Here is a 144179-nt window from a genome sequence, read left to right as displayed (position 1 = left end):
TTTGAATTAATTCTTAAGAATTATGAATATTTCCAGCTCCAAAATCCATTTATCTGGCAGATTGCCGTGTTGAAATGCCAAATTTTGGTACATTTCTTCAGTCAAATATGGTTTTGAAGAAATATTGACCATAGCAATTGATTAACAAATCATTAAACTTGAATAATTATTGATATAAATAAACCTGGAAGCTCTGTTTTGTTAACCACACTAAGAAAATAAATATAAATTTTAAATTAATTCCAGCTCCAAAATCCATTTATCTGGTAGATTGCCGTGTTGAAATGCCAAATTTTGGTAAATTTCTTCAGTCAAACAGGGTTTTGAAGAAACATTGACACTAGCAATTGATTAACAAATCAATAACCTTGAATAATTATTAAATAAGCCTGGCTGCTCTGTTTTGTTAACCACACTAAGAAAATAAATATAAATTTTGAATTAATTCCAGCTCCAAAATCCATTTATCTGCTGATTGCCGTGTTGAAATGCCAAATTTTGGAAAATTTCTTCAGTCAAACATGGTTTTGAAGAAACATTGACACTAGCAATTGATTAACAAATCCATAAACTTGAATAATTATTGATATAAATAAGCCTGGCAGCTCTGTTTTGTTAACCACACTAAGAAAATAAATATAAATTTTGAATTAATTCTTAAGAATAATGAATAGCTGCAGCCCCAAAATCCATTTATCTGGCAGATTGCCGTGTTGAAATGCCAAAATTTGCTAAATTTCTTCAGTCAAACAGGGTTTTGAAGAAACATTGACACTAGCAATTGATTAACAAATCAATAAACTTGAATAATTATTGATATAAATAAGCCTGGCAGCTCTTTTTTGTTAACCACACTAAGAAAATAAATATAAATTTTGAATTAATTCCAGCTCCAAAATCCATTTATCTGGTAGATTGCCGTGTTGAAATGCCAAATTTTGGTAAATTTCTTCAGTCAAACAGGGTTTTGAAGATACATTGACACTAGCAATTGATTAACAAATCCATATACTTGAATAATTATTGATATAAATAAGCCTGGCAGCTCTGTTTTGTTAACCACACTAAGAAAATAAATATAAATTTTGAATTAATTCTTAAAAATTATGAATATTTGCAGCTCCAAAATCCATTTATCTGGCAGATTGCCGTGTTGAAATGCCAAATTTTGGTACATTTCTTCAGTCAAATATGCTTTTGAAGAAATATTGACCATAGCAATTGATTAACAAATCATTAAACTTGAATAATTATTGATATAAATAAGCCTGGAAGCTCTGTTTTGTTAACCACACTAAGAAAATAAATATAAATTTTAAATTAATTCCAGCTCCAAAATCCATTTATCTGGCAGATTGCCGTGTTGAAATGCCAAATTTTGGTAAATTTCTTCAGTCAAACAGGGTTTTGAAGAAACATTGACACTAGCAATTGATTAACAAATCAATAACCTTGAATAATTATTAAATAAGCCTGGCTGCTCTGTTTTGTTAACCACACTAAGAAAATAAATATAAATTTTGAATTAATTCTTAAGAATTATGAATATTTGCAGCTCCAAAATCCATTTATCTGGCAGATTGCCGTGTTGAAATGCCAAAATTTGCTAAATTTCTTCAGTCAAACAGGGTTTTGAAGAAACATTGACACTAGCAATTGATTAACAAATCAATAAACTTGAATAATTATTGATATAAATAAGCCTGGCAGCTCTGTTTTGTTAACTACACTAAGAAAATAAATATAAATTTTTAATTAATTCCAGCTACAAAATCCTTTTATCTGGCCGATTGCCGTGTTGAAATGCCAAATTTTGGTAAATTTCTTTAGTCAAACATGGTTTTGAAGAAATATTGACCATAGCAATTGATTAACAAATCATTAAACTTGAATAATTATTGATATAAATAAACCTGGAAGCTCTGTTTTGTTAACCACACTAAGAAAATAAATATAAATTTTAAATTAATTCCAGCTCCAAAATCCATTTATCTGGCAGATTGCCGTGTTGAAATGCCAAATTTTGGTAAATTTCTTCAGTCAAACAGGGTTTTGAAGAAACATTGACACTAGCAATTGATTAACAAATCAATAACCTTGAATAATTATTAAATAAGCCTGGCTGCTCTGTTTTGTTAACCACACTAGGAAAATAAATATAAATTTTAAATTAATTCCAGCTCCAAAATCCATTTATCTGGTAGATTGCCGTGTTGAAATGCCAAATTTTGGTAAATTTCTTCAGTCAAACAGGGTTTTGAAGATACATTGACACTAGCAATTGATTAACAAATCCATAAACTTGAATAATTATTGATATAAATAAGCCTGGCAGCTCTGTTTTGTTAACCACACTAAGAAAATAAATAAAAATTTTGAATTAATTCTTAAGAATAATGAATAGCTGCAGCCCCAAAATCCATTTATCTGGCAGATTGCCGTGTTGAAATGCCAAAATTTGCTAAATTTCTTCAGTCAAACAGGGTTTTGAAGAAACATTGACACTAGCAATTGATTAACAAATCCATAAACTTGAATAATTATTGATATAAATAAGCCTGACAGCTCTTTTTTGTTAACCACACTAAGAAAATAAATATAAATTTTGAATTAATTCTTAAAAATTATGAATATTTGCAGCTCCAAAATCCATTTATCTGGCAGATTGCCGTGTTGAAATGCCAAATTTTGGTACATTTCTTCAGTCAAATATGGTTTTGAAGAAATATTGACCATAGCAATTGATTAACAAATCATTAAACTTGAATAATTATTGATATAAATAAGCCTGGAAGCTCTGTTTTGTTAACCACACTAAGAAAATAAATATAAATTTTAAATTAATTCCAGCTCCAAAATCCATTTATCTGGCAGATTGCCGTGTTGAAATGCCAAATTTTGGTAAATTTCTTCAGTCAAACAGGGTTTTGAAGAAACATTGACACTAGCAATTGATTAACAAATCAATAACCTTGAATAATTATTGATATAAATAAGCCTGGCAGCTCTTTTTTGTTAACCACACTAAGAAAATAAATATAAATTTTGAATTAATTCTTAAAAATTATGAATATTTGCAGCTCCAAAATCCATTTATCTGGCAGATTGCCGTGTTGAAATGCCAAAATTTGCTAAATTTCTTCAGTCAAACAGGGTTTTGAAGAAACATTGACACTAGCAATTGATTAACAAATCAATAACCTTGAATAATTATTAAATAAGCCTGGCTGCTCTGTTTTGTTAACCACACTAGGAAAATAAATATAAATTTTAAATTAATTCCAGCTCCAAAATCCATTTATCTGGTAGATTGCCGTGTTGAAATGCCAAATTTTGGTAAATTTCTTCAGTCAAACAGGGTTTTGAAGATACATTGACACTAGCAATTGATTAACAAATCCATAAACTTGAATAATTATTGATATAAATAAGCCTGGCAGCTCTGTTTTGTTAACCACACTAAGAAAATAAATATAAATTTTGAATTAATTCTTAAGAATAATGAATAGCTGCAGCCCCAAAATCCATTTATCTGGCAGATTGCCGTGTTGAAATGCCAAAATTTGCTAAATTTCTTCAGTCAAACAGGGTTTTGAAGAAACATTGACACTAGCAATTGATTAACAAATCCATAAACTTGAATAATTATTGATATAAATAAGCCTGGCAGCTCTTTTTTGTTAACCACACTAAGAAAATAAATATAAATTTTGAATTAATTCTTAAAAATTATGAATATTTGCAGCTCCAAAATCCATTTATCTGGCAGATTGCCGTTTTGAAATGCCAAATTTTGGTACATTTCTTCAGTCAAATATGGTTTTGAAGAAATATTGACCATAGCAATTGATTAACAAATCATTAAACTTGAATAATTATTGATATAAATAAGCCTGGAAGCTCTGTTTTGTTAACCACACTAAGAAAATAAATATAAATTTTAAATTAATTCCAGCTCCAAAATCCATTTATCTGGCAGATTGCCGTGTTGAAATGCCAAAATTTGCTAAATTTCTTCAGTCAAACAGGGTTTTGAAGAAACATTGACACTAGCAATTGATTAACAAATCAATAACCTTGAATAATTATTGATATAAATAAGCCTGGCAGCTCTTTTTTGTTAACCACACTAAGAAAATAAATATAAATTTTGAATTAATTCTTAAAAATTATGAATATTTGCAGCTCCAAAATCCATTTATCTGGCAGATTGCCGTGTTGAAATGCCAAAATTTGCTAAATTTCTTCAGTCAAACAGGGTTTTGAAGAAACATTGACACTAGCAATTGATTAACAAATCAATAAACTTGAATAATTATTGATATAAATAAGCCTGGCAGCTCTTTTTTGTTAACCACACTAAGAAAATAAATATAAATTTTGAATTAATTCCAGCTCCAAAATCCATTTATCTGGTAGATTGCCGTGTTGAAATGCCAAATTTTGGTAAATTTCTTCAGTCAAACAGGGTTTTGAAGATACATTGACACTAGCAATTGATTAACAAATCCATAAACTTGAATAATTATTGATATAAATAAGCCTGGCAGCTCTGTTTTGTTAACCACACTAAGAAAATAAATATAAATTTTGAATTAATTCTTAAAAATTATGAATATTTGCAGCTCCAAAATCCATTTATCTGGCAGATTGCCGTGTTGAAATGCCAAATTTTGGTACATTTCTTCAGTCAAATATGGTTTTGAAGAAATATTGACCATAGCAATTGATTAACAAATCATTAAACTTGAATAATTATTGATATAAATAAGCCTGGAAGCTCTGTTTTGTTAACCACACTAAGAAAATAAATATAAATTTTAAATTAATTCCAGCTCCAAAATCCATTTATCTGGCAGATTGCCGTGTTGAAATGCCAAATTTTGGTAAATTTCTTCAGTCAAACAGGGTTTTGAAGATACATTGACACTAGCAATTGATTAACAAATCCATAAACTTGAATAATTATTGATATAAATAAGCGTGGCAGCTCTGTTTTGTTAACCACACTAAGAAAATAAATATAAATTTTGAATTAATTCTTAAGAATTATGAATATTTGCAGCTCCAAAATCCATTTATCTGGCAGATTGCCGTGTTGAAATGCCAAAATTTGCTAAATTTCTTCAGTCAAACAGGGTTTTGAAGAAACATTGACACTAGCAATTGATTAACAAATCAATAAACTTGAATAATTATTGATATAAATAAGCCTGGCAGCTCTGTTTTGTTAACTACACTAAGAAAATAAATATAAATTTTTAATTAATTCCAGCTACAAAATCCTTTTATCTGGCCGATTGCCGTGTTGAAATGCCAAATTTTGGTAAATTTCTTTAGTCAAACATGGTTTTGAAGAAATATTGACCATAGCAATTGATTAACAAATCATTAAACTTGAATAATTATTGATATAAATAAACCTGGAAGCTCTGTTTTGTTAACCACACTAAGAAAATAAATATAAATTTTAAATTAATTCCAGCTCCAAAATCCATTTATCTGGCAGATTGCCGTGTTGAAATGCCAAATTTTGGTAAATTTCTTCAGTCAAACAGGGTTTTGAAGAAACATTGACACTAGCAATTGATTAACAAATCAATAACCTTGAATAATTATTAAATAAGCCTGGCTGCTCTGTTTTGTTAACCACACTAGGAAAATAAATATAAATTTTAAATTAATTCCAGCTCCAAAATCCATTTATCTGGTAGATTGCCGTGTTGAAATGCCAAATTTTGGTAAATTTCTTCAGTCAAACAGGGTTTTGAAGATACATTGACACTAGCAATTGATTAACAAATCAATAAACTTGAATAATTATTGATATAAATAAGCCTGGCAGCTCTGTTTTGTTAACTACACTAAGAAAATAAATATAAATTTTTAATTAATTCCAGCTACAAAATCCTTTTATCTGGCCGATTGCCGTGTTGAAATGCCAAATTTTGGTAAATTTCTTTAGTCAAACATGGTTTTGAAGAAATATTGACCATAGCAATTGATTAACAAATCATTAAACTTGAATAATTATTGATATAAATAAACCTGGAAGCTCTGTTTTGTTAACCACACTAAGAAAATAAATATAAATTTTAAATTAATTCCAGCTCCAAAATCCATTTATCTGGCAGATTGCCGTGTTGAAATGCCAAATTTTGGTAAATTTCTTCAGTCAAACAGGGTTTTGAAGAAACATTGACACTAGCAATTGATTAACAAATCAATAACCTTGAATAATTATTAAATAAGCCTGGCTGCTCTGTTTTGTTAACCACACTAGGAAAATAAATATAAATTTTAAATTAATTCCAGCTCCAAAATCCATTTATCTGGTAGATTGCCGTGTTGAAATGCCAAATTTTGGTAAATTTCTTCAGTCAAACAGGGTTTTGAAGATACATTGACACTAGCAATTGATTAACAAATCCATAAACTTGAATAATTATTGATATAAATAAGCCTGGCAGCTCTGTTTTGTTAACCACACTAAGAAAATAAATATAAATTTTGAATTAATTCTTAAGAATAATGAATAGCTGCAGCCCCAAAATCCATTTATCTGGCAGATTGCCGTGTTGAAATGCCAAAATTTGCTAAATTTCTTCAGTCAAACAGGGTTTTGAAGAAACATTGACACTAGCAATTGATTAACAAATCCATAAACTTGAATAATTATTGATATAAATAAGCCTGGCAGCTCTTTTTTGTTAACCACACTAAGAAAATAAATATAAATTTTGAATTAATTCTTAAAAATTATGAATATTTGCAGCTCCAAAATCCATTTATCTGGCAGATTGCCGTGTTGAAATGCCAAATTTTGGTAAATTTCTTTAGTCAAACAGGGTTTTGAAGATACATTGACACTAGCAATTGATTAACAAATCCATAAACTTGAATAATTATTGATATAAATAAGCCTGGCAGCTCTGTTTTGTTAACCACACTAAGAAAATAAATATAAATTTTGAATTAATTCTTAAAAATTATGAATATTTGCAGCTCCAAAATCCATTTATCTGGCAGATTGCCGTGTTGAAATGCCAAATTTTGGTACATTTCTTCAGTCAAATATGGTTTTGAAGAAATATTGACCATAGCAATTGATTAACAAATCATTAAACTTGAATAATTATTGATATAAATAAGCCTGGAAGCTCTGTTTTGTTAACCACACTAAGAAAATAAATATAAATTTTAAATTAATTCCAGCTCCAAAATCCATTTATCTGGCAGATTGCCGTGTTGAAATGCCAAATTTTTGTAAATTTCTTCAGTCAAACAGGGTTTTGAAGAAACATTGACACTAGCAATTGATTAACAAATCAATAACCTTGAATAATTATTAAATAAGCCTGGCTGCTCTGTTTTGTTAACCACACTAAGAAAATAAATATAAATTTTGAATTAATTCCAGCTCCAAAATCCATTTATCTGGCAGATTGCCGTGTGGAAAAGCCAAATTTTGGTAAATTTCTTCAGTCAAACAGGGTTTTGAAGAAACATTGACACTAGCAATTGATTAACAAATCAATAAACTTGTATAATTATTGATATAAATAAGCCTGGCAGCTCTGTTTTATTAACTACACTAAGAAAATAAATATAAATTTTGAATTAATTCTTAAGAATTATGAATATTTCCAGCTCCAAAATCCATTTATCTGGCAGATTGCCGTGTTGAAATGCCAAATTTTGGTATATTTTTTCAGTCAAACAGGGTTTTGAAGAAACATTGACACTAGCAATTGAATAACAAATCAATAAACTTGAATAATTATTGATATAAATAAGCCTGGCAGCTCTGTTTTGTTAACCACACTAAGAAAATAAATATAAATTTTGAATTAATTCCAGCTCCAAAATCCATTTATCTGGCAGATTGCCGTGTTGAAATGGAAAATTTTGGAAAATTTCTTCAGTCAAACAGGGTTTTGAAGAAACATTGACACTAGCAATTGATTAACAAATCAATAAACTTGAATAATTATTGTTATAAATAAACCTGGCAGCTTTGTTTTGTTAACCACACTAAGAAAATAAATAAAAATTTTGAATTAATTCCAGCTCCAAAATCCATTTATCTGGCAATTGCCGTGTGGAAATGCCAAATTTTGGTAAATTTCTTCAGTCAAACATTGTTTTGAAGAAAAATAGACCTTAGCAATTGATTAACAATTCAATAAACTTGAATAATTATTGATATAAATAAACCTGGCAGCTCTGTTTTGTTAACCAAACTAAGAAAATAAATATACATTTTGAATTAATTCTTAAGAATTATGAATATTTGCAGCTCCAAAATCCATTTATCTGGCAGATTGCCGTGTTGAAATACCAAATTTTGGAAAATTTCTTCAGTCAAACAGGGTTTTGAAGAAACATTGACACTAGCAATTGATTAACAAATCAATAAACTTGAATAATTATTGATATAAATAAACCTGGCAGCTCTGTTTTGTTAACCAAAATAAGAAAATAAATATACATTATGAATTAATTCTTAAGAATTATGAATATTTGCAGCTCCAAAATCCATTTATCTGGCAGATTGCCGTGTTGAAATGCCAAATTTTGGTACATTTCTTCAGTCAAATATGGTTTTGAAGAAATATTGACCATAGCAATTGATTAACAAATCATTAAACTTGAATAATTATTGATATAAATAAGCCTGGAAGCTCTGTTTTGTTAACCACACTAAGAAAATAAATATAAATTTTAAATTAATTCCAGCTCCAAAATCCATTTATCTGGCAGATTGCCGTGTTGAAATGCCAAATTTTGGTAAATTTCTTCAGTCAAATAGGGTTTTGAAGAAACATTGACACTAGCAATTGATTAACAAATCAATAACCTTGAATAATTATTAAATAAGCCTGGCTGCTCTGTTTTGTTAACCTTACTAAGAAAATAAATATAAATTTTGAATTAATTCCAGCTCCAAAATCCAATATCTGGCAGATTGCCGTGTTGAAATGCCAAATTTGGCAATTTCTTTAGTCAAATATGGTTTTGAAGAAATATTGACCATAGCAATTGATTAACAAATCAATAAACTTGAATAATTATTGATATAAATAAGCCTGGCAGCTCTGTTTTGTTAACTACACTAAGAAAATAAATATAAATTTTTAATTAATTCCAGCTACAAAATCCTTTTATCTGGCCGATTGCCGTGTTGAAATGCCAAATTTTGGTAAATTTCTTTAGTCAAACATGGTTTTGAAGAAATATTGACCATAGCAATTGATTAACAAATCATTAAACTTGAATAATTATTGATATAAATAAACCTGGAAGCTCTGTTTTGTTAACCACACTAAGAAAATAAATATAAATTTTAAATTAATTCCAGCTCCAAAATCCATTTATCTGGCAGATTGCCGTGTTGAAATGCCAAATTTTGGTAAATTTCTTCAGTCAAACAGGGTTTTGAAGAAACATTGACACTAGCAATTGATTAACAAATCAATAACCTTGAATAATTATTAAATAAGCCTGGCTGCTCTGTTTTGTTAACCACACTAGGAAAATAAATATAAATTTTAAATTAATTCCAGCTCCAAAATCCATTTATCTGGTAGATTGCCGTGTTGAAATGCCAAATTTTGGTAAATTTCTTCAGTCAAACAGGGTTTTGAAGATACATTGACACTAGCAATTGATTAACAAATCCATAAACTTGAATAATTATTGATATAAATAAGCCTGGCAGCTCTGTTTTGTTAACCACACTAAGAAAATAAATATAAATTTTGAATTAATTCTTAAGAATAATGAATAGCTGCAGCCCCAAAATCCATTTATCTGGCAGATTGCCGTGTTGAAATGCCAAAATTTGCTAAATTTCTTCAGTCAAACAGGGTTTTGAAGAAACATTGACACTAGCAATTGATTAACAAATCCATAAACTTGAATAATTATTGATATAAATAAGCCTGGCAGCTCTTTTTTGTTAACCACACTAAGAAAATAAATATAAATTTTGAATTAATTCTTAAAAATTATGAATATTTGCAGCTCCAAAATCCATTTATCTGGCAGATTGCCGTGTTGAAATGCCAAATTTTGGTAAATTTCTTTAGTCAAACAGGGTTTTGAAGATACATTGACACTAGCAATTGATTAACAAATCCATAAACTTGAATAATTATTGATATAAATAAGCCTGGCAGCTCTGTTTTGTTAACCACACTAAGAAAATAAATATAAATTTTGAATTAATTCTTAAAAATTATGAATATTTGCAGCTCCAAAATCCATTTATCTGGCAGATTGCCGTGTTGAAATGCCAAATTTTGGTACATTTCTTCAGTCAAATATGGTTTTGAAGAAATATTGACCATAGCAATTGATTAACAAATCATTAAACTTGAATAATTATTGATATAAATAAGCCTGGAAGCTCTGTTTTGTTAACCACACTAAGAAAATAAATATAAATTTTAAATTAATTCCAGCTCCAAAATCCATTTATCTGGCAGATTGCCGTGTTGAAATGCCAAATTTTTGTAAATTTCTTCAGTCAAACAGGGTTTTGAAGAAACATTGACACTAGCAATTGATTAACAAATCAATAACCTTGAATAATTATTAAATAAGCCTGGCTGCTCTGTTTTGTTAACCACACTAAGAAAATAAATATAAATTTTGAATTAATTCCAGCTCCAAAATCCATTTATCTGGCAGATTGCCGTGTGGAAAAGCCAAATTTTGGTAAATTTCTTCAGTCAAACAGGGTTTTGAAGAAACATTGACACTAGCAATTGATTAACAAATCAATAAACTTGTATAATTATTGATATAAATAAGCCTGGCAGCTCTGTTTTATTAACTACACTAAGAAAATAAATATAAATTTTGAATTAATTCTTAAGAATTATGAATATTTCCAGCTCCAAAATCCATTTATCTGGCAGATTGCCGTGTTGAAATGCCAAATTTTGGTATATTTTTTCAGTCAAACAGGGTTTTGAAGAAACATTGACACTAGCAATTGAATAACAAATCAATAAACTTGAATAATTATTGATATAAATAAGCCTGGCAGCTCTGTTTTGTTAACCACACTAAGAAAATAAATATAAATTTTGAATTAATTCCAGCTCCAAAATCCATTTATCTGGCAGATTGCCGTGTTGAAATGGAAAATTTTGGAAAATTTCTTCAGTCAAACAGGGTTTTGAAGAAACATTGACACTAGCAATTGATTAACAAATCAATAAACTTGAATAATTATTGTTATAAATAAGCCTGGCAGCTCTGTTTTGTTAACCACACTAAGAAAATAAATATAAATTTTGAATTAATTCTTAAAAATTATGAATATTTGCAGCTCCAAAATCCATTTATCTGGCAGATTGCCGTGTTGAAATGCCAAATTTTGGTACATTTCTTCAGTCAAATATGGTTTTGAAGAAATATTGACCATAGCAATTGATTAACAAATCATTAAACTTGAATAATTATTGATATAAATAAGCCTGGAAGCTCTGTTTTGTTAACCACACTAAGAAAATAAATATAAATTTTAAATTAATTCCAGCTCCAAAATCCATTTATCTGGCAGATTGCCGTGTTGAAATGCCAAATTTTTGTAAATTTCTTCAGTCAAACAGGGTTTTGAAGAAACATTGACACTAGCAATTGATTAACAAATCAATAACCTTGAATAATTATTAAATAAGCCTGGCTGCTCTGTTTTGTTAACCACACTAAGAAAATAAATATAAATTTTGAATTAATTCCAGCTCCAAAATCCATTTATCTGGCAGATTGCCGTGTGGAAAAGCCAAATTTTGGTAAATTTCTTCAGTCAAACAGGGTTTTGAAGAAACATTGACACTAGCAATTGATTAACAAATCAATAAACTTGTATAATTATTGATATAAATAAGCCTGGCAGCTCTGTTTTATTAACTACACTAAGAAAATAAATATAAATTTTGAATTAATTCTTAAGAATTATGAATATTTCCAGCTCCAAATACCATTTATCTGGCAGATTGCCGTGTTGAAATGCCAAATTTTGGTATATTTTTTCAGTCAAACAGGGTTTTGAAGAAACATTGACACTAGCAATTGAATAACAAATCAATAAACTTGAATAATTATTGATATAAATAAGCCTGGCAGCTCTGTTTTGTTAACCACACTAAGAAAATAAATATAAATTTTGAATTAATTCCAGCTCCAAAATCCATTTATCTGGCAGATTGCCGTGTTGAAATGGAAAATTTTGGAAAATTTCTTCAGTCAAACAGGGTTTTGAAGAAACATTGACACTAGCAATTGATTAACAAATCAATAAACTTGAATAATTATTGTTATAAATAAACCTGGCAGCTTTGTTTTGTTAACCACACTAAGAAAATAAATAAAAATTTTGAATTAATTCCAGCTCCAAAATCCATTTATCTGGCAATTGCCGTGTGGAAATGCCAAATTTTGGTAAATTTCTTCAGTCAAACATTGTTTTGAAGAAAAATAGACCTTAGCAATTGATTAACAATTCAATAAACTTGAATAATTATTGATATAAATAAACCTGGCAGCTCTGTTTTGTTAACCAAACTAAGAAAATAAATATACATTTTGAATTAATTCTTAAGAATTATGAATATTTGCAGCTCCAAAATCCATTTATCTGGCAGATTGCCGTGTTGAAATACCAAATTTTGGAAAATTTCTTCAGTCAAACAGGGTTTTGAAGAAACATTGACACTAGCAATTGATTAACAAATCAATAAACTTGAATAATTATTGATATAAATAAACCTGGCAGCTCTGTTTTGTTAACCAAAATAAGAAAATAAATATACATTATGAATTAATTCTTAAGAATTATGAATATTTGCAGCTCCAAAATCCATTTATCTGGCAGATTGCCGTGTTGAAATGCCAAATTTTGGTACATTTCTTCAGTCAAATATGGTTTTGAAGAAATATTGACCATAGCAATTGATTAACAAATCATTAAACTTGAATAATTATTGATATAAATAAGCCTGGAAGCTCTGTTTTGTTAACCACACTAAGAAAATAAATATAAATTTTAAATTAATTCCAGCTCCAAAATCCATTTATCTGGCAGATTGCCGTGTTGAAATGCCAAATTTTGGTAAATTTCTTCAGTCAAATAGGGTTTTGAAGAAACATTGACACTAGCAATTGATTAACAAATCAATAACCTTGAATAATTATTAAATAAGCCTGGCTGCTCTGTTTTGTTAACCTTACTAAGAAAATAAATATAAATTTTGAATTAATTCCAGCTCCAAAATCCAATATCTGGCAGATTGCCGTGTTGAAATGCCAAATTTGGCAATTTCTTTAGTCAAATATGGTTTTGAAGAAATATTGACCATAGCAATTGATTAACAAATCATTAAACTTGAATAATTATTGATATAAATAAGCCTGGCAGCTCTGTTTTGTTAACCAAACTAAGAAAATAAATATAAATTTTAAATTAATTCCAGCTCCAAAATCCATTTATCTGGCAGATTGCCGTGTTGAAATGCCAAATTTTGGTAAATTTCTTCAGTCAAACATGGTTTTGAAGAAACATTGACACTAGCAATTGATTAACAAATTAATAAACTTGTATAATTATTGATATAAATAAGGCTGGCAGCTCTGTTTTATTAACTACACTACAAAAATAAATATAAATTTTGAATTAATTCTTAAGAATTATGAATATTTCCAGCTCCAAAATCCATTTATCTGGCAGATCTCCGTGTTGAAATGCCAAATTTTGGTAAATTTCTTTAGTCAAACATGGTTTTGAAGAAATATTGACCATAGCAATTGATTAACAAATCATTAAACTTGAATAATTATTGATATAAATAAACCTGGAAGCTCTGTTTTGTTAACCACACTAAGAAAATAAATATAAATTTTAAATTAATTCCAGCTCCAAAATCCATTTATCTGGTAGATTGCCGTGTTGAAATGCCAAATTTTGGTAAATTTCTTCAGTCAAACAGGGTTTTGAAGATACATTGACACTAGCAATTGATTAACAAATCCATAAACTTGAATAATTATTGATCTAAATAAGCGTGGCAGCTCTGTTTTGTTAACCACACTAAGAAAATAAATATAAATTTTGAATTAATTCTTAAGAATTATGAATATTTGCAGCTCCAAAATCCATTTATCTGGCAGATTGCCGTGTTGAAATGCCAAAATTTGCTAAATTTCTTCAGTCAAACAGGGTTTTGAAGAAACATTGACACTAGCAATTGATTAACAAATCAATAAACTTGAATAATTATTGATATAAATAAGCCTGGCAGCTCTGTTTTGTTAACTACACTAAGAAAATAAATATAAATTTTTAATTAATTCCAGCTACAAAATCCTTTTATCTGGCCGATTGCCGTGTTGAAATGCCAAATTTTGGTAAATTTCTTTAGTCAAACATGGTTTTGAAGAAATATTGACCATAGCAATTGATTAACAAATCATTAAACTTGAATAATTATTGATATAAATAAACCTGGAAGCTCTGTTTTGTTAACCACACTAAGAAAATAAATATAAATTTTAAATTAATTCCAGCTCCAAAATCCATTTATCTGGCAGATTGCCGTGTTGAAATGCCAAATTTTGGTAAATTTCTTCAGTCAAACAGGGTTTTGAAGAAACATTGACACTAGCAATTGATTAACAAATCAATAACCTTGAATAATTATTAAATAAGCCTGGCTGCTCTGTTTTGTTAACCACACTAGGAAAATAAATATAAATTTTAAATTAATTCCAGCTCCAAAATCCATTTATCTGGCAGATTGCCGTGTTGAAATGCCAAATTTTGGTAAATTTCTTCAGTCAAACAGGGTTTTGAAGATACATTGACACTAGCAATTGATTAACAAATCCATAAACTTGAATAATTATTGATATAAATAAGCCTGGCAGCTCTGTTTTGTTAACCACACTAAGAAAATAAATATAAATTTTGAATTAATTCTTAAGAATAATGAATAGCTGCAGCCCCAAAATCCATTTATCTGGCAGATTGCCGTGTTGAAATGCCAAAATTTGCTAAATTTCTTCAGTCAAACAGGGTTTTGAAGAAACATTGACACTAGCAATTGATTAACAAATCAATAAACTTGAATAATTATTGATATAAATAAGCCTGGCAGCTCTTTTTTGTTAACCACACTAAGAAAATAAATATAAATTTTGAATTAATTCCAGCTCCAAAATCCATTTATCTGGTAGATTGCCGTGTTGAAATGCCAAATTTTGGTAAATTTCTTTAGTCAAACAGGGTTTTGAAGATACATTGACACTAGCAATTGATTAACAAATCCATAAACTTGAATAATTATTGATATAAATAAGCCTGGCAGCTCTGTTTTGTTAACCACACTAAGAAAATAAATATAAATTTTGAATTAATTCTTAAAAATTATGAATATTTGCAGCTCCAAAATCCATTTATCTGGCAGATTGCCGTGTTGAAATGCCAAATTTTGGTACATTTCTTCAGTCAAATATGGTTTTGAAGAAATATTGACCATAGCAATTGATTAACAAATCATTAAACTTGAATAATTATTGATATAAATAAGCCTGGAAGCTCTGTTTTGTTAACCACACTAAGAAAATAAATATAAATTTTAAATTAATTCCAGCTCCAAAATCCATTTATCTGGCAGATTGCCGTGTTGAAATGCCAAATTTTGGTAAATTTCTTCAGTCAAACAGGGTTTTGAAGATACATTGACACTAGCAATTGATTAACAAATCAATAACCTTGAATAATTATTAAATAAGCCTGGCTGCTCTGTTTTGTTAACCACACTAGGAAAATAAATATAAATTTTAAATTAATTCCAGCTCCAAAATCCATTTATCTGGCAGATTGCCGTGTTGAAATGCCAAATTTTGGTAAATTTCTTCAGTCAAACAGGGTTTTGAAGATACATTGACACTAGCAATTGATTAACAAATCCATAAACTTGAATAATTATTGATATAAATAAGCCTGGCAGCTCTGTTTTGTTAACCACACTAAGAAAATAAATATAAATTTTGAATTAATTCTTAAGAATAATGAATAGCTGCAGCCCCAAAATCCATTTATCTGGCAGATTGCCGTGTTGAAATGCCAAAATTTGCTAAATTTCTTCAGTCAAACAGGGTTTTGAAGAAACATTGACACTAGCAATTGATTAACAAATCAATAAACTTGAATAATTATTGATATAAATAAGCCTGGCAGCTCTTTTTTGTTAACCACACTAAGAAAATAAATATAAATTTTGAATTAATTCCAGCTCCAAAATCCATTTATCTGGTAGATTGCCGTGTTGAAATGCCAAATTTTGGTAAATTTCTTTAGTCAAACAGGGTTTTGAAGATACATTGACACTAGCAATTGATTAACAAATCCATAAACTTGAATAATTATTGATATAAATAAGCCTGGCAGCTCTGTTTTGTTAACCACACTAAGAAAATAAATATAAATTTTGAATTAATTCTTAAAAATTATGAATATTTGCAGCTCCAAAATCCATTTATCTGGCAGATTGCCGTGTTGAAATGCCAAATTTTGGTACATTTCTTCAGTCAAATATGGTTTTGAAGAAATATTGACCATAGCAATTGATTAACAAATCATTAAACTTGAATAATTATTGATATAAATAAGCCTGGAAGCTCTGTTTTGTTAACCACACTAAGAAAATAAATATAAATTTTAAATTAATTCCAGCTCCAAAATCCATTTATCTGGCAGATTGCCGTGTTGAAATGCCAAATTTTGGTAAATTTCTTCAGTCAAACAGGGTTTTGAAGATACATTGACACTAGCAATTGATTAACAAATCCATAAACTTGAATAATTATTGATATAAATAAGCCTGGCAGCTCTGTTTTGTTAACCACACTAAGAAAATAAATATAAATTTTGAATTAATTCTTAAGAATAATGAATAGCTGCAGCCCCAAAATCCATTTATCTGGCAGATTGCCGTGTTGAAATGCCAAAATTTGCTAAATTTCTTCAGTCAAACAGGGTTTTGAAGAAACATTGACACTAGCAATTGATTAACAAATCAATAAACTTGAATAATTATTGATATAAATAAGCCTGGAAGCTCTGTTTTGTTAACCACACTAAGAAAATAAATATAAATTTTAAATTAATTCCAGCTCCAAAATCCATTTATCTGGTAGATTGCCGTGTTGAAATGCCAAATTTTGGTAAATTTCTTCAGTCAAACAGGGTTTTGAAGATACATTGACACTAGCAATTGATTAACAAATCCATAAACTTTAATAATTATTGATATAAATAAGCGTGGCAGCTCTGTTTTGTTAACCACACTAAGAAAATAAATATAAATTTTGAATTAATTCTTAAAAATTATGAATATTTGCAGCTCCAAAATCCATTTATCTGGCAGATTGCCGTGTTGTAATGCCAAATTTTGGTACATTTCTTCAGTCAAATATGGTTTTGAAGAAATATTGACCATAGCAATTGATTAACAAATCATTAAACTTGAATAATTATTGATATAAATAAGCCTGGAAGCTCTGTTTTGTTAACCACACTAAGAAAATAAATATAAATTTTAAATTAATTCCAGCTCCAAAATCCATTTATCTGGCAGATTGCCGTGTTGAAATGCCAAATTTTGGTAAATTTCTTCAGTCAAACAGGGTTTTGAAGAAACATTGACACTAGCAATTGATTAACAAATCAATAACCTTGAATAATTATTAAATAAGCCTGGCTGCTCTGTTTTGTTAACCACACTAAGAAAATAAATATAAATTTTAAATTAATTCCAGCTCCAAAATCCATTTATCTGGTAGATTGCCGTGTTGAAATGCCAAATTTTGGTAAATTTCTTCAGTCAAACAGGGTTTTGAAGATACATTGACACTAGCAATTGATTAACAAATCCATAAACTTGAATAATTATTGATATAAATAAGCGTGGCAGCTCTGTTTTGTTAACCACACTAAGAAAATAAATATAAATTTTGAATTAATTCTTAAGAATTATGAATATTTGCAGCTCCAAAATCCATTTATCTGGCAGATTGCCGTGTTGAAATGCCAAAATTTGCTAAATTTCTTCAGTCAAACAGGGTTTTGAAGAAACATTGACACTAGCAATTGATTAACAAATCAATAAACTTGAATAATTATTGATATAAATAAGCCTGGCAGCTCTGTTTTGTTAACTACACTAAGAAAATAAATATAAATTTTTAATTAATTCCAGCTACAAAATCCTTTTATCTGGCCGATTGCCGTGTTGAAATGCCAAATTTTGGTAAATTTCTTTAGTCAAACATGGTTTTGAAGAAATATTGACCATAGCAATTGATTAACAAATCATTAAACTTGAATAATTATTGATATAAATAAACCTGGAAGCTCTGTTTTGTTAACCACACTAAGAAAATAAATATAAATTTTAAATTAATTCCAGCTCCAAAATCCATTTATCTGGCAGATTGCCGTGTTGAAATGCCAAATTTTGGTAAATTTCTTCAGTCAAACAGGGTTTTGAAGAAACATTGACACTAGCAATTGATTAACAAATCAATAACCTTGAATAATTATTAAATAAGCCTGGCTGCTCTGTTTTGTTAACCACACTAGGAAAATAAATAAAAATTTTAAATTAATTCCAGCTCCAAAATCCATTTATCTGGTAGATTGCCGTGTTGAAATGCCAAATTTTGGTAAATTTCTTCAGTCAAACAGGGTTTTGAAGATACATTGACACTAGCAATTGATTAACAAATCCATAAACTTGAATAATTATTGATATAAATAAGCCTGGCAGCTCTGTTTTGTTAACCACACTAAGAAAATAAATATAAATTTTAAATTAATTCCAGCTCCAAAATCCATTTATCTGGCAGATTGCCGTGTTGAAATGCCAAATTTTGGTAAATTTCTTCAGTCAAACAGGGTTTTGAAGAAACATTGACACTAGCAATTGATTAACAAATCAATAACCTTGAATAATTATTGATATAAATAAGCCTGGCAGCTCTGTTTTGTTAACCACACTAAGAAAATAAATATAAATTTTGAATTAATTCTTAAGAATAATGAATAGCTGCAGCCCCAAAATCCATTTATCTGGCAGATTGCCGTGTTGAAATGCCAAAATTTGCTAAATTTCTTCAGTCAAACAGGGTTTTGAAGAAACATTGACACTAGCAATTGATTAACAAATCAATAAACTTGAATAATTATTGATATAAATAAGCCTGGCAGCTCTTTTTTGTTAACCACACTAAGAAAATAAATATAAATTTTGAATTAATTCCAGCTCCAAAATCCATTTATCTGGTAGATTGCCGTGTTGAAATGCCAAATTTTGGTAAATTTCTTTAGTCAAACAGGGTTTTGAAGATACATTGACACTAGCAATTGATTAACAAATCCATAAACTTGAATAATTATTGATATAAATAAGCCTGGCAGCTCTGTTTTGTTAACCACACTAAGAAAATAAATATAAATTTTGAATTAATTCTTAAAAATTATGAATATTTGCAGCTCCAAAATCCATTTATCTGGCAGATTGCCGTGTTGAAATGCCAAATTTTGGTACATTTCTTCAGTCAAATATGGTTTTGAAGAAATATTGACCATAGCAATTGATTAACAAATCATTAAACTTGTATAATTATTGATATAAATAAGCCTGGAAGCTCTGTTTTGTTAACCACACTAAGAAAATAAATATAAATTTTAAATTAATTCCAGCTCCAAAATCCATTTATCTGGTAGATTGCCGTGTTGAAATGCCAAATTTTGGTAAATTTCTTTAGTCAAACAGGGTTTTGAAGATACATTGACACTAGCAATTGATTAACAAATCCATAAACTTGAATAATTATTGATATAAATAAGCCTGGCAGCTCTGTTTTGTTAACCACACTAAGAAAATAAATATAAATTTTGAATTAATTCTTAAAAATTATGAATATTTGCAGCTCCAAAATCCATTTATCTGGCAGATTGCCGTGTTGAAATGCCAAAATTTGCTAAATTTCTTCAGTCAAACAGGGTTTTGAAGAAACATTGACACTAGCAATTGATTAACAAATCAATAAACTTGAATAATTATTGATATAAATAAGCCTGGCAGCTCTTTTTTGTTAACCACACTAAGAAAATAAATATAAATTTTGAATTAATTCCAGCTCCAAAATCCATTTATCTGGTAGATTGCCGTGTTGAAATGCCAAATTTTGGTAAATTTCTTTAGTCAAACAGGGTTTTGAAGATACATTGACACTAGCAATTGATTAACAAATCCATAAACTTGAATAATTATTGATATAAATAAGCCTGGCAGCTCTGTTTTGTTAACCACACTAAGAAAATAAATATAAATTTTGAATTAATTCTTAAAAATTATGAATATTTGCAGCTCCAAAATCCATTTATCTGGCAGATTGCCGTGTTGAAATGCCAAATTTTGGTACATTTCTTCAGTCAAATATGGTTTTGAAGAAATATTGACCATAGCAATTGATTAACAAATCATTAAACTTGAATAATTATTGATATAAATAAGCCTGGAAGCTCTGTTTTGTTAACCACACTAAGAAAATAAATATAAATTTTAAATTAATTCCAGCTCCAAAATCCATTTATCTGGCAGATTGCCGTGTTGAAATGCCAAATTTTGGTAAATTTCTTCAGTCAAACAGGGTTTTGAAGAAACATTGACACTAGCAATTGATTAACAAATCAATAACCTTGAATAATTATTAAATAAGCCTGGCTGCTCTGTTTTGTTAACCACACTAAGAAAATAAATATAAATTTTAAATTAATTCCAGCTCCAAAATCCATTTATCTGGTAGATTGCCGTGTTGAAATGCCAAATTTTGGTAAATTTCTTCAGTCAAACAGGGTTTTGAAGATGCATTGACACTAGCAATTGATTAACAAATCCATAAACTTTAATAATTATTGATATAAATAAGCGTGGCAGCTCTGTTTTGTTAACCACACTAAGAAAATAAATATTAATTTTGAATTAATTCTTAAAAATTATGAATATTTGCAGCTCCAAAATCCATTTATCTGGCAGATTGCCGTGTTGAAATGCCAAATTTTGGTACATTTCTTCAGTCAAATATGGTTTTGAAGAAATATTGACCATAGCAATTGATTAACAAATCATTAAACTTGAATAATTATTGATATAAATAAGCCTGGAAGCTCTGTTTTGTTAACCACACTAAGAAAATAAATATAAATTTTAAATTAATTCCAGCTCCAAAATCCATTTATCTGGCAGATTGCCGTGTTGAAATGCCAAATTTTGGTAAATTTCTTCAGTCAAACAGGGTTTTGAAGAAACATTGACACTAGCAATTGATTAACAAATCAATAACCTTGAATAATTATTAAATAAGCCTGGCTGCTCTGTTTTGTTAACCACACTAGGAAAATAAATATAAATTTTAAATTAATTCCAGCTCCAAAATCCATTTATCTGGCAGATTGCCGTGTTGAAATGCCAAATTTTGGTAAATTTCTTCAGTCAAACAGGGTTTTGAAGATACATTGACACTAGCAATTGATTAACAAATCCATAAACTTGAATAATTATTGATATAAATAAGCCTGGCAGCTCTGTTTTGTTAACCACACTAAGAAAATAAATATAAATTTTGAATTAATTCTTAAGAATAATGAATAGCTGCAGCCCCAAAATCCATTTATCTGGCAGATTGCCGTGTTGAAATGCCAAAATTTGCTAAATTTCTTCAGTCAAACAGGGTTTTGAAGAAACATTGACACTAGCAATTGATTAACAAATCAATAAACTTGAATAATTATTGATATAAATAAGCCTGGCAGCTCTTTTTTGTTAACCACACTAAGAAAATAAATATAAATTTTGAATTAATTCCAGCTCCAAAATCCATTTATCTGGTAGATTGCCGTGTTGAAATGCCAAATTTTGGTAAATTTCTTTAGTCAAACAGGGTTTTGAAGATACATTGACACTAGCAATTGATTAACAAATCCATAAACTTGAATAATTATTGATATAAATAAGCCTGGCAGCTCTGTTTTGTTAACCACACTAAGAAAATAAATATAAATTTTGAATTAATTCTTAAAAATTATGAATATTTGCAGCTCCAAAATCCATTTATCTGGCAGATTGCCGTGTTGAAATGCCAAATTTTGGTACATTTCTTCAGTCAAATATGGTTTTGAAGAAATATTGACCATAGCAATTGATTAACAAATCATTAAACTTGAATAATTATTGATATAAATAAGCCTGGAAGCTCTGTTTTGTTAACCACACTAAGAAAATAAATATAAATTTTAAATTAATTCCAGCTCCAAAATCCATTTATCTGGCAGATTGCCGTGTTGAAATGCCAAATTTTGGTAAATTTCTTCAGTCAAACAGGGTTTTGAAGAAACATTGACACTAGCAATTGATTAACAAATCAATAACCTTGAATAATTATTAAATAAGCCTGGCTGCTCTGTTTTGTTAACCACACTAGGAAAATAAATAAAAATTTTAAATTAATTCCAGCTCCAAAATCCATTTATCTGGTAGATTGCCGTGTTGAAATGCCAAATTTTGGTAAATTTCTTCAGTCAAACAGGGTTTTGAAGATACATTGACACTAGCAATTGATTAACAAATCCATAAACTTGAATAATTATTGATATAAATAAGCCTGGCAGCTCTGTTTTGTTAACCACACTAAGAAAATAAATATAAATTTTAAATTAATTCCAGCTCCAAAATCCATTTATCTGGCAGATTGCCGTGTTGAAATGCCAAATTTTGGTAAATTTCTTCAGTCAAACAGGGTTTTGAAGAAACATTGACACTAGCAATTGATTAACAAATCAATAACCTTGAATAATTATTGATATAAATAAGCCTGGCAGCTCTGTTTTGTTAACCACACTAAGAAAATAAATATAAATTTTGAATTAATTCTTAAGAATAATGAATAGCTGCAGCCCCAAAATCCATTTATCTGGCAGATTGCCGTGTTGAAATGCCAAAATTTGCTAAATTTCTTCAGTCAAACAGGGTTTTGAAGAAACATTGACACTAGCAATTGATTAACAAATCAATAAACTTGAATAATTATTGATATAAATAAGCCTGGCAGCTCTTTTTTGTTAACCACACTAAGAAAATAAATATAAATTTTGAATTAATTCCAGCTCCAAAATCCATTTATCTGGTAGATTGCCGTGTTGAAATGCCAAATTTTGGTAAATTTCTTTAGTCAAACAGGGTTTTGAAGATACATTGACACTAGCAATTGATTAACAAATCCATAAACTTGAATAATTATTGATATAAATAAGCCTGGCAGCTCTGTTTTGTTAACCACACTAAGAAAATAAATATAAATTTTGAATTAATTCTTAAAAATTATGAATATTTGCAGCTCCAAAATCCATTTATCTGGCAGATTGCCGTGTTGAAATGCCAAATTTTGGTACATTTCTTCAGTCAAATATGGTTTTGAAGAAATATTGACCATAGCAATTGATTAACAAATCATTAAACTTGTATAATTATTGATATAAATAAGCCTGGAAGCTCTGTTTTGTTAACCACACTAAGAAAATAAATATAAATTTTAAATTAATTCCAGCTCCAAAATCCATTTATCTGGTAGATTGCCGTGTTGAAATGCCAAATTTTGGTAAATTTCTTTAGTCAAACAGGGTTTTGAAGATACATTGACACTAGCAATTGATTAACAAATCCATAAACTTGAATAATTATTGATATAAATAAGCCTGGCAGCTCTGTTTTGTTAACCACACTAAGAAAATAAATATAAATTTTGAATTAATTCTTAAAAATTATGAATATTTGCAGCTCCAAAATCCATTTATCTGGCAGATTGCCGTGTTGAAATGCCAAAATTTGCTAAATTTCTTCAGTCAAACAGGGTTTTGAAGAAACATTGACACTAGCAATTGATTAACAAATCAATAAACTTGAATAATTATTGATATAAATAAGCCTGGCAGCTCTTTTTTGTTAACCACACTAAGAAAATAAATATAAATTTTGAATTAATTCCAGCTCCAAAATCCATTTATCTGGTAGATTGCCGTGTTGAAATGCCAAATTTTGGTAAATTTCTTTAGTCAAACAGGGTTTTGAAGATACATTGACACTAGCAATTGATTAACAAATCCATAAACTTGAATAATTATTGATATAAATAAGCCTGGCAGCTCTGTTTTGTTAACCACACTAAGAAAATAAATATAAATTTTGAATTAATTCTTAAAAATTATGAATATTTGCAGCTCCAAAATCCATTTATCTGGCAGATTGCCGTGTTGAAATGCCAAATTTTGGTACATTTCTTCAGTCAAATATGGTTTTGAAGAAATATTGACCATAGCAATTGATTAACAAATCATTAAACTTGAATAATTATTGATATAAATAAGCCTGGAAGCTCTGTTTTGTTAACCACACTAAGAAAATAAATATAAATTTTAAATTAATTCCAGCTCCAAAATCCATTTATCTGGCAGATTGCCGTGTTGAAATGCCAAATTTTGGTAAATTTCTTCAGTCAAACAGGGTTTTGAAGAAACATTGACACTAGCAATTGATTAACAAATCAATAACCTTGAATAATTATTAAATAAGCCTGGCTGCTCTGTTTTGTTAACCACACTAAGAAAATAAATATAAATTTTAAATTAATTCCAGCTCCAAAATCCATTTATCTGGTAGATTGCCGTGTTGAAATGCCAAATTTTGGTAAATTTCTTCAGTCAAACAGGGTTTTGAAGATGCATTGACACTAGCAATTGATTAACAAATCCATAAACTTTAATAATTATTGATATAAATAAGCGTGGCAGCTCTGTTTTGTTAACCACACTAAGAAAATAAATATTAATTTTGAATTAATTCTTAAAAATTATGAATATTTGCAGCTCCAAAATCCATTTATCTGGCAGATTGCCGTGTTGAAATGCCAAATTTTGGTACATTTCTTCAGTCAAATATGGTTTTGAAGAAATATTGACCATAGCAATTGATTAACAAATCATTAAACTTGAATAATTATTGATATAAATAAGCCTGGAAGCTCTGTTTTGTTAACCACACTAAGAAAATAAATATAAATTTTAAATTAATTCCAGCTCCAAAATCCATTTATCTGGCAGATTGCCGTGTTGAAATGCCAAATTTTGGTAAATTTCTTCAGTCAAACAGGGTTTTGAAGAAACATTGACACTAGCAATTGATTAACAAATCAATAACCTTGAATAATTATTAAATAAGCCTGGCTGCTCTGTTTTGTTAACCACACTAGGAAAATAAATATAAATTTTAAATTAATTCCAGCTCCAAAATCCATTTATCTGGCAGATTGCCGTGTTGAAATGCCAAATTTTGGTAAATTTCTTCAGTCAAACAGGGTTTTGAAGATACATTGACACTAGCAATTGATTAACAAATCCATAAACTTGAATAATTATTGATATAAATAAGCCTGGCAGCTCTGTTTTGTTAACCACACTAAGAAAATAAATATAAATTTTGAATTAATTCTTAAGAATAATGAATAGCTGCAGCCCCAAAATCCATTTATCTGGCAGATTGCCGTGTTGAAATGCCAAAATTTGCTAAATTTCTTCAGTCAAACAGGGTTTTGAAGAAACATTGACACTAGCAATTGATTAACAAATCAATAAACTTGAATAATTATTGATATAAATAAGCCTGGCAGCTCTTTTTTGTTAACCACACTAAGAAAATAAATATAAATTTTGAATTAATTCCAGCTCCAAAATCCATTTATCTGGTAGATTGCCGTGTTGAAATGCCAAATTTTGGTAAATTTCTTTAGTCAAACAGGGTTTTGAAGATACATTGACACTAGCAATTGATTAACAAATCCATAAACTTGAATAATTATTGATATAAATAAGCCTGGCAGCTCTGTTTTGTTAACCACACTAAGAAAATAAATATAAATTTTGAATTAATTCTTAAAAATTATGAATATTTGCAGCTCCAAAATCCATTTATCTGGCAGATTGCCGTGTTGAAATGCCAAATTTTGGTACATTTCTTCAGTCAAATATGGTTTTGAAGAAATATTGACCATAGCAATTGATTAACAAATCATTAAACTTGAATAATTATTGATATAAATAAGCCTGGAAGCTCTGTTTTGTTAACCACACTAAGAAAATAAATATAAATTTTAAATTAATTCCAGCTCCAAAATCCATTTATCTGGCAGATTGCCGTGTTGAAATGCCAAATTTTGGTAAATTTTTTCAGTCAAACAGGGTTTTGAAGATACATTGACACTAGCAATTGATTAACAAATCCATAAACTTGAATAATTATTGATATAAATAAGCCTGGCAGCTCTGTTTTGTTAACCACACTAAGAAAATAAATATAAATTTTGAATTAATTCTTAAGAATAATGAATAGCTGCAGCCCCAAAATCCATTTATCTGGCAGATTGCCGTGTTGAAATGCCAAAATTTGCTAAATTTCTTCAGTCAAACAGGGTTTTGAAGAAACATTGACACTAGCAATTGATTAACAAATCAATAAACTTGAATAATTATTGATATAAATAAGCCTGGCAGCTCTGTTTTGTTAACCACACTAAGAAAATAAATATAAATTTTGAATTAATTCTTAAAAATTATGAATATTTGCAGCTCCAAAATCCATTTATCTGGCAGATTGCCGTGTTGAAATGCCAAATTTTGGTACATTTCTTCAGTCAAATATGGTTTTGAAGAAATATTGACCATAGCAATTGATTAACAAATCATTAAACTTGAATAATTATTGATATAAATAAGCCTGGAAGCTCTGTTTTGTTAACCACACTAAGAAAATAAATATAAATTTTAAATTAATTCCAGCTCCAAAATCCATTTATCTGGTAGATTGCCGTGTTGAAATGCCAAATTTTGGTAAATTTCTTCAGTCAAACAGGGTTTTGAAGATACATTGACACTAGCAATTGATTAACAAATCCATAAACTTTAATAATTATTGATATAAATAAGCGTGGCAGCTCTGTTTTGTTAACCACACTAAGAAAATAAATATAAATTTTGAATTAATTCTTAAAAATTATGAATATTTGCAGCTCCAAAATCCATTTATCTGGCAGATTGCCGTGTTGTAATGCCAAATTTTGGTACATTTCTTCAGTCAAATATGGTTTTGAAGAAATATTGACCATAGCAATTGATTAACAAATCATTAAACTTGAATAATTATTGATATAAATAAGCCTGGAAGCTCTGTTTTGTTAACCACACTAAGAAAATAAATATAAATTTTAAATTAATTCCAGCTCCAAAATCCATTTATCTGGCAGATTGCCGTGTTGAAATGCCAAATTTTGGTAAATTTCTTCAGTCAAACAGGGTTTTGAAGAAACATTGACACTAGCAATTGATTAACAAATCAATAACCTTGAATAATTATTAAATAAGCCTGGCTGCTCTGTTTTGTTAACCACACTAAGAAAATAAATATAAATTTTAAATTAATTCCAGCTCCAAAATCCATTTATCTGGTAGATTGCCGTGTTGAAATGCCAAATTTTGGTAAATTTCTTCAGTCAAACAGGGTTTTGAAGATACATTGACACTAGCAATTGATTAACAAATCCATAAACTTGAATAATTATTGATATAAATAAGCGTGGCAGCTCTGTTTTGTTAACCACACTAAGAAAATAAATATAAATTTTGAATTAATTCTTAAGAATTATGAATATTTGCAGCTCCAAAATCCATTTATCTGGCAGATTGCCGTGTTGAAATGCCAAAATTTGCTAAATTTCTTCAGTCAAACAGGGTTTTGAAGAAACATTGACACTAGCAATTGATTAACAAATCAATAAACTTGAATAATTATTGATATAAATAAGCCTGGCAGCTCTGTTTTGTTAACTACACTAAGAAAATAAATATAAATTTTTAATTAATTCCAGCTACAAAATCCTTTTATCTGGCCGATTGCCGTGTTGAAATGCCAAATTTTGGTAAATTTCTTTAGTCAAACATGGTTTTGAAGAAATATTGACCATAGCAATTGATTAACAAATCATTAAACTTGAATAATTATTGATATAAATAAACCTGGAAGCTCTGTTTTGTTAACCACACTAAGAAAATAAATATAAATTTTAAATTAATTCCAGCTCCAAAATCCATTTATCTGGCAGATTGCCGTGTTGAAATGCCAAATTTTGGTAAATTTCTTCAGTCAAACAGGGTTTTGAAGAAACATTGACACTAGCAATTGATTAACAAATCAATAACCTTGAATAATTATTAAATAAGCCTGGCTGCTCTGTTTTGTTAACCACACTAGGAAAATAAATAAAAATTTTAAATTAATTCCAGCTCCAAAATCCATTTATCTGGTAGATTGCCGTGTTGAAATGCCAAATTTTGGTAAATTTCTTCAGTCAAACAGGGTTTTGAAGATACATTGACACTAGCAATTGATTAACAAATCCATAAACTTGAATAATTATTGATATAAATAAGCCTGGCAGCTCTGTTTTGTTAACCACACTAAGAAAATAAATATAAATTTTAAATTAATTCCAGCTCCAAAATCCATTTATCTGGCAGATTGCCGTGTTGAAATGCCAAATTTTGGTAAATTTCTTCAGTCAAACAGGGTTTTGAAGAAACATTGACACTAGCAATTGATTAACAAATCAATAACCTTGAATAATTATTGATATAAATAAGCCTGGCAGCTCTGTTTTGTTAACCACACTAAGAAAATAAATATAAATTTTGAATTAATTCTTAAGAATAATGAATAGCTGCAGCCCCAAAATCCATTTATCTGGCAGATTGCCGTGTTGAAATGCCAAAATTTGCTAAATTTCTTCAGTCAAACAGGGTTTTGAAGAAACATTGACACTAGCAATTGATTAACAAATCAATAAACTTGAATAATTATTGATATAAATAAGCCTGGCAGCTCTTTTTTGTTAACCACACTAAGAAAATAAATATAAATTTTGAATTAATTCCAGCTCCAAAATCCATTTATCTGGTAGATTGCCGTGTTGAAATGCCAAATTTTGGTAAATTTCTTTAGTCAAACAGGGTTTTGAAGATACATTGACACTAGCAATTGATTAACAAATCCATAAACTTGAATAATTATTGATATAAATAAGCCTGGCAGCTCTGTTTTGTTAACCACACTAAGAAAATAAATATAAATTTTGAATTAATTCTTAAAAATTATGAATATTTGCAGCTCCAAAATCCATTTATCTGGCAGATTGCCGTGTTGAAATGCCAAATTTTGGTACATTTCTTCAGTCAAATATGGTTTTGAAGAAATATTGACCATAGCAATTGATTAACAAATCATTAAACTTGTATAATTATTGATATAAATAAGCCTGGAAGCTCTGTTTTGTTAACCACACTAAGAAAATAAATATAAATTTTAAATTAATTCCAGCTCCAAAATCCATTTATCTGGTAGATTGCCGTGTTGAAATGCCAAATTTTGGTAAATTTCTTTAGTCAAACAGGGTTTTGAAGATACATTGACACTAGCAATTGATTAACAAATCCATAAACTTGAATAATTATTGATATAAATAAGCCTGGCAGCTCTGTTTTGTTAACCACACTAAGAAAATAAATATAAATTTTGAATTAATTCTTAAAAATTATGAATATTTGCAGCTCCAAAATCCATTTATCTGGCAGATTGCCGTGTTGAAATGCCAAAATTTGCTAAATTTCTTCAGTCAAACAGGGTTTTGAAGAAACATTGACACTAGCAATTGATTAACAAATCAATAAACTTGAATAATTATTGATATAAATAAGCCTGGAAGCTCTGTTTTGTTAACCACACTAAGAAAATAAATATAAATTTTAAATTAATTCCAGCTCCAAAATCCATTTATCTGGCAGATTGCCGTGTTGAAATGCCAAATTTTGGTAAATTTCTTCAGTCAAACAGGGTTTTGAAGAAACATTGACACTAGCAATTGATTAACAAATCAATAACCTTGAATAATTATTAAATAAGCCTGGCTGCTCTGTTTTGTTAACCACACTAAGAAAATAAATATAAATTTTAAATTAATTCCAGCTCCAAAATCCATTTATCTGGTAGATTGCCGTGTTGAAATGCCAAATTTTGGTAAATTTCTTCAGTCAAACAGGGTTTTGAAGATGCATTGACACTAGCAATTGATTAACAAATCCATAAACTTTAATAATTATTGATATAAATAAGCGTGGCAGCTCTGTTTTGTTAACCACACTAAGAAAATAAATATAAATTTTGAATTAATTCTTAAAAATTATGAATATTTGCAGCTCCAAAATCCATTTATCTGGCAGATTGCCGTGTTGAAATGCCAAATTTTGGTACATTTCTTCAGTCAAATATGGTTTTGAAGAAATATTGACCATAGCAATTGATTAACAAATCATTAAACTTGAATAATTATTGATATAAATAAGCCTGGAAGCTCTGTTTTGTTAACCACACTAAGAAAATAAATATAAATTTTAAATTAATTCCAGCTCCAAAATCCATTTATCTGGCAGATTGCCGTGTTGAAATGCCAAATTTTGGTAAATTTCTTCAGTCAAACAGGGTTTTGAAGAAACATTGACACTAGCAATTGATTAACAAATCAATAACCTTGAATAATTATTAAATAAGCCTGGCTGCTCTGTTTTGTTAACCACACTAAGAAAATAAATATAAATTTTAAATTAATTCCAGCTCCAAAATCCATTTATCTGGTAGATTGCCGTGTTGAAATGCCAAATTTTGGTAAATTTCTTCAGTCAAACAGGGTTTTGAAGATACATTGACACTAGCAATTGATTAACAAATCCATAAACTTGAATAATTATTGATATAAATAAGCGTGGCAGCTCTGTTTTGTTAACCACACTAAGAAAATAAATATAAATTTTGAATTAATTCTTAAGAATTATGAATATTTGCAGCTCCAAAATCCATTTATCTGGCAGATTGCCGTGTTGAAATGCCAAAATTTGCTAAATTTCTTCAGTCAAACAGGGTTTTGAAGAAACATTGACACTAGCAATTGATTAACAAATCAATAAACTTGAATAATTATTGATATAAATAAGCCTGGCAGCTCTGTTTTGTTAACTACACTAAGAAAATAAATATAAATTTTTAATTAATTCCAGCTACAAAATCCTTTTATCTGGCCGATTGCCGTGTTGAAATGCCAAATTTTGGTAAATTTCTTTAGTCAAACATGGTTTTGAAGAAATATTGACCATAGCAATTGATTAACAAATCATTAAACTTGAATAATTATTGATATAAATAAACCTGGAAGCTCTGTTTTGTTAACCACACTAAGAAAATAAATATAAATTTTAAATTAATTCCAGCTCCAAAATCCATTTATCTGGCAGATTGCCGTGTTGAAATGCCAAATTTTGGTAAATTTCTTCAGTCAAACAGGGTTTTGAAGAAACATTGACACTAGCAATTGATTAACAAATCAATAACCTTGAATAATTATTAAATAAGCCTGGCTGCTCTGTTTTGTTAACCACACTAGGAAAATAAATAAAAATTTTAAATTAATTCCAGCTCCAAAATCCATTTATCTGGTAGATTGCCGTGTTGAAATGCCAAATTTTGGTAAATTTCTTCAGTCAAACAGGGTTTTGAAGATACATTGACACTAGCAATTGATTAACAAATCCATAAACTTGAATAATTATTGATATAAATAAGCCTGGCAGCTCTGTTTTGTTAACCACACTAAGAAAATAAATATAAATTTTGAATTAATTCTTAAGAATAATGAATAGCTGCAGCCCCAAAATCCATTTATCTGGCAGATTGCCGTGTTGAAATGCCAAAATTTGCTAAATTTCTTTAGTCAAACAGGGTTTTGAAGAAACATTGACACTAGCAATTGATTAACAAATCAATAAACTTGAATAATTATTGATATAAATAAGCCTGGAAGCTCTTTTTTGTTAACCACACTAAGAAAATAAATATAAATTTTCAATTAATTCCAGCTCCAAAATCCATTTATCTGGTAGATTGCCGTGTTGAAATGCCAAATTTTGGTAAATTTCTTTAGTCAAACATGGTTTTGAAGAAATATTGACACTAGCAATTGAATAACAAATCATTAAACTTGAATAATTATTGATATAAATAAGCCTGGCAGCTCTGTTTTGTTAACCACACTAAGAAAATAAATATAAATTTTGAATTAATTCTTAAAAATTATGAATATTTGCAGCTCCAAAATCCATTTATCTGGCAGATTGCCGTGTTGAAATGCCAAATTTTGGTACATTTCTTCAGTTAAATATGGTTTTGAAGAAATATTGACCATAGCAATTGATTAACAAATCATTAAACTTGAATAATTATTGATATAAATAAGCCTGGAAGCTCTGTTTTGTTAACCACACTAAGAAAATAAATATAAATTTTCAATTAATTCCAGCTCCAAAATCCATTTATCTGGTAGATTGCCGTGTTGAAATGCCAAATTTTGGTAAATTTCTTTAGTCAAACATGGTTTTGAAGAAATATTGACACTAGCAATTGAATAACAAATCATTAAACTTGAATAATTATTGATATAAATAAGCCTGGCAGCTCTGTTTTGTTAACCACACTAAGAAAATAAATATAAATTTTGAATTAATTCTTAAAAATTATGAATATTTGCAGCTCCAAAATCCATTTATCTGGCAGATTGCCGTGTTGAAATGCCAAATTTTGGTACATTTCTTCAGTTAAATATGGTTTTGAAGAAATATTGACCATAGCAATTGATTAACAAATCATTAAACTTGAATAATTATTGATATAAATAAGCCTGGAAGCTCTGTTTTGTTAACCACACTAAGAAAATAAATATAAATTTTAAATTAATTCCAGCTCCAAAATCCATTTATCTGGCAGATTGCCGTGTTGAAATGCCAAATTTTGGTAAATTTCTTCAGTCAAACAGGGTTTTGAAGAAACATTGACACTAGCAATTGATTAACAAATCAATAACCTTGAATAATTATTAAATAAGCCTGGCTGCTCTGTTTTGTTAACCACACTAAGAAAATAAATATAAATTTTAAATTAATTCCAGCTCCAAAATCCATTTATCTGGTAGATTGCCGTGTTGAAATGCCAAATTTTGGTAAATTTCTTCAGTCAAACAGGGTTTTGAAGATACATTGACACTAGCAATTGATTAACAAATCCATAAACTTGAATAATTATTGATATAAATAAGCGTGGCAGCTCTGTTTTGTTAACCACACTAAGAAAATAAATATAAATTTTGAATTAATTCTTAAAAATTATGAATATTTGCAGCTCCAAAATCCATTTATCTGGCAGATTGCCGTGTTGAAATGCCAAATTTTGGTACATTTCTTCAGTCAAATATGGTTTTGAAGAAATATTGACCATAGCAATTGATTAACAAATCATTAAACTTGAATAATTATTGATATAAATAAGCCTGGAAGCTCTGTTTTGTTAACCACACTAAGAAAATAAATATAAATTTTAAATTAATTCCAGCTCCAAAATCCATTTATCTGGCAGATTGCCGTGTTGAAATGCCAAATTTTGGTAAATTTCTTCAGTCAAACAGGGTTTTGAAGAAACATTGACACTAGCAATTGATTAACAAATCAATAACCTTGAATAATTATTAAATAAGCCTGGCTGCTCTGTTTTGTTAACCACACTAAGAAAATAAATATAAATTTTAAATTAATTCCAGCTCCAAAATCCATTTATCTGGTAGATTGCCGTGTTGAAATGCCAAATTTTGGTAAATTTCTTCAGTCAAACAGGGTTTTGAAGATACATTGACACTAGCAATTGATTAACAAATCCATAAACTTGAATAATTATTGATATAAATAAGCGTGGCAGCTCTGTTTTGTTAACCACACTAAGAAAATAAATATAAATTTTGAATTAATTCTTAAGAATTATGAATATTTGCAGCTCCAAAATCCATTTATCTGGCAGATTGCCGTGTTGAAATGCCAAATTTTGGTACATTTCTTCAGTCAAATATGGTTTTGAAGAAATATTGACCATAGCAATTGATTAACAAATCATTAAACTTGAATAATTATTGATATAAATAAGCCTGGAAGCTCTGTTTTGTTAACCACACTAAGAAAATAAATATAAATTTTAAATTAATTCCAGCTCCAAAATCCATTTATCTGGCAGATTGCCGTGTTGAAATGCCAAATTTTGGTAAATTTCTTCAGTCAAACAGGGTTTTGAAGAAACATTGACACTAGCAATTGATTAACAAATCAATAACCTTGAATAATTATTAAATAAGCCTGGCTGCTCTGTTTTGTTAACCACACTAAGAAAATAAATATAAATTTTAAATTAATTCCAGCTCCAAAATCCATTTATCTGGTAGATTGCCGTGTTGAAATGCCAAATTTTGGTAAATTTCTTCAGTCAAACAGGGTTTTGAAGATACATTGACACTAGCAATTGATTAACAAATCCATAAACTTGAATAATTATTGATATAAATAAGCGTGGCAGCTCTGTTTTGTTAACCACACTAAGAAAATAAATATAAATTTTGAATTAATTCTTAAGAATTATGAATATTTGCAGCTCCAAAATCCATTTATCTGGCAGATTGCCGTGTTGAAATGCCAAAATTTGCTAAATTTCTTCAGTCAAACAGGGTTTTGAAGAAACATTGACACTAGCAATTGATTAACAAATCAATAAACTTGAATAATTATTGATATAAATAAGCCTGGAAGCTCTGTTTTGTTAACCACACTAAGAAAATAAATATAAATTTTAAATTAATTCCAGCTCCAAAATCCATTTATCTGGCAGATTGCCGTGTTGAAATGCCAAATTTTGGTAAATTTCTTCAGTCAAACAGGGTTTTGAAGAAACATTGACACTAGCAATTGATTAACAAATCAATAACCTTGAATAATTATTAAATAAGCCTGGCTGCTCTGTTTTGTTAACCACACTAAGAAAATAAATATAAATTTTAAATTAATTCCAGCTCCAAAATCCATTTATCTGGTAGATTGCCGTGTTGAAATGCCAAATTTTGGTAAATTTCTTCAGTCAAACAGGGTTTTGAAGATACATCGACACTAGCAATTGATTAACAAATCCATAAACTTGAATAATTATTGATATAAATAAGCGTGGCAGCTCTGTTTTGTTAACCACACTAAGAAAATAAATATAAATTTTGAATTAATTCTTAAAAATTATGAATATTTGCAGCTCCAAAATCCATTTATCTGGCAGATTGCCGTGTTGAAATGCCAAATTTTGGTACATTTCTTCAGTCAAATATGGTTTTGAAGAAATATTGACCATAGCAATTGATTAACAAATCATTAAACTTGAATAATTATTGATATAAATAAGCCTGGAAGCTCTGTTTTGTTAACCACACTAAGAAAATAAATATAAATTTTAAATTAATTCCAGCTCCAAAATCCATTTATCTGGCAGATTGCCGTGTTGAAATGCCAAATTTTGGTAAATTTCTTCAGTCAAACAGGGTTTTGAAGAAACATTGACACTAGCAATTGATTAACAAATCAATAACCTTGAATAATTATTAAATAAGCCTGGCTGCTCTGTTTTGTTAACCACACTAAGAAAATAAATATAAATTTTAAATTAATTCCAGCTCCAAAATCCATTTATCTGGTAGATTGCCGTGTTGAAATGCCAAATTTTGGTAAATTTCTTCAGTCAAACAGGGTTTTGAAGATACATTGACACTAGCAATTGATTAACAAATCCATAAACTTGAATAATTATTGATATAAATAAGCGTGGCAGCTCTGTTTTGTTAACCACACTAAGAAAATAAATATAAATTTTGAATTAATTCTTAAGAATTATGAATATTTGCAGCTCCAAAATCCATTTATCTGGCAGATTGCCGTGTTGAAATGCCAAAATTTGCTAAATTTCTTCAGTCAAACAGGGTTTTGAAGAAACATTGACACTAGCAATTGATTAACAAATCAATAAACTTGAATAATTATTGATATAAATAAGCCTGGCAGCTCTGTTTTGTTAACTACACTAAGAAAATAAATATAAATTTTTAATTAATTCCAGCTACAAAATCCTTTTATCTGGCCGATTGCAGTGTTGAAATGCCAAATTTTGGTAAATTTCTTTAGTCAAACATGGTTTTGAAGAAATATTGACCATAGCAATTGATTAACAAATCATTAAACTTGAATAATTATTGATATAAATAAACCTGGAAGCTCTGTTTTGTTAACCACACTAAGAAAATAAATATAAATTTTAAATTAATTCCAGCTCCAAAATCCATTTATCTGGCAGATTGCCGTGTTGAAATGCCAAATTTTGGTAAATTTCTTCAGTCAAACAGGGTTTTGAAGAAACATTGACACTAGCAATTGATTAACAAATCAATAACCTTGAAAAATTATTAAATAAGCCTGGCTGCTCTGTTTTGTTAACCACACTAGGAAAATAAATAAAAATTTTAAATTAATTCCAGCTCCAAAATCCATTTATCTGGTAGATTGCCGTGTTGAAATGCCAAATTTTGGTAAATTTCTTCAGTCAAACAGGGTTTTGAAGATACATTGACACTAGCAATTGATTAACAAATCCATAAACTTGAATAATTATTGATATAAATAAGCCTGGCAGCTCTGTTTTGTTAACCACACTAAGAAAATAAATATAAATTTTGAATTAATTCTTAAGAATAATGAATAGCTGCAGCCCCAAAATCCATTTATCTGGCAGATTGCCGTGTTGAAATGCCAAAATTTGCTAAATTTCTTTAGTCAAACAGGGTTTTGAAGAAACATTGACACTAGCAATTGATTAACAAATCAATAAACTTGAATAATTATTGATATAAATAAGCCTGGCAGCTCTTTTTTGTTAACCACACTAAGAAAATAAATATAAATTTTGAATTAATTCCAGCTCCAAAATCCATTTATCTGGTAGATTGCCGTGTTGAAATGCCAAATTTTGGTAAATTTCTTTAGTCAAACATGGTTTTGAAGAAATATTGACACTAGCAATTGAATAACAAATCATTAAACTTGAATAATTATTGATATAAATAAGCCTGGCAGCTCTGTTTTGTTAACCACACTAAGAAAATAAATATAAATTTTGAATTAATTCTTAAAAATTATGAATATTTGCAGCTCCAAAATCCATTTATCTGGCAGATTGCCGTGTTGAAATGCCAAATTTTGGTAAATTTCTTCAGTCAAATATGGTTTTGAAGAAATATTGACCATAGCAATTGATTAACAAATCATTAAACTTGAATAATTATTGATATAAATAAGCCTGGAAGCTCTGTTTTGTTAACCACACTAAGAAAATAAATATAAATTTTAAATTAATTCCAGCTCCAAAATCCATTTATCTGGCAGATTGCCGTGTTGAAATGCCAAATTTTGGTAAATTTCTTCAGTCAAACAGGGTTTTGAAGAAACATTGACACTAGCAATTGATTAACAAATCAATAACCTTGAATAATTATTGATATAAATAAGCCTGGCAGCTCTGTTTTGTTAACCACACTAAGAAAATAAATATAAATTTTGTATTAATTCTTAAGAATAATGAATAGCTGCAGCCCCAAAATCCATTTATCTGGCAGATTGCCGTGTTGAAATGCCAAAATTTGCTAAATTTCTTCAGTCAAACAGGGTTTTGAAGAAACATTGACACTAGCAATTGATTAACAAATCAATAAACTTGAATAATTATTGATATAAATAAGCCTGGCAGCTCTTTTTTGTTAACCACACTAAGAAAATAAATATAAATTTTGAATTAATTCCAGCTCCAAAATCCATTTATCTGGTAGATTGCCGTGTTGAAATGCCAAATTTTGGTAAATTTCTTTAGTCAAACAGGGTTTTGAAGATACATTGACACTAGCAATTGATTAACAAATCCATAAACTTGAATAATTATTGATATAAATAAGCCTGGCAGCTCTGTTTTGTTAACCACACTAAGAAAATAAATATAAATTTTGAATTAATTCTTAAAAATTATGAATATTTGCAGCTCCAAAATCCATTTATCTGGCAGATTGCCGTGTTGAAATGCCAAATTTTGGTACATTTCTTCAGTCAAATATGGTTTTGAAGAAATATTGACCATAGCAATTGATTAACAAATCATTAAACTTGAATAATTATTGATATAAATAAGCCTGGAAGCTCTGTTTTGTTAACCACACTAAGAAAATAAATATAAATTTTAAATTAATTCCAGCTCCAAAATCCATTTATCTGGCAGATTGCCGTGTTGAAATGCCAAATTTTGGTAAATTTCTTCAGTCAAACAGGGTTTTGAAGAAACATTGACACTAGCAATTGATTAACAAATCAATAACCTTGAATAATTATTAAATAAGCCTGGCTGCTCTGTTTTGTTAACCACACTAAGAAAATAAATATAAATTTTAAATTAATTCCAGCTCCAAAATCCATTTATCTGGTAGATTGCCGTGTTGAAATGCCAAATTTTGGTAAATTTCTTCAGTCAAACAGGGTTTTGAAGATACATTGACACTAGCAATTGATTAACAAATCCATAAACTTGAATAATTATTGATATAAATAAGCGTGGCAGCTCTGTTTTGTTAACCACACTAAGAAAATAAATATAAATTTTGAATTAATTCTTAAAAATTATGAATATTTGCAGCTCCAAAATCCATTTATCTGGCAGATTGCCGTGTTGAAATGCCAAATTTTGGTACATTTCTTCAGTCAAATATGGTTTTGAAGAAATATTGACCATAGCAATTGATTAACAAATCATTAAACTTGAATAATTATTGATATAAATAAGCCTGGAAGCTCTGTTTTGTTAACTACACTAAGAAAATAAATATAAATTTTAAATTAATTCCAGCTCCAAAATCCATTTATCTGTTGAAATGCCAAATTTTGTAAATTTCTTCAGTCAAACAGGGTTTTGAAGAAACATTGACACTAGCAATTGATTAACAAATCAATAACCTTGAAAAATTATTAAATAAGCCTGGCTGCTCTGTTTTGTTAACCACACTAGGAAAATAAATAAAAATTTTAAATTAATTCCAGCTCCAAAATCCATTTATCTGGTAGATTGCCGTGTTGAAATGCCAAATTTTGGTAAATTTCTTCAGTCAAACAGGGTTTTGAAGATACATTGACACTAGCAATTGATTAACAAATCCATAAACTTGAATAATTATTGATATAAATAAGCCTGGCAGCTCTGTTTTGTTAACCACACTAAGAAAATAAATATAAATTTTGAATTAATTCTTAAAAATTATGAATATTTGCAGCTCCAAAATCCATTTATCTGGCAGATTGCCGTGTTGAAATGCCAAATTTTGGTACATTTCTTCAGTCAAATATGGTTTTGAAGAAATATTGACCATAGCAATTGATTAACAAATCATTAAACTTGAATAATTATTGATATAAATAAGCCTGGAAGCTCTGTTTTGTTAACCACACTAAGAAAATAAATATAAATTTTAAATTAATTCCAGCTCCAAAATCCATTTATCTGGCAGATTGCCGTGTTGAAATGCCAAATTTTGGTAAATTTCTTCAGTCAAACAGGGTTTTGAAGAAACATTGACACTAGCAATTGATTAACAAATCAATAACCTTGAATAATTATTAAATAAGCCTGGCTGCTCTGTTTTGTTAACCACACTAAGAAAATAAATATAAATTTTAAATTAATTCCAGCTCCAAAATCCATTTATCTGGTAGATTGCCGTGTTGAAATGCCAAATTTTGGTAAATTTCTTCAGTCAAACAGGGTTTTGAAGATACATTGACACTAGCAATTGATTAACAAATCCATAAACTTGAATAATTATTGATATAAATAAGCGTGGCAGCTCTGTTTTGTTAACCACACTAAGAAAATAAATATAAATTTTGAATTAATTCTTAAGAATTATGAATATTTGCAGCTCCAAAATCCATTTATCTGGCAGATTGCCGTGTTGAAATGCCAAAATTTGCTAAATTTCTTCAGTCAAACAGGGTTTTGAAGAAACATTGACACTAGCAATTGATTAACAAATCAATAAACTTGAATAATTATTGATATAAATAAGCCTGGCAGCTCTGTTTTGTTAACTACACTAAGAAAATAAATATAAATTTTTAATTAATTCCAGCTACAAAATCCTTTTATCTGGCCGATTGCCGTGTTGAAATGCCAAATTTTGGTAAATTTCTTTAGTCAAACATGGTTTTGAAGAAATATTGACCATAGCAATTGATTAACAAATCATTAAACTTGAATAATTATTGATATAAATAAACCTGGAAGCTCTGTTTTGTTAACCACACTAAGAAAATAAATATAAATTTTAAATTAATTCCAGCTCCAAAATCCATTTATCTGGCAGATTGCCGTGTTGAAATGCCAAATTTTGGTAAATTTCTTCAGTCAAACAGGGTTTTGAAGAAACATTGACACTAGCAATTGATTAACAAATCAATAACCTTGAAAAATTATTAAATAAGCCTGGCTGCTCTGTTTTGTTAACCACACTAGGAAAATAAATAAAAATTTTAAATTAATTCCAGCTCCAAAATCCATTTATCTGGTAGATTGCCGTGTTGAAATGCCAAATTTTGGTAAATTTCTTCAGTCAAACAGGGTTTTGAAGATACATTGACACTAGCAATTGATTAACAAATCCATAAACTTGAATAATTATTGATATAAATAAGCCTGGCAGCTCTGTTTTGTTAACCACACTAAGAAAATAAATATAAATTTTGAATTAATTCTTAAGAATAATGAATAGCTGCAGCCCCAAAATCCATTTATCTGGCAGATTGCCGTGTTGAAATGCCAAAATTTGCTAAATTTCTTTAGTCAAACAGGGTTTTGAAGAAACATTGACACTAGCAATTGATTAACAAATCAATAAACTTGAATAATTATTGATATAAATAAGCCTGGCAGCTCTTTTTTGTTAACCACACTAAGAAAATAAATATAAATTTTGAATTAATTCCAGCTCCAAAATCCATTTATCTGGTAGATTGCCGTGTTGAAATGCCAAATTTTGGTAAATTTCTTTAGTCAAACATGGTTTTGAAGAAATATTGACACTAGCAATTGAATAACAAATCATTAAACTTGAATAATTATTGATATAAATAAGCCTGGCAGCTCTGTTTTGTTAACCACACTAAGAAAATAAATATAAATTTTGAATTAATTCTTAAAAATTATGAATATTTGCAGCTCCAAAATCCATTTATCTGGCAGATTGCCGTGTTGAAATGCCAAATTTTGGTAAATTTCTTCAGTCAAATATGGTTTTGAAGAAATATTGACCATAGCAATTGATTAACAAATCATTAAACTTGAATAATTATTGATATAAATAAGCCTGGAAGCTCTGTTTTGTTAACCACACTAAGAAAATAAATATAAATTTTAAATTAATTCCAGCTCCAAAATCCATTTATCTGGCAGATTGCCGTGTTGAAATGCCAAATTTTGGTAAATTTCTTCAGTCAAACAGGGTTTTGAAGAAACATTGACACTAGCAATTGATTAACAAATCAATAACCTTGAATAATTATTGATATAAATAAGCCTGGCAGCTCTGTTTTGTTAACCACACTAAGAAAATAAATATAAATTTTGAATTAATTCTTAAGAATAATGAATAGCTGCAGCCCCAAAATCCATTTATCTGGCAGATTGCCGTGTTGAAATGCCAAAATTTGCTAAATTTCTTCAGTCAAACAGGGTTTTGAAGAAACATTGACACTAGCAATTGATTAACAAATCAATAAACTTGAATAATTATTGATATAAATAAGCCTGGCAGCTCTTTTTTGTTAACCACACTAAGAAAATAAATATAAATTTTGAATTAATTCCAGCTCCAAAATCCATTTATCTGGTAGATTGCCGTGTTGAAATGCCAAATTTTGGTAAATTTCTTTAGTCAAACAGGGTTTTGAAGATACATTGACACTAGCAATTGATTAACAAATCCATAAACTTGAATAATTATTGATATAAATAAGCCTGGCAGCTCTGTTTTGTTAACCACACTAAGAAAATAAATATAAATTTTGAATTAATTCTTAAAAATTATGAATATTTGCAGCTCCAAAATCCATTTATCTGGCAGATTGCCGTGTTGAAATGCCAAATTTTGGTACATTTCTTCAGTCAAATATGGTTTTGAAGAAATATTGACCATAGCAATTGATTAACAAATCATTAAACTTGAATAATTATTGATATAAATAAGCCTGGCTGCTCTGTTTTGTTAACCACACTAAGAAAATAAATATAAATTTTAAATTAATTCCAGCTCCAAAATCCATTTATCTGGTAGATTGCCGTGTTGAAATGCCAAATTTTGGTAAATTTCTTCAGTCAAACAGGGTTTTGAAGATACATTGACACTAGCAATTGATTAACAAATCCATAAACTTGAATAATTATTGATATAAATAAGCGTGGCAGCTCTGTTTTGTTAACCACACTAAGAAAATAAATATAAATTTTGAATTAATTCTTAAAAATTATGAATATTTGCAGCTCCAAAATCCATTTATCTGGCAGATTGCCGTGTTGAAATGCCAAATTTTGGTACATTTCTTCAGTCAAATATGGTTTTGAAGAAATATTGACCATAGCAATTGATTAACAAATCATTAAACTTGAATAATTATTGATATAAATAAGCCTGGAAGCTCTGTTTTGTTAACTACACTAAGAAAATAAATATAAATTTTTAATTAATTCCAGCTACAAAATCCTTTTATCTGGCCGATTGCCGTGTTGAAATGCCAAATTTTGGTAAATTTCTTTAGTCAAACATGGTTTTGAAGAAATATTGACCATAGCAATTGATTAACAAATCATTAAACTTGAATAATTATTGATATAAATAAACCTGGAAGCTCTGTTTTGTTAACCACACTAAGAAAATAAATATAAATTTTAAATTAATTCCAGCTCCAAAATCCATTTATCTGGCAGATTGCCGTGTTGAAATGCCAAATTTTGGTAAATTTCTTCAGTCAAACAGGGTTTTGAAGAAACATTGACACTAGCAATTGATTAACAAATCAATAACCTTGAAAAATTATTAAATAAGCCTGGCTGCTCTGTTTTGTTAACCACACTAGGAAAATAAATAAAAATTTTAAATTAATTCCAGCTCCAAAATCCATTTATCTGGTAGATTGCCGTGTTGAAATGCCAAATTTTGGTAAATTTCTTCAGTCAAACAGGGTTTTGAAGATACATTGACACTAGCAATTGATTAACAAATCCATAAACTTGAATAATTATTGATATAAATAAGCCTGGCAGCTCTGTTTTGTTAACCACACTAAGAAAATAAATATAAATTTTGAATTAATTCTTAAAAATTATGAATATTTGCAGCTCCAAAATCCATTTATCTGGCAGATTGCCGTGTTGAAATGCCAAATTTTGGTACATTTCTTCAGTCAAATATGGTTTTGAAGAAATATTGACCATTGCAATTGATTAACAAATCATTAAACTTGAATAATTATTGATATAAATAAGCCTGGAAGCTCTGTTTTGTTAACCACACTAAGAAAATAAATATAAATTTTAAATTAATTCCAGCTCCAAAATCCATTTATCTGGCAGATTGCCGTGTTGAAATGCCAAATTTTGGTAAATTTCTTCAGTCAAACAGGGTTTTGAAGAAAAATTGACACTAGCAATTGATTAACAAATCAATAACCTTGAATAATTATTAAATAAGCCTGGCTGCTCTGTTTTGTTAACCACACTAAGAAAATAAATATAAATTTTAAATTAATTCCAGCTCCAAAATCCATTTATCTGGCAGATTGCCGTGTTGAAATGCCAAAATTTGCTAAATTTCTTCAGTCAAACAGGGTTTTGAAGAAACATTGACACTAGCAATTGATTAACTAATCAATAAACTTGAATAATTATTGATATAAATAAGCCTGGCAGCTCTGTTTTGTTAACTACACTAAGAAAATAAATATAAATTTTTAATTAATTCCAGCTACAAAATCCTTTTATCTGGCCGATTGCCGTGTTGAAATGCCAAATTTTGGTAAATTTCTTTAGTCAAACATGGTTTTGAAGAAATATTGACCATAGCAATTGATTAACAAATCATTAAACTTGAATAATTATTGATATAAATAAGCCTGGCAGCTCTGTTTTGTTAACCACACTAAGAAAATAAATATAAATTTTGAATTAATTCTTAAAAATTATGAATATTTGCAGCTCCAAAATCCATTTATCTGGCAGATTGCCGTGTTGAAATGCCAAATTTTGGTAAATTTCTTCAGTCAAATATGGTTTTGAAGAAATATTGACCATAGCAATTGATTAACAAATCATTAAACTTGAATAATTATTGATATAAATAAGCCTGGAAGCTCTGTTTTGTTAACCACACTAAGAAAATAAATATAAATTTTAAATTAATTCCAGCTCCAAAATCCATTTATCTGGCAGATTGCCGTGTTGAAATGCCAAATTTTGGTAAATTTCTTCAGTCAAACAGGGTTTTGAAGAAACATTGACACTAGCAATTGATTAACAAATCAATAACCTTGAATAATTATTAAATAAGCCTGGCTGCTCTGTTTTGTTAACCACACTAAGAAAATAAATATAAATTTTAAATTAATTCCAGCTCCAAAATCCATTTATCTGGTAGATTGCCGTGTTGAAATGCCAAATTTTGGTAAATTTCTTCAGTCAAACAGGGTTTTGAAGATACATTGACCCTAGCAATTGATTAACAAATCCATAAACTTTAATAATTATTGATATAAATAAGCGTGGCAGCTCTGTTTTGTTAACCACACTAAGAAAATAAATATAAATTTTGAATTAATTCTTAAGAATTATGAATATTTGCAGCTCCAAAATCCATTTATCTGGCAGATTGCCGTGTTGAAATGCCAAATTTTGGTACATTTCTTCAGTCAAATATGGTTTTGAAGAAATATTGACCATAGCAATTGATTAACAAATCATTAAACTTGAATAATTATTGATATAAATAAGCCTGGAAGCTCTGTTTTGTTAACCACACTAAGAAAATAAATATAAATTTTAAATTAATTCCAGCTCCAAAATCCATTTATCTGGCAGATTGCCGTGTTGAAATGCCAAATTTTGGTAAATTTCTTCAGTCAAACAGGGTTTTGAAGAAACATTGACACTAGCAATTGATTAACAAATCAATAACCTTGAATAATTATTAAATAAGCCTGGCTGCTCTGTTTTGTTAACCACACTAAGAAAATAAATATAAATTTTAAATTAATTCCAGCTCCAAAATCCATTTATCTGGTAGATTGCCGTGTTGAAATGCCAAATTTTGGTAAATTTCTTCAGTCAAACAGGGTTTTGAAGATACATTGACACTAGCAATTGATTAACAAATCCATAAACTTGAATAATTATTGATATAAATAAGCGTGGCAGCTCTGTTTTGTTAACCACACTAAGAAAATAAATATAAATTTTGAATTAATTCTTAAGAATTATGAATATTTGCAGCTCCAAAATCCATTTATCTGGCAGATTGCCGTGTTGAAATGCCAAAATTTGCTAAATTTCTTCAGTCAAACAGGGTTTTGAAGAAACATTGACACTAGCAATTGATTAACAAATCAATAAACTTGAATAATTATTGATATAAATAAGCCTGGCAGCTCTTTTTTGTTAACCACACTAAGAAAATAAATATAAATTTTGAATTAATTCCAGCTCCAAAATCCATTTATCTGGTAGATTGCCGTGTTGAAATGCCAAATTTTGGTAAATTTCTTTAGTCAAACATGGTTTTGAAGAAATATTGACACTAGCAATTGAATAACAAATCATTAAACTTGAATAATTATTGATATAAATAAGCCTGGCAGCTCTGTTTTGTTAACCACACTAAGAAAATAAATATAAATTTTGAATTAATTCTTAAAAATTATGAATATTTGCAGCTCCAAAATCCATTTATCTGGCAGATTGCCGTGTTGAAATGCCAAATTTTGGTAAATTTCTTCAGTCAAATATGGTTTTGAAGAAATATTGACCATAGCAATTGATTAACAAATCATTAAACTTGAATAATTATTGATATAAATAAGCCTGGAAGCTCTGTTTTGTTAACCACACTAAGAAAATAAATATAAATTTTAAATTAATTCCAGCTCCAAAATCCATTTATCTGGCAGATTGCCGTGTTGAAATGCCAAATTTTGGTAAATTTCTTCAGTCAAACAGGGTTTTGAAGAAACATTGACACTAGCAATTGATTAACAAATCAATAACCTTGAATAATTATTGATATAAATAAGCCTGGCAGCTCTGTTTTGTTAACCACACTAAGAAAATAAATATAAATTTTGTATTAATTCTTAAGAATAATGAATAGCTGCAGCCCCAAAATCCATTTATCTGGCAGATTGCCGTGTTGAAATGCCAAAATTTGCTAAATTTCTTCAGTCAAACAGGGTTTTGAAGAAACATTGACACTAGCAATTGATTAACAAATCAATAAACTTGAATAATTATTGATATAAATAAGCCTGGCAGCTCTTTTTTGTTAACCACACTAAGAAAATAAATATAAATTTTGAATTAATTCCAGCTCCAAAATCCATTTATCTGGTAGATTGCCGTGTTGAAATGCCAAATTTTGGTAAATTTCTTTAGTCAAACAGGGTTTTGAAGATACATTGACACTAGCAATTGATTAACAAATCCATAAACTTGAATAATTATTGATATAAATAAGCCTGGCAGCTCTGTTTTGTTAACCACACTAAGAAAATAAATATAAATTTTGAATTAATTCTTAAAAATTATGAATATTTGCAGCTCCAAAATCCATTTATCTGGCAGATTGCCGTGTTGAAATGCCAAATTTTGGTACATTTCTTCAGTCAAATATGGTTTTGAAGAAATATTGACCATAGCAATTGATTAACAAATCATTAAACTTGAATAATTATTGATATAAATAAGCCTGGAAGCTCTGTTTTGTTAACCACACTAAGAAAATAAATATAAATTTTAAATTAATTCCAGCTCCAAAATCCATTTATCTGGCAGATTGCCGTGTTGAAATGCCAAATTTTGGTAAATTTCTTCAGTCAAACAGGGTTTTGAAGAAACATTGACACTAGCAATTGATTAACAAATCAATAACCTTGAATAATTATTAAATAAGCCTGGCTGCTCTGTTTTGTTAACCACACTAAGAAAATAAATATAAATTTTAAATTAATTCCAGCTCCAAAATCCATTTATCTGGTAGATTGCCGTGTTGAAATGCCAAATTTTGGTAAATTTCTTCAGTCAAACAGGGTTTTGAAGATACATTGACACTAGCAATTGATTAACAAATCCATAAACTTGAATAATTATTGATATAAATAAGCGTGGCAGCTCTGTTTTGTTAACCACACTAAGAAAATAAATATAAATTTTGAATTAATTCTTAAAAATTATGAATATTTGCAGCTCCAAAATCCATTTATCTGGCAGATTGCCGTGTTGAAATGCCAAATTTTGGTACATTTCTTCAGTCAAATATGGTTTTGAAGAAATATTGACCATAGCAATTGATTAACAAATCATTAAACTTGAATAATTATTGATATAAATAAGCCTGGAAGCTCTGTTTTGTTAACTACACTAAGAAAATAAATATAAATTTTAAATTAATTCCAGCTCCAAAATCCATTTATCTGTTGAAATGCCAAATTTTGTAAATTTCTTCAGTCAAACAGGGTTTTGAAGAAACATTGACACTAGCAATTGATTAACAAATCAATAACCTTGAAAAATTATTAAATAAGCCTGGCTGCTCTGTTTTGTTAACCACACTAGGAAAATAAATAAAAATTTTAAATTAATTCCAGCTCCAAAATCCATTTATCTGGTAGATTGCCGTGTTGAAATGCCAAATTTTGGTAAATTTCTTCAGTCAAACAGGGTTTTGAAGATACATTGACACTAGCAATTGATTAACAAATCCATAAACTTGAATAATTATTGATATAAATAAGCCTGGCAGCTCTGTTTTGTTAACCACACTAAGAAAATAAATATAAATTTTGAATTAATTCTTAAAAATTATGAATATTTGCAGCTCCAAAATCCATTTATCTGGCAGATTGCCGTGTTGAAATGCCAAATTTTGGTACATTTCTTCAGTCAAATATGGTTTTGAAGAAATATTGACCATAGCAATTGATTAACAAATCATTAAACTTGAATAATTATTGATATAAATAAGCCTGGAAGCTCTGTTTTGTTAACCACACTAAGAAAATAAATATAAATTTTAAATTAATTCCAGCTCCAAAATCCATTTATCTGGCAGATTGCCGTGTTGAAATGCCAAATTTTGGTAAATTTCTTCAGTCAAACAGGGTTTTGAAGAAACATTGACACTAGCAATTGATTAACAAATCAATAACCTTGAATAATTATTAAATAAGCCTGGCTGCTCTGTTTTGTTAACCACACTAAGAAAATAAATATAAATTTTAAATTAATTCCAGCTCCAAAATCCATTTATCTGGTAGATTGCCGTGTTGAAATGCCAAATTTTGGTAAATTTCTTCAGTCAAACAGGGTTTTGAAGATACATTGACACTAGCAATTGATTAACAAATCCATAAACTTGAATAATTATTGATATAAATAAGCGTGGCAGCTCTGTTTTGTTAACCACACTAAGAAAATAAATATAAATTTTGAATTAATTCTTAAGAATTATGAATATTTGCAGCTCCAAAATCCATTTATCTGGCAGATTGCCGTGTTGAAATGCCAAAATTTGCTAAATTTCTTCAGTCAAACAGGGTTTTGAAGAAACATTGACACTAGCAATTGATTAACAAATCAATAAACTTGAATAATTATTGATATAAATAAGCCTGGCAGCTCTGTTTTGTTAACTACACTAAGAAAATAAATATAAATTTTTAATTAATTCCAGCTACAAAATCCTTTTATCTGGCCGATTGCCGTGTTGAAATGCCAAATTTTGGTAAATTTCTTTAGTCAAACATGGTTTTGAAGAAATATTGACCATAGCAATTGATTAACAAATCATTAAACTTGAATAATTATTGATATAAATAAACCTGGAAGCTCTGTTTTGTTAACCACACTAAGAAAATAAATATAAATTTTAAATTAATTCCAGCTCCAAAATCCATTTATCTGGCAGATTGCCGTGTTGAAATGCCAAATTTTGGTAAATTTCTTCAGTCAAACAGGGTTTTGAAGAAACATTGACACTAGCAATTGATTAACAAATCAATAACCTTGAAAAATTATTAAATAAGCCTGGCTGCTCTGTTTTGTTAACCACACTAGGAAAATAAATAAAAATTTTAAATTAATTCCAGCTCCAAAATCCATTTATCTGGTAGATTGCCGTGTTGAAATGCCAAATTTTGGTAAATTTCTTCAGTCAAACAGGGTTTTGAAGATACATTGACACTAGCAATTGATTAACAAATCCATAAACTTGAATAATTATTGATATAAATAAGCCTGGCAGCTCTGTTTTGTTAACCACACTAAGAAAATAAATATAAATTTTGAATTAATTCTTAAGAATAATGAATAGCTGCAGCCCCAAAATCCATTTATCTGGCAGATTGCCGTGTTGAAATGCCAAAATTTGCTAAATTTCTTTAGTCAAACAGGGTTTTGAAGAAACATTGACACTAGCAATTGATTAACAAATCAATAAACTTGAATAATTATTGATATAAATAAGCCTGGCAGCTCTTTTTTGTTAACCACACTAAGAAAATAAATATAAATTTTGAATTAATTCCAGCTCCAAAATCCATTTATCTGGTAGATTGCCGTGTTGAAATGCCAAATTTTGGTAAATTTCTTTAGTCAAACATGGTTTTGAAGAAATATTGACACTAGCAATTGAATAACAAATCATTAAACTTGAATAATTATTGATATAAATAAGCCTGGCAGCTCTGTTTTGTTAACCACACTAAGAAAATAAATATAAATTTTGAATTAATTCTTAAAAATTATGAATATTTGCAGCTCCAAAATCCATTTATCTGGCAGATTGCCGTGTTGAAATGCCAAATTTTGGTAAATTTCTTCAGTCAAATATGGTTTTGAAGAAATATTGACCATAGCAATTGATTAACAAATCATTAAACTTGAATAATTATTGATATAAATAAGCCTGGAAGCTCTGTTTTGTTAACCACACTAAGAAAATAAATATAAATTTTAAATTAATTCCAGCTCCAAAATCCATTTATCTGGCAGATTGCCGTGTTGAAATGCCAAATTTTGGTAAATTTCTTCAGTCAAACAGGGTTTTGAAGAAACATTGACACTAGCAATTGATTAACAAATCAATAACCTTGAATAATTATTGATATAAATAAGCCTGGCAGCTCTGTTTTGTTAACCACACTAAGAAAATAAATATAAATTTTGAATTAATTCTTAAGAATAATGAATAGCTGCAGCCCCAAAATCCATTTATCTGGCAGATTGCCGTGTTGAAATGCCAAAATTTGCTAAATTTCTTCAGTCAAACAGGGTTTTGAAGAAACATTGACACTAGCAATTGATTAACAAATCAATAAACTTGAATAATTATTGATATAAATAAGCCTGGCAGCTCTTTTTTGTTAACCACACTAAGAAAATAAATATAAATTTTGAATTAATTCCAGCTCCAAAATCCATTTATCTGGTAGATTGCCGTGTTGAAATGCCAAATTTTGGTAAATTTCTTTAGTCAAACAGGGTTTTGAAGATACATTGACACTAGCAATTGATTAACAAATCCATAAACTTGAATAATTATTGATATAAATAAGCCTGGCAGCTCTGTTTTGTTAACCACACTAAGAAAATAAATATAAATTTTGAATTAATTCTTAAAAATTATGAATATTTGCAGCTCCAAAATCCATTTATCTGGCAGATTGCCGTGTTGAAATGCCAAATTTTGGTACATTTCTTCAGTCAAATATGGTTTTGAAGAAATATTGACCATAGCAATTGATTAACAAATCATTAAACTTGAATAATTATTGATATAAATAAGCCTGGCTGCTCTGTTTTGTTAACCACACTAAGAAAATAAATATAAATTTTAAATTAATTCCAGCTCCAAAATCCATTTATCTGGTAGATTGCCGTGTTGAAATGCCAAATTTTGGTAAATTTCTTCAGTCAAACAGGGTTTTGAAGATACATTGACACTAGCAATTGATTAACAAATCCATAAACTTGAATAATTATTGATATAAATAAGCGTGGCAGCTCTGTTTTGTTAACCACACTAAGAAAATAAATATAAATTTTGAATTAATTCTTAAAAATTATGAATATTTGCAGCTCCAAAATCCATTTATCTGGCAGATTGCCGTGTTGAAATGCCAAATTTTGGTACATTTCTTCAGTCAAATATGGTTTTGAAGAAATATTGACCATAGCAATTGATTAACAAATCATTAAACTTGAATAATTATTGATATAAATAAGCCTGGAAGCTCTGTTTTGTTAACTACACTAAGAAAATAAATATAAATTTTTAATTAATTCCAGCTACAAAATCCTTTTATCTGGCCGATTGCCGTGTTGAAATGCCAAATTTTGGTAAATTTCTTTAGTCAAACATGGTTTTGAAGAAATATTGACCATAGCAATTGATTAACAAATCATTAAACTTGAATAATTATTGATATAAATAAACCTGGAAGCTCTGTTTTGTTAACCACACTAAGAAAATAAATATAAATTTTAAATTAATTCCAGCTCCAAAATCCATTTATCTGGCAGATTGCCGTGTTGAAATGCCAAATTTTGGTAAATTTCTTCAGTCAAACAGGGTTTTGAAGAAACATTGACACTAGCAATTGATTAACAAATCAATAACCTTGAAAAATTATTAAATAAGCCTGGCTGCTCTGTTTTGTTAACCACACTAGGAAAATAAATAAAAATTTTAAATTAATTCCAGCTCCAAAATCCATTTATCTGGTAGATTGCCGTGTTGAAATGCCAAATTTTGGTAAATTTCTTCAGTCAAACAGGGTTTTGAAGATACATTGACACTAGCAATTGATTAACAAATCCATAAACTTGAATAATTATTGATATAAATAAGCCTGGCAGCTCTGTTTTGTTAACCACACTAAGAAAATAAATATAAATTTTGAATTAATTCTTAAAAATTATGAATATTTGCAGCTCCAAAATCCATTTATCTGGCAGATTGCCGTGTTGAAATGCCAAATTTTGGTACATTTCTTCAGTCAAATATGGTTTTGAAGAAATATTGACCATTGCAATTGATTAACAAATCATTAAACTTGAATAATTATTGATATAAATAAGCCTGGAAGCTCTGTTTTGTTAACCACACTAAGAAAATAAATATAAATTTTAAATTAATTCCAGCTCCAAAATCCATTTATCTGGCAGATTGCCGTGTTGAAATGCCAAATTTTGGTAAATTTCTTCAGTCAAACAGGGTTTTGAAGAAAAATTGACACTAGCAATTGATTAACAAATCAATAACCTTGAATAATTATTAAATAAGCCTGGCTGCTCTGTTTTGTTAACCACACTAAGAAAATAAATATAAATTTTAAATTAATTCCAGCTCCAAAATCCATTTATCTGGTAGATTGCCGTGTTGAAATGCCAAATTTTGGTAAATTTCTTCAGTCAAACAGGGTTTTGAAGATACATTGACACTAGCAATTGATTAACAAATCCATAAACTTGAATAATTATTGATATAAATAAGCGTGGCAGCTCTGTTTTGTTAACCACACTAAGAAAATAAATATAAATTTTGAATTAATTCTTAAGAATTATGAATATTTGCAGCTCCAAAATCCATTTATCTGGCAGATTGCCGTGTTGAAATGCCAAAATTTGCTAAATTTCTTCAGTCAAACAGGGTTTTGAAGAAACATTGACACTAGCAATTGATTAACTAATCAATAAACTTGAATAATTATTGATATAAATAAGCCTGGCAGCTCTGTTTTGTTAACTACACTAAGAAAATAAATATAAATTTTTAATTAATTCCAGCTACAAAATCCTTTTATCTGGCCGATTGCCGTGTTGAAATGCCAAATTTTGGTAAATTTCTTTAGTCAAACATGGTTTTGAAGAAATATTGACCATAGCAATTGATTAACAAATCATTAAACTTGAATAATTATTGATATAAATAAGCCTGGCAGCTCTGTTTTGTTAACCACACTAAGAAAATAAATATAAATTTTGAATTAATTCTTAAAAATTATGAATATTTGCAGCTCCAAAATCCATTTATCTGGCAGATTGCCGTGTTGAAATGCCAAATTTTGGTAAATTTCTTCAGTCAAATATGGTTTTGAAGAAATATTGACCATAGCAATTGATTAACAAATCATTAAACTTGAATAATTATTGATATAAATAAGCCTGGAAGCTCTGTTTTGTTAACCACACTAAGAAAATAAATATAAATTTTAAATTAATTCCAGCTCCAAAATCCATTTATCTGGCAGATTGCCGTGTTGAAATGCCAAATTTTGGTAAATTTCTTCAGTCAAACAGGGTTTTGAAGAAACATTGACACTAGCAATTGATTAACAAATCAATAACCTTGAATAATTATTAAATAAGCCTGGCTGCTCTGTTTTGTTAACCACACTAAGAAAATAAATATAAATTTTAAATTAATTCCAGCTCCAAAATCCATTTATCTGGTAGATTGCCGTGTTGAAATGCCAAATTTTGGTAAATTTCTTCAGTCAAACAGGGTTTTGAAGATACATTGACCCTAGCAATTGATTAACAAATCCATAAACTTTAATAATTATTGATATAAATAAGCGTGGCAGCTCTGTTTTGTTAACCACACTAAGAAAATAAATATAAATTTTGAATTAATTCTTAAGAATTATGAATATTTGCAGCTCCAAAATCCATTTATCTGGCAGATTGCCGTGTTGAAATGCCAAATTTTGGTACATTTCTTCAGTCAAATATGGTTTTGAAGAAATATTGACCATAGCAATTGATTAACAAATCATTAAACTTGAATAATTATTGATATAAATAAGCCTGGAAGCTCTGTTTTGTTAACCACACTAAGAAAATAAATATAAATTTTAAATTAATTCCAGCTCCAAAATCCATTTATCTGGCAGATTGCCGTGTTGAAATGCCAAATTTTGGTAAATTTCTTCAGTCAAACAGGGTTTTGAAGAAACATTGACACTAGCAATTGATTAACAAATCAATAACCTTGAATAATTATTAAATAAGCCTGGCTGCTCTGTTTTGTTAACCACACTAAGAAAATAAATATAAATTTTAAATTAATTCCAGCTCCAAAATCCATTTATCTGGTAGATTGCCGTGTTGAAATGCCAAATTTTGGTAAATTTCTTCAGTCAAACAGGGTTTTGAAGATACATTGACACTAGCAATTGATTAACAAATCCATAAACTTGAATAATTATTGATATAAATAAGCGTGGCAGCTCTGTTTTGTTAACCACACTAAGAAAATAAATATAAATTTTGAATTAATTCTTAAGAATTATGAATATTTGCAGCTCCAAAATCCATTTATCTGGCAGATTGCCGTGTTGAAATGCCAAAATTTGCTAAATTTCTTCAGTCAAACAGGGTTTTGAAGAAACATTGACACTAGCAATTGATTAACAAATCAATAAACTTGAATAATTATTGATATAAATAAGCCTGGCAGCTCTGTTTTGTTAACTACACTAAGAAAATAAATATAAATTTTTAATTAATTCCAGCTACAAAATCCTTTTATCTGGCCGATTGCCGTGTTGAAATGCCAAATTTTGGTAAATTTCTTTAGTCAAACATGGTTTTGAAGAAATATTGACCATAGCAATTGATTAACAAATCATTAAACTTGAATAATTATTGATATAAATAAACCTGGAAGCTCTGTTTTGTTAACCACACTAAGAAAATAAATATAAATTTTAAATTAATTCCAGCTCCAAAATCCATTTATCTGGCAGATTGCCGTGTTGAAATGCCAAATTTTGGTAAATTTCTTCAGTCAAACAGGGTTTTGAAGAAACATTGACACTAGCAATTGATTAACAAATCAATAACCTTGAAAAATTATTAAATAAGCCTGGCTGCTCTGTTTTGTTAACCACACTAGGAAAATAAATAAAAATTTTAAATTAATTCCAGCTCCAAAATCCATTTATCTGGTAGATTGCCGTGTTGAAATGCCAAATTTTGGTAAATTTCTTCAGTCAAACAGGGTTTTGAAGATACATTGACACTAGCAATTGATTAACAAATCCATAAACTTGAATAATTATTGATATAAATAAGCCTGGCAGCTCTGTTTTGTTAACCACACTAAGAAAATAAATATAAATTTTGAATTAATTCTTAAGAATAATGAATAGCTGCAGCCCCAAAATCCATTTATCTGGCAGATTGCCGTGTTGAAATGCCAAAATTTGCTAAATTTCTTTAGTCAAACAGGGTTTTGAAGAAACATTGACACTAGCAATTGATTAACAAATCAATAAACTTGAATAATTATTGATATAAATAAGCCTGGCAGCTCTTTTTTGTTAACCACACTAAGAAAATAAATATAAATTTTGAATTAATTCCAGCTCCAAAATCCATTTATCTGGTAGATTGCCGTGTTGAAATGCCAAATTTTGGTAAATTTCTTTAGTCAAACATGGTTTTGAAGAAATATTGACACTAGCAATTGAATAACAAATCATTAAACTTGAATAATTATTGATATAAATAAGCCTGGCAGCTCTGTTTTGTTAACCACACTAAGAAAATAAATATAAATTTTGAATTAATTCTTAAAAATTATGAATATTTGCAGCTCCAAAATCCATTTATCTGGCAGATTGCCGTGTTGAAATGCCAAATTTTGGTAAATTTCTTCAGTCAAATATGGTTTTGAAGAAATATTGACCATAGCAATTGATTAACAAATCATTAAACTTGAATAATTATTGATATAAATAAGCCTGGAAGCTCTGTTTTGTTAACCACACTAAGAAAATAAATATAAATTTTAAATTAATTCCAGCTCCAAAATCCATTTATCTGGCAGATTGCCGTGTTGAAATGCCAAATTTTGGTAAATTTCTTCAGTCAAACAGGGTTTTGAAGAAACATTGACACTAGCAATTGATTAACAAATCAATAACCTTGAATAATTATTGATATAAATAAGCCTGGCAGCTCTGTTTTGTTAACCACACTAAGAAAATAAATATAAATTTTGAATTAATTCTTAAGAATAATGAATAGCTGCAGCCCCAAAATCCATTTATCTGGCAGATTGCCGTGTTGAAATGCCAAAATTTGCTAAATTTCTTCAGTCAAACAGGGTTTTGAAGAAACATTGACACTAGCAATTGATTAACAAATCAATAAACTTGAATAATTATTGATATAAATAAGCCTGGCAGCTCTTTTTTGTTAACCACACTAAGAAAATAAATATAAATTTTGAATTAATTCCAGCTCCAAAATCCATTTATCTGGTAGATTGCCGTGTTGAAATGCCAAATTTTGGTAAATTTCTTTAGTCAAACAGGGTTTTGAAGATACATTGACACTAGCAATTGATTAACAAATCCATAAACTTGAATAATTATTGATATAAATAAGCCTGGCAGCTCTGTTTTGTTAACCACACTAAGAAAATAAATATAAATTTTGAATTAATTCTTAAAAATTATGAATATTTGCAGCTCCAAAATCCATTTATCTGGCAGATTGCCGTGTTGAAATGCCAAATTTTGGTACATTTCTTCAGTCAAATATGGTTTTGAAGAAATATTGACCATAGCAATTGATTAACAAATCATTAAACTTGAATAATTATTGATATAAATAAGCCTGGCTGCTCTGTTTTGTTAACCACACTAAGAAAATAAATATAAATTTTAAATTAATTCCAGCTCCAAAATCCATTTATCTGGTAGATTGCCGTGTTGAAATGCCAAATTTTGGTAAATTTCTTCAGTCAAACAGGGTTTTGAAGATACATTGACACTAGCAATTGATTAACAAATCCATAAACTTGAATAATTATTGATATAAATAAGCCTGGCAGCTCTGTTTTGTTAACCACACTAAGAAAATAAATATAAATTTTGAATTAATTCTTAAGAATAATGAATAGCTGCAGCCCCAAAATCCATTTATCTGGCAGATTGCCGTGTTGAAATGCCAAAATTTGCTAAATTTCTTTAGTCAAACAGGGTTTTGAAGAAACATTGACACTAGCAATTGATTAACAAATCAATAAACTTGAATAATTATTGATATAAATAAGCCTGGCAGCTCTTTTTTGTTAACCACACTAAGAAAATAAATATAAATTTTGAATTAATTCCAGCTCCAAAATCCATTTATCTGGTAGATTGCCGTGTTGAAATGCCAAATTTTGGTAAATTTCTTTAGTCAAACATGGTTTTGAAGAAATATTGACACTAGCAATTGAATAACAAATCATTAAACTTGAATAATTATTGATATAAATAAGCCTGGCAGCTCTGTTTTGTTAACCACACTAAGAAAATAAATATAAATTTTGAATTAATTCTTAAAAATTATGAATATTTGCAGCTCCAAAATCCATTTATCTGGCAGATTGCCGTGTTGAAATGCCAAATTTTGGTAAATTTCTTCAGTCAAATATGGTTTTGAAGAAATATTGACCATAGCAATTGATTAACAAATCATTAAACTTGAATAATTATTGATATAAATAAGCCTGGAAGCTCTGTTTTGTTAACCACACTAAGAAAATAAATATAAATTTTAAATTAATTCCAGCTCCAAAATCCATTTATCTGGCAGATTGCCGTGTTGAAATGCCAAATTTTGGTAAATTTCTTCAGTCAAACAGGGTTTTGAAGAAACATTGACACTAGCAATTGATTAACAAATCAATAACCTTGAATAATTATTGATATAAATAAGCCTGGCAGCTCTGTTTTGTTAACCACACTAAGAAAATAAATATAAATTTTGAATTAATTCTTAAGAATAATGAATAGCTGCAGCCCCAAAATCCATTTATCTGGCAGATTGCCGTGTTGAAATGCCAAAATTTGCTAAATTTCTTCAGTCAAACAGGGTTTTGAAGAAACATTGACACTAGCAATTGATTAACAAATCAATAAACTTGAATAATTATTGATATAAATAAGCCTGGCAGCTCTTTTTTGTTAACCACACTAAGAAAATAAATATAAATTTTGAATTAATTCCAGCTCCAAAATCCATTTATCTGGTAGATTGCCGTGTTGAAATGCCAAATTTTGGTAAATTTCTTTAGTCAAACAGGGTTTTGAAGATACATTGACACTAGCAATTGATTAACAAATCCATAAACTTGAATAATTATTGATATAAATAAGCCTGGCAGCTCTGTTTTGTTAACCACACTAAGAAAATAAATATAAATTTTGAATTAATTCTTAAAAATTATGAATATTTGCAGCTCCAAAATCCATTTATCTGGCAGATTGCCGTGTTGAAATGCCAAATTTTGGTACATTTCTTCAGTCAAATATGGTTTTGAAGAAATATTGACCATAGCAATTGATTAACAAATCATTAAACTTGAATAATTATTGATATAAATAAGCCTGGCTGCTCTGTTTTGTTAACCACACTAAGAAAATAAATATAAATTTTAAATTAATTCCAGCTCCAAAATCCATTTATCTGGTAGATTGCCGTGTTGAAATGCCAAATTTTGGTAAATTTCTTCAGTCAAACAGGGTTTTGAAGATACATTGACACTAGCAATTGATTAACAAATCCATAAACTTGAATAATTATTGATATAAATAAGCGTGGCAGCTCTGTTTTGTTAACCACACTAAGAAAATAAATATAAATTTTGAATTAATTCTTAAAAATTATGAATATTTGCAGCTCCAAAATCCATTTATCTGGCAGATTGCCGTGTTGAAATGCCAAATTTTGGTACATTTCTTCAGTCAAATATGGTTTTGAAGAAATATTGACCATAGCAATTGATTAACAAATCATTAAACTTGAATAATTATTGATATAAATAAGCCTGGAAGCTCTGTTTTGTTAACTACACTAAGAAAATAAATATAAATTTTTAATTAATTCCAGCTACAAAATCCTTTTATCTGGCCGATTGCCGTGTTGAAATGCCAAATTTTGGTAAATTTCTTTAGTCAAACATGGTTTTGAAGAAATATTGACCATAGCAATTGATTAACAAATCATTAAACTTGAATAATTATTGATATAAATAAACCTGGAAGCTCTGTTTTGTTAACCACACTAAGAAAATAAATATAAATTTTAAATTAATTCCAGCTCCAAAATCCATTTATCTGGCAGATTGCCGTGTTGAAATGCCAAATTTTGGTAAATTTCTTCAGTCAAACAGGGTTTTGAAGAAACATTGACACTAGCAATTGATTAACAAATCAATAACCTTGAAAAATTATTAAATAAGCCTGGCTGCTCTGTTTTGTTAACCACACTAGGAAAATAAATAAAAATTTTAAATTAATTCCAGCTCCAAAATCCATTTATCTGGTAGATTGCCGTGTTGAAATGCCAAATTTTGGTAAATTTCTTCAGTCAAACAGGGTTTTGAAGATACATTGACACTAGCAATTGATTAACAAATCCATAAACTTGAATAATTATTGATATAAATAAGCCTGGCAGCTCTGTTTTGTTAACCACACTAAGAAAATAAATATAAATTTTGAATTAATTCTTAAGAATAATGAATAGCTGCAGCCCCAAAATCCATTTATCTGGCAGATTGCCGTGTTGAAATGCCAAAATTTGCTAAATTTCTTTAGTCAAACAGGGTTTTGAAGAAACATTGACACTAGCAATTGATTAACAAATCAATAAACTTGAATAATTATTGATATAAATAAGCCTGGCAGCTCTTTTTTGTTAACCACACTAAGAAAATAAATATAAATTTTGAATTAATTCCAGCTCCAAAATCCATTTATCTGGTAGATTGCCGTGTTGAAATGCCAAATTTTGGTAAATTTCTTTAGTCAAACATGGTTTTGAAGAAATATTGACACTAGCAATTGAATAACAAATCATTAAACTTGAATAATTATTGATATAAATAAGCCTGGCAGCTCTGTTTTGTTAACCACACTAAGAAAATAAATATAAATTTTGAATTAATTCTTAAAAATTATGAATATTTGCAGCTCCAAAATCCATTTATCTGGCAGATTGCCGTGTTAAAATGCCAAATTTTGGTAAATTTCTTCAGTCAAATATGGTTTTGAAGAAATATTGACCATAGCAATTGATTAACAAATCATTAAACTTGAATAATTATTGATATAAATAAGCCTGGAAGCTCTGTTTTGTTAACCACACTAAGAAAATAAATATAAATTTTAAATTAATTCCAGCTCCAAAATCCATTTATCTGGCAGATTGCCGTGTTGAAATGCCAAATTTTGGTAAATTTCTTCAGTCAAACAGGGTTTTGAAGAAACATTGACTCTAGCAATTGATTAACAAATCAATAACCTTGAATAATTATTGATATAAATAAGCCTGGCAGCTCTGTTTTGTTAACCACACTAAGAAAATAAATATAAATTTTGAATTAATTCTTAAGAATAATGAATAGCTGCAGCCCCAAAATCCATTTATCTGGCAGATTGCCGTGTTGAAATGCCAAAATTTGCTAAATTTCTTCAGTCAAACAGGGTTTTGAAGAAACATTGACACTAGCAATTGATTAACAAATCAATAAACTTGAATAATTATTGATATAAATAAGCCTGGCAGCTCTTTTTTGTTAACCACACTAAGAAAATAAATATAAATTTTGAATTAATTCCAGCTCCAAAATCCATTTATCTGGTAGATTGCCGTGTTGAAATGCCAAATTTTGGTAAATTTCTTTAGTCAAACAGGGTTTTGAAGATACATTGACACTAGCAATTGATTAACAAATCCATAAACTTGAATAATTATTGATATAAATAAGCCTGGCAGCTCTGTTTTGTTAACCACACTAAGAAAATAAATATAAATTTTGAATTAATTCTTAAAAATTATGAATATTTGCAGCTCCAAAATCCATTTATCTGGCAGATTGCCGTGTTGAAATGCCAAATTTTGGTACATTTCTTCAGTCAAATATGGTTTTGAAGAAATATTGACCATTGCAATTGATTAACAAATCATTAAACTTGAATAATTATTGATATAAATAAGCCTGGAAGCTCTGTTTTGTTAACCACACTAAGAAAATAAATATAAATTTTAAATTAATTCCAGCTCCAAAATCCATTTATCTGGCAGATTGCCGTGTTGAAATGCCAAATTTTGGTAAATTTCTTCAGTCAAACAGGGTTTTGAAGAAAAATTGACACTAGCAATTGATTAACAAATCAATAACCTTGAATAATTATTAAATAAGCCTGGCTGCTCTGTTTTGTTAACCACACTAAGAAAATAAATATAAATTTTAAATTAATTCCAGCTCCAAAATCCATTTATCTGGTAGATTGCCGTGTTGAAATGCCAAATTTTGGTAAATTTCTTCAGTCAAACAGGGTTTTGAAGATACATTGACACTAGCAATTGATTAACAAATCCATAAACTTGAATAATTATTGATATAAATAAGCGTGGCAGCTCTGTTTTGTTAACCACACTAAGCGCCAGCTTTATCGAAATCGAACTGAAGTTTTCTTCTGTATTTTCCAGATTACGTGTCTTCCATACTCCACTTCTAGCGAGTCCGCTGTAATAAAATCTCTAGTACTTCATCGAGTTCTATCATATCTCTCGTCTCCTTCTGTATCGTCGGATTCTCCCAATAATCGAACTCGGCGTGTAACGAGAGAAATCGTCAACATAGAGCCAGTGTTAACGCCAGTACAGCGTCATCAAAATATCCTAAAAAACGAGCTTCGCATCTCAGTCACACCAGGATCAACTAACCAACCATCAACGTCGAGTGAATTGTGCACAAAACTTCGCTTCTCGAAATACATTATCTCTGTTTGGGCATCTCTCCAAGCCTTCGGCTATATAAAGAAGCGTCACATCGTCGCCCAGTTAGAGCGCCAGCTTTATCGAAATCGAACTGAAGTTTTCTTCTGTATTTTCCAGATTACGTGTCTTCCATACTCCACTTCTAGCGAGTCCGCTGTAATAAAATCTCTAGTACTTCATCGAGTTCTATCATATCTCTCGTCTCCTTCTGTATCGTCGGATTCTCCCAATAATCGAACTCGGCGTGTAACGAGAGAAATCGTCAACATAGAGCCAGTGTTAACGCCAGTACAGCGTCATCAAAATATCCTAAAAAACGAGCTTCGCATCTCAGTCACACCAGGATCAACTAACCAACCATCAACGTCGAGTGAATTGTGCACAAAACTTCGCTTCTCGAAATACATTATCTCTGTTTGGGCATCTCTCCAAGCCTTCGGCTATATAAAGAAGCGTCACATCGTCGCCCAGTTAGAGCGCCAGCTTTATCGAAATCGAACTGAAGTTTTCTTCTGTATTTTCCAGGTAAATTGTTGTTTATTTACCCTTTTGTATTGATGTCGCTGGTGCTCTCAGAATTTTGAACTTTACGAACCTTATGATCCTACCTTAGAAAAACTAGTATTATACTCCTACTTAAATATGACCTCAGACACAAATACTGCTTTAATCCTCGAAGAAATTAAAACTCTCCGTAAAGATAACAAAGCTGAATTTGATAAAATCAACGCCTCAAATAAAGTGTTCGCTACGAAACTTGATAAAATCGTTAAAAAAATTAACGAACACGAAGAACGTATCACTACAGTCGAGGACAAAATTGATAAGTTTGAAAACCTTAATAGAGGCTTTGAGACCTTTTCGGAGGCAACGAACGAAAAATTCACAGAAAAAGATAAAGAAATTGCCGTCCTCAAAAATCACATAGACTTATTAGAAATTGATAAAAGGAAATCTAATATAACAATCACTGGTATACCTGAAAAAGCTGATGAAAATAAATTAAACCTAGCTAGTGAAGTTCAAAATATTATACAAGAGATTCTAGGTATCGATATTAGGTTAGGCCCACATCAGGTCTTCAGACGTGGGGAGAAAAGACGCATAATTGTAAAACTCAACGACCCAAATAAGAAAACTGACATTTTGCAACACGCGTATAAACTGAAGGGGTCAAATATATTTATCACCCACGACTATACCACTAGTCAAGAATTTATAAGATACCAATTAAGACAATTTATCAAACAAAAGGGCGGTAAATTCAATACGCAATTTACTATACTTAAGGACGGCATAACTTACTTTTTCGACCGCAACCAGAACTGTGTAGTCCCTAAAAACCAATAATCATCGTATTCTATTTTTCTGTTATATTAGTTTCTTTAAAATTTAAATAAACCACTCATCTCTACCATGAAATTATTGTATTCAAATATTAGTAGCGCCCACGCCAACTTAGATAAATTAGTTGTTAACTTTTATTCACAAAATATCGACATATTCGCCATAAATGAAACTTGGTTCGTTCATGATTACCACCACCATGTTCCGAACTATATTTTCTCAGGGTCCGGCGCTAGGCGGGGAGGCGGAGTCGGCTTTTATATAAAAAATTACTTGTCATTTAATGTTAGAACTGAACTCTGCCTTTTCGATCCCGACATAGAAAGTCACTGCGTTTCTATAGAACCGTCAAACGATATCTTTCTGGTTGTATACAGACCACATTCTGCTAATTTCCAAAAATTCCTTAGTAAATGCGAATTCCTAGTTAGTAATTTAGGAAATGACAATGTAAAGAAAATTATTACAGGGGACTTCAATTATGATTTTAATCATGACACTATATACTCACTATCTATTATAAATATTTTTGAAAGCTACGGTCTTACTAGAAATGTATTCGTCCAAACAAGGCCCGCATCTGGCAAATGCATAGACAATATATTTTCTAATGTAACAGCAATCACAACCGTCTTCTCCGAACTTTTAGTATCGGATCACACGCCTATTCTATTCACTTATGATTCTACGGAAACTCAGACCCCTATAATAATGACTAAAGATCTTTCCCATAATCGTATCGTAGAATTTTCTAATATCATCTCTAAAATTAATTGGGATAATCTTTACACTTTGAAAAACGTTGATGAAGCCTATAATTATTTTAGCGACACCCTACAACAGGCTTACAGCAAAAGTTTTCCCCTTAAAAAAATCAAACTATCGGCCGAATCTTGGATCTCTGGGGACATCTTAGTAATCATAAAACAAAAACGTAAAGCGTATAAACGTTTTAAGCGCCATCCCTTAGCGAATAACCGATCGGAATATATAGCTCTACGGAACCTGGCTAATAACTTAATAAGAAATGCCAGAGCAAACTATATTCGAAACAAACTAGAATCAGCTAAGTCGCTCAAAGAGAAATGGCGTGTGATCAATACGGTGTTAGGTAAACAAAAATCATCGAAGCCAATTCCGAATATACTAAACCCTAACGACCTAAATATACATTTTACCTCAATAGTAAAGAAAACAAATCTTGGCGATAGTCCAATTACCATACAAAAGAATCCAGAAACGTGTGCCCTTTTCTTAACTAATGAGAAGGAAGTTGCAGAAATAATTAGTTCAATACCCCAAAACAGCGCTCCGGGACTTGATGGGTTCCATCCCAAACCTATGAAGTATATCAGTCCTCTTATTCTCGCCCCCTTGGTTTTCCTTATAAATCTTTCGTTCACTATGGGTATCTACCCCGAGAGGCTAAAGAATACGGTTATAACCCCGATCTTCAAAAAGGGTGACGCTAAGTCGGCAAATAATTACCGCCCCATATCTGTGTTGTCTTTCTTTTCCAAAGTGCTGGACAAATGCTATCTAGTAAGATTAAACGCTTTCTGTGAGAAGCACAAACTGCTCTCCGAACACCAGTTTGGCTTCAGGGCCGGGCTTAACACCGAAACAACAATAGCCAGAGTGTACAAATTTATTTTGAATTCCATCGATTCCTCTAAGTACTGTCTGGGCGTGTTTTTAGATTTGGAGAAAGCTTTTGACAGTGTTCCCCACGACAGACTGGTTCGTAAACTTGAATGTCTGGGTATAAGGGGCGTGGCTCTAAAATGGGTTAAAAGCTATCTAAACCAGAGATGGTGTGTTACGAAAGTCAGAAATGTATTATCTGATCCACAGCAAATTAACATCGGTGTGCCTCAGGGATCGGTGCTTTCCCCCCTAATGTTCAACCTGTATATAAATGACCTCGTATCTTCATTACCCTTCGGGTATATGACCTTATACGCCGACGATGCTCTACTGCTTTTAGAGGGCTTCAAGTTGGACTCTTTGATTAGGGCTGGTAACGAAATTTTATTTTGCATAAACGCATGGCTTGAATATAATGGATTAAAATTAAATCGAAGCAAAACTCAGTATATTGTTTTTTCTAATGTCGGCAAAGTAATTCCAGAAAATTTGTGCAATTTAAAAATATTAAGCGATGTTATTACACGAGTATATAGTTACAAATATCTAGGAGTTTGGCTAGATAATAATCTCAATTGGAATGATCAAGTAAAACACGTCTGCAAAAAACTAGCCAGTGCCTCCTATTTAATTTATAAACACAAACTTATATTCCCAAGATCAGTACTATTCCAAATATATTTTAGTTTCTTTTACTCACATGTTAGTTATGCAATAGTAGCCTGGGGTAATACATCCAAAAATAACTTAAATCAACTTCTAATATTACAAAAACGGGCGTTACGCAACATTTATAAAGTCGGTTGGCTACACCCCACAAAAGAACTGTTTGATAAAAGTAAATTGCTAAACATAATCCAAATTTATCATAGTGCTTGTTTAATTTTTATATTTAAAAACCTCAAGGACAGTACTGTTAATCTATTTAAATTAAATAATGGTAATACCATCACAAGAGCTTTATACTATTTAGAACTTCCCCGCTGTTATACAGAAAAAAAAATCTTGTCGGTATTTTATTCTGGTGTAAAACTTTTTAATAAGCTGTATACAAAGTTAAAAGATATTACATCGGTTGCTCTGTTAAAAAAGGTAGTAAAACAGCATATCTTGGATAGCTCTATTGCATAAATGTATTATGTTTATTTTTTTTTTATTTTATTTCTTTAATTAACTTAGTAATTCTTAATTGGTTTGCAAATTAACTTTCTAACACTTAATCTTTTTGTGTCCGTTGATTTTTTTTTTCTCTTTTATACAAAAAAGGGAACTATTTTTACAAGTCCCTTTTTATTTATTTTTTTGTTTTGTCGGTTTTTTACAATTAAAAGAAGATTGTTACCTTAAATTAAAAGGGCTATAAGTCGCTCATTGACTTGGCCCTAGAATACCTTATGTATAAAAAATATATCAGATTGTTAATAAAACTTGAACTTGAACTTGAATAAATATAAATTTTGAATTAATTCTTAAGAATTATGAATATTTGCAGCTCCAAAATCCATTTATCTGGCAGATTGCCGTGTTGAAATGCCAAAATTTGCTAAATTTCTTCAGTCAAACAGGGTTTTAAAGAAACATTGACACTAGCAATTGATTAACTAATCAATAAACTTGAATAATTATTGATATAAATAAGCCTGGCAGCTCTGTTTTGTTAACTACACTAAGAAAATAAATATAAATTTTTAATTAATTCCAGCTACAAAATCCTTTTATCTGGCCGATTGCCGTGTTGAAATGCCAAATTTTGGTAAATTTCTTTAGTCAAACATGGTTTTGAAGAAATATTGACCATAGCAATTGATTAACAAATCATTAAACTTGAATAATTATTGATATAAATAAGCCTGGCAGCTCTGTTTTGTTAACCACACTAAGAAAATAAATATAAATTTTGAATTAATTCTTAAAAATTATGAATATTTGCAGCTCCAAAATCCATTTATCTGGCAGATTGCCGTGTTGAAATGCCAAATTTTGGTAAATTTCTTCAGTCAAATATGGTTTTGAAGAAATATTGACCATAGCAATTGATTAACAAATCATTAAACTTGAATAATTATTGATATAAATAAGCCTGGAAGCTCTGTTTTGTTAACCACACTAAGAAAATAAATATAAATTTTAAATTAATTCCAGCTCCAAAATCCATTTATCTGGCAGATTGCCGTGTTGAAATGCCAAATTTTGGTAAATTTCTTCAGTCAAACAGGGTTTTGAAGAAACATTGACACTAGCAATTGATTAACAAATCAATAACCTTGAATAATTATTAAATAAGCCTGGCTGCTCTGTTTTGTTAACCACACTAAGAAAATAAATATAAATTTTAAATTAATTCCAGCTCCAAAATCCATTTATCTGGTAGATTGCCGTGTTGAAATGCCAAATTTTGGTAAATTTCTTCAGTCAAACAGGGTTTTGAAGATACATTGACCCTAGCAATTGATTAACAAATCCATAAACTTGAATAATTATTGATATAAATAAGCGTGGCAGCTCTGTTTTGTTAACCACACTAAGAAAATAAATATAAATTTTGAATTAATTCTTAAGAATTATGAATATTTGCAGCTCCAAAATCCATTTATCTGGCAGATTGCCGTGTTGAAATGCCAAAATTTGTTAAATTTCTTCAGTCAAACAGGGTTTTGAAGAAACATTGACACTAGCAATTGATTAACAAATCAATAAACTTGAATAATTATTGATATAAATAAGCCTGGCAGCTCTGTTTTGTTAACCACACTAAGAAAATAAATATAAATTTTTAATTAATTCCAGCTACAAAATCCTTTTATCTGGCCGATTGCCGTGTTGAAATGCCAAATTTTGGTAAATTTCTTTAGTCAAACATGGTTTTGAAGAAATATTGAGAATAGCAATTGAATAACAAATCATTAAACTTGAATAATTATTGATATAAATAAGCGTGGCAGCTCTGTTTTGTTAACCACACTAAGAAAATAAATATAAATTTTGAATTAATTCTTAAGAATAATGAATAGCTGCAGCTCCAAAATCCATTTATCTGGCAGATTGCCGTGTTGAAATGCCAAAATTTGCTAAATTTCTTAAGTCAAACAGGGTTTTGAAGAAACATTGACACTAGCAATTGATTAACAAATCAATAAACTTGAATAATTATTGATATAAATAAGCCTGGCAGCTCTGTTTTTTTAACCACGTTAAGAAAATAAATATAAATTTTGAATTAATTCCAGCTCCAAAATCCATTTATCTGGCAGATTGCCGTGTGGAAAAGCCAAATTTTGGTAAATTTCTTCAGTCAAACAGGGTTTTGAAGATACATTGACACTAGCAATTGATTAACAAATCCATAAACTTGAATAATTATTGATATAAATAAGCGTGGCAGCTCTGTTTTGTTAACCACACTAAGAAAATAAATATAAATTTTGAATTAATTCTTAAGAATTATGAATATTTGCAGCTCCAAAATCCATTTATCTGGCAGATTGCCGTGTTGAAATGCCAAAATTTGTTAAATTTCTTCAGTCAAACAGGGTTTTGAAGAAACATTGACACTAGCAATTGATTAACAAATCAATAAACTTGAATAATTATTGATATAAATAAGCCTGGCAGCTCTGTTTTGTTAACCACACTAAGAAAATAAATATAAATTTTTAATTAATTCCAGCTACAAAATCCTTTTATCTGGCCGATTGCCGTGTTGAAATGCCAAATTTTGGTAAATTTCTTTAGTCAAACATGGTTTTGAAGAAATATTGAGAATAGCAATTGAATAACAAATCATTAAACTTGAATAATTATTGATATAAATAAGCGTGGCAGCTCTGTTTTGTTAACCACACTAAGAAAATAAATATAAATTTTGAATTAATTCTTAAGAATAATGAATAGCTGCAGCTCCAAAATCCATTTATCTGGCAGATTGCCGTGTTGAAATGCCAAAATTTGCTAAATTTCTTAAGTCAAACAGGGTTTTGAAGAAACATTGACACTAGCAATTGATTAACAAATCAATAAACTTGAATAATTATTGATATAAATAAGCCTGGCAGCTCTGTTTTTTTAACCACGTTAAGAAAATAAATATAAATTTTGAATTAATTCCAGCTCCAAAATCCATTTATCTGGCAGATTGCCGTGTGGAAAAGCCAAATTTTGGTAAATTTCTTCAGTCAAACAGGGTTTTGAAGAAATTTTGACACTAGCAATTGATTAACAAATCAATAAACTTGTATAATTATTGATATAAATAAGCCTGGCAGCTCTGTTTTATTAACTACACTAAGAAAATAAATATAAATTTTGAATTAATTCCAGCTCCAAAATCCATTTATCTGGCAGATTGCCGTGTTGAAATGCCAAATTTTGGTACATTTCTTCAGTCAAATATGGTTTTGAAGAAATATTGACCATAGCAATTGATTAACAAATCATTAAACTTGAATAATTATTGATATAAATAAGCCTGGAAGCTCTGTTTTGTTAACCACACTAAGAAAATAAATATAAATTTTAAATTAATTCCAGCTCCAAAATCCATTTATCTGGCAGATTGCCGTGTTGAAATGCCAAATTTTGGTAAATTTCTTCAGTCAAACAGGGTTTTGAAGAAACATTGACACTAGCAATTGATTAACAAATCAATAACCTTGAATAATTATTAAATAAGCCTGGCTGCTCTGTTTTGTTAACCACACTAAGAAAATAAATATAAATTTTAAATTAATTCCAGCTCCAAAATCTATTTATCTGGTAGATTGCCGTGTTGAAATGCCAAATTTTGGTAAATTTCTTCAGTCAAACAGGGTTTTGAAGATACATTGACACTAGCAATTGATTAACAAATCCATAAACTTGAATAATTATTGATATTAATAAGCCTGGCAGCTCTGTTTTGTTAACCACACTAAGAAAATAAATATAAATTTTGAATTAATTCTTAAGAATAATGAATAGCTGCAGCCCCAAAATCCATTTATCTGGCAGATTGCCGTGTTGAAATGCCAAAATTTGCTAAATTTCTTCAGTCAAACAGGGTTTTGAAGAAACATTGACACTAGCAATTGATTAACAAATCAATAAACTTGATTAATTATTGATATAAATAAGCCTGGCAGCTCTTTTTTGTTAACCACACTAAGAAAATAAATATAAATTTTGAATTAATTCCAGCTCCAAAATCCATTTATCTGGTAGATTGCCGTGTGGAAATGCCAAATTTTGGTAAATTTCTTCAGTCAAACAGGGTTTTGAAGATACATTGACACTAGCAAATGATTAACAAATCCATAAACTTGAATAATTATTGATATAAATAAGCCTGGCAGCTCTGTTTTGTTAACCACACTAAGAAAATAAATATAAATTTTGAATTAATTCTTAAGAATAATGAATATCTGCAGCCCCAAAATCCATTTATCTGGCAGATTGCCGTGTTGAAATGCCAAATTTTGGAAAATTTCTTCAGTCAAACAGGGTTTTGAAGAAACATTGACACTAGCAATTGATTAACAAATCAATAAACTTGAATAATTATTAAATAAGCCTGGCTGCTCTGTTTTGTTAACCACACTAAGAAAATAAATATAAATTTTGAATTAATTCCAGCTCCAAAATCCAATATCTGGCAGATTGCCGTGTTGAAATGCCAAATTTGGCAATTTCTTCAGTCAAACAGGGTTTTGAAGAAATTTTGACACTAGCAATTTATTAACAAATCAATAAACTTGAATAATTATTGATATAAATAAGCCTGGCAGCTCTGTTTTGTTAACCACACTAAGAAAATAAATATAAATTTTGAATTAATTCTTAAGAATTATGAATATTTGCAGCTCCAAAATCCATTTATCTGGCAGATTGCCGTGTTGAAATGCCAAATTTTGGTAAATTTCTTCAGTCAAACAGGGTTTTGAAGAAATTTTGACACTAGCAATTTATTAACAAATCAATAAACTTGAATAATTATTGATATAAATAAGCCTGGCAGCTCTGTTTTGTTAACCACACTAAGAAAATAAATATAAATTTTGAATTAATTCTTAAGAATTATGAATATTTGCAGCTCCAAAATCCATTTATCTGGCAGATTGCCGTGTAGAAATGCCAAAATTTGCTAAATTTCTTCAGTCAAACAGGGTTTTGAAGAAACATTGACACTAGCAATTGATTAACAAATCAATAAACTTGAATAATTATTGATATAAATAAGCGTGGCAGCTCTGTTTTGTTAACCACACTAAGAAAATAAATATAAATTTTGAATTAATTCTTAAGAATAATGAATAGCTGCAGCTCCAAAATCCATTTATCTGGCAGATTGCCGTGTTGAAATGCCAAAATTTGCTAAATTTCTTCAGTCAAACAGGGTTTTGAAGAAACATTGACACTAGCAATTGATTAACAAATCAATAAACTTGAATAATTATTGATATAAATAAGCCTGGCAGCTCTGTTTTGTTAACCATACTAAGAAAATAAATATAAATTTTTAATTAATTCCAGCTACAAAATCCTTTTATCTGGCCGATTGCCGTGTTGAAATGCCAAATTTTGGTAAATTTCTTTAGTCAAACATGGTTTTGAAGAAATATTGAGAATAGCAATTGAATAACAAATCATTAAACTTGAATAATTATTGATATAAATAAGCGTGGCAGCTCTGTTTTGTTAACCACACTAAGAAAATAAATATAAATTTTGAATTAATTCTTAAGAATAATGAATAGCTGCAGCTCCAAAATCCATTTATCTGGCAGATTGCCGTGTTGAAATGCCAAAATTTGCTAAATTTCTTAAGTCAAACAGGGTTTTGAAGAAACATTGACACTAGCAATTGATTAACAAATCAATAAACTTGAATAATTATTGATATAAATAAGCCTGGCAGCTCTGTTTTTTTAACCACGTTAAGAAAATAAATATAAATTTTGAATTAATTCCAGCTCCAAAATCCATTTATCTGGCAGATTGCCGTGTGGAAAAGCCTAATTTTGGTAAATTTCTTCAGTCAAACAGGGTTTTGAAGAAATTTTGACACTAGCAATTGATTAACAAATCAATAAACTTGTATAATTATTGATATAAATAAGCCTGGCAGTTCTGTTTTATTAACTACACTAAGAAAATAAATATAAATTTTGAATTAATTCCAGCTCCAAAATCCATTTATCTGGCAGATTGCCGTGTTGAAATGCCAAATTTTGGTACATTTCTTCAGTCAAATATGGTTTTGAAGAAATATTGACCATAGCAATTGATTAACAAATCATTAAACTTGAATAATTATTGATATAAATAAGCCTGGAAGCTCTGTTTTGTTAACCACACTAAGAAAATAAATATAAATTTTAAATTAATTCCAGCTCCAAAATCCATTTATCTGGCAGATTGCCGTGTTTAAATGCCAAATTTTGGTAAATTTCTTCAGTCAAACAGGGTTTTGAAGAAACATTGACACTAGCAATTGATTAACAAATCAATAACCTTGAATAATTATTAAATAAGCCTGGCTGCTCTGTTTTGTTAACCACACTAAGAAAATAAATATAAATTTTAAATTAATTCCAGCTCCAAAATCCATTTATCTGGCAGATTGCCGTGTTGAAATGCCAAATTTTGGTTAAATTCTTCAGTCAAACAGGGTTTTGAAGAAACATTGACACTAGCAATTGATTAACAAATCAATAACCTTAAATAATTATTAAATAAGCCTGGCTGCTTTGTTTTGTTAACCACACTAAGAAAATAAATATAAATTTTGAAATAATTCCAGCTCCAAAATCCATTTATCTGGCAGATTGCCGTGTTGAAATGCCAAATTTTGGTAAAATTCTTCAGTCAAACAGGGTTTTGAAGAAACATTGACACTAGCAATTGATTAACAAATCAAAAAACTTGAATAATTATTGATATAAATAAGCCTGGCAGCTCTTTTTTGTTAACCACACTAAGAAAATAAATATAAATTTTGAATTAATTCTTAAGAATAATGAATAGCTGCAGCCCCAAAATCCATTTATCTGGCAGATTGCCGTGTTGAAATGCCAAATTTTGGTAAATTTCTTCAGTCAAACATGGTTTTGAAGAAATATTGAGAATAGCAATTGAATAACAAATCATTAAACTTGAATAATTATTGATATAAATAAGCGTGGCAGCTCTGTTTTGTTAACCACACTAAGAAAATAAATATAAATTTTGAATTAATTCTTAAGAATTATGAATATTTGCAGCTCCAAAATCCATTTATCTGGCAGATTGCCGTGTTGAAATGCCAAAATTTGCTAAATTTCTTCAGTCAAACAGGGTTTTGAAGAAACATTGACACTAGCAATTGATTAACTAATCAATAAACTTGAATAATTATTGATATAAATAAGCCTGGCAGCTCTGTTTTTTTAACCACGTTAAGAAAATAAATATAAATTTTGAATTAATTCCAGTTACAAAATCCTTTTATCTGGCCGATTGCCGTGTTTAAATGCCAAATTTTGGTAAATTTCTTCAGTCAAACAGGGTTTTGAAGAAACATTGACACTAGCAATTGATTAACAAATCAATAACCTTGAATAATTATTAAATAAGCCTGGCAGCTCTGTTTTGTTAACCACACTAAGAAAATAAATATAAATTTTGAATTAATTCTTAAGAATAATGAATAGCTGCAGCTCCAAAATCCATTTATCTGGCAGATTGCCGTGTTGAAATGCCAAAATTTGCTAAATTTCTTAAGTCAAACAGGGTTTTGAAGAAACATTGACACTAGCAATTGATTAACAAATCAATAAACTTGAATAATTATTGATATAAATAAGCCTGGCAGCTCTGTTTTTTTAACCACGTTAAGAAAATAAATATAAATTTTGAATTAATTCCAGCTCCAAAATCCATTTATCTGGCAGATTGCCGTGTGGAAAAGCCAAATTTTGGTAAATTTCTTCAGTCAAACAGGGTTTTGAAGATACATTGACACTAGCAATTGATTAACAAATCCATAAACTTGAATAATTATTGATATAAATAAGCGTGGCAGCTCTGTTTTGTTAACCACACTAAGAAAATAAATATAAATTTTGAATTAATTCTTAAGAATTATGAATATTTGCAGCTCCAAAATCCATTTATCTGGCAGATTGCCGTGTTGAAATGCCAAAATTTGTTAAATTTCTTCAGTCAAACAGGGTTTTGAAGAAACATTGACACTAGCAATTGATTAACAAATCAATAAACTTGAATAATTATTGATATAAATAAGCCTGGCAGCTCTGTTTTGTTAACCACACTAAGAAAATAAATATAAATTTTTAATTAATTCCAGCTACAAAATCCTTTTATCTGGCCGATTGCCGTGTTGAAATGCCAAATTTTGGTAAATTTCTTTAGTCAAACATGGTTTTGAAGAAATATTGAGAATAGCAATTGAATAACAAATCATTAAACTTGAATAATTATTGATATAAATAAGCGTGGCAGCTCTGTTTTGTTAACCACACTAAGAAAATAAATATAAATTTTGAATTAATTCTTAAGAATAATGAATAGCTGCAGCTCCAAAATCCATTTATCTGGCAGATTGCCGTGTTGAAATGCCAAAATTTGCTAAATTTCTTAAGTCAAACAGGGTTTTGAAGAAACATTGACACTAGCAATTGATTAACAAATCAATAAACTTGAATAATTATTGATATAAATAAGCCTGGCAGCTCTGTTTTTTTAACCACGTTAAGAAAATAAATATAAATTTTGAATTAATTCCAGCTCCAAAATCCATTTATCTGGCAGATTGCCGTGTGGAAAAGCCAAATTTTGGTAAATTTCTTCAGTCAAACAGGGTTTTGAAGAAATTTTGACACTAGCAATTGATTAACAAATCAATAAACTTGTATAATTATTGATATAAATAAGCCTGGCAGCTCTGTTTTATTAACTACACTAAGAAAATAAATATAAATTTTGAATTAATTCCAGCTCCAAAATCCATTTATCTGGCAGATTGCCGTGTTGAAATGCCAAATTTTGGTACATTTCTTCAGTCAAATATGGTTTTGAAGAAATATTGACCATAGCAATTGATTAACAAATCATTAAACTTGAATAATTATTGATATAAATAAGCCTGGAAGCTCTGTTTTGTTAACCACACTAAGAAAATAAATATAAATTTTAAATTAATTCCAGCTCCAAAATCCATTTATCTGGCAGATTGCCGTGTTGAAATGCCAAATTTTGGTAAATTTCTTCAGTCAAACAGGGTTTTGAAGAAACATTGACACTAGCAATTGATTAACAAATCAATAACCTTGAATAATTATTAAATAAGCCTGGCTGCTCTGTTTTGTTAACCACACTAAGAAAATAAATATAAATTTTAAATTAATTCCAGCTCCAAAATCTATTTATCTGGTAGATTGCCGTGTTGAAATGCCAAATTTTGGTAAATTTCTTCAGTCAAACAGGGTTTTGAAGATACATTGACACTAGCAATTGATTAACAAATCCATAAACTTGAATAATTATTGATATTAATAAGCCTGGCAGCTCTGTTTTGTTAACCACACTAAGAAAATAAATATAAATTTTGAATTAATTCTTAAGAATAATGAATAGCTGCAGCCCCAAAATCCATTTATCTGGCAGATTGCCGTGTTGAAATGCCAAAATTTGCTAAATTTCTTCAGTCAAACAGGGTTTTGAAGAAACATTGACACTAGCAATTGATTAACAAATCAATAAACTTGATTAATTATTGATATAAATAAGCCTGGCAGCTCTTTTTTGTTAACCACACTAAGAAAATAAATATAAATTTTGAATTAATTCCAGCTCCAAAATCCATTTATCTGGTAGATTGCCGTGTGGAAATGCCAAATTTTGGTAAATTTCTTCAGTCAAACAGGGTTTTGAAGATACATTGACACTAGCAAATGATTAACAAATCCATAAACTTGAATAATTATTGATATAAATAAGCCTGGCAGCTCTGTTTTGTTAACCACACTAAGAAAATAAATATAAATTTTGAATTAATTCTTAAGAATAATGAATATCTGCAGCCCCAAAATCCATTTATCTGGCAGATTGCCGTGTTGAAATGCCAAATTTTGGAAAATTTCTTCAGTCAAACAGGGTTTTGAAGAAACATTGACACTAGCAATTGATTAACAAATCAATAAACTTGAATAATTATTAAATAAGCCTGGCTGCTCTGTTTTGTTAACCACACTAAGAAAATAAATATAAATTTTGAATTAATTCCAGCTCCAAAATCCAATATCTGGCAGATTGCCGTGTTGAAATGCCAAATTTGGCAATTTCTTCAGTCAAACAGGGTTTTGAAGAAATTTTGACACTAGCAATTTATTAACAAATCAATAAACTTGAATAATTATTGATATAAATAAGCCTGGCAGCTCTGTTTTGTTAACCACACTAAGAAAATAAATATAAATTTTGAATTAATTCTTAAGAATTATGAATATTTGCAGCTCCAAAATCCATTTATCTGGCAGATTGCCGTGTTGAAATGCCAAATTTTGGTAAATTTCTTCAGTCAAACAGGGTTTTGAAGAAATTTTGACACTAGCAATTTATTAACAAATCAATAAACTTGAATAATTATTGATATAAATAAGCCTGGCAGCTCTGTTTTGTTAACCACACTAAGAAAATAAATATAAATTTTGAATTAATTCTTAAGAATTATGAATATTTGCAGCTCCAAAATCCATTTATCTGGCAGATTGCCGTGTAGAAATGCCAAAATTTGCTAAATTTCTTCAGTCAAACAGGGTTTTGAAGAAACATTGACACTAGCAATTGATTAACAAATCAATAAACTTGAATAATTATTGATATAAATAAGCGTGGCAGCTCTGTTTTGTTAACCACACTAAGAAAATAAATATAAATTTTGAATTAATTCTTAAGAATAATGAATAGCTGCAGCTCCAAAATCCATTTATCTGGCAGATTGCCGTGTTGAAATGCCAAAATTTGCTAAATTTCTTCAGTCAAACAGGGTTTTGAAGAAACATTGACACTAGCAATTGATTAACAAATCAATAAACTTGAATAATTATTGATATAAATAAGCCTGGCAGCTCTGTTTTGTTAACCATACTAAGAAAATAAATATAAATTTTTAATTAATTCCAGCTACAAAATCCTTTTATCTGGCCGATTGCCGTGTTGAAATGCCAAATTTTGGTAAATTTCTTTAGTCAAACATGGTTTTGAAGAAATATTGAGAATAGCAATTGAATAACAAATCATTAAACTTGAATAATTATTGATATAAATAAGCGTGGCAGCTCTGTTTTGTTAACCACACTAAGAAAATAAATATAAATTTTGAATTAATTCTTAAGAATAATGAATAGCTGCAGCTCCAAAATCCATTTATCTGGCAGATTGCCGTGTTGAAATGCCAAAATTTGCTAAATTTCTTAAGTCAAACAGGGTTTTGAAGAAACATTGACACTAGCAATTGATTAACAAATCAATAAACTTGAATAATTATTGATATAAATAAGCCTGGCAGCTCTGTTTTTTTAACCACGTTAAGAAAATAAATATAAATTTTGAATTAATTCCAGCTCCAAAATCCATTTATCTGGCAGATTGCCGTGTGGAAAAGCCTAATTTTGGTAAATTTCTTCAGTCAAACAGGGTTTTGAAGAAATTTTGACACTAGCAATTGATTAACAAATCAATAAACTTGTATAATTATTGATATAAATAAGCCTGGCAGTTCTGTTTTATTAACTACACTAAGAAAATAAATATAAATTTTGAATTAATTCCAGCTCCAAAATCCATTTATCTGGCAGATTGCCGTGTTGAAATGCCAAATTTTGGTACATTTCTTCAGTCAAATATGGTTTTGAAGAAATATTGACCATAGCAATTGATTAACAAATCATTAAACTTGAATAATTATTGATATAAATAAGCCTGGAAGCTCTGTTTTGTTAACCACACTAAGAAAATAAATATAAATTTTAAATTAATTCCAGCTCCAAAATCCATTTATCTGGCAGATTGCCGTGTTTAAATGCCAAATTTTGGTAAATTTCTTCAGTCAAACAGGGTTTTGAAGAAACATTGACACTAGCAATTGATTAACAAATCAATAACCTTGAATAATTATTAAATAAGCCTGGCTGCTCTGTTTTGTTAACCACACTAAGAAAATAAATATAAATTTTAAATTAATTCCAGCTCCAAAATCCATTTATCTGGTAGATTGCCGTGTTGAAATGCCAAATTTTGGTAAATTTCTTAAGTCAAACAGGGTTTTGAAGATACATTGACACTAGCAATTGATTAACAAATCCATAAACTTGAATAATTATTGATATAAATAAGCCTGGCAGCTCTGTTTTGCTAACCACACTAAGAAAATAAATATAAATTTTGAATTAATTCTTAAGAATAATGAATAGCTGCAGCCCCAAAATCCATTTATCTGGCAGATTGCCGTGTTGAAATGCCAAAATTTGCTAAATTTCTTCAGTCAAACAGGGTTTTGAAGAAACATTGACACTAGCAATTGATTAACAAATCAATAAACTTGAATAATTATTGATATAAATAAGCCTGGCAGCTCTTTTTTGTTAACCACACTAAGAAAATAAATATAAATTTTGAATTAATTCCAGCTCCAAAATCCATTTATCTGGTAGATTGCCGTGTTGAAATGCCAAATTTTGGTAAATTTCTTCAGTCAAACAGGGTTTTGAAGATACATTGACACTAGCAATTGATTAACAAATCCATAAACTTGAATAATTATTGATATAAATAAGCCTGGCAGCTCTGTTTTGTTAACCACACTAAGAAAATAAATATAAATTTTGAATTAATTCTTAAGAATAATGAATAGCTGCAGCCCCAAAATCCATTTATCTGGCAGATTGCCGTGTTGAAATGCCAAATTTTGGAAAATTTCTTCAGTCAAACAGGGTTTTGAAGAAACATTGACACTAGCAATTGATTAACAAATCAATAAACTTGTATAATTATTGATATAAATAAGCCTGGCAGCTCTGTTTTATTAACTACACTAAGAAAATAAATATAAATTTTGAATTAATTCCAGCTCCAAAATCCATTTATCTGGCAGATTGCCGTGTTGAAATGCCAAATTTTGGTAAAATTCTTCAGTCAAACAGGGTTTTGAAGAAACATTGACACTAGCAATTGATTAACAAATCAATAACCTTGAATAATTATTAAATAAGCCTGGCTGCTCTGTTTTGTTAACCACACTAAGAAAATAAATATAAATTTTGAATTAATTCCAGCTCCAAAATCCAATATCTGGCAGATTGCCGTGTTGAAATGCCAAATTTGGCAATTTCTTTAGTCAAATATGGTTTTGAAGAAATATTGACCATAGCAATTGTTTAACAAATCATTAAACTTGAATAATTATTGATATAAATAAGCCTGGCAGCTCTGTTTTGTTAACCAAACTAAGAAAATAAATATAAATTTTAAATTAATTCCAGCTCCAAAATCCATTTATCTGGCAGATTGCCGTGTTGAAATGCCAAATTTTGGTAAAATTCTTCAGTCAAACAGGGTTTTGAAGAAACATTGACACTAGCAATTGATTAACAAATCAATAACCTTGAATAATTATTAAATAAGCCTGGCTGCTCTGTTTTGTTAACCACACTAAGAAAATAAATATAAATTTTGAATTATTTCCAGCTCCAAAATCCATTTATCTGGCAATTGCCGTGTGGAAATGCCAAATTTTGGTAAATTTCTTCAGTCAAACATTGTTTTGAAGAAACATAGACATTAGCAATTGATTAACAATTCAATAAAATTGAATAATTATTGATATAAATAAGCCTGGCAGTTCTGTTTTATTAACTACACTAAGAAAATAAATATAAATTTTGAATTAATTCCAGCTCCAAAATCCATTTATCTGGCAGATTGCCGTGTTGAAATGCCAAATTTTGGTACATTTCTTCAGTCAAATATGGTTTTGAAGAAATATTGACCATAGCAATTGATTAACAAATCATTAAACTTGAATAATTATTGATATAAATAAGCCTGGAAGCTCTGTTTTGTTAACCACACTAAGAAAATAAATATAAATTTTAAATTAATTCCAGCTCCAAAATCCATTTATCTGGCAGATTGCCGTGTTTAAATGCCAAATTTTGGTAAATTTCTTCAGTCAAACAGGGTTTTGAAGAAACATTGACACTAGCAATTGATTAACAAATCAATAAACTTGTATAATTATTGATATAAATAAGCCTGGCAGCTCTGTTTTATTAACTACACTAAGAAAATAAATATAAATTTTGAATTAATTCCAGCTCCAAAATCCATTTATCTGGCAGATTGCCGTGTTGAAATGCCAAAATTTGCTAAATTTCTTCAGTCAAACAGGGTTTTGAAGAAACATTGACACTAGCAATTGATTAACAAATCAATAAACTTGAATAATTATTGATATAAATAAGCCTGGCAGCTCTTTTTTGTTAACCACACTAAGAAAATAAATATAAATTTTGAATTAATTCCAGCTCCAAAATCCATTTATCTGGTAGATTGCCGTGTTGAAATGCCAAAATTTGCTAAATTTCTTCAGTCAAACAGGGTTTTGAAGAAACATTGACACTAGCAATTGATTAACAAATCAATAAACTTGAATAATTATTGATATAAATAAGCCTGGCAGCTCTTTTTTGTTAACCACACTAAGAAAATAAATATAAATTTTGAATTAATTCCAGCTCCAAAATCCATTTATCTGGTAGATTGCCGTGTTGAAATGCCAAATTTTGGTAAATTTCTTCAGTCAAACAGGGTTTTGAAGATACATTGACACTAGCAATTGATTAACAAATCCATAAACTTGAATAATTATTGATATAAATAAGCCTGGCAGCTCTGTTTTGTTAACCACACTAAGAAAATAAATATAAATTTTGAATTAATTCTTAAGAATAATGAATAGCTGCAGCCCCAAAATCCATTTATCTGGCAGATTGCCGTGTTGAAATGCCAAATTTTGGAAAATTTCTTCAGTCAAACAGGGTTTTGAAGAAACATTGACACTAGCAATTGATTAACAAATCAATAAACTTGTATAATTTTTGATATAAATAAGCCTGGCAGCTCTGTTTTATTAACTACACTAAGAAAATAAATATAAATTTTGAATTAATTCCAGCTCCAAAATCCATTTATCTGGCAGATTGCCGTGTTGAAATGCCAAATTTTGGTAAAATTCTTCAGTCAAACAGGGTTTTGAAGAAACATTGACACTAGCAATTGATTAACAAATCAATAACCTTGAATAATTATTAAATAAGCCTGGCTGCTCTGTTTTGTTAACCACACTAAGAAAATAAATATAAATTTTGAATTAATTCCAGCTCCAAAATCCAATATCTGGCAGATTGCCGTGTTGAAATGCCAAATTTGGCAATTTCTTTAGTCAAATATGGTTTTGAAGAAATATTGACCATAGCAATTGTTTAACAAATCATTAAACTTGAATAATTATTGATATAAATAAGCCTGGCAGCTCTGTTTTGTTAACCAAACTAAGAAAATAAATATAAATTTTAAATTAATTCCAGCTCCAAAATCCATTTATCTGGCAGATTGCCGTGTTGAAATGCCAAATTTTGGTAAAATTCTTCAGTCAAACAGGGTTTTGAAGAAACATTGACACTAGCAATTGATTAACAAATCAATAACCTTGAATAATTATTAAATAAGCCTGGCTGCTCTGTTTTGTTAACCACACTAAGAAAATAAATATAAATTTTGAATTATTTCCAGCTCCAAAATCCATTTATCTGGCAGATTGCCGTGTGGAAATGCCAAATTTTGGTAAATTTCTTCAGTCAAACAGGGTTTTGAAGAAATTTTGACACTAGCAATTTATTAACAAATCAATAAACTTGAATAATTATTGATATAAATAAGCCTGGCAGCTCTGTTTTGTTAACCACACTAAAAAAATAAATATAAATTTTGAATTAATTCCAGCTCCAAAATCCATTTATCTGGCAATTGCCGTGTGGAAATGCCAAATTTTGGTAAATTTCTTCAGTCAAACATTGTTTTGAAGAAACATAGACATTAGCAATTGATTAACAATTCAATAAAATTGAATAATTATTGATATAAATAAACCTGGCAGCTCTGTTTTTTTAACCAAACTAAGAAAATAAATATACATTTTGAATTAATTCTTAAGAATTATGAATATTTGCAGCTCCAAAATCCATTTATCTGGCAGATTGCCGTGTTGAAATACCAAATTTTGGAAAATTTCTTCAGTCAAACAAGGTTTTGAAGAAACATTGACACTAGCAATTGATTAACAAATCAATAAACTTGAATAATTATTGATATAAATAAACCTGGCAGCTCTGTTTTGTTAACCAAATTAAGAAAATAAATATACATTATGAATTAATTCTTATGAATTATGAATATTTGCAGCTCCAAAATCCATTTATCTGGCAGATTGCCGTGTTGAAATGCCAAATTTTGGTACATTTCTTCAGTCAAATATGGTTTTGAAGAAATATTGACCATAGCAATTGATTAACAAATCATTAAACTTGAATAATTATTGATATAAATAAGCCTGGAAGCTCTGTTTTGTTAACCACACTAAGAAAATAAATATAAATTTTGAATTAATTCCAGCTCCAAAATCAATTTATCTGGCAGATTGCCGTGTTGAAATGCCAAATTTTGGAAAATTTCTTCAGTCAAACAGGGTTTTGAAGAAACATTGACACTAGCAATTGATTAACAAATCAATAAACTTGTATAATTATTGATATAAATAAGCCTGGCAGCTCTGTTTTATTAACTACACTAAGAAAATAAATATAAATTTTGAATTAATTCCAGCTCCAAAATCCATTTATCTGGCAGATTGCCGTGTTGAAATGCCAAATTTTGGTACATTTCTGTAGTCAAATATGGTTTTGAAGAAATATTGACACTAGCAATTTATTAACAAATCAATAAACTTGAATAATTATTGATATAAATAAGCCTGGCAGCTCTGTTTTGTTAACTACACTAAGAAAATAAATATAAATTTTGAATTAATTCCAGCTCCAAAATCCATTTATCTGGCAGATTGCCGTGTTGAAATGCCAAATTTTGGTAAAATTCTTCAGTCAAACAGGGTTTTGAAGAAACATTGACACTAGCAATTTATTAACAAATCAATAAACTTGAATAATTATTGATATAAATAAGCCTGGCAGCTCTGTTTTATTAACTATACTAAGAAAATAAATATAAATTTTGAATTAATTCCAGCTCCAAAATTCAATATCTGGCAGATTGCCGTGTTGAAATGCCAAATTTGGCAATTTCTTTAGTCAAATATGGTATTGAAGAAATATTGACCATAGCAATTGATTAACAAATCATTAAACTTGAATAATTATTGATATAAATAAGCCTGGCAGCTCTGTTTTGTTAACCAAACTAAGAAAATAAATATAAATTTTAAATTTATTCCAGCTCCAAAATCCATTTATCTGGCAGATTGCCGTATTGAAATGGCAAATTTTGAAAAATTTCTTCAGTCAAACAGGGTTTTGAAGAAACATTGACACTAGCAATTGATTAACAAATCAATAAACTTGAATAATTATTGATATAAATAAGAATGGCAGCTCTGTTTTGTTAACCACACTAAAAAAATAAATATAAATTTTGAATTAATTCCAGCTCCAAAATCCATTTATCTGGCAATTGCCGTGTGGAAATGCCAAATTTTGGTAAATTTCTTCAGTCAAACATTGTTTTGAAGAAACATAGACATTAGCAATTGATTAACAATTCAATAAAATTGAATAATTATTGATATAAATAAACCTGGCAGCTCTGTTTTTTTAACCAAACTAAGAAAATAAATATACATTTTGAATTAATTCTTAAGAATTATGAATATTTGCAGCTCCAAAATCCATTTATCTGGCAGATTGCCGTGTTGAAATACCAAATTTTGGAAAATTTCTTCAGTCAAACAAGGTTTTGAAGAAACATTGACACTAGCAATTGATTAACAAATCAATAAACTTGAATAATTATTGATATAAATAAACCTGGCAGCTCTGTTTTGTTAACCAAATTAAGAAAATAAATATACATTATGAATTAATTCTTATGAATTATGAATATTTGCAGCTCCAAAATCCATTTATCTGGCAGATTGCCGTGTTGAAATGCCAAATTTTGGTACATTTCTTCAGTCAAATATGGTTTTGAAGAAATATTGACCATAGCAATTGATTAACAAATCATTAAACTTGAATAATTATTGATATAAATAAGCCTGGAAGCTCTGTTTTGTTAACCACACTAAGAAAATAAATATAAATTTTGAATTAATTCCAGCTCCAAAATCAATTTATCTGGCAGATTGCCGTGTTGAAATGCCAAATTTTGGAAAATTTCTTCAGTCAAACAGGGTTTTGAAGAAACATTGACACTAGCAATTGATTAACAAATCAATAAACTTGTATAATTATTGATATAAATAAGCCTGGCAGCTCTGTTTTATTAACTACACTAAGAAAATAAATATAAATTTTGAATTAATTCCAGCTCCAAAATCCATTTATCTGGCAGATTGCCGTGTTGAAATGCCAAATTTTGGTACATTTCTGTAGTCAAATATGGTTTTGAAGAAATATTGACACTAGCAATTTATTAACAAATCAATAAACTTGAATAATTATTGATATAAATAAGCCTGGCAGCTCTGTTTTGTTAACTACACTAAGAAAATAAATATAAATTTTGAATTAATTCCAGCTCCAAAATCCATTTATCTGGCAGATTGCCGTGTTGAAATGCCAAATTTTGGTAAAATTCTTCAGTCAAACAGGGTTTTGAAGAAACATTGACACTAGCAATTTATTAACAAATCAATAAACTTGAATAATTATTGATATAAATAAGCCTGGCAGCTCTGTTTTATTAACTATACTAAGAAAATAAATATAAATTTTGAATTAATTCCAGCTCCAAAATCCATTTAACTGGCAGATTGCCGTGTTGAAATGCCAAATTTTGGTACATTTCTTCAGTCAAATATGGTTTTGAAGAAATATTGACCATAGCAATAGATTAACAAATCATTAAACTTGAATAATTATTGATATAAATAAGCCTGGCAGCTCTGTTTTGTTAACCACACTAAGAAAATAAATATAAATTTTAAATTAATTCCAGCTCCAAAATCCATTTATCTGGCAGATTGCCGTGTTGAAATGCCAAATTTTGGTAAAATTCTTCAGTCAAACAGGGTTTTGAAGAAACATTGACACTAGCAATTGATTAACAAATCAATAATATTGAATAATTATTAAATAAGCCTGGCTGCTCTGTTTTGTTAACCACACTAAGAAAATAAATATAAATTTTGAATTAATTCCAGCTCCAAAATTCAATATCTGGCAGATTGCCGTGTTGAAATGCCAAATTTGGCAATTTCTTTAGTCAAATATGGTATTGAAGAAATATTGACCATAGCAATTGATTAACAAATCATTAAACTTGAATAATTATTGATATAAATAAGCCTGGCAGCTCTGTTTTGTTAACCAAACTAAGAAAATAAATATAAATTTTAAATTTATTCCAGCTCCAAAATCCATTTATCTGGCAGATTGCCGTGTTGAAATGCCAAATTTTGGTAAAATTCTTCAGTCAAACAGGGTTTTGAAGAAACATTGACACTAGCAATTGATTAACAAATCAATAACCTTGAATAATTATTAAATAAGCCTGGCTGCTCTGTTTTGTTAACCACACTAAGAAAATAAATATAAATTTTGAATTATTTCCAGCTCCAAAATCCATTTATCTGGCAGATTGCCGTGTGGAAATGCCAAATTTTGGTAAATTTCTTCAGTCAAACAGGGTTTTGAAGAAATTTTGACACTAGCAATTTATTAACAAATCAATAAACTTGAATAATTATTGATATAAATAAGCCTGGCAGCTCTGTTTTGTTAACCACACTAAGAAAATAAATATAAGTTTTGAATTAATTCCAGCTCCAAAATCCATTTATCTGGCAGATTGCCGTATTGAAATGGCAAATTTTGAAAAATTTCTTCAGTCAAACAGGGTTTTGAAGAAACATTGACACTAGCAATTGATTAACAAATCAATAAACTTGAATAATTATTGATATAAATAAGAATGGCAGCTCTGTTTTGTTAACCACACTAAAAAAATAAATATAAATTTTGAATTAATTCCAGCTCCAAAATCCATTTATCTGGCAATTGCCGTGTGGAAATGCCAAATTTTGGTAAATTTCTTCAGTCAAACATTGTTTTGAAGAAACATAGACATTAGCAATTGATTAACAATTCAATAAAATTGAATAATTATTGATATAAATAAACCTGGCAGCTCTGTTTTTTTAACCAAACTAAGAAAATAAATATACATTTTGAATTAATTCTTAAGAATTATGAATATTTGCAGCTCCAAAATCCATTTATCTGGCAGATTGCCGTGTTGAAATACCAAATTTTGGAAAATTTCTTCAGTCAAACAAGGTTTTGAAGAAACATTGACACTAGCAATTGATTAACAAATCAATAAACTTGAATAATTATTGATATAAATAAACCTGGCAGCTCTGTTTTGTTAACCAAATTAAGAAAATAAATATACATTATGAATTAATTCTTATGAATTATGAATATTTGCAGCTCCAAAATCCATTTATCTGGCAGATTGCCGTGTTGAAATGCCAAATTTTGGTACATTTCTTCAGTCAAATATGGTTTTGAAGAAATATTGACCATAGCAATTGATTAACAAATCATTAAACTTGAATAATTATTGATATAAATAAGCCTGGAAGCTCTGTTTTGTTAACCACACTAAGAAAATAAATATAAATTTTGAATTAATTCCAGCTCCAAAATCAATTTATCTGGCAGATTGCCGTGTTGAAATGCCAAATTTTGGAAAATTTCTTCAGTCAAACAGGGTTTTGAAGAAACATTGACACTAGCAATTGATTAACAAATCAATAAACTTGTATAATTATTGATATAAATAAGCCTGGCAGCTCTGTTTTATTAACTACACTAAGAAAATAAATATAAATTTTGAATTAATTCCAGCTCCAAAATCCATTTATCTGGCAGATTGCCGTGTTGAAATGCCAAATTTTGGTACATTTCTGTAGTCAAATATGGTTTTGAAGAAATATTGACACTAGCAATTTATTAACAAATCAATAAACTTGAATAATTATTGATATAAATAAGCCTGGCAGCTCTGTTTTGTTAACTACACTAAGAAAATAAATATAAATTTTGAATTAATTCCAGCTCCAAAATCCATTTATCTGGCAGATTGCCGTGTTGAAATGCCAAATTTTGGTAAAATTCTTCAGTCAAACAGGGTTTTGAAGAAACATTGACACTAGCAATTTATTAACAAATCAATAAACTTGAATAATTATTGATATAAATAAGCCTGGCAGCTCTGTTTTATTAACTATACTAAGAAAATAAATATAAATTTTGAATTAATTCCAGCTCCAAAATCCATTTAACTGGCAGATTGCCGTGTTGAAATGCCAAATTTTGGTACATTTCTTCAGTCAAATATGGTTTTGAAGAAATATTGACCATAGCAATAGATTAACAAATCATTAAACTTGAATAATTATTGATATAAATAAGCCTGGCAGCTCTGTTTTGTTAACCACACTAAGAAAATAAATATAAATTTTAAATTAATTCCAGCTCCAAAATCCATTTATCTGGCAGATTGCCGTGTTGAAATGCCAAATTTTGGTAAAATTCTTCAGTCAAACAGGGTTTTGAAGAAACATTGACACTAGCAATTGATTAACAAATCAATAATATTGAATAATTATTAAATAAGCCTGGCTGCTCTGTTTTGTTAACCACACTAAGAAAATAAATATAAATTTTGAATTAATTCCAGCTCCAAAATCCAATATCTGGCAGATTGCCGTGTTGAAATGCCAAATTTGGCAATTTCTTTAGTCAAATATGGTATTGAAGAAATATTGACCATAGCAATTGATTAACAAATCATTAAACTTGAATAATTATTGATATAAATAAGCCTGGCAGCTCTGTTTTGTTAACCAAACTAAGAAAATAAATATAAATTTTAAATTTATTCCAGCTCCAAAATCCATTTATCTGGCAGATTGCCGTGTTGAAATGCCAAATTTTGGTAAAATTCTTCAGTCAAACAGGGTTTTGAAGAAACATTGACACTAGCAATTGATTAACAAATCAATAACCTTGAATAATTATTAAATAAGCCTGGCTGCTCTGTTTTGTTAACCACACTAAGAAAATAAATATAAATTTTGAATTATTTCCAGCTCCAAAATCCATTTATCTGGCAGATTGCCGTGTGGAAATGCCAAATTTTGGTAAATTTCTTCAGTCAAACAGGGTTTTGAAGAAATTTTGACACTAGCAATTTATTAACAAATCAATAAACTTGAATAATTATTGATATAAATAAGCCTGGCAGCTCTGTTTTGTTAAACACACTAAGAAAATAAATATAAGTTTTGAATTAATTCCAGCTCCAAAATCCAATATCTGGCAGATTGCCGTGTTGAAATGCCAAATTTTGGAAAATTTCTTCAGTCAAACATGGTTTTGAAGAAACATTGACACTAGCAATTGATTAACAAATCAATAAACTTGTATAATTATTGATATAAATAAGCCTGGCAGCTCTGTTTTATTAACTACACTAAGAAAATAAATATAAATTTTGAATTAATTTTTAAGAATTATGAATATTTCCAGCTCCAAAATCCATTTATCTGGCAGATTGCCGTGTTGAAATGCCAAATTTTGGTAAAATTCTTCAGTCAAACAGGGTTTTGAAGAAACATTGACACTAGCAATTGATTAACAAATCAATAACCTTGAATAATTATTAAATAAGCCTGGCTGCTCTGTTTTGTTAACCACACTAAGAAAATAAATATAAATTTTGAATTATTTCCAGCTCCAAAATCCATTTATCTGGCAGATTGCCGTGTGGAAATGCCAAATTTTGGTAAATTTCTTCAGTCAAACAGGGTTTTGAAGAAATTTTGACACTAGCAATTTATTAACAAATCAATAAACTTGAATAATTATTGATATAAATAAGCCTGGCAGCTCTGTTTTGTTAACCACACTAAGAAAATAAATATAAGTTTTGAATTAATTCCAGCTCCAAAATCCAATATCTGGCAGATTGCCGTGTTGAAATGCCAAATTTTGGAAAATTTCTTCAGTCAAACATGGTTTTGAAGAAACATTGACACTAGCAATTGATTAACAAATCAATAAACTTGTATAATTATTGATATAAATAAGCCTGGCAGCTCTGTTTTATTAACTACACTAAGAAAATAAATATAAATTTTGAATTAATTCCAGCTCCAAAATCCATTTATCTGGCAGATTGCCGTGTTGAAATGCCAAATTTTGGTAAAATTCTTCAGTCAAACAGGGTTTTGAAGAAACATTGACACTAGCAATTGATTAACAAATCAATAAACTTGTATAATTATTGATATAAATAAGCCTGGCAGCTCTGTTTTATTAACTACACTAAGAAAATAAATATAAATTTTGAATTAATTCCAGCTCCAAAATCCATTTATCTGGCAGATTGCCGTGTTGAAATGCCAAATTTTGGAAAATTTCTTCAGTCAAACATGGTTTTGAAGAAACATTGACACTAGCAATTGATAAACAAATCATTAAACTTGTATAATTATTGATATAAATAAGCCTGGCAGCTCTGTTTTATTAACTACACTAAGAAAATAAATATAAATTTTGAATTAATTTTTAAGAATTATGAATATTTCCAGCTCCAAAATCCATTTATCTGGCAGATTGCCGTGTTGAAATGCCAAATTTTGGAAAATTTCTTCAGTCAAACATGGTTTTGAAGAAACATTGACACTAGCAATTGATTAACAAATCAATAAACTTGTATAATTATTGATATAAATAAGCCTGGCAGCTCTGTTTTATTAACTACACTAAGAAAATAAATATAAATTTTGAATTAATTCCAGCTCCAAAATCCATTTATCTGGCAGATTGCCGTGTTGAAATGCCAAATTTTGGTAAAATTCTTCAGTCAAACAGGGTTTTGAAGAAACATTGACACTAGCAATTTATTAACAAATCAATAAACTTGAATAATTATTGATATAAATAAGCCTGGCAGCTCTGTTTTATTAACTATACTAAGAAAATAAATATAAATTTTGAATTAATTCCAGCTCCAAAATCCATTTATCTGGCAGATTGCCGTGTTGAAATGCCAAATTTTGGTACATTTCTTCAGTCAAATATGGTTTTGAAGAAATATTGACCATAGCAATTGATTAACAAATCATTAAACTTGAATAATTATTGATATAAATAAGCCTGGCAGCTCTGTTTTGTTAACCACACTAAGAAAATAAATATAAATTTTGAATTAATTCCAGCTCCAAAATCCATTTATCTGGCAGATTACCGTGTTGAAATGCCAAATTTTGGTAAAATTCTTCAGTCAAACAGGGTTTTGAAGAAACATTGACACTAGCAATTGATTAACAAATCAATAACCTTGAATAATTATTAAATAAGCCTGGCTGCTCTGTTTTGTTAACCACACTAAGAAAATAAATATAAATTTTGAATTAATTCCAGCTCCAAAATCCAATATCTGGCAGATTGCCGTGTTGAAATGCCAAATTTGGCAATTTCTTTAGTCAAATATGGTTTTGAAGAAATATTGACCATAGCAATTGATTAACAAATCATTAAACTTGAATAATTATTGATATAAATAAGCCTGGCAGCTCTGTTTTGTTAACCAAACTAAGAAAATAAATATAAATTTTAAATTAATTCCAGCTCCAAAATCCATTTATCTGGCAGATTGCCGTGTTGAAATGCCAAATTTTGGTAAAATTCTTCAGTCAAACAGGGTTTTGAAGAAACATTGACACTAGCAATTTATTAACAAATCAATAAACTTGAATATTTATTGATATAAATAAGCCTGGCAGCTCTGTTTTATTAACTATACTAAGAAAATAAATATAAATTTTGAATTAATTCCAGCTCCAAAATCCATTTATCTGGCAGATTGCCGTGTTGAAATGCCAAATTTTGGTAAAATTCTTCAGTCAAACAGGGTTTTGAAGAAACATTGACACTAGCAATTTATTAACAAATCATTAAACTTGAATAATTATTGATATAAATAAGCCTGGCAGCTCTGTTTTATTAACTACACTAAGAAAATAAATATAAATTTTGAATTAATTTTTAAGAATTATGAATATTTCCAGCTCCAAAATCCATTTATCTGGCAGATTGCCGTGTTGAAATGCCAAATTTTGGTATATTTCTTCAGTCAAACAGGGTTTTGAAGAAACATTGACACTAGCAATTGATTAACAAATCAATAACCTTGAATAATTATTAAATAAGCCTGGCTGCTCTGTTTTGTTAACCACACTAAGAAAATAAATATAAGTTTTGAATTAATTCCAGCTCCAAAATCCAATATCTGGCAGATTGCCGTGTTGAAATGCCAAATTTTGGAAAATTTCTTCAGTCAAACATGGTTTTGAAGAAACATTGACACTAGCAATTGATTAACAAATCAATAAACTTGTATAATTATTGATATAAATAAGCCTGGCAGCTCTGTTTTATTAACTACACTAAGAAAATAAATATAAATTTTGAATTAATTCCAGCTCCAAAATCCATTTATCTGGCAGATTGCCGTGTTGAAATGCCAAATTTTGGTAAAATTCTTCAGTCAAACAGGGTTTTGAAGAAACATTGACACTAGCAATTTATTAACAAATCAATAAACTTGAATATTTATTGATATAAATAAGCCTGGCAGCTCTGTTTTATTAACTATACTAAGAAAATAAATATAAATTTTGAATTAATTCCAGCTCCAAAATCCATTTATCTGGCAGATTGCCGTGTTGAAATGCCAAATTTTGGTACATTTCTTCAGTCAAATATGGTTTTGAAGAAATATTGACCATAGCAATTGATTAACAAATCATTAAACTTGAATAATTATTGATATAAATAAGCCTGGCAGCTCTGTTTTGTTAACCACACTAAGAAAATAAATATAAATTTTGAATTAATTCCAGCTCCAAAATCCATTTATCTGGCAGATTACCGTGTTGAAATGCCAAATTTTGGTAAAATTCTTCAGTCAAACAGGGTTTTGAAGAAACATTGACACTAGCAATTGATTAACAAATCAATAACCTTGAATAATTATTAAATAAGCCTGGCTGCTCTGTTTTGTTAACCACACTAAGAAAATAAATATAAATTTTGAATTAATTCCAGCTCCAAAATCCAATATCTGGCAGATTGCCGTGTTGAAATGCCAAATTTTGGTAAAATTCTTCAGTCAAACAGGGTTTTGAAGAAACATTGACACTAGCAATTGATTAACAAATCAATAACCTTGAATAATTATTAAATAAGCCTGGCTGCTCAGTTTTGTTAACCACACTAAGAAAATAAATATAAATTTTGAATTATTTCCAGCTCCAAAATCCATTTATCTGGCAGATTGCCGTGTGGAAATGCCAAATTTTGGTAAATTTCTTCAGTCAAACAGGGTTTTGAAGAAATTTTGACACTAGCAATTTATTAACAAATCAATAAACTTGAATAATTATTGATATAAATAAGCCTGGCAGCTCTGTTTTGTTAAACACACTAAGAAAATAAATATAAGTTTTGAATTAATTCCAGCTCCAAAATCCAATATCTGGCAGATTGCCGTGTTGAAATGCCAAATTTTGGAAAATTTCTTCAGTCAAACATGGTTTTGAAGAAACATTGACACTAGCAATTGATTAACAAATCAATAAACTTGTATAATTATTGATATAAATAAGCCTGGCAGCTCTGTTTTATTAACTACACTAAGAAAATAAATATAAATTTTGAATTAATTTTTAAGAATTATGAATATTTCCAGCTCCAAAATCCATTTATCTGGCAGATTGCCGTGTTGAAATGCCAAATTTTGGTATATTTCTTCAGTCAAACAGGGTTTTGAAGAAACATTGACACTAGCAATTGATTAACAAATCAATAACCTTGAATAATTATTAAATAAGCCTGGCTGCTCTGTTTTATTAACTACACTAAGAAAATAAATATAAATTTTGAATTAATTCCAGCTCCAAAATCCATTTATCTGGCAGATTGCCGTGTTGAAATGCCAAATTTTGGTAAAATTCTTCAGTCAAACAGGGTTTTGAAGAAACATTGACACTAGCAATTTATTAACAAATCAATAAACTTGAATAATTATTAAATAAGCCTGATTGCTCTGTTTTGTTAACCACACTAAGAAAATAAATATAAATTTTGAATTATTTCCAGCTCCAAAATCCATTTATCTGGCAGATTACCGTGTGGAAATGCCAAATTTTGGTAAATTTCTTCAGTCAAACAGGGTTTTGAAGAAATTTTGACACTAGCAATTTATTAACAAATCAATAAACTTGAATAATTATTGATATAAATAAGCCTGGCAGCTCTGTTTTGTTAAACACACTAAGAAAATAAATATAAGTTTTGAATTAATTCCAGCTCCAAAATCCAATATCTGGCAGATTGCCGTGTTGAAATGCCAAATTTTGGAAAATTTCTTCAGTCAAACATGGTTTTGAAGAAACATTGACACTAGCAATTGATAAACAAATCATTAAACTTGTATAATTATTGATATAAATAAGCCTGGCAGCTCTGTTTTATTAACTACACTAAGAAAATAAATATAAATTTTGAATTAATTTTTAAGAATTATGAATATTTCCAGCTCCAAAATCCATTTATCTGGCAGATTGCCGTGTGGAAATGCCAAATTTTGGTAAATTTCTTCAGTCAAACAGGGTTTTGAAGAAATTTTGACACTAGCAATTTATTAACAAATCAATAAACTTGAATAATTATTGATATAAATAAGCCTGGCAGCTCTGTTTTGTTAACCACACTAAGAAAATAAATATAAGTTTTGAATTAATTCCAGCTCCAAAATCCAATATCTGGCAATTGCCGTGTTGAAATGCCAAATTTTGGAAAATTTCTTCAGTCAAACATGGTTTTGAAGAAACATTGACACTAGCAATTGATTAACAAATCAATAAACTTGTATAATTATTGATATAAATAAGCCTGGCAGCTCTGTTTTATTAACTACACTAAGAAAATAAATATAAATTTTGAATTAATTCCAGCTCCAAAATCCATTTATCTGGCAGATTGCCGTGTTGAAATGCCAAATTTTGGTAAAATTCTTCAGTCAAACAGGGTTTTGAAGAAACATTGACACTAGCAATTTATTAACAAATCAATAAACTTGAATAATTATTGATATAAATAAGCCTGGCAGCTCTGTTTTATTAACTATACTAAGAAAATAAATATAAATTTTGAATTAATTCCAGCTCCAAAATCCATTTATCTGGCAGATTGCCGTGTTGAAATGCCAAATTTTGGTACATTTCTTCAGTCAAATATGGTTTTGAAGAAATATTGACCATAGCAATTGATTAACAAATCATTAAACTTGAATAATTATTGATATAAATAAGCCTGGCAGCTCTGTTTTGTTAACCACACTAAGAAAATAAATATAAATTTTGAATTAATTCCAGCTCCAAAATCCATTTATCTGGCAGATTACCGTGTTGAAATGCCAAATTTTGGTAAAATTCTTCAGTCAAACAGGGTTTTGAAGAAACATTGACACTAGCAATTGATTAACAAATCAATAACCTTGAATAATTATTAAATAAGCCTGGCTGCTCTGTTTTGTTAACCACACTAAGAAAATAAATATAAATTTTGAATTAATTCCAGCTCCAAAATCCAATATCTGGCAGATTGCCGTGTTGAAATGCCAAATTTGGCAATTTCTTTAGTCAAATATGGTTTTGAAGAAATATTGACCATAGCAATTGATTAACAAATCATTAAACTTGAATAATTATTGATATAAATAAGCCTGGCAGCTCTGTTTTGTTAACCAAACTAAGAAAATAAATATAAATTTTAAATTAATTCCAGCTCCAAAATCCATTTATCTGGCAGATTGCCGTGTTGAAATGCCAAATTTTGGTAAAATTCTTCAGTCAAACAGGGTTTTGAAGAAACATTGACACTAGCAATTGATTAACAAATCAATAACCTTGAATAATTATTAAATAAGCCTGGCTGCTCTGTTTTGTTAACCACACTAAGAAAATAAATATAAATTTTGAATTATTTCCAGCTCCAAAATCCATTTATCTGGCAGATTGCCGTGTGGAAATGCCAAATTTTGGTAAATTTCTTCAGTCAAACAGGGTTTTGAAGAAATTTTGACACTAGCAATTTATTAACAAATCAATAAACTTGAATAATTATTGATATAAATAAGCCTGGCAGCTCTGTTTTGTTAAACACACTAAGAAAATAAATATAAGTTTTGAATTAATTCCAGCTCCAAAATCCAATATCTGGCAGATTGCCGTGTTGAAATGCCAAATTTTGGAAAATTCAATTCAATTCAATTATTTTATTAAATATTTCTTTTAAGGTTACATGAGTTGTAGGGCTAAGTCATAATTGACTTGTAAGCCCTTGCGTGTTGTTCTCTTATTTTTAGAATTTTAGCAATATTAAAAAACATATATAAAAAATAACAAACAAAAAAAAAATATTACATAAAAAAGTAATGATTATTGAAACTTTCTTAATTTAAATATACTCAATAAAAGTAAAATTAGGGATAAGAAATAACAAATAAGTAACGGGATCAGGGCGATTGGAAGATTTATATTTGATTTGGGGTATATTTAAATGTCATTCAATAGCAAGAGGGACTTTAAGCTACGTTTAAAATGGTGGTATTTTTCAGTAATGTTTAGTTTTTCAATTATGGAGTTAAAGAGTTTAACTCCGCTATAAAATATCGATGTAAATTTTTTTGAAGTCGTACAGAGAGGTAATTTAAACAATTTAGTTGATCTAGTTATTTTTGGGAATGTGTTTGATTGCAATAATTTCCTTTTTCCGTGATAGTCTTTATATAGAAATAATATTGATGAATAGTCTCGTAGCTGGAAGATATTTAATATCGAGTCTTTAATAAATAATTCTTTGGTGTGGGTTAAAAAGGGTACTTTATTTATTGCGCGGATGGCTCTTTTTTGAAGGACATTTATTCTTTTTAAATTATGCATTGTCGTGTTACCCCAGATACAGTAACCGTAGTTTAATTTAGAATGGAATAGAGAAAAATATATTTCTTTTAATATTTTATGGGTCATAATTGTATTGCATTTGTACATAATACCACAAACTGATCTTAATGATTTACAAAGTATGTCGACATGGGCGTTCCAGTTGAGACTTTCATCAAACAATATTCCTAGATATTTATACGTTTTAACTCTATTTAATTGATGGTTGTCGATTGTAATTTTTTCCACAGTATTTATATCTTTTCCTTTATTACTAAATACAATAAATTCCGTTTTGGTCAGATTCAGGTTTAAACTATTTTTCCTTAGCCACATATTAATTTTCTCTAAACGATTATTTACTTTTTGAATAACCCAATCGATAGTTTTCCCACCATAAAGCAGTAGCGTATCGTCCGCGTACAATACTAAACCAGTTTTGATGGTTTCTGTGACGTCATTTACATATAAATTGAAGAGTAGTGGTGAAAGGACCGAGCCCTGGGGAGTACCATTACGAAGTACTTTAGCCTCTGATAGAGTATCATTTACTTTTGTATAGCAAACCCTATCTGTTAAGTAGCTCTTTATCCAGTTACCCGCTACACCCCTAATTCCCATATTACATAGTTTATTTACTAGATTATTATGAGGTACTGAATCAAAGGCTTTGCGTAAGTCTAAAAACACTCCTATGCAAATTTCGCTTTTATCTAAGTAATTAAGTATTATATTATAGGCTTCTGTTATTGCATTAATTGTTCCTAGCCCCGACCGAAATCCGAACTGAGAGTCTGAGATAAGTTTATATTTATTGCTGAATGATAGTAAACGATTGTTAAATGCTTTATCGAAGAGTTTAGATATAAAAGGTAAAATTGAAATTGGCCTATAATTTTTACAATCGAGGGTATCTCCTTTTTTGTGAATAGGAGTAATAATAGTGCGTTTAAGTGCTTCTGGGTATTTGCCTGTACTGAAAGAAAGATTTATCATAAATACTATTGGTAGTAAAATAAAGGGAAGAATAAGTTTAATTGGTTTTGTCTGTAGATCATCGAATCCGGCGGCCGAGTTGTTAGGAATAGTAGCGGAAATAGAGCGAATTTCATCAGCGGTAACTGGGTAAAGACTCATGGTGTGTGGATTAGATGAAGAATAAGTGGGATCAGTTTGATTAGACGGAATGTCTTCGGTAAAGTAGTTATTTAAGTTATTTGCCGTTATTCAGTCAAACATGGTTTTGAAGAAACATTGACACTAGCAATTGAATAACAAATCAATAAACTTGTATAATTATTGATATAAATAAGCCTGGCAGCTCTGTTTTATTAACTACACTAAGAAAATAAATATAAATTTTGAATTAATTTTTAAGAATTATGAATATTTCCAGCTCCAAAATCCATTTATCTGGCAGATTGCCGTGTTGAAATGCCAAATTTTGGTATATTTCTTCAGTCAAACAGGGTTTTGAAGAAACATTGACACTAGCAATTGATTAACAAATCAATAACCTTGAATAATTATTAAATAAGCCTGGCTGCTCTGTTTTGTTAACCACACTAAGAAAATAAATATAAATTTTGAATTATTTCCAGCTCCAAAATCCATTTATCTGGCAGATTGCCGTGTGGAAATGCCAAATTTTGGTAAATTTCTTCAGTCAAACAGGGATTTGAAGAAATTTTGACACTAGCAATTGATTAACAAATCAATAAACTTGAATAATTATTGATATAAATAAGCCTGGCAGCTCTGTTTTGTTAACCACACTAAGAAAATAAATATAAGTTTTGAATTAATTCCAGCTCCAAAATCCAATATCTGGCAGATTGCCGTGTTGAAATGCCAAATTTTGGAAAATTTCTTCAGTCAAACATGGTTTTGAAGAAACATTGACACTAGCAATTGATTAACAAATCAATAAACTTGTATAATTATTGATATAAATAAGCCTGGCAGCTCTGTTTTATTAACTACACTAAGAAAATAAATATAAATTTTGAATTAATTCCAGCTCCAAAATCCATTTATCTGGCAGATTGCCGTGTTGAAATGCCAAATTTTGGTAAAATTCTTCAGTCAAACAGGGTTTTGAAGAAACATTGACACTAGCAATTTATTAACAAATCAATAAACTTGAATATTTATTGATATAAATAAGCCTGGCAGCTCTGTTTTATTAACTATACTAAGAAAATAAATATAAATTTTGAATTAATTCCAGCTCCAAAATCCATTTATCTGGCAGATTGCCGTGTTGAAATGCCAAATTTTGGTACATTTCTTCAGTCAAATATGGTTTTGAAGAAATATTGACCATAGCAATTGATTAACAAATCATTAAACTTGAATAATTATTGATATAAATAAGCCTGGCAGCTCTGTTTTGTTAACCACACTAAGAAAATAAATATAAATTTTGAATTAATTCCAGCTCCAAAATCCATTTATCTGGCAGATTACCGTGTTGAAATGCCAAATTTTGGTAAAATTCTTCAGTCAAACAGGGTTTTGAAGAAACATTGACACTAGCAATTGATTAACAAATCAATAACCTTGAATAATTATTAAATAAGCCTGGCTGCTCTGTTTTGTTAACCACACTAAGAAAATAAATATAAATTTTGAATTAATTCCAGCTCCAAAATCCAATATCTGGCAGATTGCCGTGTTGAAATGCCAAATTTTGGTAAAATTCTTCAGTCAAACAGGGTTTTGAAGAAACATTGACACTAGCAATTGATTAACAAATCAATAACCTTGAATAATTATTAAATAAGCCTGGCTGCTCAGTTTTGTTAACCACACTAAGAAAATAAATATAAATTTTGAATTATTTCCAGCTCCAAAATCCATTTATCTGGCAGATTGCCGTGTGGAAATGCCAAATTTTGGTAAATTTCTTCAGTCAAACAGGGTTTTGAAGAAATTTTGACACTAGCAATTTATTAACAAATCAATAAACTTGAATAATTATTGATATAAATAAGCCTGGCAGCTCTGTTTTGTTAAACACACTAAGAAAATAAATATAAGTTTTGAATTAATTCCAGCTCCAAAATCCAATATCTGGCAGATTGCCGTGTTGAAATGCCAAATTTTGGAAAATTTCTTCAGTCAAACATGGTTTTGAAGAAACATTGACACTAGCAATTGATTAACAAATCAATAAACTTGTATAATTATTGATATAAATAAGCCTGGCAGCTCTGTTTTATTAACTACACTAAGAAAATAAATATAAATTTTGAATTAATTTTTAAGAATTATGAATATTTCCAGCTCCAAAATCCATTTATCTGGCAGATTGCCGTGTGGAAATGCCAAATTTTGGTAAATTTCTTCAGTCAAACAGGGATTTGAAGAAATTTTGACACTAGCAATTTATTAACAAATCAATAAACTTGAATAATTATTGATATAAATAAGCCTGGCAGCTCTGTTTTGTTAAACACACTAAGAAAATAAATATAAGTTTTGAATTAATTCCAGCTCCAAAATCCAATATCTGGCAGATTGCCGTGTTGAAATGCCAAATTTTGGAAAATTTCTTCAGTCAAACATGGTTTTGAAGAAACATTGACACTAGCAATTGATTAACAAATCAATAAACTTGTATAATTATTGATATAAATAAGCCTGGCAGCTCTGTTTTTTTAACTACACTAAGAAAATAAATATAAATTTTGAATTAATTTTTAAGAATTATGAATATTTCCAGCTCCAAAATCCATTTATCTGGCAGATTGCCGTGTTGAAATGCCAAATTTTGGTATATTTCTTCAGTCAAACAGGGTTTTGAAGAAACATTGACACTAGCAATTGAATAACAAATCAATAAACTTGAATAATTATTGATATAAATAAGCCTGGCAGCTCTGTTTTGTTAACCACACTAAGAAAATAAATATAAATTTTGAATTAATTCCAGCTCCAAAATCCATTTATCTGGCAATTGCCGTGTGGAAATGCCAAATTTTGATAAATTTCTTCAGTCAAACATTGTTTTGAAGAAACATAGACATTAGCAATTGATTAACAATTCAATAAACTTGAATAATTATTGATATAAATAAACCTGACAGCTCTGTTTTGTTAACCAAACTAAGAAAATAAATATACATTTTGAATTAATTCTTAAGAATTATGAATATTTGCAGCTCCAAAATCCATTTATCTGGCAGATTGCCGTGTTGAAATACCAAATTTTGGAAAATTTCTTCAGTCAAACAAGGTTTTGAAGAAACATTGACACTAGCAATTGATTAACAAATCAATAAACTTGAATAATTATTGATATAAATAAACCTGGCAGCTCTGTTTTGTTAACCAAATTAAGAAAATAAATATACATTATGAATTAATTCTTATGAATTATGAATATTTGCAGCTCCAAAATCCATTTATCTGGCAGATTGCCGTGTTGAAATGCCAAATTTTGGTACATTTCTTCAGTCAAATATGGTTTTGAAGAAATATTGACCATAGCAATTGATTAACAAATCATTAAACTTGAATAATTATTGATATAAATAAGCCTGGAAGCTCTGTTTTGTTAACCACACTAAGAAAATAAATATAAATTTTAAATTAATTCCAGCTCCAAAATCCATTTATCTGGCAGATTGCCGTGTTGAAATGCCAAATTTTGGTAAATTTCTTCAGTCAAACAGGGTTTTGAAGAAACATTGACACTAGCAATTGATTAACAAATCAATAACCTTGAATAATTATTAAATAAGCCTGGCTGCTCTGTTTTGTTAACCACACTAAGAAAATAAATATAAATTTTGAATTAATTCCAGCTCCAAAATCAATTTATCTGGCAGATTGCCGTGTTGAAATGCCAAATTTTGGAAAATTTCTTCAGTCAAACAGGGTTTTGAAGAAACATTGACACTAGCAATTGATTAACAAATCAATAAACTTGTATAATTATTGATATAAATAAGCCTGACAGCTCTGTTTTATTAACTACACTAAGAAAATAAATATAAATTTTGAATTAATTCCAGCTCCAAAATCCATTTATCTGGCAGATTGCCGTGTTGAAATGCCAAATTTTGGTACATTTCTTCAGTCAAATATGGTTTTGAAGAAATATTGACCATAGCAATTGATTAACAAATCATTAAACTTGAATAATTATTGATATAAATAAGCCTGGCAGCTCTGTTTTGTTAACCACACTAAGAAAATAAATATAAATTTTGAATTAATTCCAGTTCCAAAATCCATTTATCTGGCAGATTGCCGTGTTGAAATGCCAAATTTTGGTAAAATTCTTCAGTCAAACAGGGTTTTGATGAAACATTGACACTAGCAATTGATTAACAAATCAATAACCTTGAATAATTATTAAATAAGCCTGGCTGCTTTGTTTTGTTAACCACACTAAGAAAATAAATATAAATTTTGAATTATTTCCAGCTCCAAAATCCTTTTATCTGGCAGATTGCCGTGTGGAAATGCCAAATTTTGGTAAATTTCTTCAGTCAAACAGGGTTTTGAAGAAATTTTGACACTAGCAATTTATTAACAAATCAATAACCTTGAATAATTATTAAATAAGCCTGGTTGCTCTGTTTTGTTAACCACACTAAGAAAATAAATATAAATTTTGAATTAATTCCAGCTCCAAAATCCAATATCTGGCAATTGCCGTGTTGAAATGCCAAATTTGGCAATTTCTTTAGTCAAATATGGTTTTGAAGAAATATTGACCATAGCAATTGATTAACAAATCATTAAACTTGAATAATTATTGATATAAATAAGCCTGGCAGCTCTGTTTTGTTAACCAAACTTAGAAAATAAATATAAATTTTAAATTAATTCCAGTTCCAAAATCCATTTATCTGGCAGATTGCCGTGTTGAAATGCCAAATTTTGGTAAAATTCTTCAGTCAAACAGGGTTTTGATGAAACATTGACACTAGCAATTGATTAACAAATCAATAACCTTGAATAATTATTAAATAAGCCTGGCTGCTTTGTTTTGTTAACCACACTAAGAAAATAAATATAAATTTTGAATTATTTCCAGCTCCAAAATCCTTTTATCTGGCAGATTGCCGTGTGGAAATGCCAAATTTTGGTAAATTTCTTCAGTCAAACAGGGTTTTGAAGAAATTTTGACACTAGCAATTTATTAACAAATCAATAAACTTGAATAATTATTGATATAAATAAGCCTGGCAGCTCTGTTTTGTTAACCACAATAAGAAAATAAATATAAGTTTTGAATTAATTCCAGCTCCAAAATCCAATATCTGGCAGATTGCCGTGTTGAAATGCCAAATTTTGGAAAATTTCTTCAGTCAAACATGGTTTTGAAGAAACATTGACACTAGCAATTGATTAACAAATCAATAACCTTGAATAATTATTAAATAAGCCTGGTTGCTCTGTTTTGTTAACCACACTAAGAAAATAAATATAAATTTTGAATTAATTCCAGCTCCAAAATCCAATATCTGGCAGATTGCCGTGTTGAAATGCCAAATTTGGCAATTTCTTTAGTCAAATATGGTTTTGAAGAAATATTGACCATAGCAATTGATTAACAAATCATTAAACTTGAATAATTATTGATATAAATAAGCCTGGCAGCTCTGTTTTGTTAACCAAACTAAGAAAATAAATATAAATTTTAAATTAATTCCAGCTCCAAAATCCATTTATCTGGCAGATTGCCGTGTTGAAATGCCAAATTTTGGTAAAATTCTTCAGTCAAACAGGGTTTTGAAGAAACATTGACACTAGCAATTGATTAACAAATCAATAACCTTGAATAATTATTAAATAAGCCTGGCTGCTCTGTTTTGTTAACCACACTAAGAAAATAAATATAAATTTTGAATTATTTCCAGCTCCAAAATCCATTTATCTGGCAGATTGCCGTGTGGAAATGCCAAATTTTGGTAAATTTCTTCAGTCAAACAGGGTTTTGAAGAAATTTTGACACTAGCAATTTATTAACAAATCAATAAACTTGAATAATTATTGATATAAATAAGCCTGGCAGCTCTGTTTTGTTAAACACACTAAGAAAATAAATATAAGTTTTGAATTAATTCCAGCTCCAAAATCCAATATCTGGCAGATTGCCGTGTTGAAATGCCAAATTTTGGAAAATTTCTTCAGTCAAACATGGTTTTGAAGAAACATTGACACTAGCAATTGATTAACAAATCAATAAACTTGTATAATTATTGATATAAATAAGCCTGGCAGCTCTGTTTTATTAACTACACTAAGAAAATAAATATAAATTTTGAATTAATTTTTAAGAATTATGAATATTTCCAGCTCCAAAATCCATTTATCTGGCAGATTGCCGTGTTGAAATGCCAAATTTTGGTATATTTCTTCAGTCAAACAGGGTTTTGAAGAAACATTGACACTAGCAATTGATTAACAAATCAATAACCTTGAATAATTATTAAATAAGCCTGGCTGCTCTGTTTTGTTAACCACACTAAGAAAATAAATATAAATTTTGAATTATTTCCAGCTCCAAAATCCATTTATCTGGCAGATTGCCGTGTGGAAATGCCAAATTTTGGTAAATTTCTTCAGTCAAACAGGGTTTTGAAGAAATTTTGACACTAGCAATTTATTAACAAATCAATAAACTTGAATAATTATTGATATAAATAAGCCTGGCAGCTCTGTTTTGTTAAACACACTAAGAAAATAAATATAAGTTTTGAATTAATTCCAGCTCCAAAATCCAATATCTGGCAGATTGCCGTGTTGAAATGCCAAATTTTGGAAAATTTCTTCAGTCAAACATGGTTTTGAAGAAACATTGACACTAGCAATTGATTAACAAATCAATAAACTTGTATAATTATTGATATAAATAAGCCTGGCAGCTCTGTTTTATTAACTACACTAAGAAAATAAATATAAATTTTGAATTAATTTTTAAGAATTATGAATATTTCCAGCTCCAAAATCCATTTATCTGGCAGATTGCCGTGTTGAAATGCCAAATTTTGGTATATTTCTTCAGTCAAACAGGGTTTTGAAGAAACATTGACACTAGCAATTGAATAACAAATCAATAAACTTGAATAATTATTGATATAAATAAGCCTGGCAGCTCTGTTTTGTTAACCACACTAAGAAAATAAATATAAATTTTGAATTAATTCCAGCTCCAAAATCCATTTATCTGGCAATTGCCGTGTGGAAATGCCAAATTTTGGTAAATTTCTTCAGTCAAACAAGGTTTTGAAGAAACATTGACACTAGCAATTGATTAACAAATCAATAAACTTGAATAATTATTGATATAAATAAACCTGGCAGCTCTGTTTTGTTAACCAAATTAAGAAAATAAATATACATTATGAATTAATTCTTATGAATTATGAATATTTGCAGCTCCAAAATCCATTTATCTGGCAGATTGCCGTGTTGAAATGCCAAATTTTGGTACATTTCTTCAGTCAAACAGGGTTTTGAAGAAACATTGACACTAGCAATTGATTAACAAATCAATAACCTTGAATAATTATTAAATAAGCCTGGCTGCTCTGTTTTGTTAACCACACTAAGAAAATAAATATAAATTTTGAATTAATTCCAGCTCCAAAATCAATTTATCTGGCAGATTGCCGTGTTGAAATGCCAAATTTTGGAAAATTTCTTCAGTCAAACAGGGTTTAGAAGAAACATTGACACTAGCAATTGATTAACAAATCAATAAACTTGTATAATTATTGATATAAATAAGCCTGGCAGCTCTGTTTTATTAACTACACTAAGAAAATAAATATAAATTTTGAATTAATTCCAGCTCCAAAATCCATTTATCTGGCAGATTGCCGTGTTGAAATGCCAAATTTTGGTACATTTCTTCAGTCAAATATGGTTTTGAAGAAATATTGACCATAGCAATTGATTAACAAATCATTAAACTTGAATAATTATTGATATAAATAAGCCTGGCAGCTGTGTTTTGTTAACCACACTAAGAAAATAAATATAAATTTTGAATTAATTCCAGCTCCAAAATCCATTTATCTGGCAGATTGCCGTGTTGAAATGCCAAATTTTGGTAAATTTCTTCAGTCAAACAGGGTTTTGAAGAAATTTTGACACTAGCAATTTATTAACAAATCAATAAACTTGAATAATTATTGATATAAATAAGCCTGGCAGCTCTGTTTTGTTAACCACAATAAGAAAATAAATATAAGTTTTGAATTAATTCCAGCTCCAAAATCCAATATCTGGCAGATTGCCGTGTTGAAATGCCAAATTTTGGAAAATTTCTTCAGTCAAACATGGTTTTGAAGAAACATTGACACTAGCAATTGATTAACAAATCAATAAACTTGTATAATTATTGATAAAAATAAGCCTGGCAGCTCTGTTTTATTAACTACACTAAGAAAATAAATATAAATTTTGAATTAATTTTTAAGAATTATGAATATTTCCAGCTCCAAAATCCATTTATCTGGCAGATTGCCGTGTTGAAATGCCAAATTTTGGTATATTTCTTCAGTCAAACAGGGTTTTGAAGAAACATTGACACTAGCAATTGATTAACAAATCAATAAACTTGAATAATTATTGATATAAATAAGCCTGGCAGCTCTGTTTTTTTAACCACGTTAAGAAAATAAATATAAATTTTGAATTAATTCCAGCTCCAAAATCCATTTATCTGGGAGATTGCCGTGTTGAAATGCCAAATTTTGGAAAATTTCTTCAGTCAAACAGGGTTTTGAAGAAATTTTTACACTAGCAATTGATTAACAAATCAATAAACTTGAATAATTATTGATATTAATAAGCCTGGCAGCTCTGTTTTGTTAACCACACTAAGAAAATAAATATAAATTTTGAATTAATTCCAGCTCCAAAATCCATTTATCTGGGAGATTGCCGTGTTGAAATGCCAAATTTTGGAAAATTTCTTAAGTCAAACAGGGTTTTGAAGAAACATTGACACTAGCAATTGATTAACAAATCAATAAACTTGTATAATTATTGATATAAATAAGCCTGGCAGCTCTGTTTTGTTAACCACACTAAGAAAATAAATATATATTTTGAATTTATTCCAGCTCCAAAATCCATTTATCTGGCAGATTGCCGTGTTGAAATGGAAAATTTTGGAAAATTTCTTCAGTCAAACAGGGTTTTGAAGAAACATTGACACTAGCAATTGATTAACAAATCAATAAACTTGAATAATTATTGATATAAATAAGAATGGCAGCTCTGTTTTGTTAACCACACTAAAAAAATAAATATAAATTTTGAATTAATTCCAGCTCCAAAATCCATTTATCTGGCAATTGCCGTGTGGAAATGCCAAATTTTGGTAAATTTCTTCAGTCAAACATTGTTTTGAAGAAACATAGACATTAGCAATTGATTAACAATTCAATAAACTTGAATAATTATTGATATAAATAAACCTGGCAGCTCTGTTTTGTTAACCAAACTAAGAAAATAAATATACATTTTGAATTAATTCTAAAGAATTATGCATATTTGCAGCTCCAAAATCCATTTATCTGGCAGATTGCCGTGTTGAAATACCAAATTTTGGAAAATTTCTTCAGTCAAACAGGGTTTTGAAGAAACATTGACACTAGCAATTGATTAACAAATCAATAAACTTGAATAATTATTGATATAAATAAACCTGGCAGCTCTGTTTTGTTAACCAAATTAAGAAAATAAATATACATTATGAATTAATTCTTAAGAATTATGAATATTTGCAGCTCCAAAATCCATTTATCTGGCAGATTGCCGTGTTGAAATACCAAATTTTGGTACATTTCTTCAGTCAAATATGGTTTTGAAGAAATATTGACCATAGCAATTGATTAACAAATCATTAAACTTGAATAATTATTGATATAAATAAGCCTGGAAGCTCTGTTTTGTTAACCACACTAAGAAAATAAATATAAATTTTAAATTAATTCCTAAGAATTATGAATATTTGCAGCTCCAAAATCCATTTATCTGGCAGATTGCCGTGTTGAAATGCCAAAATTTGCTAAATTTCTTCAGTCAAACAGGGTTTTGAAGAAACATTGACACTAGCAATTGATTAACAAATCAATAAACTTGAATAATTATTGATATAAATAAGCCTGGCAGCTCTGTTTTTTTAACCACGTTAAGAAAATAAATATAAATTTTGAATTAATTCCAGCTCCAAAATCCATTTATCTGGCAGATTGCCGTGTTGAAATACCAAATTTTGGTACATTTCTTCAGTCAAATATGGTTTTGAAGAAATATTGACCATAGCAATTGATTAACAAATCATTAAACTTGAATAATTATTGATATAAATAAGCCTGGAAGCTCTGTTTTGTTAACCACACTAAGAAAATAAATATAAATTTTAAATTAATTCCAGCTCCAAAATCCATTTATCTGGCAGATTGCCGTGTTGAAATGCCAAATTTTGGTAAATTTCTTCAGTCAAACAGGGTTTTGAAGAAACATTGACACTAGCAATTGATTAACAAATCAATAACCTTGAATAATTATTAAATAAGCCTGGCTGCTCTGTTTTGTTAACCACACTAAGAAAATAAATATAAATTTTAAATTAATTCCAGCTCCAAAATCCATTTATCTGGTAGATTGCCGTGTTGAAATGCCAAATTTTGGTAAATTTCTTCAGTCAAACAGGGTTTTGAAGAAACATTGACACTAGCAATTGATTAACAAATCAATAAACTTGTATAATTATTGATATAAATAAGCCTGGCAGCTCTGTTTTGTTAACCACACTAAGAAAATAAATATAAATTTTGAATTTATTCCAACTCCAAAATCCATTTATCTGGCAGATTGCCGTGTTGAAATGGAAAATTTTGGAAAATTTCTTCAGTCAAACAGGGTTTTGAAGAAACATTGACACTAGCAATTGATTAACAAATCAATAAACTTGAATAATTATTGATATAAATAAGAATGGCAGCTCTGTTTTGTTAACCACACTAAAAAAATAAATATAAATTTTGAATTAATTCCAGCTCCAAAATCCATTTATCTGGCAATTGCCGTGTGGAAATGCCAAATTTTGGTAAATTTCTTCAGTCAAACATTGTTTTGAAGAAACATAGACATTAGCAATTGATTAACAATTCAATAAACTTGAATAATTATTGATATAAATAAACCTGGCAGCTCTGTTTTGTTAACCAAACTAAGAAAATAAATATACATTTTGAATTAATTCTTAAGAATTATGAATATTTGCAGCTCCAAAATCCATTTATCTGGCAGATTGCCGTGTTGAAATACCAAATTTTGGAAAATTTCTTCAGTCAAACAGGGTTTTGAAGAAACATTGACACTAGCAATTGATTAACAAATCAATAAACTTGATTAATTATTGATATAAATAAACCTGGCAGCTCTGTTTTGTTAACCAAATTAAGAAAATAAATATACATTATGAATTAATTCTTAAGAATTATGAATATTTGCAGCTCCAAAATCCATTTATCTGGCAGATTGCCGTGTTGAAATGCCAAATTTTGGTAAAATTCTTCAGTCAAACAGGGTTTTGAAGAAACATTGACACTAGCAATTGATTAACAAATCAATAACCTTGAATAATTATTAAATAAGCCTGGCTGCTCTGTTTTGTTAACCACAATAAGAAAATAAATATAAGTTTTGAATTAATTCCAGCTCCAAAATCCAATATCTGGCAGATTGCCGTGTTGAAATGCCAAATTTTGGAAAATTTCTTCAGTCAAACATGGTTTTGAAGAAACATTGACACTAGCAATTGATTAACAAATCAATAAACTTGTATAATTATTGATAAAAATAAGCCTGGCAGCTCTGTTTTATTAACTACACTAAGAAAATAAATATAAATTTTGAATTAATTTTTAAGAATTATGAATATTTCCAGCTCCAAAATCCATTTATCTGGCAGATTGCCGTGTTGAAATGGAAAATTTTGGAAAATTTCTTCAGTCAAACAGGGTTTTGAAGAAACATTGACACTAGCAATTGATTAACAAATCAATAAACTTGAATAATTATTGATATAAATAAGCCTGGCAGCTCTGTTTTTTTAACCACGTTAAGAAAATAAATATAAATTTTGAATTAATTCCAGCTCCAAAATCCATTTATCTGGGAGATTGCCGTGTTGAAATGCCAAATTTTGGAAAATTTCTTCAGTCAAACAGGGTTTTGAAGAAATTTTTACACTAGCAATTGATTAACAAATCAATAAACTTGAATAATTATTGATATTAATAAGCCTGGCAGCTCTGTTTTGTTAACCACACTAAGAAAATAAATATAAATTTTAAATTAATTCCAGCTCCAAAATCCATTTATCTGGCAGATTGCCGTGTTGAAATGCCAATTTTGGTAAATTTCTTCAGTCAAACAGGGTTTTGAAGAAACATTGTCACTAGCAATTGATTAACAAATCAATAACCTTGAATAATTATTAAATAAGCCTGGCTGCTCTGTTTTGTTAACCACACTAAGAAAATAAATATAAATTTTAAATTAATTCCAGCTCCAAAATCCATTTATCTGGCAGATTGCCGTGTTGAAATACCAAATTTTGGTACATTTCTTCAGTCAAATATGGTTTTGAAGAAATATTGACCATAGCAATTGATTAACAAATCATTAAACTTGAATAATTATTGATATAAATAAGCCTGGAAGCTCTGTTTTGTTAACCACACTAAGAAAATAAATATAAATTTTGAATTAATTCTTAAGAATTATGAATATTTGCAGCTCCAAAATCCATTTATCTGGCAGATTGCCGTGTTGAAATACCAAATTTTGGTACATTTCTTCAGTCAAATATGGTTTTGAAGAAATATTGACCATAGCAATTGATTAACAAATCATTAAACTTGAATAATTATTGATATAAATAAGCCTGGAAGCTCTGTTTTGTTAACCACACTAAGAAAATAAATATAAATTTTAAATTAATTCCTAGAATTATGAATATTTGCAGCTCCAAAATCCATTTATCTGGCAGATTGCCGTGTTGAAATGCCAAAATTTGCTAAATTTCTTCAGTCAAACAGGGTTTTGAAGAAACATTGACACTAGCAATTGATTAACAAATCAATAAACTTGAATAATTATTGATATAAATAAGCCTGGCAGCTCTGTTTTTTTAACCACGTTAAGAAAATAAATATAAATTTTGAATTAATTCCAGCTCCAAAATCCATTTATCTGGCAGATTGCCGTGTTGAAATGCCAAATTTTGGTAAATTTCTTCAGTCAAACAGGGTTTTGAAGATACATTGACACTAGCAATTGATTAACAAATCCATAAACTTGAATAATTATTGATATAAATAAGCCTGGCAGCTCTGTTTTGTTAACCACACTAAGAAAATAAATATAAATTTTGAATTAATTCTTAAGAATAATGAATAGCTGCAGCCCCAAAATCCATTTATCTGGCAGATTGCCGTGTTGAAATACCAAAATTTGCTAAATTTCTTCAGTCAAACAGGGTTTTGAAGAAACATTGACACTAGCAATTGATTAACAAATCAAAAAACTTGAATAATTATTGATATAAATAAGCCTGGCAGCTCTTTTTTGTTAACCACACTAAGAAAATAAATATAAATTTTGAATTAATTCTTAAGAATAATGAATAGCTGCAGCCCCAAAATCCATTTATCTGGCAGATTGCCGTGTTGAAATGCCAAATTTTGGTAAATTTCTTCAGTCAAACATGGTTTTGAAGAAATATTGAGAATAGCAATTGAATAACAAATCATTAAACTTGAATAATTATTGATATAAATAAGCGTGGCAGCTCTGTTTTGTTAACCACACTAAGAAAATAAATATAAATTTTGAATTAATTCTTAAGAATTATGAATATTTGCAGCTCCAAAATCCATTTATCTGGCAGATTGCCGTGTTGAAATGCCAAAATTTGCTAAATTTCTTCAGTCAAACAGGGTTTTGAAGAAACATTGACACTAGCAATTGATTAACTAATCAATAAACTTGAATAATTATTGATATAAATAAGCCTGGCAGCTCTGTTTTTTTAACCACGTTAAGAAAATAAATATAAATTTTGAATTAATTCCAGTTACAAAATCCTTTTATCTGGCCGATTGCCGTGTTGAAATGCCAAATTTTGGTAAATTTCTTTAGTCAAACATGGTTTTGAAGAAATATTGACACTAGCAATTGAATAACAAATCATTAAACTTGAATAATTATTGATATAAATAAGCGTGGCAGCTCTGTTTTGTTAACCACACTAAGAAAATAAATATAAATTTTAAATTAATTCCAGCTCCAAAATCCATTTATCTGGCAGATTGCCGTGTTGAAATGCCAAATTTTGGTAAATTTCTTCAGTCTAACAGGGTTTTGAAGATACATTGACACTAGCAATTGATTAACAAATCCATAAACTTGAATAATTATTGATATAAATAAGCCTGGCAGCTCTGTTTTGTTAACCACACTAAGAAAATAAATATAAATTTTGAATTAATTCCAGCTACAAAATCCTTTTATCTGGCCGATTGCCGTGTTGAAATGTCAAATTTTGGTAAATTTCTTCAGTCAAACATGGTTTTGAAGAAATATTGAGAATAGCAATTGAATAACAAATCATTAAACTTGAATAATTATTGATATAAATAAGCGTGGCAGCTCTGTTTTGTTAACCACACTAAGAAAATAAATATAAATTTTGAATTAATTCTTAAGAATTATGAATATTTGCAGCTCCAAAATCCATTTATCTGGCAGATTGCCGTGTTGAAATGCCAAAATTTGCTAAATTTCTTCAGTCAAACAGGGTTTTGAAGAAACATTGACACTAGCAATTGATTAACAAATCAATAAACTTGAAAAATTATTGATATAAATAAGCCTGGCAGCTCTGTTTTTTTAACCACGTTAAGAAAATAAATATAAGTTTTGAATTAATTCCAGCTCCAAAATCCAATATCTGGCAGATTGCCGTGTTGAAATGCCAAATTTTGGAAAATTTCTTCAGTCAAACATGGTTTTGAAGAAACATTGACACTAGCAATTGATTAACAAATCAATAAACTTGAATAATTATTGATATAAATAAGCCTGGCAGCTCTGTTTTTTTAACCACGTTAAGAAAATAAATATAAATTTTGAATTAATTCCAGCTCCAAAATCCATTTATCTGGGAGATTGCCGTGTTGAAATGCCAAATTTTGGAAAATTTCTTCAGTCAAACAGGGTTTTGAAGAAATTTTGACACTAGCAATTGATTAACAAATCAATAAACTTGAATAATTATTGATATTAATAAGCCTGGCAGCTCTGTTTTGTTAACCACACTAAGAAAATAAATATAAATTTTTAATTAATTCCAGCTCCAAAATCCATTTATCTGGGAGATTGCCGTGTTGAAATGCCAAAGTTTGGAAAATTTCTTCAGTCAAACAGGGTTTTGAAGAAACATTGACACTAGCAATTGATTAACAAATCAATAAACTTGTATAATTATTGATATAAATAAGCCTGGCAGCTCTGTTTTGTTAACCACACTAAGAAAATAAATATAAATTTTGAATTTATTCCAGCTCCAAAATCCATTTATCTGGCAGATTGCCGTGTTGAAATGGAAAATTTTGGAAAATTTCTTCAGTCAAACAGGGTTTTGAAGAAACATTGACACTAGCAATTGATTAACAAATCAATAAACTTGTATAATTATTGATATAAATAAGCCTGGCAGCTCTGTTTTGTTAACCACACTAAGAAAATAAATATAAATTTTGAATTTATTCCAGCTCCAAAATCCATTTATCTGGCAGATTGCCGTGTTGAAATGCCAAAATTTGCTAAATTTCTTCAGTCAAACAGGGTTTTTGAAGAAACATTGACACTAGCAATTGATTAACTAATCAATAAACTTGAATAATTATTGATATAAATAAGCCTGGCAGCTCTGTTTTTTTAACCACGTTAAGAAAATAAATATAAATTTTGAATTAATTCCAGTTACAAAATCCTTTTATCTGGCCGATTGCCGTGTTGAAATGCCAAATTTTGGTAAATTTCTTTAGTCAAACATGGTTTTGAAGAAATATTGACACTAGCAATTGAATAACAAATCATTAAACTTGAATAATTATTGATATAAATAAGCGTGGCAGCTCTGTTTTGTTAACCACACTAAGAAAATAAATATAAATTTTAAATTAATTCCAGCTCCAAAATCCATTTATCTGGCAGATTGCCGTGTTGTAATGCCAAATTTTGGTAAATTTCTTCAGTCTAACAGGGTTTTGAAGATACATTGACACTAGCAATTGATTAACAAATCCATAAACTTGAATAATTATTGATATAAATAAGCCTGGCAGCTCTGTTTTGTTAACCACACTAAGAAAATAAATATAAATTTTGAATTAATTCCAGCTACAAAATCCTTTTATCTGGGAGATTGCCGTGTTGAAATGCCAAATTTTGGAAAATTTCTTCAGTCAAACAGGGTTTTGAAGAAACATTGACACTAGCAATTGATTAACAAATCAATAAACTTGTATAATTATTGATATAAATAAGCCTGGCAGCTCTGTTTTGTTAACCACACTAAGAAAATAAATATAAATTTTGAATTTATTCCAGCTCCAAAATCCATTTATCTGGCAGATTGCCGTGTTGAAATGGAAAATTTTGGAAAATTTCTTCAGTCAAACAGGGTTTTGAAGAAACATTGACACTAGCAATTGATTAACAAATCAATAAACTTGAATAATTATTGATATAAATAAGCCTGGCAGCTCTGTTTTGTTAACCACACTAAGAAAATAAATATAAATTTTGAATTAATTCTTAAGAATTATGAATATTTGCAGCTCCAAAATCCATTTATCTGGCAGATTGCCGTGTTGAAATGCCAAAATTTGCTAAATTTCTTCAGTCAAACAGGGTTTTTGAAGAAACATTGACACTAGCAATTGATTAACTAATCAATAAACTTGAATAATTATTGATATAAATAAGCCTGGCAGCTCTGTTTTTTTAACCACGTTAAGAAAATAAATATAAATTTTGAATTAATTCCAGTTACAAAATCCTTTTATCTGGCCGATTGCCGTGTTGAAATGCCAAATTTTGGTAAATTTCTTTAGTCAAACATGGTTTTGAAGAAATATTGACACTAGCAATTGAATAACAAATCATTAAACTTGAATAATTATTGATATAAATAAGCGTGGCAGCTCTGTTTTGTTAACCACACTAAGAAAATAAATATAAATTTTAAATTAATTCCAGCTCCAAAATCCATTTATCTGGCAGATTGCCGTGTTGAAATGCCAAATTTTGGTAAATTTCTTCAGTCTAACAGGGTTTTGAAGATACATTGACACTAGCAATTGATTAACAAATCCATAAACTTGAATAATTATTGATATAAATAAGCCTGGCAGCTCTGTTTTGTTAACCACACTAAGAAAATAAATATAAATTTTGAATTAATTCCAGCTACAAAATCCTTTTATCTGGCCGATTGCCGTGTTGAAATGCCAAATTTTGGTAAATTTCTTCAGTCAAACATGGTTTTGAAGAAATATTGAGAATAGCAATTGAATAACAAATCATTAAACTTGAATAATTATTGATATAAATAAGCGTGGCAGCTCTGTTTTGTTAACCACACTAAGAAAATAAATATAAATTTTGAATTAATTCTTAAGAATTATGAATATTTGCAGCTCCAAAATCCATTTATCTGGCAGATTGCCGTGTTGAAATGCCAAAATTTGCTAAATTTCTTCAGTCAAACAGGGTTTTGAAGAAACATTGACACTAGCAATTGATTAACAAATCAATAAACTTGAAAAATTATTGATATAAATAAGCCTGGCAGCTCTGTTTTTTTAACCACGTTAAGAAAATAAATATAAGTTTTGAATTAATTCCAGCTCCAAAATCCAATATCTGGCAGATTGCCGTGTTGAAATGCCAAATTTTGGAAAATTTCTTCAGTCAAACATGGTTTTGAAGAAACATTGACACTAGCAATTGATTAACAAATCAATAAACTTGAATAATTATTGATATAAATAAGCCTGGCAGCTCTGTTTTTTTAACCACGTTAAGAAAATAAATATAAATTTTGAATTAATTCCAGCTCCAAAATCCATTTATCTGGGAGATTGCCGTGTTGAAATGCCAAATTTTGGAAAATTTCTTCAGTCAAACAGGGTTTTGAAGAAATTTTGACACTAGCAATTGATTAACAAATCAATAAACTTGAATAATTATTGATATTAATAAGCCTGGCAGCTCTGTTTTGTTAACCACACTAAGAAAATAAATATAAATTTTTAATTAATTCCAGCTCCAAAATCCATTTATCTGGGAGATTGCCGTGTTGAAATGCCAAATTTTGGAAAATTTCTTCAGTCAAACAGGGTTTTGAAGAAACATTGACACTAGCAATTGATTAACAAATCAATAAACTTGTATAATTATTGATATAAATAAGCCTGGCAGCTCTGTTTTGTTAACCACACTAAGAAAATAAATATAAATTTTGAATTTATTCCAGCTCCAAAATCCATTTATCTGGCAGATTGCCGTGTTGAAATGGAAAATTTTGGAAAATTTCTTCAGTCAAACAGGGTTTTGAAGAAACATTGACACTAGCAATTGATTAACAAATCAATAAACTTGAATAATTATTGATATAAATAAGCCTGGCAGCTCTGTTTTTTAACCACGTTAAGAAAATAAATATAAATTTTGAATTAATTCCAGCTCCAAAATCCATTTATCTGGGAGATTGCCGTGTTGAAATGCCAAATTTTGGAAAATTTCTTCAGTCAAACAGGGTTTTGAAGAAATTTTGACACTAGCAATTGATTAACAAATCAATAAACTTGAATAATTATTGATATTAATAAGCCTGGCAGCTCTGTTTTGTTAACCACACTAAGAAAATAAATATAAATTTTGAATTAATTCCAGCTCCAAAATCCATTTATCTGGCAGATTGCCGTGTTGAAATGGAAAATTTTGGAAAATTTCTTCAGTCAAACAGGGTTTTGAAAAAACATTGACACTAGCAATTGATTAACAAATCAATAAACTTGAAAAATTATTGATATAAATAAGCCTGGCAGCTCTGTTTTTTTAACCACGTTAAGAAAATAAATATAAGTTTTGAATTAATTCCAGCTCCAAAATCCAATATCTGGGAGATTGCCGTGTTGAAATGCCAAATTTTGGAAAATTTCTTCAGTCAAACAGGGTTTTGAAGAAACATTGACACTAGCAATTGATTAACAAATCAATAAACTTGTATAATTATTGATATAAATAAGCCTGGCAGCTCTGTTTTGTTAACCACACTAAGAAAATAAATATAAATTTTGAATTTATTCCAGCTCCAAAATCCATTTATCTGGCAGATTGCCGTGTTGAAATGGAAAATTTTGGAAAATTTCTTCAGTCAAACAGGGTTTTGAAGAAACATTGACACTAGCAATTGATTAACAAATCAATAAACTTGAATAATTATTGATATAAATAAGCCTGGCAGCTCTGTTTTTTAACCACGTTAAGAAAATAAATATAAATTTTGAATTAATTCCAGCTCCAAAATCCATTTATCTGGGAGATTGCCGTGTTGAAATGCCAAATTTTGGAAAATTTCTTCAGTCAAACAGGGTTTTGAAGAAATTTTGACACTAGCAATTGATTAACAAATCAATAAACTTGAATAATTATTGATATTAATAAGCCTGGCAGCTCTGTTTTGTTAACCACACTAAGAAAATAAATATAAATTTTGAATTAATTCCAGCTCCAAAATCCATTTATCTGGCAGATTGCCGTGTTGAAATGGAAAATTTTGGAAAATTTCTTCAGTCAAACAGGGTTTTGAAGAAACATTGACACTAGCAATTGATTAACAAATCAATAAACTTGAATAATTATTGATATAAATAAGAATGGCAGCTCTGTTTTGTTAACCACACTAAAAAAATAAATATAAATTTTGAATTAATTCCAGCTCCAAAATCCATTTATCTGGCAATTGCCGTGTGGAAATGCCAAATTTTGGTAAATTTCTTCAGTCAAACATTGTTTTGAAGAAACATAGACATTAGCAATTGATTAACAATTCAATAAACTTGAATAATTATTGATATAAATAAACCTGGCAGCTCTGTTTTGTTAACCAAACTAAGAAAATAAATATACATTTTGAATTAATTCTTAAGAATTATGAATATTTGCAGCTCCAAAATCCATTTATCTGGCAGATTGCCGTGTTGAAATACCAAATTTTGGAAAATTTCTTCAGTCAAACAGGGTTTTGAAGAAACATTGACACTAGCAATTGATAAACAAATCAATAAACTTGAATAATTATTGATATAAATAAACCTGGCAGCTCTGTTTTGTTAACCAAATTAAGAAAATAAATATACATTATGAATTAATTCTTAAGAATTATGAATATTTGCAGCTCCAAAATCCATTTATCTGGCAGATTGCCGTGTTGAAATACCAAATTTTGGTACATTTCTTCAGTCAAATATGGTTTTGAAGAAATATTGACCATAGCAATTGATTAACAAATCATTAAACTTGAATAATTATTGATATAAATAAGCCTGGAAGCTCTGTTTTGTTAACCACACTAAGAAAATAAATATAAATTTTAAATTAATTCCTAAGAATTATGAATATTTGCAGCTCCAAAATCCATTTATCTGGCAGATTGCCGTGTTGAAATGCCAAAATTTGCTAAATTTCTTCAGTCAAACAGGGTTTTGAAGAAACATTGACACTAGCAATTGATTAACAAATCAATAACCTTGAATAATTATTAAATAAGCCTGGCTGCTCTGTTTTGTTAACCACACTAAGAAAATAAATATAAATTTTAAATTAATTCCAGCTCCAAAATCCATTTATCTGGTAGATTGCCGTGTTGAAATGCCAAATTTTGGTAAATTTCTTCAGTCAAACAGGGTTTTGAAGAAACATTGACACTAGCAATTGATTAACAAATCAATAAACTTGTATAATTATTGATATAAATAAGCCTGGCAGCTCTGTTTTGTTAACCACACTAAGAAAATAAATATAAATTTTGAATTAATTCCAGCTCCAAAATCCATTTATCTGGCAGATTGCCGTGTTGAAATACCAAATTTTGGAAAATTTCTTCAGTCAAACAGGGTTTTGAAGAAACATTGACACTAGCAATTGATTAACAAATCAATAAACTTGAATAATTATTGATATAAATAAACCTGGCAGCTCTGTTTTGTTAACCAAATTAAGAAAATAAATATACATTATGAATTAATTCTTAAGAATTATGAATATTTGCAGCTCCAAAATCCATTTATCTGGCAGATTGCCGTGTTGAAATACCAAATTTTGGTACATTTCTTCAGTCAAATATGGTTTTGAAGAAATATTGACCATACCAATTGATTAACAAATCATTAAACTTGAATAATTATTGATATAAATAAGCCTGGCAGCTCTGTTTTGTTAACCACACTAAGAAAATAAATATAAATTTTTAATTAATTCCAGCTACAAAATCCATTTATCTGGCAGATTGCCGTGTTGAAATGCCAAAATTTGCTAAATTTCTTTAGTCAAACATGGTTTTGAAGAAACATTGACACTAGCAATTGATTAACAAATCAATAAACTTGAATAATTATTGATATAAATAAGCCTGGCAGCTCTGTTTTGTTAACCACACTAAGAAAATAAATATAAATTTTTAATTAATTCCAGCTACAAAATCCTTTTATCTGGCCGATTGCCGTGTTGAAATGCCAAATTTTGGTAAATTTCTTTAGTCAAACATGGTTTTGAAGAAATATTGAGAATAGCAATTGAATAACAAATCATTAAACTTGAATAATTATTGATATAAATAAGCGTGGCAGCTCTGTTTTGTTAACCACACTAAGAAAATAAATATAAATTTTGAATTAATTCCAGCTCCAAAATCCATTTATCTGGCAGATTGCCGTGTTGAAATGCCAAATTTTGGTACATTTCTTCAGTCAAATATGGTTTTGAAGAAATATTGACCATAGCAATTGATTAACAAATCATTAAACTTGAATAATTATTGATATAAATAAGCCTGGAAGCTCTGTTTTGTTAACCACACTAAGAAAATAAATATAAATTTTAAATTAATTCCAGCTCCAAAATCCATTTATCTGGCAGATTGCCGTGTTGAAATGCCAAATTTTGGTAAATTTCTTCAGTCAAACAGGGTTTTGAAGAAACATTGACACTAGCAATTGATTAACAAATCAATAACCTTGAATAATTATTAAATAAGCCTGGCTGCTCTGTTTTGTTAACCACACTAAGAAAATAAATATAAATTTTAAATTAATTCCAGCTCCAAAATCCATTTATCTGGTAGATTGCCGTGTTGAAATGCCAAATTTTGGTAAATTTCTTCAGTCAAACAGGGTTTTGAAGATACATTGACACTAGCAATTGATTAACAAATCCATAAACTTGAATAATTATTGATATAAATAAGCCTGGCAGCTCTGTTTTGTTAACCACACTAAGAAAATAAATATAAATTTTGAATTAATTCTTAAGAATAATGAATAGCTGCAGCCCCAAAATCCATTTATCTGGGAGATTGCCGTGTTGAAATGCCAAATTTTGGAAAATTTCTTCAGTCAAACAGGGTTTTGAAGAAATTTTGACACTAGCAATTGATTAACAAATCAATAAACTTGAATAATTATTGATATTAATAAGCCTGGCAGCTCTGTTTTGTTAACCACACTAAGAAAATAAATATAAATTTTTAATTAATTCCAGCTCCAAAATCCATTTATCTGGGAGATTGCCGTGTTGAAATGCCAAATTTTGGAAAATTTCTTCAGTCAAACAGGGTTTTGAAGAAACATTGACACTAGCAATTGATTAACAAATCAATAAACTTGTATAATTATTGATATAAATAAGCCTGGCAGCTCTGTTTTGTTAACCACACTAAGAAAATAAATATAAATTTTGAATTTATTCCAGCTCCAAAATCCATTTATCTGGCAGATTGCCGTGTTGAAATGGAAAATTTTGGAAAATTTCTTCAGTCAAACAGGGTTTTGAAGAAACATTGACACTAGCAATTGATTAACAAATCAATAAACTTGAATAATTATTGATATAAATAAGCCTGGCAGCTCTGTTTTTTAACCACGTTAAGAAAATAAATATAAATTTTGAATTAATTCCAGCTCCAAAATCCATTTATCTGGGAGATTGCCGTGTTGAAATGCCAAATTTTGGAAAATTTCTTCAGTCAAACAGGGTTTTGAAGAAATTTTGACACTAGCAATTGATTAACAAATCAATAAACTTGAATAATTATTGATATTAATAAGCCTGGCAGCTCTGTTTTGTTAACCACACTAAGAAAATAAATATAAATTTTGAATTAATTCCAGCTCCAAAATCCATTTATCTGGCAGATTGCCGTGTTGAAATGGAAAATTTTGGAAAATTTCTTCAGTCAAACAGGGTTTTGAAGAAACATTGACACTAGCAATTGATTAACAAATCAATAAACTTGTATAATTATTGATATAAATAAGCCTGGCAGCTCTGTTTTGTTAACCACACTAAGAAAATAAATATAAATTTTGAATTTATTCCAGCTCCAAAATCCATTTATCTGGCAGATTGCCGTGTTGAAATGGAAAATTTTGGAAAATTTCTTCAGTCAAACAGGGTTTTGAAGAAACATTGACACTAGCAATTGATTAACAAATCAATAAACTTGAATAATTATTGATATAAATAAGCCTGGCAGCTCTGTTTTTTAACCACGTTAAGAAAATAAATATAAATTTTGAATTAATTCCAGCTCCAAAATCCATTTATCTGGGAGATTGCCGTGTTGAAATGCCAAATTTTGGAAAATTTCTTCAGTCAAACAGGGTTTTGAAGAAATTTTGACACTAGCAATTGATTAACAAATCAATAAACTTGAATAATTATTGATATTAATAAGCCTGGCAGCTCTGTTTTGTTAACCACACTAAGAAAATAAATATAAATTTTGAATTAATTCCAGCTCCAAAATCCATTTATCTGGCAGATTGCCGTGTTGAAATGGAAAATTTTGGAAAATTTCTTCAGTCAAACAGGGTTTTGAAAAAACATTGACACTAGCAATTGATTAACAAATCAATAAACTTGAATAATTATTGATATAAATAAGAATGGCAGCTCTGTTTTGTTAACCACACTAAAAAAATAAATATAAATTTTGAATTAATTCCAGCTCCAAAATCCATTTATCTGGCAATTGCCGTGTGGAAATGCCAAATTTTGGTAAATTTCTTCAGTCAAACATTGTTTTGAAGAAACATAGACATTAGCAATTGATTAACAATTCAATAAACTTGAATAATTATTGATATAAATAAACCTGGCAGCTCTGTTTTGTTAACCAAACTAAGAAAATAAATATACATTTTGAATTAATTCTTAAGAATTATGAATATTTGCAGCTCCAAAATCCATTTATCTGGCAGATTGCCGTGTTGAAATACCAAATTTTGGAAAATTTCTTCAGTCAAACAGGGTTTTGAAGAAACATTGACACTAGCAATTGATAAACAAATCAATAAACTTGAATAATTATTGATATAAATAAACCTGGCAGCTCTGTTTTGTTAACCAAATTAAGAAAATAAATATACATTATGAATTAATTCTTAAGAATTATGAATATTTGCAGCTCCAAAATCCATTTATCTGGCAGATTGCCGTGTTGAAATACCAAATTTTGGTACATTTCTTCAGTCAAATATGGTTTTGAAGAAATATTGACCATAGCAATTGATTAACAAATCATTAAACTTGAATAATTATTGATATAAATAAGCCTGGAAGCTCTGTTTTGTTAACCACACTAAGAAAATAAATATAAATTTTAAATTAATTCCTAAGAATTATGAATATTTGCAGCTCCAAAATCCATTTATCTGGCAGATTGCCGTGTTGAAATGCCAAAATTTGCTAAATTTCTTCAGTCAAACAGGGTTTTGAAGAAACATTGACACTAGCAATTGATTAACAAATCAATAACCTTGAATAATTATTAAATAAGCCTGGCTGCTCTGTTTTGTTAACCACACTAAGAAAATAAATATAAATTTTAAATTAATTCCAGCTCCAAAATCCATTTATCTGGTAGATTGCCGTGTTGAAATGCCAAATTTTGGTAAATTTCTTCAGTCAAACAGGGTTTTGAAGAAACATTGACACTAGCAATTGATTAACAAATCAATAAACTTGTATAATTATTGATATAAATAAGCCTGGCAGCTCTGTTTTGTTAACCACACTAAGAAAATAAATATAAATTTTGAATTAATTCCAGCTCCAAAATCCATTTATCTGGCAGATTGCCGTGTTGAAATGCCAAATTTTGGTACATTTCTTCAGTCAAATATGGTTTTGAAGAAATATTGACCATAGCAATTGATTAACAAATCATTAAACTTGAATAATTATTGATATAAATAAGCCTGGAAGCTCTGTTTTGTTAACCACACTAAGAAAATAAATATAAATTTTAAATTAATTCCAGCTCCAAAATCCATTTATCTGGCAGATTGCCGTGTTGAAATGCCAAATTTTGGTAAATTTCTTCAGTCAAACAGGGTTTTGAAGAAACATTGACACTAGCAATTGATTAACAAATCAATAAACTTGAATAATTATTGATATAAATAAACCTGGCAGCTCTGTTTTGTTAACCAAATTAAGAAAATAAATATACATTATGAATTAATTCTTAAGAATTATGAATATTTGCAGCTCCAAAATCCATTTATCTGGCAGATTGCCGTGTTGAAATACCAAATTTTGGTACATTTCTTCAGTCAAATATGGTTTTGAAGAAATATTGACCATAGCAATTGATTAACAAATCATTAAACTTGAATAATTATTGATATAAATAAGCCTGGCAGCTCTGTTTTGTTAACCACACTAAGAAAATAAATATAAATTTTTAATTAATTCCAGCTACAAAATCCATTTATCTGGCAGATTGCCGTGTTGAAATGCCAAAATTTGCTAAATTTCTTTAGTCAAACATGGTTTTGAAGAAACATTGACACTAGCAATTGATTAACAAATCAATAAACTTGAATAATTATTGATATAAATAAGCCTGGCAGCTCTGTTTTGTTAACCACACTAAGAAAATAAATATAAATTTTTAATTAATTCCAGCTACAAAATCCTTTTATCTGGCCGATTGCCGTGTTGAAATGCCAAATTTTGGTAAATTTCTTTAGTCAAACATGGTTTTGAAGAAATATTGAGAATAGCAATTGAATAACAAATCATTAAACTTGAATAATTATTGATATAAATAAGCGTGGCAGCTCTGTTTTGTTAACCACACTAAGAAAATAAATATAAATTTTGAATTAATTCCAGCTCCAAAATCCATTTATCTGGCAGATTGCCGTGTTGAAATGCCAAATTTTGGTACATTTCTTCAGTCAAATATGGTTTTGAAGAAATATTGACCATAGCAATTGATTAACAAATCATTAAACTTGAATAATTATTGATATAAATAAGCCTGGAAGCTCTGTTTTGTTAACCACACTAAGAAAATAAATATAAATTTTAAATTAATTCCAGCTCCAAAATCCATTTATCTGGCAGATTGCCGTGTTGAAATGCCAAATTTTGGTAAATTTCTTCAGTCAAACAGGGTTTTGAAGAAACATTGACACTAGCAATTGATTAACAAATCAATAACCTTGAATAATTATTAAATAAGCCTGGCTGCTCTGTTTTGTTAACCACACTAAGAAAATAAATATAAATTTTAAATTAATTCCAGCTCCAAAATCCATTTATCTGGTAGATTGCCGTGTTGAAATGCCAAATTTTGGTAAATTTCTTCAGTCAAACAGGGTTTTGAAGATACATTGACACTAGCAATTGATTAACAAATCCATAAACTTGAATAATTATTGATATAAATAAGCCTGGCAGCTCTGTTTTGTTAACCACACTAAGAAAATAAATATAAATTTTGAATTAATTCTTAAGAATAATGAATAGCTGCAGCCCCAAAATCCATTTATCTGGCAGATTGCCGTGTTGAAATGCCAAATTTTGGTAAATTTCTTCAGTCAAACATGGTTTTGAAGAAATATTGAGAATAGCAATTGAATAACAAATCATTAAACTTGAATAATTATTGATATAAATAAGCGTGGCAGCTCTGTTTTGTTAACCACACTAAGAAAATAAATATAAATTTTGAATTAATTCTTAAGAATTATGAATATTTGCAGCTCCAAAATCCATTTATCTGGCAGATTGCCGTGTTGAAATGCCAAAATTTGCTAAATTTCTTCAGTCAAACAGGGTTTTGAAGAAACATTGACACTAGCAATTGATTAACTAATCAATAAACTTGAATAATTATTGATATAAATAAGCCTGGCAGCTCTGTTTTTTTAACCACGTTAAGAAAATAAATATAAATTTTGAATTAATTCCAGTTACAAAATCCTTTTATCTGGCCGATTGCCGTGTTGAAATGCCAAATTTTGGTAAATTTCTTTAGTCAAACATGGTTTTGAAGAAATATTGACACTAGCAATTGAATAACAAATCATTAAACTTGAATAATTATTGATATAAATAAGCCTGGCAGCTCTGTTTTGTTAACCACACTAAGAAAATAAATATAAATTTTGAATTAATTCTTAAGAATAATGAATAGCTGCAGCCCCAAAATCCATTTATCTGGCAGATTGCCGTGTTGAAATGCCAAAATTTGCTAAATTTCTTCAGTCAAACAGGGTTTTGAAGAAACATTGACACTAGCAATTGATTAACAAATCAATAAACTTGAATAATTATTGATATAAATAAGCCTGGCAGCTCTTTTTTGTTAACCACACTAAGAAAATAAATATAAATTTTGAATTAATTCTTAAGAATAATGAATAGCTGCAGCCCCAAAATCCATTTATCTGGCAGATTGCCGTGTTGAAATGCCAAAATTTGCTAAATTTCTTCAGTCAAACAGGGTTTTGAAGAAACATTGACACTAGCAATTGATTAACAAATCAAAAAACTTGAATAATTATTGATATAAATAAGCCTGGCTGCTCTGTTTTGTTAACCACACTAAGAAAATAAATATAAATTTTAAATTAATTCCAGCTCCAAAATCCATTTATCTGGTAGATTGCCGTGTTGAAATGCCAAATTTTGGTAAATTTCTTCAGTCAAACAGGGTTTTGAAGAAACATTGACACTAGCAATTGATTAACAAATCAATAAACTTGTATAATTATTGATATAAATAAGCCTGGCAGCTCTGTTTTGTTAACCACACTAAGAAAATAAATATAAATTTTGAATTAATTCCAGCTCCAAAATCCATTTATCTGGCAGATTGCCGTGTTGAAATACCAAATTTTGGAAAATTTCTTCAGTCAAACAGGGTTTTGAAGAAACATTGACACTAGCAATTGATTAACAAATCAATAAACTTGAATAATTATTGATATAAATAAACCTGGCAGCTCTGTTTTGTTAACCAAATTAAGAAAATAAATATACATTATGAATTAATTCTTAAGAATTATGAATATTTGCAGCTCCAAAATCCATTTATCTGGCAGATTGCCGTGTTGAAATACCAAATTTTGGTACATTTCTTCAGTCAAATATGGTTTTGAAGAAATATTGACCATAGCAATTGATTAACAAATCATTAAACTTGAATAATTATTGATATAAATAAGCCTGGAAGCTCTGTTTTTTTAACCACACTAAGAAAATAAATATAAATTTTAAATTAATTCCTAAGAATTATGAATATTTGCAGCTCCAAAATCCATTTATCTGGCAGATTGCCGTGTTGAAATGCCAAAATTTGCTAAATTTCTTCAGTCAAACAGGGTTTTGAAGAAACATTGACACTAGCAATTGATTAACAAATCAATAAACTTGAATAATTATTGATATAAATAAGCCTGGCAGCTCTGTTTTGTTAACCACACTAAGAAAATAAATATAAATTTTTAATTAATTCCAGCTACAAAATCCTTTTATCTGGCCGATTGCCGTGTTGAAATGCCAAATTTTGGTAAATTTCTTTAGTCAAACATGGTTTTGAAGAAATATTGAGAATAGCAATTGAATAACAAATCATTAAACTTGAATAATTATTGATATAAATAAGCGTGGCAGCTCTGTTTTGTTAACCACACTAAGAAAATAAATATAAATTTTGAATTAATTCTTAAGAATAATGAATAGCTGCAGCTCCAAAATCCATTTATCTGGCAGATTGCCGTGTTGAAATGCCAAATTTTGGTACATTTCTTCAGTCAAATATGGTTTTGAAGAAATATTGACCATAGCAATTGATTAACAAATCATTAAACTTGAATAATTATTGATATAAATAAGCCTGGAAGCTCTGTTTTGTTAACCACACTAAGAAAATAAATATAAATTTTAAATTAATTCCAGCTCCAAAATCCATTTATCTGGCAGATTGCCGTGTTGAAATGCCAAATTTTGGTAAATTTCTTCAGTCAAACAGGGTTTTGAAGAAACATTGACACTAGCAATTGATTAACAAATCAATAACCTTGAATAATTATTAAATAAGCCTGGCTGCTCTGTTTTGTTAACCACACTAAGAAAATAAATATAAATTTTAAATTAATTCCAGCTCCAAAATCCATTTATCTGGTAGATTGCCGTGTTGAAATGCCAAATTTTGGTAAATTTCTTCAGTCAAACAGGGTTTTGAAGATACATTGACACTAGCAATTGATTAACAAATCCATAAACTTGAATAATTATTGATATAAATAAGCCTGGCAGCTCTGTTTTGTTAACCACACTAAGAAAATAAATATAAATTTTGAATTAATTCTTAAGAATAATGAATAGCTGCAGCCCCAAAATCCATTTATCTGGCAGATTGCCGTGTTGAAATGCCAAAATTTGCTAAATTTCTTCAGTCAAACAGGGTTTTGAAGAAACATTGACACTAGCAATTGATTAACAAATCAAAAAACTTGAATAATTATTGATATAAATAAGCCTGGCAGCTCTTTTTTGTTAACCACACTAAGAAAATAAATATAAATTTTGAATTAATTCTTAAGAATAATGAATAGCTGCAGCCCCAAAATCCATTTATCTGGCAGATTGCCGTGTTGAAATGCCAAATTTTGGTAAATTTCTTCAGTCAAACATGGTTTTGAAGAAATATTGAGAATAGCAATTGAATAACAAATCATTAAACTTGAATAATTATTGATATAAATAAGCGTGGCAGCTCTGTTTTGTTAACCACACTAAGAAAATAAATATAAATTTTGAATTAATTCTTAAGAATTATGAATATTTGCAGCTCCAAAATCCATTTATCTGGCAGATTGCCGTGTTGAAATGCCAAAATTTGCTAAATTTCTTCAGTCAAACAGGGTTTTGAAGAAACATTGACACTAGCAATTGATTAACAAATCAAAAAACTTGAATAATTATTGATATAAATAAGCCTGGCTGCTCTGTTTTGTTAACCACACTAAGAAAATAAATATAAATTTTAAATTAATTCCAGCTCCAAAATCCATTTATCTGGTAGATTGCCGTGTTGAAATGCCAAATTTTGGTAAATTTCTTCAGTCAAACAGGGTTTTGAAGAAACATTGACACTAGCAATTGATTAACTAATCAATAAACTTGAATAATTATTGATATAAATAAGCCTGGCAGCTCTGTTTTGTTAACCACACTAAGAAAATAAATATAAATTTTGAATTAATTCCAGCTCCAAAATCCATTTATCTGGCAGATTGCCGTGTTGAAATACCAAATTTTGGAAAATTTCTTCAGTCAAACAGGGTTTTGAAGAAACATTGACACTAGCAATTGATTAACAAATCAATAAACTTGAATAATTATTGATATAAATAAACCTGGCAGCTCTGTTTTGTTAACCAAATTAAGAAAATAAATATACATTATGAATTAATTCTTAAGAATTATGAATATTTGCAGCTCCAAAATCCATTTATCTGGCAGATTGCCGTGTTGAAATACCAAATTTTGGTACATTTCTTCAGTCAAATATGGTTTTGAAGAAATATTGACCATAGCAATTGATTAACAAATCATTAAACTTGAATAATTATTGATATAAATAAGCCTGGAAGCTCTGTTTTGTTAACCACACTAAGAAAATAAATATAAATTTTAAATTAATTCCTAAGAATTATGAATATTTGCAGCTCCAAAATCCATTTATCTGGCAGATTGCCGTGTTGAAATGCCAAAATTTGCTAAATTTCTTCAGTCAAACAGGGTTTTGAAGAAACATTGACACTAGCAATTGATTAACAAATCAATAAACTTGAATAATTATTGATATAAATAAGCCTGGCAGCTCTGTTTTGTTAACCACACTAAGAAAATAAATATAAATTTTTAATTAATTCCAGCTACAAAATCCTTTTATCTGGCCGATTGCCGTGTTGAAATGCCAAATTTTGGTAAATTTCTTTAGTCAAACATGGTTTTGAAGAAATATTGAGAATAGCAATTGAATAACAAATCATTAAACTTGAATAATTATTGATATAAATAAGCGTGGCAGCTCTGTTTTGTTAACCACACTAAGAAAATAAATATAAATTTTGAATTAATTCTTAAGAATAATGAATAGCTGCAGCTCCAAAATCCATTTATCTGGCAGATTGCCGTGTTGAAATGCCAAAATTTGCTAAATTTCTTAAGTCAAACAGGGTTTTGAAGAAACATTGACACTAGCAATTGATTAACAAATCAATAAACTTGAATAATTATTGATATAAATAAGCCTGGCAGCTCTGTTTTTTTAACCACGTTAAGAAAATAAATATAAATTTTGAATTAATTCCAGCTCCAAAATCCATTTATCTGGCAGATTGCCGTGTTGAAATGCCAAATTTTGGTACATTTCTTCAGTCAAATATGGTTTTGAAGAAATATTGACCATAGCAATTGATTAACAAATCATTAAACTTGAATAATTATTGATATAAATAAGCCTGGAAGCTCTGTTTTGTTAACCACACTAAGAAAATAAATATAAATTTTAAATTAATTCCAGCTCCAAAATCCATTTATCTGGCAGATTGCCGTGTTGAAATGCCAAATTTTGGTAAATTTCTTCAGTCAAACAGGGTTTTGAAGAAACATTGACACTAGCAATTGATTAACAAATCAATAACCTTGAATAATTATTAAATAAGCCTGGCTGCTCTGTTTTGTTAACCACACTAAGAAAATAAATATAAATTTTAAATTAATTCCAGCTCCAAAATCCATTTATCTGGTAGATTGCCGTGTTGAAATGCCAAATTTTGGTAAATTTCTTCAGTCAAACAGGGTTTTGAAGATACATTGACACTAGCAATTGATTAACAAATCCATAAACTTGAATAATTATTGATATAAATAAGCCTGGCAGCTCTGTTTTGTTAACCACACTAAGAAAATAAATATAAATTTTGAATTAATTCCAGCTCCAAAATCCATTTATGTGGCAGATTGCCGTGTTGAAATGCCAAATTTTGGTAAAATTCTTCAGTCAAACAGGGTTTTGAAGAAACATTGACACTAGCAATTGATTAACAAATCAAAAAACTTGAATAATTATTGATATAAATAAGCCTGGCAGCTCTTTTTTGTTAACCACACTAAGAAAATAAATATAAATTTTGAATTAATTCTTAAGAATAATGAATAGCTGCAGCCCCAAAATCCATTTATCTGGCAGATTGCCGTGTTGAAATGCCAAAATTTGCTAAATTTCTTCAGTCAAACAGGGTTTTGAAGAAACATTGACACTAGCAATTGATTAACAAATCAAAAAACTTGAATAATTATTGATATAAATAAGCCTGGCAGCTCTTTTTTGTTAACCACACTAAGAAAATAAATATAAATTTTGAATTAATTCTTAAGAATAATGAATAGCTGCAGCCCCAAAATCCATTTATCTGGCAGATTGCCGTGTTGAAATGCCAAATTTTGGTAAATTTCTTCAGTCAAACATGGTTTTGAAGAAATATTGAGAATAGCAATTGAATAACAAATCATTAAACTTGAATAATTATTGATATAAATAAGCGTGGCAGCTCTGTTTTGTTAACCACACTAAGAAAATAAATATAAATTTTGAATTAATTCTTAAGAATTATGAATATTTGCAGCTCCAAAATCCATTTATCTGGCAGATTGCCGTGTTGAAATGCCAAATTTTGGTAAATTTCTTCAGTCAAACAGGGTTTTGAAGATACATTGACACTAGCAATTGATTAACTAATCAATAAACTTGAATAATTATTGATATAAATAAGCCTGGCAGCTCTGTTTTTTTAACCACGTTAAGAAAATAAATATAAATTTTGAATTAATTCCAGTTACAAAATCCTTTTATCTGGCCGATTGCCGTGTTGAAATGCCAAATTTTGGTAAATTTCTTTAGTCAAACATGGTTTTGAAGAAATATTGACACTAGCAATTGAATAACAAATCATTAAACTTGAATAATTATTGATATAAATAAGCCTAACAGCTCTGTTTTTTTAACCACGTTAAGAAAATAAATATAAATTTTGAATTAATTCCAGTTACAAAATCCTTTTATCTGGCCGATTGCCGTGTTGAAATGCCAAATTTTGGTAAATTTCTTCAGTCAAACAGGGTTTTGAAGAAACATTGACACTAGCAATTGATTAACAAATCAATAACCTTGAATAATTATTAAATAAGCCTGGCTGCTCTGTTTTGTTAACCACACTAAGAAAATAAATATAAATTTTAAATTAATTCCAGCTCCAAAATCCATTTATCTGGTAGATTGCCGTGTTGAAATGCCAAATTTTGGTAAATTTCTTCAGTCAAACAGGGTTTTGAAGATACATTGACACTAGCAATTGATTAACTAATCAATAAACTTGAATAATTATTGATATAAATAAGCCTGGCAGCTCTGTTTTTTTAACCACGTTAAGAAAATAAATATAAATTTTGAATTAATTCCAGTTACAAAATCCTTTTATCTGGCCGATTGCCGTGTTGAAATGCCAAATTTTGGTAAATTTCTTTAGTCAAACATGGTTTTGAAGAAATATTGACACTAGCAATTGAATAACAAATCATTAAACTTGAATAATTATTGATATAAATAAGCCTGGCAGCTCTGTTTTGTTAACCACACTAAGAAAATAAATATAAATTTTGAATTAATTCTTAAGAATAATGAATAGCTGCAGCCCCAAAATCCATTTATCTGGCAGATTGCCGTGTTGAAATGCCAAAATTTGCTAAATTTCTTCAGTCAAACAGGGTTTTGAAGAAACATTGACACTAGCAATTGATTAACAAATCAATAAACTTGAATAATTATTGATATAAATAAGCCTGGCAGCTCTTTTTTGTTAACCACACTAAGAAAATAAATATAAATTTTGAATTAATTCATAAGAATAATGAATAGCTGCAGCCCCAAAATCCATTTATCTGGCAGATTGCCGTGTTGAAATGCCAAAATTTGCTAAATTTCTTCAGTCAAACAGGGTTTTGAAGAAACATTGACACTAGCAATTGATTAACAAATCATTAAACTTGAATAATTATTGATATAAATAAGCCTGGAAGCTCTGTTTTGTTAACCACACTAAGAAAATAAATATAAATTTTAAATTAATTCCTAAGAATTATGAATATTTGCAGCTCCAAAATCCATTTATCTGGCAGATTGCCGTGTTGAAATGCCAAAATTTGCTAAATTTCTTCAGTCAAACAGGGTTTTGAAGAAACATTGACACTAGCAATTGATTAACAAATCAATAAACTTGAATAATTATTGATATAAATAAGCCTGGCAGCTCTGTTTTGTTAACCACACTAAGAAAATAAATATAAATTTTTAATTAATTCCAGCTACAAAATCCTTTTATCTGGCCGATTGCCGTGTTGCAATGCCAAATTTTGGTAAATTTCTTTAGTCAAACATGGTTTTGAAGAAATATTGAGAATAGCAATTGAATAACAAATCATTAAACTTGAATAATTATTGATATAAATAAGCGTGGCAGCTCTGTTTTGTTAACCACACTAAGAAAATAAATATAAATTTTGAATTAATTCTTAAGAATAATGAATAGCTGCAGCTCCAAAATCCATTTATCTGGCAGATTGCCGTGTTGAAATGCCAAAATTTGCTAAATTTCTTAAGTCAAACAGGGTTTTGAAGAAACATTGACACTAGCAATTGATTAACAAATCAATAAACTTGAATAATTATTGATATAAATAAGCCTGGCAGCTCTGTTTTTTTAACCACGTTAAGAAAATAAATATAAATTTTGAATTAATTCCAGCTCCAAAATCCATTTATCTGGCAGATTGCCGTGTTGAAATGCCAAATTTTGGTACATTTCTTCAGTCAAATATGGTTTTGAAGAAATATTGACCATAGCAATTGATTAACAAATCATTAAACTTGAATAATTATTGATATAAATAAGCCTGGAAGCTCTGTTTTGTTAACCACACTAAGAAAATAAATATAAATTTTAAATTAATTCCAGCTCCAAAATCCATTTATCTGGCAGATTGCCGTGTTGAAATGCCAAATTTTGGTAAATTTCTTCAGTCAAACAGGGTTTTGAAGAAACATTGACACTAGCAATTGATTAACAAATCAATAACCTTGAATAATTATTAAATAAGCCTGGCTGCTCTGTTTTGTTAACCACACTAAGAAAATAAATATAAATTTTAAATTAATTCCAGCTCCAAAATCCATTTATCTGGTAGATTGCCGTGTTGAAATGCCAAATTTTGGTAAATTTCTTCAGTCAAACAGGGTTTTGAAGATACATTGACACTAGCAATTGATTAACAAATCCATAAACTTGAATAATTATTGATATAAATAAGCCTGGCAGCTCTGTTTTGTTAACCACACTAAGAAAATAAATATAAATTTTGAATTAATTCTTAAGAATAATGAATAGCTGCAGCCCCAAAATCCGTTTATCTGGCAGATTGCCGTGTTGAAATGCCAAAATTTGCTAAATTTCTTCAGTCAAACAGGGTTTTGAAGAAACATTGACACTAGCAATTGATTAACAAATCAAAAAACTTGAATAATTATTGATATAAATAAGCCTGGCAGCTCTTTTTTGTTAACCACACTAAGAAAATAAATATAAATTTTGAATTAGTTCTTAAGAATAATGAATAGCTGCAGCCCCAAAATCCATTTATCTGGCAGATTGCCGTGTTGAAATGCCAAATTTTGGTAAATTTCTTCAGTCAAACATGGTTTTGAAGAAATATTGAGAATAGCAATTGAATAACAAATCATTAAACTTGAATAATTATTGATATAAATAAGCGTGGCAGCTCTGTTTTGTTAACCACACTAAGAAAATAAATATAAATTTTGAATTAATTCTTAAGAATTATGAATATTTGCAGCTCCAAAATCCATTTATCTGGCAGATTGCCGTGTTGAAATGCCAAAATTTGCTAAATTTCTTCAGTCAAACAGGGTTTTGAAGAAACATTGACACTAGCAATTGATTAACTAATCAATAAACTTGAATAATTATTGATATAAATAAGCCTGGCAGCTCTGTTTTTTTAACCACGTTAAGAAAATAAATATAAATTTTGAATTAATTCCAGTTACAAAATCCTTTTATCTGGCCGATTGCCGTGTTGAAATGCCAAATTTTGGTAAATTTCTTTAGTCAAACATGGTTTTGAAGAAATATTGACACTAGCAATTGAATAACAAATCATTAAACTTGAATAATTATTGATATAAATAAGCCTGGCAGCTCTGTTTTGTTAACCACACTAAGAAAATAAATATAAATTTTGAATTAATTCTTAAGAATAATGAATAGCTGCAGCCCCAAAATCCATTTATCTGGCAGATTGCCGTGTTGAAATGCCAAAATTTGCTAAATTTCTTCAGTCAAACAGGGTTTTGAAGAAACATTGACACTAGCAATTGATTAACTAATCAATAAACTTGAATAATTATTGATATAAATAAGCCTGGCAGCTCTGTTTTTTTAACCACGTTAAGAAAATAAATATAAATTTTGAATTAATTCCAGTTACAAAATCCTTTTATCTGGCCGATTGCCGTGTTGAAATGCCAAATTTTGGTAAATTTCTTTAGTCAAACATGGTTTTGAAGAAATATTGACACTAGCAATTGAATAACAAATCATTAAACTTGAATAATTATTGATATAAATAAGCCTGGCAGCTCTGTTTTGTTAACCACACTAAGAAAATAAATATAAATTTTGAATTAATTCTTAAGAATAATGAATAGCTGCAGCCCCAAAATCCATTTATCTGGCAGATTGCCGTGTTGAAATGCCAAAATTTGCTAAATTTCTTCAGTCAAACAGGGTTTTGAAGAAACATTGACACTAGCAATTGATTAACAAATCAATAAACTTGAATAATTATTGATATAAATAAGCCTGGCAGCTCTTTTTTGTTAACCACACTAAGAAAATAAATATAAATTTTGAATTAATTCTTAAGAATAATGAATAGCTGCAGCCCCAAAATCCATTTATCTGGCAGATTGCCGTGTTGAAATGCCAAATTTTGGTAAATTTCTTCAGTCAAACATGGTTTTGAAGAAATATTGAGAATAGCAATTGAATAACAAATCATTAAACTTGAATAATTATTGATATAAATAAGCGTGGCAGCTCTGTTTTGTTAACCACACTAAGAAAATAAATATAAATTTTGAATTAATTCTTAAGAATTATGAATATTTGCAGCTCCAAAATCCATTTATCTGGCAGATTGCCGTGTTGAAATGCCAAAATTTGCTAAATTTCTTCAGTCAAACAGGGTTTTGAAGAAACATTGACACTAGCAATTGATTAACTAATCAATAAACTTGAATAATTATTGATATAAATAAGCCTGGCAGCTCTGTTTTGTTAACCACACTAAGAAAATAAATATAAATTTTGAATTAATTCTTAAGAATAATGAATAGCTGCAGCCCCAAAATCCATTTATCTGGCAGATTGCCGTGTTGAAATGCCAAAATTTGCTAAATTTCTTCAGTCAAACAGGGTTTTGAAGAAACATTGACACTAGCAATTGATTAACAAATCAAAAAACTTGAATAATTATTGATATAAATAAGCCTGGCAGCTCTTTTTTGTTAACCACACTAAGAAAATAAATATAAATTTTGAATTAATTCTTAAGAATAATGAATAGCTGCAGCCCCAAAATCCATTTATCTGGCAGATTGCCGTGTTGAAATGCCAAATTTTGGTAAATTTCTTCAGTCAAACATGGTTTTGAAGAAATATTGAGAATAGCAATTGAATAACAAATCATTAAACTTGAATAATTATTGATATAAATAAGCGTGGCAGCTCTGTTTTGTTAACCACACTAAGAAAATAAATATAAATTTTGAATTAATTCTTAAGAATTATGAATATTTGCAGCTCCAAAATCCATTTATCTGGCAGATTGCCGTGTTGAAATGCCAAAATTTGCTAAATTTCTTCAGTCAAACAGGGTTTTGAAGAAACATTGACACTAGCAATTGATTAACTAATCAATAAACTTGAATAATTATTGATATAAATAAGCCTGGCAGCTCTGTTTTTTTAACCACGTTAAGAAAATAAATATAAATTTTGAATTAATTCCAGTTTCAAAATACTTTTATCTGGCCGATTGCCGTGTTGAAATGCCAAATTTTGGTAAATTTCTTTAGTCAAACATGGTTTTGAAGAAATATTGACACTAGCAATTGAATAACAAATCATTAAACTTGAATAATTATTGATATAAATAAGCCTGGCAGCTCTGTTTTGTTAACCACACTTAGAAAATAAATATAAATTTTGAATTAATTCTTAAGAATTATGAATATTTGCAGCTCCAAAATCCATTTATCTGGCAGATTGCCGTGTTGAAATGCCAAAATTTGCTAAATTTCTTCAGTCAAACAGGGTTTTGAAGAAACATTGACACTAGCAATTGATTAACAAATCAATAAACTTGAAAAATTATTGATATAAATAAGCCTGGCAGCTCTGTTTTTTTAACCACGTTAAGAAAATAAATATAAATTTTGAATTAATTCCAGCTCCAAAATCCATTTATCTGGCAGATTGCCGTGTGGAAATGCAAAATTTTGGTAAATTTCTTCAGTCAAACAGGGTTTTGAAGAAATTTTGACACTAGCAATTGATTAACAAATCAATAAACTTGAATAATTATTGATATTAATAATCCTGGCAGCTCTGTTTTGTTAACCACACTAAGAAAATAAATATAAATTTTGAATTAATTCCAGCTCCAAAATCCATTTATCTGGCAGATTGCCGTGTTGAAATGCCAAATTTTGGAAAATTTCTTCAGTCAAACAGGGTTTTGAAGAAACATTGACACTAGCAATTGATTAACAAATCAATAAACTTGTATATTTATTGATATAAATAAGCCTGGCAGCTCTGTTTTATTAACTACACTAAGAAAATAAATATAAATTTTGAATTAATTCCAGCTCCAAAATCCATTTATCTGGCAGATTGCCGTGTTGAAATGCCAAATTTTGGTACATTTCTTCAGTCAAATATAGTTTTGAAGAAATATTGACCATAGCAATTGATTAACAAATCATTAAACTTGAATAATTATTGATATAAATAAGCCTGGCAGCTCTGTTTTGTTAACCACACTAAGAAAATAAATATAAATTTTAAATTAATTCCAGCTCCAAAATCCATTTATCTGGCAGATTGCCGTGTTGAAATGCCAAATTTTGGTTAAATTCTTCAGTCAAACAGGGTTTTGAAGAAACATTGACACTAGCAATTGATTAACAAATCAATAACCTTAAATAATTATTAAATAAGCCTGGCTGCTTTGTTTTGTTAACCACACTAAGAAAATAAATATAAATTTTGAAATAATTCCAGCTCCAAAATCCATTTATCTGGCAGATTGCCGTGTTGAAATGCCAAATTTTGGTAAAATTCTTCAGTCAAACAGGGTTTTGAAGAAACATTGACACTAGCAATTGATTAACAAATCAAAAAACTTGAATAATTATTGATATAAATAAGCCTGGCAGCTCTTTTTTGTTAACCACACTAAGAAAATAAATATAAATTTTGAATTAATTCTTAAGAATAATGAATAGCTGCAGCCCCAAAATCCATTTATCTGGCAGATTGCCGTGTTGAAATGCCAAATTTTGGTAAATTTCTTCAGTCAAACATGGTTTTGAAGAAATATTGAGAATAGCAATTGAATAACAAATCATTAAACTTGAATAATTATTGATATAAATAAGCGTGGCAGCTCTGTTTTGTTAACCACACTAAGAAAATAAATATAAATTTTGAATTAATTCTTAAGAATTATGAATATTTGCAGCTCCAAAATCCATTTATCTGGCAGATTGCCGTGTTGAAATGCCAAAATTTGCTAAATTTCTTCAGTCAAACAGGGTTTTGAAGAAACATTGACACTAGCAATTGATTAACTAATCAATAAACTTGAATAATTATTGATATAAATAAGCCTGGCAGCTCTGTTTTTTTAACCACGTTAAGAAAATAAATATAAATTTTGAATTAATTCCAGTTACAAAATCCTTTTATCTGGCCGATTGCCGTGTTGAAATGCCAAATTTTGGTAAATTTCTTTAGTCAAACATGGTTTTGAAGAAATATTGACACTAGCAATTGAATAACAAATCATTAAACTTGAATAATTATTGATATAAATAAGCGTGGCAGCTCTGTTTTGTTAACCACACTAAGAAAATAAATATAAATTTTAAATTAATTCCAGCTCCAAAATCCATTTATCTGGCAGATTGCCGTGTTGAAATGCCAAATTTTGGTAAATTTCTTCAGTCTAACAGGGTTTTGAAGATACATTGACACTAGCAATTGATTAACAAATCCATAAACTTGAATAATTATTGATATAAATAAGCCTGGCAGCTCTGTTTTGTTAACCACACTAAGAAAATAAATATAAATTTTGAATTAATTCCAGCTACAAAATCCTTTTATCTGGCCGATTGCCGTGTTGAAATGCCAAATTTTGGTAAATTTCTTCAGTCAAACATGGTTTTGAAGAAATATTGAGAATAGCAATTGAATAACAAATCATTAAACTTGAATAATTATTGATATAAATAAGCGTGGCAGCTCTGTTTTGTTAACCACACTAAGAAAATAAATATAAATTTTGAATTAATTCTTAAGAATTATGAATATTTGCAGCTCCAAAATCCATTTATCTGGCAGATTGCCGTGTTGAAATGCCAAAATTTGCTTAATTTCTTCAGTCAAACAGGGTTTTGAAGAAACATTGACACTAGCAATTGATTAACAAATCAATAAACTTGAAAAATTATTGATATAAATAAGCCTGGCAGCTCTGTTTTTTTAACCACGTTAAGAAAATAAATATAAGTTTTGAATTAATTCCAGCTCCAAAATCCAATATCTGGCAGATTGCCGTGTTGAAATGCCAAATTTTGGAAAATTTCTTCAGTCAAACATGGTTTTGAAGAAACATTGACACTAGCAATTGATTAACAAATCAATAAACTTGTATAATTATTGATAAAAATAAGCCTGGCAGCTCTGTTTTATTAACTACACTAAGAAAATAAATATAAATTTTGAATTAATTTTTAAGAATTATGAATATTTCCAGCTCCAAAATCCATTTATCTGGCAGATTGCCGTGTTGAAATGCCAAATTTTGGTATATTTCTTCAGTCAAACAGGGTTTTGAAGAAACATTGACACTAGCAATTGATTAACAAATCAATAAACTTGAATAATTATTGATATAAATAAGCCTGGCAGCTCTGTTTTTTTAACCACGTTAAGAAAATAAATATAAATTTTGAATTAATTCCAGCTCCAAAATCCATTTATCTGGGAGATTGCCGTGTGGAAATGCAAAATTTTGGTAAATTTCTTCAGTCAAACAGGGTTTTGAAGAAATTTTGACACTAGCAATTGATTAACAAATCAATAAACTTGAATAATTATTGATATTAATAATCCTGGCAGCTCTGTTTTGTTAACCACACTAAGAAAATAAATATAAATTTTGAATTAATTCCAGCTCCAAAATCCATTTATCTGGCAGATTGCCGTGTTGAAATGCCAAATTTTGGAAAATTTCTTCAGTCAAACAGGGTTTTGAAGAAACATTGACACTAGCAATTGATTAACAAATCAATAAACTTGTATATTTATTGATATAAATAAGCCTGGCAGCTCTGTTTTATTAACTACACTAAGAAAATAAATATAAATTTTGAATTAATTCCAGCTCCAAAATCCATTTATCTGGCAGATTGCCGTGTTGAAATGCCAAATTTTGGTACATTTCTTCAGTCAAATATAGTTTTGAAGAAATATTGACCATAGCAATTGATTAACAAATCATTAAACTTGAATAATTATTGATATAAATAAGCCTGGCAGCTCTGTTTTGTTAACCACACTAAGAAAATAAATATAAATTTTAAATTAATTCCAGCTCCAAAATCCATTTATCTGGCAGATTGCCGTGTTGAAATGCCAAATTTTGGTTAAATTCTTCAGTCAAACAGGGTTTTGAAGAAACATTGACACTAGCAATTGATTAACAAATCAATAACCTTAAATAATTATTAAATAAGCCTGGCTGCTTTGTTTTGTTAACCACACTAAGAAAATAAATATAAATTTTGAAATAATTCCAGCTCCAAAATCCATTTATCTGGCAGATTGCCGTGTTGAAATGCCAAATTTTGGTAAAATTCTTCAGTCAAACAGGGTTTTGAAGAAACATTGACACTAGCAATTGATTAACAAATCAAAAAACTTGAATAATTATTGATATAAATAAGCCTGGCAGCTCTTTTTTGTTAACCACACTAAGAAAATAAATATAAATTTTGAATTAATTCTTAAGAATAATGAATAGCTGCAGCCCCAAAATCCATTTATCTGGCAGATTGCCGTGTTGAAATGCCAAATTTTGGTAAATTTCTTCAGTCAAACATGGTTTTGAAGAAATATTGAGAATAGCAATTGAATAACAAATCATTAAACTTGAATAATTATTGATATAAATAAGCGTGGCAGCTCTGTTTTGTTAACCACACTAAGAAAATAAATATAAATTTTGAATTAATTCTTAAGAATTATGAATATTTGCAGCTCCAAAATCCATTTATCTGGCAGATTGCCGTGTTGAAATGCCAAAATTTGCTAAATTTCTTCAGTCAAACAGGGTTTTGAAGAAACATTGACACTAGCAATTGATTAACTAATCAATAAACTTGAATAATTATTGATATAAATAAGCCTGGCAGCTCTGTTTTTTTAACCACGTTAAGAAAATAAATATAAATTTTGAATTAATTCCAGTTACAAAATCCTTTTATCTGGCCGATTGCCGTGTTGAAATGCCAAATTTTGGTAAATTTCTTTAGTCAAACATGGTTTTGAAGAAATATTGACACTAGCAATTGAATAACAAATCATTAAACTTGAATAATTATTGATATAAATAAGCGTGGCAGCTCTGTTTTGTTAACCACACTAAGAAAATAAATATAAATTTTAAATTAATTCCAGCTCCAAAATCCATTTATCTGGCAGATTGCCGTGTTGAAATGCCAAATTTTGGTAAATTTCTTCAGTCTAACAGGGTTTTGAAGATACATTGACACTAGCAATTGATTAACAAATCCATAAACTTGAATAATTATTGATATAAATAAGCCTGGCAGCTCTGTTTTGTTAACCACACTAAGAAAATAAATATAAATTTTGAATTAATTCCAGCTACAAAATCCTTTTATCTGGCCGATTGCCGTGTTGAAATGCCAAATTTTGGTAAATTTCTTCAGTCAAACATGGTTTTGAAGAAATATTGAGAATAGCAATTGAATAACAAATCATTAAACTTGAATAATTATTGATATAAATAAGCGTGGCAGCTCTGTTTTGTTAACCACACTAAGAAAATAAATATAAATTTTGAATTAATTCTTAAGAATTATGAATATTTGCAGCTCCAAAATCCATTTATCTGGCAGATTGCCGTGTTGAAATGCCAAAATTTGCTTAATTTCTTCAGTCAAACAGGGTTTTGAAGAAACATTGACACTAGCAATTGATTAACAAATCAATAAACTTGAAAAATTATTGATATAAATAAGCCTGGCAGCTCTGTTTTTTTAACCACGTTAAGAAAATAAATATAAGTTTTGAATTAATTCCAGCTCCAAAATCCAATATCTGGCAGATTGCCGTGTTGAAATGCCAAATTTTGGAAAATTTCTTCAGTCAAACATGGTTTTGAAGAAACATTGACACTAGCAATTGATTAACAAATCAATAAACTTGTATAATTATTGATAAAAATAAGCCTGGCAGCTCTGTTTTATTAACTACACTAAGAAAATAAATATAAATTTTGAATTAATTTTTAAGAATTATGAATATTTCCAGCTCCAAAATCCATTTATCTGGCAGATTGCCGTGTTGAAATGCCAAATTTTGGTATATTTCTTCAGTCAAACAGGGTTTTGAAGAAACATTGACACTAGCAATTGATTAACAAATCAATAAACTTGAATAATTATTGATATAAATAAGCCTGGCAGCTCTGTTTTTTTAACCACGTTAAGAAAATAAATATAAATTTTGAATTAATTCCAGCTCCAAAATCCATTTATCTGGGAGATTGCCGTGTTGAAATGCCAAATTTTGGAAAATTTCTTCAGTCAAACAGGGTTTTGAAGAAATTTTGACACTAGCAATTGATTAACAAATCAATAAACTTGAATAATTATTGATATTAATAAGCCTGGCAGCTCTGTTTTGTTAACCACACTAAGAAAATAAATATAAATTTTGAATTTATTCCAGCTCCAAAATCCATTTATCTGGGAGATTGCCGTGTTGAAATGCCAAATTTTGGAAAATTTCTTCAGTCAAACAGGGTTTTGAAGAAACAGTGACACTAGCAATTGATTAACAAATCAATAAACTTGTATAATTATTGATATAAATAAGCCTGGCAGCTCTGTTTTGTTAACCACACTAAGAAAATAAATATAAATTTTGAATTTATTCCAGCTCCAAAATCCATTTATCTGGCAGATTGCCGTGTTGAAATGGAAAATTTTGGAAAATTTCTTCAGTCAAACAGGGTTTTGAAGAAACATTGACACTAGCAATTGATTAACAAATCAATAAACTTGAATAATTATTGATATAAATAAGCCTGGCAGCTCTGTTTTTTTAACCACGTTAAGAAAATAAATATAAATTTTGAATTAATTCCAGCTCCAAAATCCATTTATCTGGGAGATTGCCGTGTTGAAATGCCAAATTTTGGAAAATTTCTTCAGTCAAACAGGGTTTTGAAGAAATTTTGACACTAGCAATTGATTAACAAATCAATAAACTTGAATAATTATTGATATAAATAAACCTGGCAGCTCTGTTTTGTTAACCAAACTAAGAAAATAAATATACATTTTGAATTAATTCTTAAGAATTATGAATATTTGCAGCTCCAAAATCCATTTATCTGGCAGATTGCCGTGTTGAAATACCAAATTTTGGAAAATTTCTTCAGTCAAACAGGGTTTTGAAGAAACATTGACACTAGCAATTGATTAACAAATCAATAAACTTGAATAATTATTGATATAAATAAACCTGGCAGCTCTGTTTTGTTAACCAAATTAAGAAAATAAATATACATTATAAATTAATTCTTAAGAAACATGAATATTTGCAGCTCCAAAATCCATTTATCTGGCAGATTGCCGTGTTGAAATACCAAATTTTGGTACATTTCTTCAGTCAAATATGGTTTTGAAGAAATATTGACCATAGCAATTGATTAACAAATCATTAAACTTGAATAATTATTGATATAAATAAGCCTGGAAGCTCTGTTTTGTTAACCACACTAAGAAAATAAATATAAATTTTAAATTAATTCCTAAGAATTATGAATATTTGCAGCTCCAAAATCCATTTATCTGGCAGATTGCCGTGTTGAAATGCCAAAATTTGCTAAATTTCTTCAGTCAAACAGGGTTTTGAAGAAACATTGACACTAGCAATTGATTAACAAATCAATAAACTTGAATAATTATTGATATAAATAAGCCTGGCAGCTCTGTTTTTTTAACCACGTTAAGAAAATAAATATAAATTTTGAATTAATTCCAGCTCCAAAATCCATTTATCTGGCAGATTGCCGTGTTGAAATGCCAAATTTTGGTACATTTCTTCAGTCAAATATGGTTTTGAAGAAATATTGAC

Source organism: Leiobunum rupestre, chromosome 10 (genome assembly GCF_980474605.1).
Source record: "Leiobunum rupestre chromosome 10, qqLeiRupe1.1.hap1, whole genome shotgun sequence".
NCBI lineage: Eukaryota > Metazoa > Arthropoda > Arachnida > Opiliones > Sclerosomatidae > Leiobunum > Leiobunum rupestre.
The sequence above is the reverse complement of the archived record's forward strand: the minus strand, read 5'-3'. Positions refer to the sequence as shown.